We start from the raw sequence: 121,896 nt of genomic DNA, 5'->3' as shown, positions 1-121,896 counted from the left end.
TTGCAGCATTATTTGCAGTAGTCAAAAGGTGCAAACAACCGAAGTGTACGTGAATAGCCGAATGGATAAACCAAATGTGGTATATACATACAATGGAATATTATTCAGGCATAAAAAGGAATGAAGTTCTGATCCATATTACAACATGGATGATATTATGCTAAGTGAAGTAAGCCAGACACAAAAGGACAAATTACTGTATGATTTCATTTACAGGAGGTAACTAGTCAAATTTATAGAGACAGAAAGTACAACAGAGCTTACCACAGGGGAGAAGAAGGGAAGGGAAATGGCAAGTTAGTGTTTAATGGTTACAGAATTTCTGTTTGGGGTGATGAAAAAGTTTTTGAAATAGTGATGATGGTTACGCAACATTGTGAATGTCACTAATGCCACTGAATTTTACACTTAAAATGGTTAAAATGGCAAATTTTAATATACATTTTACAATTTTTAGAAAATAAAAAAGCATACTGAGGTTTATTCCTTAGTCCCTTCACCTTCTCCCAGTCTCTAGATCCTCGTTCCACAGATCAGTCCAACTTTGTTCCTACAAGCATTTATACATCCACTTAAACAGAAACAAAAAACTCCTTTTACTTTGCCTTTCCCTTTCAGAAATTGCTTTGTCTATATCATCCTCACCGGTGGGTGGCATATCCTTGGTCTGAATACTGGCCCAGATTCAGATATTTGTGTCTTCTATGGAATTATCATGGTGATCAGATTGCTGTCCCTTGTTGCCCCAATACCTGCTGCTGTGCCACATGACAAAGTCCTTGTCTTCAAGTAGTTCATTATCTTGTTGGGAGAATATACCCAGGAGAACATTCGAGATAGTCTGGAAGTGTTTCCCTACTGTCAGTCATTTGGATGCCACCCTCTCATACTAATATCTAGTTAATATATTCTTTTTTTTCTTGGTGACTGGGCCAGTCAGGGGATCCGAACCCTTGACCTTGGGGTTTGAACACTGTGCTCTAAGCAGATGAGCAACGGGCCAGCCCTAGCTAATATATTCTTTAAGTAAATAAATAGAACCATTTATTACAAGAGAAAGCTATTATTATCGTAAATAGGAAGAACTATATCACTTGCCATAACTATCAAAGATAAACTGTCAAAAATCATAAAGACAAAGCAGTTTAAGGTCTAGTTTTATATTATTGACCATCGGAAGCTTTGAGTCCAATGTGATCTCTCTCAAAAAGGGAAAGAAGAAAAGAGGGGAGTTAAAGACATGGGCATAATATGAGGCTTTCTCCTGGCTGTAATGAACACTGAAGAACTGCAAGGGATTAACTTTCTCGGAGTGTAATTGAATATAATTGATCATATTTCATCAATTCTGAGAAATAACTTTTCCCCAAATTTTAACAGTTTGAAATAGAGAGCATCTTACGGTCAACAGGGTGTTGTAGGTTAATAAACAGCGTTTCTTTTTTAAACGAAAAGAAAGGTAGGTGGCTCTGGAGTCAGGACAACCGGGCGAGATCCCAGCACGGCTTTTTACCGTGTGTAGACTGGGGATGGGATCACTTATCTCACAAGCTGTTACACAGTACTGCAGATCTCAAAACGCTTGTCTCAAAGCCTGATGCAAAATAACGAAGCCCGAGCGCTCGATAACGTAGGTTTTATTCCAATTAAGTGTTTATTTTTGCACAGTGATAAATTTCACATCAATCCAGCTATCACTAAATGGGTTCCTAACAGGAGCTGAAGACATCTAATTCTTATGAAACTACAGTACAAATGACCGTGAAAGAAGCTGGAAGTCCACGAAATGAGTTCTCTCACTAGATGTGCAAGAAAGTGAGCCCCTGCAGTCGCAGCTTCCGCACCTGCACCGTAGGCGCTCAGAGCCTCCGCGGCTCTGTGACGCCATGGGCCCCGCCCACAGGGGAGGGGCGTGCCTTCTCCTCCGGGGCAGGGCTACGTGCTGACGCCACACGCTGGGCGGGGTCGAGAGTTTGGTGCTCCAGAGTGGGGTGTCGGCTCCTCATTCGGGTGGAGCTCAGCTGGATACAGGTAATCGTGCACTGCCGCCGGACCCGGCCCGATGACGGGAGGCGCGGCGCTTGCTGGTCTGGGGTCGGGGGTCGCGGCAAAGGGCGAGACCGCCGCGCCCTTGGTGCCGCGGGCGCCGCGGTGACAGGGGAGGGGAGCTGGGTGGAGCGGGGCTGTTGGAGGGTGGTGGGAGGGGATGGGAACTGACGGGCGGGCGTGGTAGCCAATGGCGGGGCGGGGGCCGCCCGCCGGGCGGAGATTGGTGGGTACGGGCTCGCGCCGAAGTCGCGCGGGGAGCGGAGCGGCGGGCGGATGTGAGGGAGCGGGTGGTTCGGCAGCCAGGGTGACCCCAAGGTCGCGATGGGCGTCACGTGGGCAGGTCGGCGTCCGGCGCGTCTTCCCGGCCTGGCCCCGTCTTCCTTCCCGCCCGAGGGCACCGAGTCGCTTTGTCCGGAGGCGCTGGCCTGCCCGGGCTGTCGGCCTCTCGTTCTGGTGGGGCGGTCGGGCCGGGACCGCCTTATGGGTCGGGGCGCCGACCTCGGTGCCCGCAGCCGTCACGCGCCTGCTGCCCAAGGTGGGGTCAAGGTTGATCGAGATGAAGCTCGTTTCCCTCAGAAACAGTTTCCATGCGCCTCGTTTTCTCTCGAAAAGCTGTCTCACGTAGATGTGAGTTGTTACCTGCTGAGATTTAACAGGGAAGTGGCGGCGGTGCCCTGGCCCGGTGCGCCCACCTGCTGTCCGCCCCTGTGCACTCTTACCCTTTCGCCCAGAGCGCAGGACAGACGGGCTCCATTGGTACTTCCTTGAGCCTTGTCTTGCAGTCCTGTATTTTGAGGCTGATTTCCAGGTGCACTGCTCTGAGCAGCTGGCTTTAGGTTGAGTGGCCTGGGATGAAGACTTTTTTGCACCGCAGCATTAGGTGCAGCAATCAAACCACACTTTTTGCTGTATAGACCGCCTCATAGGATAATATTTAACACTACTGTACTGGGTCTTGGAAAGTTGGAGAAAGATAAGAGTATCCTCATTTTTTTGAGAGGACTTTTCACATTTCAATTACTTTCTCCCCCAAGTAACAGCTTTATTGAGATATAACTCATATACCATACAATTCACCTATTAAAAATGCATGATTTAGTGATTTATAGTATATTCACAGTTATGCAACCATCATCACAATTCGGTTACTTTCAAAGACTAACTTGAATCTCAGAAATACATACTTGTACACAAATGTCTGCTGGTCTTGTTTAAATTTGAACTCACAGTTTATTAAATACCAAATATTTACTGTGTTTATTATATGTATACCACAAAAGAACTGCTTTTAGCTGAACTCATTCCTCACTGCCCCATTTGAAAGAAATACAGTACCATTTACTTTTTAAATTTTTAGGTAGTTTTAATTTTGAGATAGTTGTACAAATTATTGAGAAACTTATTTTGAAAATTGTAAAATTTTAAGAAACTGTACATACAAACCTACTGTATGCAGTCATAAGAAATAGTACCAAGAGATCCCATGTCCTGTTACCCGTATTTTCCAGTGTAACATTTTGTAAAACTATAGTAAATATCATAGCCAGATATTTACATTAATAAAATTCAAGAGGAAGAACATTTTCATCACAAGGAACGCTCCCATTGCCTTTTTATAACCAAACCCACTTCTCTCCTGCCCCCAACCCTCAGCTCCTGGCAACCAGTAATCTGTTCTCCATTTCCCTAATTCTGGTGTGTCAGGAATGCCAAATAAAGGCAATCATACAGCCTTTTGAAATTAGGCTTTTTCCACTCAGCAGAGTTGTTGCATGTATATATAGTTCATTCCTTTTTATTGCATCCGGGCTATGGATGTACCCCAGTCGGTTCAACTATTCATCCATTGAAGGACCTCTGGGCTGTTTCCTTTCCATTCTTTGGCTGTTACTAATAAAGCAGCTTTAAACATTAATGTACAAATCTTTATGTGAACATAAATTGACATTTCTCTGAGATAAATGCCCAGGAGTGCAATCACTAGGTTATAAAATTATCTATTTCATATTGGGTGTGTTGTGGTAGTTTGCACTTTTTTTTTTTTTTTTTTTTAAGTATGACCGGTAAGGGGATCTTAACCCTTGACTTGGTGTTGTCAGCACCACACTCCCAAGTGACCTAACCGGCCATCCCTATATAGGGATCCAAACCCGTGGCCTTGGTGTTATCAGCACCACACTCTCCCAAGTGAGGCATGGGCCGGCCCAGTTTGCACGTTTGTTGAGTTCTTCTGTGTCCTTGCTGATTTTATGTCTAGCTTTTCTATCCATTTTTGAAAGAAGGTGTTAAATTCTCCAACTATAATTGTGGGTTTGTCTTTTTTTCCTTTCACTCTTATCAGTTTGGTTCACGTTTTTTTGTTTTTTTTTTTTTTTGTAGCTCTGTTTGATGCATGCCTGTTTAGGATTGCTATATCTTCTTGGTATGTTGACCTTTTTGTCATTAATTATATAATGTTCCTGTCTGTCTCTGGTAATTTTCTTTGCTCTGAAGTCTACTTTATCTGATAATAATATAGCCACTTCTGCTTTCTTCTGTTAATATTCACATGTTACATCGTTTTTCATCCTTTTGCTTTCAATGTTACATCATTATATTTGAAGTGAGTTCCCTGTGGGCAAGTATATAATTGGGTCCTGTTTTATCCACCTGCCCATCCCTGTCTTCTAATTGATGTGCAGTTGACCCTTGAACAACATGTGAACTGCGTGGGTCCACTTATATGCAGATCTTTTTCAGTAGTTATATTGGAAAATTTTTGCTTCGGCACAAATGCAAGGCATACCTAACCAGTTAAGTAGCCTGTGTAACAGTAGGCTATTAGTAGGCTATTCGTAGTTAAGTACTTAGCTTAACTCCCCGAACCCCCCCCCCCTGCTCCCAGTGGCACAGCTGTGACCTGAGGGAAAGTACACACCTTACTTAAGTAGTTGTTAAATAGTTAAGTTTGGGGGGAGTCAAAAGTTATACACAGATTTTCTACTGTGCAGGGGGTTGGAACCCCTGACTTCCCTGTGTTCAAGATTCAACTGTAACTACATTATTTACATTTAATGTAATTATTAATATGTTAGGACTTAAGTCTCCCATATCTTTCTTTTGTGTGTGTGTGTGTGTGGCTGGCGGGTACAGGGATTGAACCCTGGACCTTGGTGTTATCAGCACCACACTCTATCCAACTGAGCTAACTGGCCAGCCCTCATTTCTAAGCTTTTTTCCCACTGACTTACTATGGGTTACTTGAATATATTAAAAAATTTTATTTTTATTCATATATGGTGTTTTTGAGTTTATTTCTTTGTACAGCTTTTTTAGTGGTTGTCTGGGTATTACATTAGATAGACTTCTCAATCTATTGGTATCCTCATTTTATCAGTTTGAGTGTAGAAGCCTTACCTTCCTTTACATCCCTTTGCCCTCCCTCATTGAAAATCGTCTTAAATATTTCCCCTACATACACTTAGAACCACATCAGACATGTCATAATTTTTGCTTCAACCATCAAACGTAATTTAGGAGACCAAAGAGAAGGAAATTATATTTACTGATATATTAGTTCTTTCCATTGTTTGTTTTTTCTTCATCAATGTTCCAAAGATTCTTTTTATCATTTCCTTTCTGTTGAGAGAATTTCCTTTAGCCATTCATTTAGGGCAAGTCTGCTGGTGACATATTTTCTTAACTTTTCCTCATCTGAAAATGTGTCTATTCCCCTTTCGTTACTGAAGGATATTTTTGCTAGATATGCAAGAGCTCATATGACTTGGGGTTGAAAGTTCTTTTCCTTTGGTGCTTGAAAAATGTGTGAGTCACTCCTGGCCTCCATAGTTTCCAATGAGAATTATGCTGTAATTCAAGATTTTTTTTTTCCTCGTATGTAAGGCATTGTTTCTCTCCAGCTGCTCTAAAGTTTTCTTTGTCTTGAGTTGTCAAAAGTCTGTTTATGATGTGTCGTAGAGTGTATTTCTTTGGGTTTATTCTGTTTGGGGTCCACCCAGCTTCTTGAATCTCTAAGTTTATATATCATTTGCTAAAATTTTTAGCCATTATTTCTTTCTTTGAGTTCTTTTTCATCCCCTCCCTCTTTCTTCTTCTGGGACTCCGATGACATAAATTTTAGATCTTTTGTTATAGTCTCATGGTTCCCTGAGGCCTTGTTTATTTATTTATTTTTTAGTCTGTTTTCTCTGTTCTTCAGATTGGATAATTTCTTTTGCTGTATTCTTTGAGTTCACTGATTTCCTGTTGTTCTTCTCCATTCTGCTATCAAGTTTTTACTTTTGATTATTGCATTTTTCAGTTCTTAAATTTCTGTTTTTTTTTTTTTTTTTTTAAAGATGACCGGTAAGGGGATCTTAACCCTTGACTTGGTGTTGTCAGCACCACGCTCAGCCAGTGAGCGAACCGGCCATCCCTATATGGGATCCGAACCCGGGGCCTTGGTGTTATCAGCACCGCACTCTCCCGAGTGAGCCACGGGCCGGCCCTCCTCTCTTTTTTTTTTACTGCTGGCCTGGTGCGGGGATTGAACCTTGGACTTGGTATTATTATCAGCACCACACTGTAACCAACTGAGCTTACCAGTCAGTTCTTTGTTGAGACTTTTTTAGTTTTCATTTGTTTCAAGCATGTTTATAGTTGCTTGTGGAAGCTTTTTTTTTTTTTTTTTTTTTTTTATGGGCAGTTGGCTGGTTTGGGGATCTGAACCTTTGACTTTGGTATTATCAGCACCATGTTCTAACCAAGTGAGCTAACTGGCCAGCCCATGGAAGCATTTTGATGATGGCTGTTTTAGAACTTTTGTCAGATTATTTTTTTTTTGGTGGCTGGCCAAGTACAGGGTTCTGGACCTTGGTTTTATAAGGCTGTGCTATAACCAACTGAGCTAACTGGCCAGCCCCAGTCAGATAATTCTAACATCTGTGTTATCTTGGTGTTGGCATCTATAGATTGTCTTTTTTTTTTTTTTGAAAGATGATCAGTAAGGGGATCTTAACCCTTGGCTTGGTGGTGTCAGCACCACGCTCACCCAGTGAGCTAACTGGCCAGCCCTATATGGGATCCGAACCCGTGGCCTTGGTGTTATCAGCACCACACTCTCCCGAGTGAGCCACGGGCTGGCCCTAGAAATATTTTTTTTAACCAAAAATCAAAACACTTGGACCTTTTGGACAGCCAAAGCTTTCGTGAAAGAGACAATTGAATGTTTCTACCAAATGATGTGTGCTGTTCTTAATGTTGACTTAGTGTCAATTAGAGAACTCTAGAATTGGATCATAAGACCTAATGTTGACTGTCTAGCAGTTTTCTTTCTGTATTCAATTCCTTCTTATGACATTCTATAAGAGAAAAAGGTGAAGGACAGGCTATTTCCCAGAATCAGAACCATAAGTCCATGGGGCCAGCCCGTGGCTCACTCGGGAGAGTGTGGTGCTGATAACACTGAGGCCATGGGTTTGGATCCCATATAGGGGTGGCCTGTTGGCTTACTGGGTGAGCGTGGTGCTGACAACACCAAGTCAAGGGTTAAGATCCCCTTACTGGTCATCTTCAAAAAAAAGAACTGTAAGTCCAGTGTCAGCTGTGTGTCTCTGTCAGAGTGTGGACAGCAAGCAGCTGTCCTGGCCATTCCTGGGTGGAGGCAGGGGGTGTTGAGCCACCTGCTGTGGGCAGCTTTTCTGATGAGTCATCCTAAGGGAAGTTTGAAACTCTCTAGCTATCCTGGTAACTGTGCTGGGATAGCCAAACATCATGATTTATTCACAGTATCATATGGAAAGGACCACTTTGGGAAGAACTGATGAAAGGCGTGTCTTACGGTTGTCAGTGTAGTGCCTGTTAGTTGGGCTGTTGCAGCAACTGAATGGTTAATAAGGTGATGCTGCTGTGTTCTAGAAGAAAAACCCAACTCAGAGGCGATTGTATGTTTCATGCTATCTAGATAATAATGACAGTAGAGAGGAAAAAATGAATCTTTTCCTTTGGATCTGTATAATTAAAAGTTAGCAGCAGAAGCAGCAGCAGTAGTATTTTTTGCCATAAATGTTAGGGCTGTTTGTCTGCCTTAAATTTATTAGCGGAAAAAATTGGATTATAGGGCCAGCCTGTGGCTCCCTTGGGAGAGTGTGGTGCTGATAACACCGAGGACATGGGTTCGGATCCCATATAGGGATGGCCGGTTGGCTCATTGGGTGAGCGTGGTGCTGACAATACCAAGTCAAGGGTTAAGATTCACTTACCGGACATCTTTTAAAAAAAAATTTTTTTTTGGATTATTAGTTGGAGAAAGAACTACTGAATTAACTTAAAACTTTTGATTTCTAAAGTAAAAGGAAATCCAGAGGTTAAGATTGCATTCTCTAGTAATATCTAGAATATATTGCCTGTTGGCCTTTAATTTGTAAGGAGCAGGTTATTGTTTTTTAGTTTGTTTTTAAAGCATCTGTTCTGCTTTTCCCTTTTACTGACCTTTTATGTTTTATTTTTTATCTTTTCTTATCCAACGGAGCAGGCCAGAGGAGAGCACCGGCACTCTGAGCCCTCTGTGTCAATCTCTTATGTGTATTCTGAGCATACATGGGCCAAGAGGAAGGCTCTAATAAACAATATAGAAGATTTTTTAATGTAATATTTATTTCTGAGTGATTCATAGCATGTTTCAGAGCTTGGATTTCTTTCAGGTAGGTGTGGACATGGGGTGTATTTCCAGCTTTACAACCAGGGCATCTGCTTCAAGGCAAATTCATGAATAACCAAGTATTAGACCAGCAAGCACCTGTTTTTCACCGGCAGCATCCTCCTGAAACCTTCCTCCTCTGCCTTGATGGCCCTTTCACCCTCCTCTTTGACTCTGGCCCTTTGGCCCTGAGGCCCAGGCTCTCCTCCCAGGGCCCCATTTACTGGGACTGGCTGCCCTTTGGCAGCTGGGGTTGTTGAGAGGAAAACAGCACAGTCATCATCTTCCCCTCCTGAAAGAGAGCCACTGCTTAGAGGCAGGCAGGACTCCTGAAGGAGGCTGGAAGTGGTTCAAGACCCTCTCAGAACAGTCTGATTGTTCCAGACTCTTTCATGTTTGGTGTATACATAACTTCTTTTATAAAGTGGTTATTTTTGATAGAGTTATAAATTAGATTAAGCAAATTGGTAGATATTTCAAGATGTTTCTCTTTCCACCTGTCCTGGATGCCCCTCCCTCCCGCCCACTGGATACAAGTTGCTGAAGGGCCAGGCAGCATGTTGTAGAGCAGGAAAGTTAGCTTGGTATCCTGGCTTAGCTACTAGTAGCTCTGTGACCTTGGGTGAAATTTAAGGGGATGGAAACTTGGGCTGACGCCTGCCATGTAGGGAATGTGTGGACTTGCTCACTATCTAGGGCATGGGGTGGGCAGGAGTTAGGGAAACTGCTGCACATGCTCCCTTACTTAAACCTGCCTCCCTGTGGCTCGTGAAAGGTGGCTGGGCGCCACAGGTGACCTGGACCCTGGACACAGCCCTTCTGTTCTGGCTCTTCCCACCTCTGTCTTTCCTACTAGGGCCCTTCCAGAAGCAGTGCATTGTCCTCCCTCCTTCATCCTTCCCTCCCTGAGACGCCCCCACCTGGATGGAGCCTCTCCTCCAAGGGGGTTTTGATGACACGTTCTGTGCCTCTCAAGTACTCAATGCTTTCTCTGTAATATTTTTTGTTTTTGTTTCTCTCCTGCTCAAGGATAACTTAATTGAGGTTAAGCAAACTATTTTTCTAATTTTTTTGTAAAATTTTCTGGAATACTATGAGTACAGAAGGTGCTCAGTAGTTTTTGGATGGATTAGAAAATGTCTTTCTCATTCTGCAATTTATTCTCTGTTTTTTTGTTTGTTTGTTTTGTTTTTTTGTGGTAAGGGGATCTGAACCCTTGACCTTGGCATCATAACACCATGCTCTAACTACTGAGCAACCGGCCCGCCCTTCTACAACTAATTCTAATCCCAATCCTAAATTAATCCTCATTGCCTTTTTTGTAATTGTTTTATGTAGTGTATAAACTTGAACATCGTATGTCTATCATTGTCTTAGCCCTCAAACAAGATTTGAACTTTTAAGTGAATGTGTGTCCATTTGACAGAGTCACGGCTCTGTTGGCTCTCTTGTGCTCTCAGGCACCAAGCAGATGGCACACTGTTGCGAGTGCATTTACAGACCAGGATCTTTCTCCTCAACAATCAGTTGGGTATTTTTTTTTTTTTTTCCAGTAGGCTTATCTCCTAAAATGCTCTTTTTTTACTTTTCTTTTTTGATTTTTTTTTTACAGGCAGTCGTGAAAGACTTCAGGACAAAAAATGTTTCATTTAAGGACTTGTGCTGCTAAGTTGAGGCCGTTGACGGCTTCCCAGACTGTTAAGACATTTTCACAAAACAGACCAGCAGCAGCTAGGACATTTCAACAGATTCGGTGCTATTCTGCACCTGTTGCTGCTGAACCCTTTCTGAGTGGGACTAGTTCGAACTATGTGGAGGAGATGTACTGTGCTTGGCTGGAAAACCCCAAAAGTGTACATAAGGTAAGGCTCGCAGGGCCGTGGGTCCTTCTTGCATTGGGGTGTTGGTCTGCTGCTGATTGACCGCCCAGGTAAGTGTGTGCATCTGGAGGAGTCGACGGGCAGGCAGATGCTCTAGCCCCGCACCAACCACCGCGTCATCTGCATCAGACCCAGCGTGGCCCCAGCAGAAGCCTCGGTCCCTTTGCTTCATGTCCAGCAACAGACACCACGTTTAACCCTGTGAGGCTGTGAGCAAGCACGAGCGTGACCAGGATCTCCCCAAGGGCTGCTTCAGGATGGAGCCTCTGAAGAAAGAAGAGTGTGGACGAGAACAGGGCCTCACGAAGCTCCTTCATCCTGCTGTCCCGAGAGGACACTTTTATATGTGACATGCCTTAAAGTCATCTTGTGTAATTTTTGTGTAGATGGCCTTTTAGGTCATTATGTTCCTATTTTTCTTCTGTTTCTTTCTACTTTCTCTGTATTACCTATAGTGCCACTTCTTTCTTAGACCCCTTTTTGCACACGTTTGCTGCTGTAAGTCATGCCTAGTGATGGAATTTCTTTATTCTATTTTTCACCCATGGATAGGTGTTGATAACCATTTCTTGATTTTTGTATAAGGCAGCCAGTCTAATTCAGGAGTTGGAAGGTAGGGCAATGTGGTAGTAAGAGGGCGGACCCGGGTTCCTGACCTCCTGTACGTCACCCGTAGGGTTGCTGGGAGAGTTGGAGATGATAAAGGCAGGGCACTCGGAGTCCGCACACAGGGAGTGCTCAGTCAACGCTGTTTATCCTCGTTATGAATTTGGCCTTTTTCCTACACTTCAATCTTGCGGTCTTATCACCAAAGGGCATCCTGCTTCCAAAGGGCCCCTGTGAATAAGCTTTACCTGTAAGTGTTAGTGACATGTAAGAATGAATACATTCATGCAACTGCTGGACCAACAGGTCCATCAGGAATGCCACCTCTTGGTCTCAGCTTCATTGCCCAGCAATGGAGGGGTTCTAGCCCAGTCCTTCCCCATATCCATGACACCCTGGGAGCCAAGTGGCTTCCTGAGCAAGATGAGACCTGGTTTCCTGTGAGAGATCTGTAGTTTATTTTCCTAGTGTGTATATAAATTGACTGCCCAGAAAGAAGGGCCCTGTGAAAATGGCCCCTGCCTTTGTTATGTTGGATGTTTCTGAAGACAACAACTGCAGATTATCTCTGGAATAAAACTTAGTCCAGAGGTTTCAGAATCAAAGACTGTTATCTTGTGCCCAGGCCTATCCCTTTGCCTTTCTTTTTCTCAAACATAACCTTTTTGTGGAACCAACGAAGTTATTTTCAGTTGGATTTAGAGACAGTAGCTGCTGAATGACAGTGCCTTGTGCCTGAAAGGTGAGGAGCACCTGGCTCAGGACTGCCTATGCTTGTGAATGCTTGGTCCTGTGAGTGGATTGTAGGTAGGAGGCAGACACCGTGAGCTGTGTGCCTGTAGTGCTGTGGACGCTGGGCTGACACTAGCACAGCTGCTCCTGCTGCAAGCTTCTGAAGAGGGTTTTATTGGGGGCATAATGATTTTGTGTTCCCTAGACTGAAAGATATACAAATGACTCTGGTTCTCCTTAAAAAGTCTCCCTACCACATGGTATCAAAGAAGGCAGCACGTGATGGCTGGAGGGCCCTTGGGGGGCGTGGGCTGGGAAGGGTGGTCGTGTCATCTGCCCTGTCCCCAGGTTGAGGCAGGAGCACTGGGCTTCTACCAGCTAGAGCCGAGGGTACCTCCACAGATGCAGCTGCTGGGGAAGAAACCCACGCATTGGGATTTGAGTCCTTGGGCTCTACAGGTCACAGTGACCACATCCTGGAGAGGTTCTGCAGGGAGTAAGTAGAGAGTCTCAGAAAGGGACTTAAAGTATATTCAGAAACTGCATGCAAGGGTATTTGGGGCAGATTTTATGCTTGTTTCTGTTGCTGAGAGCCTCCAAGGGGTACAGCGTTGGAATCACACGTGTGCCCTGCCCCTCCCAGCTTGTAGAAGGGAGGCGGCAGGATGGCTAAATCAGTGGACATGCCCTCCTGTGATTCTGGTTGTTGTCCAGCAGGGACTTCATTCCTCCACTGCCATCCCAGACAGCGAGGTGGGTCCTCTTCAAGTTGAATTAGGCCCAATACATGATGTGTACACATTTTTCAAGGGATATGATCCATAACTTCTGTCAGATTTTCAAAGGCATCTATGACCCATGAAAGGTTAGGACCCAGAGCCTTAGAAACAGTTCACTTTATTAAGAATGCTTGATTTGTGCTCTTGTTTTAGAACACAGACTGTAAGTAGAGATAATAAAATTAGAAGTGCTGTAAGATTTATTTTTCATTTTCAGAGAGCTTACAAGGGGCTGCTAGGACTGAACTTTTTGTGTCCAGCAGAAACAGAACAAACTCAGCGTCTCCCCCTCCTGCCCTCCAACCCTGCTTTCCTGTTAATCACTTCTTAAGCTTTTTATTGTGGTGTTTTCAAGTATACATAACAGTAGAGAGAGGAGTAGAAAGTGAACCTTGTGAGGAGAACCATCACCTAGCTTCGACAGCTGTCTACATTTTGCTGATCTTTTAAAAAACTTTTCCCTGGTGATTTGTTTTGGGTGTGGGGGGACCCCACTGGAGTATTTCAGGGCGAATCCCAGAGCTGTATCATTTCTGGCATAAATGCACTGGTGTGACTAGCTGAAAAGGAAATGTTTTCATAACTTCACCTGACAAGATGAACAGGATAATCCTCTGATTGAATTTAATTCTCAGTCTGTATTCAAATACGTTGGTTTTATACTTTAGAGTTGGTTGTTATATCCCTATTTTATAATTTATTTTATTTATTTATTTATTTATTTTAAAGATGACCGGTAAGGGGATCTTAACCCTTGACTTGGTCAGCACCACGCTCTGCCTCTGCACCGGGCCCATGTGTCCCTCTCCTCCTTTGTGCTCCTAAGTTTGGTCCCCACCTAGGCTGCTGTCTCTGTTCTAGTCTGGCATCTGTGCTGCTCACTGAGCCTTCCTTCGGTGGTGGCCTGTACTGTCAGCATGTTAGGGACACACTGAGTGGTGACATCTTGTTTTTATTTGTGTCTTAAAAACACAGTCAAACTAAGTTATCATCATTAATGTTTAATACAAACAGGTAATTGAGAACTGCTAGGCCCCTGTCAGTCTGGACGTTGGCCTTGTTGTAGTGACAGGTGCCAACCATAGGTGTAGTGTGGCATCTGGTTCCTCCTGATGCGTCCTCCAGGTTCTGGCCCTGCTGAGGAGGATCCAGGGTCTGATCCCAAGGGGTGGCTAGAGCTAGGGCTGCAGTCCTCCTCCTTTCTCGGCCTGCCTGGCTGCTTACCTTTCCCAGGGCTTGCCCTGTGCCTTGGTGCCTTCTTGTTTGACCTCTGTCCACTTCTTATATCCTCCTTCCTGTTCATGTTATTGATGTCCATGTCTTGCTTTATTATGTTATTTTTTTGGCAGCTGACCAGTTTGAGGGTCCAAACACTTGACTTCAGTGGGATGCCCATTTCTTGCGGGTCTTTTCTTCTTGTGCCTTTCACGTGGCAGCTCCTGAAGTGTGATAAGAACTTGGGTGCACATGTGGTTGCTGCAGTGGGGCTCTTCACTCGGGGCAGGGGCAGTGACAGGCTGCAGTCTCACTTCTGAGTCTGGCCTCTCTGCTCTCTGGCAGGGTCATGCTTCCTCCTTCCATGCTTATGAAGCACAGTCCTGTTATTTTCTGTGAGTGAACCAGCCAAGTGGAGGAAAAATACAAACACACACACTGTCCCTGAGCAGGGTAACATGGGTCTTTTCAGTCTGCAGCATTGAAGCTGCTTTGGCTGTGCTTTTAAGAATAGGACTGTGCTATGCCTGGTTCCATCCTGGCGTGCGGCTCCTCCCATGGCGCCTGGCCTAGTGCAGTGGCTTCCCATGGGTCACGTGGAGGCCTGATGTGCTCATGTGATGAGGGGCAGCTGTGTTGAAAAATCTGCAGAACAATTTGATGCTGCTTAAGTGGTTTATTTATGGACGGAATTCACCAGGCATTTTAGGAATGACAGAGCTTGGTGCTTGGAATACATTTTTGAGTATTTTAATCTTTCATGTAGTTGATTTATGAGTGATTTATGAAAAACCACATGTAATAATGTAAGGTACATAATGTCCATGGCCTACTTGAGTGGGTTTCAGTGATCCGGGCTTTGAAGTTGCCCCTCGATGATCTTTAGCTTCTTGTGTCAGGAGCAGTCTCAGCAATAGTGGCTTTTTGTGTTAAATCAAGTGTACTTCCTTAACGGCAGCACAGTGTTTTACACTTGAGGGGTTTGCATTTATGGTTGAGTTAGGGAGATAAAATTAACCCCTTCAAAAATGACAAGAAACATGAAGAAGCGCCTCCACTTGTATTGTAGGGTAGTCAGCAGCTCGTGGCATCTGTGCACTAGCGGCACTTCAAAAGGGAAGGCAGTTCTGCCCTGTCATGCTGGCAGGATGGTTAGGTAAGTTAAAATGCAGAGAGAAGACTGGCTGGTTCACTCAGTTGGCTAGAGCGTGGTGCTGATAACACTAAGATCCAGGGTTTGTTTGATCCCAGTACCAGCCAGCTGCCCCCACAAAATGTGGAAGAGAATCCACCGAGCTTCTTTTTATTTTTTAGCGGCTGGTGGGTATGGGGCCCAAACTCTTGACCTTGGTGTTGCGGCACTGTGCTCTAACCCCCAAGCTTCTGAAGGGAAGTGCCAGTTATGTGAGCTGTGCAGGGTAAGGAGGAGCCAGGGTACATGTCTGTGCTCAGGGAAGAGCAGAGATGGTGAGGGAGCCCAGTGGGGCCTCATCATCATTCAGCAGGGTGATGCATGTGGGCTCAGGGCCAGGAGCCAAAGGTACCAAGAAAAGACCGCAAGTTTGGATTGTGAAGTAAATGGAGAGGTTCTAAGATCAAGCCAAGGGACATCTGTTTATTTTGTTCCATGCTGTGGAGACGTGGACCGCTCAGCAGGTGGAAGGAGAGCAAGTTTGGGGACACAGTGGAGCAGAAGTCAGGGTCCCCAAGGGCAGGGAGTGTGGAGGGCCAGGACAGCAGACACACAAGCTCACTGAAGCTGGGTGGGAGGAGAGAAGCCCACTCTGAGTAAGGGTCACTGCGTCTTGTGGAGCATGATATTTTTAATGATTATCTTTTTGTATTTTAAGAAAAATAATTTTTAAAAAATTTCACCTATTAAAGGAAGGGAGAGAGAGATCAAAAAAACCCTAAGTTGAAAGTTGACACCAAGAGTAAAAAGGAATGAATTGTTCCAGTGAGTTCCATTCTGGAGCACATCCAGCCACAGGCACCTGCCCTGGAGTGGCCTCCTTCTCATTTGAGGAAATGAAAGGGCCAGGCTTTGTGTGTCAGAGGGGTGACTCAGCCTCCCCACATGGTCTGAAGCTGGGTGGCAGTGAGGAGAAATTACTAAAAGGGTTAGTGCCTGTTTTTTAGGTGAGTGAAGTTGTCACATTGCAAATCAACCTGTTTTGCCTCTAGGTTACCTGCTCTCTGGCTCCCCTCCCCACCCAAGGAACCCCTTTGGGGAGATCTGAGGGCCTTTAGGACCCTCTCATAACTCTGCATGTCCATGATTGGATAGTGAGGTGCAGAGATAGCCTTCCAGAACCTTATCTCTGAAGTGCTCATGACTTGAAGACTTCAGCATTCTATCTGAAACCCTATAGCAGTTGCTTTGCATAGCTGAGCTGAGGTTCCCCCAAGAAGGGCCATCAGTTACTACTCTGGAGGACAGAGGGAATTGATACTTGGCTCCAGGTGAGGTCCCAACCTGATGACCACAGGTGGCCCCAGATGACTAGCATGGTTCTTTCCAGCCTCCCTTGAGAGCTGCAAGTCTGACAGCCAGTGGAACGCATCATCTTGTGCTTATCTGGGCAGCATGCTAAGTGCTCTAATGCTATGCCCAGTTGTCCTGGCCTAGGGCTCCTCCCATGGCCTGCTCCATGCAGCTGAGGCTTGGTGGGGCCACAACGGCCATTGGTGTGTCTGGCAGTTGGTGCCGACTGTTTGCTGGGCCCTGTCATCATCCAGGAAGCCAGAGTGACTCCCACACAAGGCCTCGGGGTAGCTCCAGATAGGGAAAGGAAGGCTGTGGGGCATTTGAGGGCTAGGCTCCGCCTGCACACTGCCACTCCCACTACCCCATTAAGTTGGTTAGAGCAAGTCACAGACAGCACCCGGGGTCATCTGTATAGAGATGGGAAACCCTGTGGCCCTTTTCAAAGTGATCTGATAGAGTGGCCACCTCGAGTCTAGTGTAGAGTCCCAGGGAATATTGTTCTAGTATCAGCAGATTCCACAGGGCAGAGCTGAGGCAGTTTTTTTTTTTTTTTTTTTTTTTTTTGCTATTCTTGGGTGTTTATGGACGTTTTATTTACACACCCACACAGAGAGAAGATAGTAGAGATGGTTTGGGAATGTTCTCTCTCCCATGCTGATTGTTGTAATGGAGCATGCATGCTCTTGGTTTCTGTAACTGAGCCATATATACCTAAGTAGAGCCCTGGTTATAAATGCCCACAGTACCAACAGTTAGTAGTGGCAGGTCAGCAGGCCTGGATCTCAGCATATCACTGGGCTTTTGCCTAGTGGGTGGTATGGTGGTAGGCAGTGCTTCAGGAGAGTCTTCCCGAGCTGGGGACGGTCTGAGCGAGGCCTGCCATAGATGGAGGGGTCCGAAGTCCCGCTCTCCCATCCTGTCCTCTCTCTGTGGAGACTTGTGCTTAGCCTGATGGCAGGAATTATTTCTGAAGGCTCTGAATGTGGCAGGCCAGGCCATCGACAGGTCTCCCCCTCATTCCTAACATATTTTCAGGAAAGTTAGAACAGATTTGTTTGCAGCATTAGAGAGGTGATAGAGGCTGTGCAGGCCGCCCTGTCTTTTGCCCAGGAAAGGAGAGTCATTCAGCTGTGCGCCATGGCCAGGATGGGGAGGCAGATGGCCCCAGGGCACCCAGGGTCTCCAGGAGCAGCTGCCTTTTTATTGGTTTGGGTAGATTAGGATAAGCCGTGAGGAGGGCCATGTGCAAGTTTTCCTTGGTCATTCATTACCCTGTAGTTCATATTTATGGCAACCTAAGAGCATTATTAGTATCAGAACTTAATAAGTGAGGTTGTATGTGATCTTGCTGGGCCTCATCATTCATTTACCAGATGTGTGGTAGCCTTTGGGCCTGGGGTGTGGCTCCATGCAGTAAGGAGACCAGCACTTGCCCCACCTGCTCCCCTGGATTATTGTTCTATGTCCTTGGCAATCATCAAGCAGAGACGAGGTGGCACTAATGAGGTGACCAAGGGTGACCAATGGGTGGAGTGGGCTCATTCCATGGCTGAGGTGGAGGTGGGAGGGCAGCTGCTGGGATGGCATGGCGTCTGTCAGGCTGTGGGTGAGACGAGATGGTTCAGTCAATCCAGAGCCGCCCGCAGTTGTAGAGTTTGGGAGCTAGAATAAGCTTCAGTAACCCAGTGGCCGAGTTCTGATGCCGTCCTCATGTCCATCATTGATTTCTTGAACAAATGCAAGAATATGTGCAGGTTCTTTGTAAATGGTAAAAGTCTATGTAGATAGATGCAGGGGCATCATTAATAGCCTGTGTTCGAGACTTTTATAGACGAGAAAACAGGCACAAGAGCCAAGGCAGCTTCCCTGATCCTCATGGAGCCTGTGAGAGGCAGACCCAGGGCCTGGGACTTCAGGAGGTAACTGGCCAGGCCTGCTGTGGCCCTGTGAGAGCGGGAGCTTGGGGGCTGCAGAGGGCTGTTGGCCTGAAGGTCTGTGTCAGATGGTGTATTTGCCACCCTCAGAAATAAGAATGTTCTCCGTTGGTAACTTCACAACTGAGGACTTGGGGGAGATTGGCCCTTAAGGCTGTACTGAGTCTGCTGACTTAGATGGGCAGAATGCCTCAGTGGACCACTGATGTGTGGAAACAACTGTCCCTTGTCAGAAGTCCCATACCTGTAAAGGTCAATGCCTCTGCTGAGGTGACAGAGGAACCCCTGGACTTGGGTTCCATCTACCCATCCGTAGGGCTCTCCCGGGATGTAACCCCACACTTATCAGGCTGTTCCCCTGGCAAGGAGGCTAAATCCCGTCTGAATTGAATTTGACAAAGGTTCGTTGATCACCCGCTACGTGTAGAGCACTGGCTACTAAAGTGTGTTGTCGTGATGTAGAAGTCTGTTTGTGGGAAGCATTGCAGCAGTGACTTTTGACTTGGAAACCAGAGCTTCATGTGTGACAGCCAAGTGATTTAGTTACCTAAAATTAAAGTAGGAGTTCTGGTTTCATTTCAACTGAATGTTAGTTATTTACACTTGAAATCTATCGTGTTTTGATTTGCCATCTCAGTAGCAAGTTGATGATCTTAAGCCCACTTGTGGGAGGTTAGTGGGGAGGCACACAAGCTGCCTTGCTGCCTGTGAGTCACCTTCCTTTTGATGCCATTTGGTGGCAAAGATCAGCTACTAACCCCTGGCAGGCCCTTGCTCCCCTGGTGGGTGGGTAACTAGTTTTCTCCCTAATATGTCGTGTTCCTTTTCCCCTGCCTGTGGCCTGGTCCCAACCCATCTTTCCAGTCTGGTCTCTTACTGTGTTCACCCACACACCCTGCATGGTGCCATGTCATGGGCCTCAGCAAGGTGATGGGCCATGCCTTGTGCTCCCCGTTTTCTCTGCTCACATGCCTTCTCTCTCCTGCTAGGCTACTCATGTCCCACCTGCGTTTAGGGCTCAGACCACAGGCCACCTCCTCTCCTACCCCATCCATTTCACTCTTCCCTTCTCAGCACTTCTATCCATTCTGGAATTTACATGTTTACTTGTTTGTCTTGTCCTTCTTCAGAGTGAGGATCTCATTTTAGTCATCTTCCTATTCCCAATCCTTACAGCGTGCTGTATAAGTTAATAGATAGTTGAATCCGAATTGGATTTTTTTTAAGTAACAGTGTTCATTTTTTCACATGGTACGTTCTGCACGCATTTGACACTTTTTTAGGGAAAACATTTCCATCTGATAGGAGCTTGGTTGGAATCCCACAGCCCCTTGCTGGGTGCAGAACTGGCCTTCAGGGAGCAGGTACCTTTCTGTACCCCTGCTCTGGCCCAGGACCCCTCACTCCCTCAGGCTCACATTTTCCTGCTCCTTGTTTGTCATTTGCAGCCTTGCCCACCCACTTTAACATTTTAGCCTTTCCCTCTTAATAACATCCTCTGGTGGTCAAGGAACTGAGTGTGTGTGACTGAAATCAATTAAGGGGCTGGAGAGGCATATGACGTTGGCAATGGGCTGGGTCTTAGGTGTGGTGGAGCTGGGGAAGCTTGTGTAGGTCCCTGTAACTCAGAAGTCCATGCCATCACCCTGAGCTGGTGCTGAGGTCCCGGCACCACATTTCCCCCCATAGAGAAGCTGAAGTCTGACTTTGCCTCCATTTCTCCTGGGTGGAAAACCACTGTTGTTTCAGGAAACTTTTGTCTTCATTCTTTGTGATAGTAATGTGCTGTTAGATTGTGGTGCTGTTTGTCAAAGGACAAAATTTACAACAAATTTAAGGTCTTGTTGGCTTTATTGTGATTCTAGAATCGGGCAACACTTCATTCCATAAAATAGAATAAGCATTGCAACGAGCCAACTGGAGGAGGTGGGTTTTAGAGACAGAAAAGGCTGAAGAAAGCAGAAACAAAGAACAAAAAGCAGATTGGTCATTTCAAAGTTACTTTCCTTGTAAAGTGGGAACAGGGAGACAGAGCAATCTAAGAATACCTGATTGGTTAACATCAGGTTACCTGCGGCTGTCCTTTTTCTGTAAGGGTGAAAGCAGAGGGTACTTCATTATCATGTCTGTTGAAGATTTAAACTGGCCTGTTTGTGAAATTGGCTGTTACTTCTCTCTCCTGATTCCTCAGAGGGTCAGAGCACAACTTAGCTTAGGGTGATGTGGAATTTAGCTGGGATGGCTCCATTTTGAATTTTAGTCTGGTCGTTTTGGGCCTAGTGCAAGAAATTAGATCAAAATAATGGCCTCCTAAAATTTTTATTTAACAATTGTCCCCTTTTGGTCAGGTTCTCACCTAGGTGAGAGTGTGACCACAGCTTAGGGCATTCATGTTACTCTCAGTTACCATCTTGAGTTCCTGGTCTCAGCATGCCATTCATAGGTTAAGGTGTCCTCATTGTCATGCATTTCTTTGAGTTTTTCTTGTTCAGCCGCTTTGACTGTTTGAAAGGAGACCATTTTTCTTCTGCCGCTGGCCAGTACTGGGATGAAACCCTGGGCCTTGGTGTTCTCAGCACCACACTCTAACTAACTAAGGTAACTGGCCAGCCCCTACACAAACATTTAAAACTTTTGAGAGAATACAGAGCACCAGGGAAACTAGTATCATTACTATCAGGAGGATAATACCAAGAGTTTGGCGTATGCTCCTTAGCCATGGTACCTGTGAACTGAGCCATTTTATCCAAGTTGCCTGTTCATTGATTTTTTTGTAACTGAGTCTCTATAGTACCCTATGTATTTATCCATGTGCAGCAGGAATGTTTAGCAACTGCACAGATTCATCTCCATGCGGTTAGTAGGTAATCCAACATCTATGACTGAGTTGAAGCAGGGAGTAACAATTTGCAAGTTACCTGCAGAAACTACCGATTGTGAAATTTTAACTGCAGCTTTGTTCTGCTGAGTGAAGGGAGGCATAAGTAAGGAAACATTAAGAGGCGCAAGAGTTCCGTTATGGCAGGAAGTCGTGTTCCCACAATCTTCCGAAAAACTGTCCACAGAGTGGAGTTGGAATCTTCTCATCCTGGTTTGCAATTTGAATGTCTCTGGTTATGGCATCAAGCTTTTTGGTGAGCTCTGTGCAGCCCATGCGTCAGGCATGAAAGATGTCCCTTGAAATCTATATCAAGCCGTCCAATTTCAGTTTATAAGCCTTTAGGAACAGATCAGTTATTCTTAGTTAGAGAGTTATATAATCAGATATTAGAGAAAACTAGAAAAATTCAGAATCCAGTCTAGTCTACAGGTGGATAATAAAAACTCAAAAACAGTAAACAGGGCTATAGCCTAATAACAGGTATACTATAGTTTTCTTTCGAAACATAAAATTTTCTCTGTACATTTATCCTCATTTCTACCAAAGATAATCATGGTAAGACCAATTTGCCTGGTTATTTACATTGAGTGTAGTAGGAATAACCACATAGGCTTCTTTTAAATTTGTTTTGCTAGAAATTTTGACAATGAATATTAGATTAGACTTTTAAAAATCTTGATGCTAGGAGACCAAACCAAGGCAGACATTAGACTTTGTCTGCTATATCTAATATCTTGAGATTCCTGGGCTTGCCAGGAAGGGATGTTTTACTCACTATAAGGCCTGGAATCCTTGAGGCCAGGCATCCTATGCACATTTTCAAGTACAGTGTTCTAGTCAAAATCTTGGTAATATAACCAGTGTTTCCAATTATATTCTGTTAAAGAGAACAGATTCTTACTGAACTTATGTAAATAACCATATGCCATAAAATCAGAATACTCATGAATAGTTCCAAACTCTGTAGGGACCAGGTAGAAAGGAAAAGCAAATGTTTCAATTTCTGTTTACAAAAGTATGCTTTACCCAAATTGCTGTAAGCTATAGATAGCTTTAAAAAAGTTTTCTTAAATCTGGAAAACAAAACATTAAAAGAACCAGCAATATTTTAAAGAAGCTGTAAAAGCTCATAATTCTTTATCCAGTCTCATGTAATTAATTCTTGCTCTGATCTGGTTAGCAGTTTCACAAACCCATCAGTTTCTTCATTAGAATGTTAGAAATTTAGTCCAACAGTGTGAACTCCCAAGTTATCAGGAACCAGTATTTGTAAGAATTATTTGCATTCCTTTCATGAACTTCCTTGAAGACACAACAAACACTTAACAATTATAAGGAATATAATATAATATAAGGAATTGTAATTATAAAGAATATAATTGCTTGCAAAGCGCTCTCAGAAAGAGCATTAGAATAAAGCATAGTATCAGAATAATAACTGTACGACAAGGCTTAAAATTAAAATGGCCATGGTTAAAGATCTGAAGAGAGTTATGCAGCTGACAAGAAAATTTGGTTATTTCTGTGCCATTCAACAATTAAAAATAACCCAAATTATGACTGATTGCATTAATACCAAGACACATCAGATTTCTAGGAACATTATACCTTTGGAACATTTCAAAGTTAGTTTGAGGTCAGAAAGACTTAATTCTTAGAATTTGATTTTGAGAAGTTTTTTAAATATCAGAGGTTTAAAACACTTAATTCAGTAGGATCAAAAATCATTATAAAATAAGACAAAAAATTTTAAAGATTTCAGAAGCACAGAACAATTGATAAAACTGTTTCTAGGCCAGTTACCTAAAAGATAAAGAAAAACCTCTCACGATTTCTTTTTTTTTTTTTTTTTTTAAAGACACATTTATTCAGCATCATGATCAGACTATTTATATACATTTAGCAATCAACAGTATGGGTGGGGAAAAAAATCTTTAAAAAGAAAATTTTCTTTTCTTTTCTTTTTTTTTTTTGTCTTTTTCGTGACCGGCACTCAGCCAGTGAGTGCACCGGCCATTCCTATATAGGATCCGAACCTGCGGCGGGAGCGTCTGCGCTCCCAGTGCCGCACTCTCCCGAGTGCGCCATGGTCTCGGCCCTTTTTTTTTTTTTTTAAAAGATGACCGGTAAGAGGATCTTAACCCTTGACTTGGTGTCAGCACCACGCTCTCCCAAGTGAGCCAACCGGCCATCCCTATATAGGGATCTGAACCCTTGGTGTTATCAGCACCACACTCTCCCAAGTGAGCCACGGGCTGGCCCTGAAAAGACAATTTTCTATTAAGAGCAGATTAGTGCTTCGAGAAAACCCTATTGTTTCAACATAGGTCGGCAAACTATCTAGCCTTGCCTCAGTGCACTTTTAATATTAATGCTCAATTTTTAGAAAAACTTACAAATAATTCCCTTCTAATTTTAGCTTACTTGATCACACATAAAATTCCTTTCATGAGATTGATCTTCCACAAACCTTCTATAACTTGCATCTCTCATGCAAAAGAAAAAATTACTCTCTCCTTTCAATTTTTTTTTCCAAAAATACATCCTCGTACTTAAAACTTTTTTGCATGTCTCCTACTTAGTGGTTCCTTCCTGCCTTGTTTCTGTTTCTGTTTCCTTCCTAAACCTTCCTGCCTTGTTTCTATTTCCTTCCTAAATCCTTTTTTTTTTTTCTTTGACAGCTGGCAGTATACAGGGATGGAACCCTGGACCTTGGTGTTACCAGCACCATGCTCTAACCAGCCAACTCAATTTCTTTTTTTGGCAGCCGGCCAGTACTAAATCCATATTTTGAAACAATCTTTAAATAACCTCTGAAATGGAAAAAATTGTTCCTTTTTTGTTACAACATCAAGGTCAAGAGTTCAGATCCCTGCATGGGCTGGCCAGTGACCCCCAAAAGAATTTGCTCCTTTTTAACAAAAATATATCATGTGTGATAAAAAGAACCCTGCTCTGACCTGTTCAGCTAAATTATAGTGCTTTGGGAGATCTGGGATAAGTCAGTAGTCATATTCACATGTACTAGAAAACATTATCATAAGAACATTTTTATTTAGAAGCAGATGTGATGGCACCAGAAAGTCATAAAATAATCTAGAGTGCTTCTTGTATTGCTTACTCTAGATCCCTGCATGAAGAATGTAACCTGGTAACAATCTGAAATCTATATATCTTGTACAACCAATAGTGGAACTGATGAAGTGATTGAGGGGGTTGTTCCCTCTCTCTCCTTTGATTCTTCCTTCTTGTGATTATAAAATGCTAAGCTCTGCTGGACCCCTTCCCAGCACATTTTTCAGGGTCACCTGACCTGTGCATTTCCCCAGTTGCAGTTGTCATGTTGGCCCAATAAATCCTATGCTTTATATGTTTGGCCTCAGTTTCTTTTAAGTCAACATGTCTTTTTACAGTTTCTCACCAAAAACACATCTTACTTTTCTTGTACAGTTTTTTTGCATACAGAATTATTTCCCTATTTCTAGTAGTCTTAATTACGAATATTAGAATTTTTACCTCTCAGTAACCTTAAATTTGTGAGAACCTAGGTCTGTTAGTAAACATGAAAAGGATTGTTCTATGAGGAAGTACATGTTTCTAGAAATTATGAAATTAGATTCAAGACCCAAATATATGTAGCTTTTCTATACCATATAAAAACAAGATGCTAATGTATATAAACTTTAATCTTATGCTTCATAATTAACGTTTTACTATTTCAAGTGTCTATTACCTAATTTCACTTTAAAGTTTCAAGTTACCAAAAAGATTTCGTAAACTATGCAGCTTTTATTTATAAAAATTTATGCCTAATTTACTTCTTTTTAACAACCATGCTTGAGCTGTTCATGAAAATTCTATGAGATGTTTAACAAAACTGTCATCCAGTTATTTTCTTTCTTGCCGTGCTGGGGGTGGGTGAGAGGCAGCTGGCTGGTACAGGAATTGGAAACCATGACCTTGGTGTTACCAACATTGCACTCTAACCAACTAAGCAAACCGGCCAGCCCTCAGTTATTTTCCTGTTAACCATTTTTACAGCATGAGAATGTTAAGCAGTTACCTCCTAAGCAAGAACCCAAAAGTTAAATACATGGGTGTTTTGCTTATCAGAGGACACAGTTATTTTTGTTAACCCAAAAACAGGAAACAGGTTATTTACCTAAGATTTACCCAAGTCACGTGAACTGAAAATCAGGAGTTAGGTTGTTTTCCCCTTTTTGTTTGATAAAATATTTTATTTAAGTATTTATTATTACTTTTTTTTAAAAAGCCGATTAGTTAGGGGTTTTTTTAAATATTTTGATAGAGGGCCGAGCCCGTGGCGCACTCGGTAGCGTGCTGCGCTAGGAGTGCGGCGACGCTCCCGCCGTGGGTTCGGATCCTATATAGGAATGACTGGTGCACTCACTGGCTGAGTGCCGGTCACGAAAAAAAAAAAAAAAAAAAATTTTGATAGAAAAATATCACATACACAACATATATAGACATATGGACACAGACAAAAGCTCATTTTATAGCTCAAGATTCCTTATTTGCCAGTTTTTTCTCTCCCCTTCCTTAGACTGTCAATCCTTCCGTCATCCATTTCATTGCCCCAAGAAATTGCTAGCTGTGCAGCTCTAAATTTGCACTGCCAAAAGGGTGACTTTCAGCTGAAACAAGGTAGACAGTTTACAGAACTTAGATATAAACAATTATTGGCTGAAACAAAGATAGAGAAAGGGTAGGTAAAGGCCCAGTTAAGACATGATGACTAGATAAAGTAACATAAACAAAGGTAAAGCTTGTTACATAAACTTTAAGTCAGCATCTTCCCCATTCAAAAGTTTCTAATGGTTTAGGTGCAAAGAGGGAGCTACCTTTACAAATGTAGATTTCCTCTACAGCTGTAAATTTCTTTTACAAAGACTTTTCAAAATAGCTAACTAAATGTCAGAAAGTTGTATTTTGGAGAAGGTTGGAGAAGGATTTAGTTGCGTAGTCTTTTAAATTTATTTTATTTCTTAATTAGATTATTTGTTGGGGGGCAAAGAATGCATTTCTATGCCTTCTTGACCTTAGGACCTAACGTTTATAAATACTTTAGCTTTCTTTTTGTCTTTGGGGGTGGGATAGTAACTAAACAAAAAGACTGGTAGATTTAATTTTCTCATTACTTGCTTAAGCTTTTTAATTGGTCTTCTAAGAACAGCCTTTTAAAGAGGCAATACAATTTTCTGAAATCTTTTTAAAAGCTTCTGAGTGGGCCTTATTGGGGTGCCCTTATTTTAAAATGCACTTTAGCCCTTCTGTGACCCAGAGCCACTCCCCAAAACAGCCCTCCCCCCAAGAAGACTCACACAACACATTGACAGCTGGCAACAGTCTAGCCGTGTTACAGCGCACATTTCTGTCCAGCTTTGTTCTTGGGGCTCCCAACCTTCTGGTTGGCTGACTGCACAATGCAGGCCCTATAAATATGTGCCCCTGACAGAAAGTCAAGCTAAGTTCTCAGACAAAGAACAAGACAAACAGGAAAGCCATAGCTGTTCATGGGAGGGAAAAAAATCAATCTTGCAGTGTTCTTCAGCTGGAACATTCTACATAGTAGTCATCATAATTCTGAATTATTTTTAGTAAGATTTTGCCACTTTTGTAAATATTTGCAGCTTCTGGGGCCATAATTCTTATACATGAAAAAGGCAAAAGTACTGGAAGGCGAAGTACTCAGATCTTTATAAATTAGGATCCCATTCTTAGGTTGGATCTTGATTTTCTCAGACGCACAATGGCTTTGGTGTGGAGATCTCCTTGACTAACTTAGCCAGTGGTTTTCCAGTTTCTGTCTGATCCTGTCAGACACCTGAGGTCTCCCTTACCTAAGTGTGCAATTCGAAACCCCACATACCTGTAAATTCCCAAAGCCGGAGTTCATACCTCCTACGGTAATAACCACTTACTACAACCACTTGTCAGTTACCTTTAAAACTGCAGCTCTTTTTGCCAGTGACTCCACCACAAACCCAAAGCTCATGTGCCCTGCCACAGTTCAAATTAACCCTTAGTACCCCCAAAGCTGGAGAGATCAGGGAGCTCACATGCAAAGAGAGCAGAGCTCAGGCCTAAGAGGGACTTAAAATTCTCTGGGCTCTGTGAGGAAGATAGTGGTTCTCCCCCCAAAAAGTGTTAATGGTGCCTTTTTTTCATTTCTCAAGGGATCTTGGGGTCTTCAGCAGTCTTCCTCAGGTCCATTATTGGTTGCCAAATCTGTCAGAGGAAAAATTACAACAAATTTAAAAATCTATTGGTTTTATTGCAATTCTAGAATTGGGCAACATTTCATTCCATAAAATAGAATAAGTATTCCGATGATCTAAGTACAGGAGGTTGGTTTTAGAGACAGAAAGGTTGAAGAAAGCAAAAACAAAAAGCAGATTGATCATTTCAAAGTTGCTTTCCTTGTAAAGTGGGGACAGGGAGACAGAGCAATAGAAAAATACCTGATTGGTTAACATCAGGTTACTTCCGGCTATCCTTCTTGTGTGAGGATTAAAGCAGAGGGCACTTCATTATCGTGTCTATTGAAAATTTAAACTGGCCTGTTTGGGAACCCAACTATGAGTGAGATCATGCAGTATTTGTCCTTCTGTGCCTGGCTTATTTCATTTAACGTAATGTCCTTAAGGTCCATCCATGTTGTTGCAAATGGCAGAATTTCCATCTTTTTAAAGGCCGAATAGAATTCCATTGTGTATATATGCCACATTTTCTTTATCCATTCATGTGTTGATGGGAACTTAGGTTGTTTCCGTGTCTTTTCCATGTCTATTGTAAATAATGTTTCCATGGCTATTGTGACTAATGCTGTGATGAACATGGGAGTGCAGTTGTCACTTTGACATACTGAGTTCATTTCCTTTGGGAGTATACCCAGTAGTGGGATTGCTGGATCATATGGTACAGGTTGAGTATCCCTTATCTGAAATTCTTGGGACCAGAAGTATTTCGGGTTTTGGATTTTTTTCTTGTATTTTGAATATTTGTTGAGCATCCCTAATACAAAAATCTGAAATCTGAAAAGCTTGAATGAGCATTTCCTTTGAGCATTACCTTTGAGTGTCATGTTGGTGTTCAAAAAGTTTTGGATTTGGGGGTTTGGATTAGGGATGCTCAATTTATAGTTTTATTTTTAATTTTCTGAGGAACCTCCATACTGTTTTCCATAATGGCTGTAATAATTTATATTCCCACTAACAGTGTGTAAGGGTTCACTTTCCTCTGTGTCCTCACCAGCACTTTTTATATTTTGTCTTTTTGATAACAGCCATTCTGTGATTTGCATGTCCCTGATTGTTAGTGATGTCAAACATCAGTGTGTCTTCTTTTGAGAAATGTCTTTTCAGGTCCTTTGCCCATTTTTTAATTGGATTATTATTATTATTATTATTATTTTGTCTGTTGAATTGAGTTCCTTGTGTATTTTGCATATTAATCTATTGTCAGATGTGTAGTTTGCAAATATTTTCTTCTAATCTGTAGGTTGTCTCTTCACTCTGTTGATTCTTTTCCTTTGCTGTTAAGAAGCTTTTTAGTTTTTTAGTCTAATTTTTTTGTTGCCTGTTCTTTTGACGTTTTATCCAAAAAATCCTTGCCTAGACCATTGTTATGAAACATTTCCCTGCTTTAAAAAAATTTTTTTTCTTTCATCTTTTAAAAAAAATTTTATTTTCTTTTATTAGTTTCATTCAAAGCCTTTTTTTAAAAATCAACTTTTTTGTGGTCTAACATATATATTAAAATTCACCAGTTTTAAGTGTTTAGTGCGAAGATGGGTTTTGCCAAAGGTGTACAGTCACCACACTACAGAGCATTCTGAAAACCCAAGTCTGAAAACCTTTTAGTGTGACCCCAAGTCATGGTGCAAAGAGGGCTTGCTCTTGGGTGTGCAGCCCTGCCCAGAGGGAGGTTCACAGAGGCAGGGTGGGCTCCTTATCGGAGGAAGGGATAGGGAAAGGCACGGCACTCCCCCAGTGGTGCAGAGCTGAGCTGAGTCTGGAGAGTGAAGAGGGGTGCTCGGGGTGAGGTGAATAAGGGAAAGGCCGTGGAAGCTGCATTTACTGCATATTTTTTCCTTCCCGGGATTTCTAGCAGCTCAGCAGTACCAGAATGAACCAGTTTTTCTGACCGCCTCCAGCACAAGCTGAATTTTTGTCTGTGCATTTATTTGTCCTCAGCCAATTGAAAATCACCTGGAATTTTATTCCAAGCACAAAAGAAGGTCAGAGAGAGGAGGCCCGATGATAGCAATCACCCACCAGCCTTTTCTCCAGGGAAAGAGTTGGAAGGAGGCCTGCAGCCTTTGTGCTTTCAGGGCCAGATGGCCGCCCTTGACCTAGACCTTGACCCCGGGCCCCTGAGCTTCAGGGGGTGGAAATTCCTTTCATTTTATTGTTGAGCCCAGAGGTTACAGATTGTCATTTTTCTGGCACTTCTTGGCAAGGGTAAGCCAGGGTGTGAGACGTTTGGCACTGTTATTAGGCTGGCCAGAACTCTTTATGTAAGGGTTGCTCTGCTGTTTCTCACTTGGCCTGGTGACTGCTGTGTGTAAATTCTGCCTGAGCCCAAGCCTCTCCCAGCAGAGTGCGGGATTCCAGGTGCTTGCCCCAAGTGAGTTAGAAAAGCTGGCCCCACAGATGGTATCAGTAAAAGTTAGCTACTCCTACTGCTGCTGCTACTCCTGTCCTCACTATTTTACTGGTTTTTATTGTTATTCAAAGCAAGCAAATTTTACTGAAGAGAGGTAAACTTGTGAATTTTGCTGTGACTTTTGGCTCTGGATCCATAAGCAGCTGTTGGCCCCCAGGATAAAGAGTCAGTCTGTATGGCTGGGGAAGACCCTTAATCAAAGGTCTTGCTCTTGGGCGCCTTTGCCCTGTGTTTCTGGATAATTTTTAGTGGGTTCTGTTAGGTAAAAGGAAGACAATATATTTTAAGGGTTTAAGAAAATTTAGGTTGTGCTGCTCCCCAGTGGCTACTTGGTTTCAGGGTCATGTCCTACCCTTGAGCCTTGTTTCTGCCTCAGGAGCATGAGTGTCCAGAGCTGGCCTGGGTAGGGACACATGGTGAGCATGGGGACTCTAGTGCTGGAGCAAATTTGAGGTAAAGAAGAACCTTGATTAAGTTTTATGTGGTGGGATTAGGTTTTATGTGGTGGGATGTGGCTGGGATGACTCCTGCCCAGTTTGCTGAGGTATTAGAGGGGCTTCTCCTTTTAGGCCAGGCCCTTAGTTACTGGAGACTTGGGCAGAGGCCAGGGAGAGCTTGCAAGAGACCCACCCAGCAGCTCCTCAGGCCCCGTGTGTTTGAGGATGGACTGCCAAGGCATGCAGTCCCTGGTCATCTCTGCTTCCAGAACCTGGATGCATGGCCAGGGCTTGTGGTCCTCCATCAGACCCTCTTCCAGAACCAGGATGGACAGCCAAGGTGTGCATTCCGGCAGCCCCTCTTCTGAAACCAGGATGGCTCCGCTTCCAGAACCAGGATGGACAGTCAAAGTGTGCATTCCCATTCATCTCTGCTTCCAGAACCAGGATGGGTGGCCAAGGAGTGTGGTCCTCGATCATCTCTGCTTCCAGAACCAGGATGCATGGCCAGGGTGTGTGCTGCTCCGTCATCTCCTCTTCTAGAACCAGGATGGATGACTAAGGCGTGCACTCCTCCTTCATCTCTGCTCCAGAATGTAGGGAGCTGTCTCAGGCCTGCTGGGAAAGCTCCATGAAAGTCAGAAAGATGTGGGGGTGACCTTGCACAGAACCTGTCAGGGGCTGAGTGGGGGCAGCCTTACCTTGCCCTAGGGAGTTGATGGTAAGGTAGCCTCTATTTTCTCTCACAAGAGTAAGTTGGGTTTTTTTCTCTGGTGAAAATACTGCCTTTTCCCACATTAGAGGAAGACTCAAAATGAGTTTTGGTGGAAACCATTTTGATGGAAGAAGGTCGTGAAAATGGTCTGGGGGATTCCAAATCATGGATTTCTGCGGCATACTGACGGTACCTGTTGAAAACAGAAGTTTGCAGACTTTTTCTTCATGTCCCTGATTGTCAGGCTACATTGGTGTAAGGTACTTCTGCAGTAGGTTTTGTGGGAGGTACCAGAAAAGAGCCCCAACTCTTTCTCCTGCCATCAGCTGATACACTGGAAATTAACCAGAAAGGTAAAAATAGTAAAACTTTGAATAGCTTGATTAGTTAAAACATTGAGGTCATTAAGGTATAATTCATATAACATAAACGTCACCATTTTAAAGCATACAGTTCAGTGAATTTTAGTATATTCACAATGCTATGCAGTCAGACCCACAGTGGTTTGATTTTTTTTTTTTTTTTTTTTAAAGATGACCGGTAAGGGGATCTTAACCCTTGACTTGGTGTTGTCAGCACCACGCTCACCCAGTGAGCTATCCGGCCATCCCTATATGGGATCCGAACCTGTGGCCCTGGTGCTATCAGCACCACACTCTCCCGAGTGAGCCATGGGCCGGCCCTGGTTTGATTTTTAAAAATGATTTTTTCTAAATATGAAAGGAATATGTTCTTATTGTAGAATATTTTAAACATTCCACAAAACTCCCCTCAAAAACAGTTTCTAGTGAGAGGCCTGACTGCCCTCTGTGAAGCGGAGGGTCTGAGCCGCACGTTATCTTAGGGAGCTCTTTGGTTGTGGCTGGCTGTAGCCTACAGAGATGCTTTTGGTAGGGGTCTGTCTGAGTTAGGTATGTCTGTGCCCTAGACAGCATTATAAAAGCCTGTCTGAAAAAGCCAGAGACCTCAGGGACTAATGTCATGGTTTCTGTAGCCATCCCTACCTCTCCCATCCCCAGACTCATACAGACCCAGTCGATATCTGCCCAAGTCCAGACGAGGAACATATCTGGGCAGCACCTTGGTAGAGTTTACTAGGAAGATGAACAGAAAAATCTAGTAAAGTTTCTTGTCTCTGAATTTTTCAAGACAGTCTAATCAGTTTATTAATGAAAGAATTTTAAAAGCTGGAAAATACATTGCAGAGAAAAAAGACAAGATTTTCATCTTTCTAAACTGGTTTTTAATGGGTTTTTTGTTTGTTTTTTGCAATGGAATTTTATAAAATCTTAGTATTTCTGATCTCAAATATTGGGAAAAACATGTCTTTGTATGAGATGAATAAACTATTATAGTTCACAGCGTCTATGCAAATTGTAAATCAAATCATTCAAACACGAAATAACCAATAATATTAGGAATATTAGTAAATTAGTTAGTCCATAGTAGCACAAAGAATATTCAAACTGATAAAACACCTGACTTTTATGAAGTACTTGTTATCTGCTTGCCTATGTGCTAATGCCTTTAAGTACACTAGGTAGTCTACAGCATACTTATGAAGAATATACATTTCTGTACTTAGATGAGAAAACTGAGCACAGAAAGTGAGGTAACTCACCAAGATCACAGAGCTCAGACTTGAATTTGGATCTCTGACCCCACACTCAGCTCTTAGCCCCTGAGAGCCCCTCCTGAAGTAGAGACAAGATTATGGGGTTAAGGTATGTTTCTAGAGGAGTAGAAGGATGTGAGCAAGATTGTCCTGGGCCCCCTTAAGGCTGTACTGAGCCTCTGGGGTCTTGAGGGAGATGCTAAATCCCCTCAGTGTCCCTTGGGTGCTCCTATGTGAGTATCTGGCATCCCTGCAGAAGAACTGGTGGGGTTTGCAGACCTATAGACAGAGGGCCAGGAGCATCACCTCCCAGGTGCTTGGGCCTGGGAAAACAATGGGACAAGAAACGTCTCCGTTGACCGGCTTCCTGAGCTCACGTCTGTTCTGAGGTCCCAGCATCTGGCCCACAGGGGCTGTCAGCATGTGTCTGTGGAGAGTTTGGCTTTGGGCCGTTGGGATGTGTGTGCCAATGGGAGGCAGCCACAGGGCATCAGTGTTACAGGTGTGGGGGTCAGAAGGCACATCCTGAGGCAAAAGTGAAAGGGGCCAGAACTCTGAGAGAAACCCACTGTGTGGGGTAAGACAGGGACCCGGGCTGGCCAGAGCAGGGAAGCGGCTCAGCCGGCCTGGGGTAGATGTGGCTCGCCTGTGGAGATCAGCTCTCTGTGGCTACAGATGCGTCCTGGACTCCAGGCAGTGAGGTAATCAATCCTGTGCCTTTTTTGTCTTTAGTCGTGGGACATTTTTTTTCGCAACACCAATGCTGGAGCCCCCCCGGGCAGTGCCTACCAGAGCCCCCTTCCCCTGAGTCGAGGCTCCCTAGCCACCGTGGCCCACACACAGTCCCTGGTGGAGGCGCAGCCCAACGTCGACAAGCTCGTGGAGGACCACCTGGCGGTGCAGTCTCTCATCAGGGCGTACCAGGTAAGCGGGGCACTGGCCATCACTCAGAGAAGGTCAAGTGTTCCCTGGGCCGTGCCTTATACGGCATCATCTGCCTTTCCACATGGCATTTGGAAGAGGTAGAAAAAGTTAAGTGCTTTCTCCCTGCTCTGAGGCCTTAAGGAGGGAAAATCAAATATACAATAGAAAAGGAGCCAAGCTAACCCTGTTCGAGCAAATCCTCTGCCACCTTTAATGCCTGCCCTATAAATAGCTCCTTGTTTCTTTTCATGAGTTGGCAAGAAAGATTTGTGGGCAGGAAAACCAGTGCTGTCCACCCATAGTGAGCAGTGGCCAGAGTGGTGGTGCTGTTGGGTGGGTGGATGCCCCCTCTAGTTGCTAACAGCTGAATACTGTGAACAAAAATGAACATGTAGAGTTTGGGGACAGGCAGATGAGGAGGCAGCTGAACCTGTGGAGGGTAGGTGACGGGCAGGGGAGGTCCCTCCAAAAGCATAGCAGTTAGGCACCAGCCTCTGTGGATGAGTGTCAAGCAGATCGGGGTTTTTTTCTGCCTGTCCTTTCTCAGTACAGTAACCAAGGCCTTTCCAGGGTGGGTGTCCACCTATGTGTGGGGAGAGGCCAGGCTTCAGACCTTAAGATTGATCTGTGGTGGTTGCAAGGAGGACAGGTGGAAAAAGGCAAGCCTGGGGCAGCCCTTCTGGAGACCCTTGCTGGCTGCTCTTGCATAGCTACAGTGGTGGCAGCAAGGGCACAAATGCCCCTGAGCTCCCCTTTCTCTCCCATGCTTGTTTCCTGGAGATGTTGGTACAGACAGGGCCAGTGATGCAGGTGTCGTCCCAGGGCAGCACAGGGAGGGTCCTGGGCCTCTGGTCCTTCACGCCTGGTCTGGCATGGAAGACCCTCTCTTGGGGCAAGTGCAAGTAGCCCTGTACTCTGAAGTGCTATCCATGGTGGACATTACTGTAGGTGAGAAGCACAGTTGGTGTTTCTTTTTCTTTCTTTTTTTTTTTTTTGTCTTTTTCGTGACCGGCACTCAGCCAGTGAGTGCACTGGCCATTCCTATATAGGATCCGAACCCGCGGCGGGAGCGTCGCTGCACTCCCAGCGCCGCACTCTCCCGAGTGTGCCACGGGCTCGGCCTACAGTTGGTGTTTCTTGGTTGTTGCCTGCATGCCCTTGGCCTCATCAACTTTAACCTGATCTTTCAGTGACTTAGCAGCAGCTGCTCCTGTTCTCCAATTGCTAGCAAGAAATTGTGAATAAAATATCCCAAACTGAAAGAAACTAAAAATCGAAAGAGATTTTTTTTCTCTTTTTTTTTTCGGTGGCTGGCCAGTAAGGGGATCCCAACCCTTGACCTTGGTGTTGTAATACCAAGCTCTAACCAGCTGAGCTAACTGGCCAGCCCTCCTTTTGTTTTCCAAGCAGTTTGGATCAGGAGCTTTAAGTCCGAGTTATAACGGAGTTTTTTGTTCTCACTACTGTGTGCTGACCCACTCAGTAGCACTAGGCACAGAGCCTCACAGGCACCCTTCTCTTAGTAAAATACCTCATCTGCACCCCTCCCCGTCAAGGCCAGTGCCTAACGGTAATGTTTATGTTCTGTGCTGCAGTAGGCTTCACACTGGAGTAAGAATTCCCTGGCATTTCTCATTTCCGTTTATCAAGGGAAATTGTATAAAGATCCTGGGAAATGGATCCTTTTAGACGGCCCAAGTTTATCATAACCTGAGGCATTTATTCCTTTTTTTTAGAAAAGTGCATTTATGCATAATAATGCTTTTTAAATAAACTATTGCACGACTTTTTAAACCTAATTTTGTGGTATGAGCTCATCGGTGCTGTGTTCCTCTCTGGGAATGGTTTGCATGAAGTATAACTCTTTTATCCCTCCCCACAGTTCGCTGGACCTGCTTAATGACTTGCTTGTGTTATTGCTTCCAGGTCAGGGGTCACCACATTGCAAAACTTGATCCTCTCGGAATTAGTTGTGTAAATTTTGATGATGCTCCAGTAACTGTTTCTTCAAACGTGGGTGAGAATTAATCTGTAAATGCTAATTTTAATGTAATTTTACTTTTTTTTTTTACCCTTCCCTCTTTTTTTTCTCCTGTCCTTTTGTGTGTGTCCTTCCCTCTCATCGCTGGCCCACTCGTAGATACGAGGGCACCATGTAGCACAGCTGGACCCCCTGGGGATTTTGGATGCTGATCTGGACTCCTCCGTGCCCGCTGACATTATCTCATCCACAGACAAACTTGGTGAGGGTCCAAGAACAGTCAGCTGCGTTGCTTGAGCCCCTCTCTCTGTGCCGCAGCCTGTGGTAGCCAGGACATCCAGGCAGGAGGGAAAGGCTCTTAAGTTTCCTTTGCTCTGATCACTTGAAATTTATCAGTAATAAAACCTTAGTGTGTTTTGGACAAGTGATGTTTATCCCACTTTTTCAGCCAGAGTGTCTCAGTCTCCAAATTGGAAAATAAAATTTTGAACAGAAAGGTTTGTGACACAGGGAAACAGCTGTTCTTCCTGGGGCAGGTGGTTCAGAAGCTGCTTCAGAGAACAGCTCTGTTGGCTTCAGCTTTCCAAGTCTGCGTGCAGTGCTGCCTTTGTTGAGGCACGTCATGAGGCTTGTCACGAGGCCTGTGCAGGAGCTGCTGTCACAGCTGTTCTGAAGCACTCTGTGTTCTGCTTACCTTTGACTGGAGGCCAAAGTTCATGTCCCTTAAGGGGCAAATTCCAGAGCAAGTTGTGCAGTTTGGGTCTCCCGATTTGTAACTCAGGTGATCACACTGAGGAAACTTTGGAAGGCGTTCCCACAGTGTCAGGAGGCCAGGGCCTCGGGAGGGGTATGTGTGGAATACAGTTGGGTTCTTGTCAAGGTCTCCAGTAGACATTCCCCCCTGCACCCCTCCTCCTCCTGAGGCGAAATGGGTGTTGCAGTTGGGCAGTCACCTGCAGTTGCTTCGAGTTAATCTGCTTACATCACTTTGCTGCTAACCTGCCCTAAAGAAATGATAATGTGACTAATTTTGAAATGGCCAGGATGTTCACAACAGATACTGTGCATGCTAATGAAATTGATCATCACCCACCTGCCTAATACTGCTCTTGGGAAGGGGACGAAATTAGCCTCCTCGAAGGCACATTGGAAGAGTACAGAAAAACAGTCTCTCTAAGGCTCTGCAGTGTCTGGGGGCTCTTGTAGGCATTACTTTTTTTTTTTTTTTTTTTTTTTTTTTTTTTTTTGTCTTTTTCATGACCGGCACTCAGCCAGTGAGTGCACTGGCCAGTCTTATATGGGATCCGAACCCGCGGTGGGATCGTTGCTGCGCTCCCAAGAGCTGCACTCTCCTGAGTGCGCCACGGGGCCGGCCCTCTTGTAGGCATTACTGAGTTAGGACAAGGGGGTCAGATACTAATCATGTAAAGTCAGACATCAAAGATGACTCTGGATTGGTGTTGATGGTTTGTAATTACTCTTTTGTCTTGATTTCAAAAACATTCCTAGATAAAATAGGGTTTGCTCTACTTCATATCAATCCTTTAGCAGATTTAGGAAGGAAGTTTAGAGAAACCCTTTTGAATCTTACTGAATAGGGCCAGTTTGGATTATAGATTGGGTGTGAATTGAACCCTGCTCCTTTATTCAATGGTGACAATTTCATGCTCCCAAGAAGTGGGCCTTTCTTTGCAGTGTCCCCAGGACATTGCAGAGCCTCTTTCCTGCTCCTCACCCCTTAGCAGAGACACCCTCTGCCCTGCATCCCCCAGTCCTGTCACAGCCTGTCAGCCTTGAGCCTCTCTAGCCCCTGTGCTCACTGCCTCTGGAGACTTCCAGACCTGCGGGGTCCCCTCCAGGAGCTCAGGACAAGGTGAGCCCCCCCACCCCGCTGCTGGACTCAGTGTTCCCTGATGAAATAGCACAGGGATCTGCCCGGAGCCACCTCAGGGAGGAGCACCTCCTGCTGTAGTCAGTCAGGGTAGGGGACCATGGAATGCTGGTTTTCCACACATGGCAAAACACTGGGACAGGAGAGGAGCAAGTGAGGTGACCAGCTCACCTTCTGCTGCCTGAGCCTGTGTGGTCCAAGCTCCTCTTCACCGTGGCATCCACAGTTGCCACTTTCTCAATATCTTCAAATGGACCTTTTTCAGCAGTTCTCAACTCCACATACTGGAATTACCTGAGGAGCCCTAAAGGTATCCTCTCTCCCCCTTCAGATTAATTTGATCAAGACGGAGCCAGGAGCGGACAACCCTGAGTGATCCCAAGCCTTTGAAGGATCAAAATCCTGAGGGCTGTCGACAAGCTCAGCCCCTAAGTTCCCATCTCATTAGTGACTGAGTAGGGCCAGAATTGGGGTATCCTGCCTCCATCCTTCTTCCTAGGCTTTCACAGGGCCTCCCCTTAGGTTCCACTCTGGAAGAGAATCCCGGGTATTTGTGCTCCTGTGAGGTTTGTGGTTCCAGGTTCCACAACAACATGGTGAGGGTGAGAGGGTCAGAGGACTTTATGAACGGTAAGATCAAAATGCACAGAATTGTCTCCAAAGATTCCTGAAATCCTTTGATGAAGGGAGATTTTTGACCCCTTTGGTCAGGACCCTTTGGAACCACTAAGAGAGTTTGGGTGCAGTTTCCACTTTTCAGGAGAAAAGTGCATTTTAATCCTGTGGATTTGAAATAGTGTGACAAAAATTGCAATAAATTCTGTTTTTGGGTGGAAAAAATGGAAATAGTGTGAATGTTTCAATACATTTGAATCATAGGATTGGTCTTCAACTCTCACCCTTGATGTGTGCAGGTCTTCGAGAAAGCAAAGGTCAGATGTGGTCACCACATACTTTGTAGAGCACTTAACAACCCATCATCTCATTCAGACCCCAGAGAGCCTGGACTCTGGGACCACACTCCCTGGATTGGAATTCCAGCTCTGCCATACCTGCCTGTGTGACCTTGAGCCAGTTGCTTAACCTCTCTGTGCCTCATTCACCTCATCTGTAAGGGTTGATATTACCTACCTCCTAAGGTTGTTTCAAAATTAAATAAACTCCTTAAAATAGTGCCTGGAGCTTACTAAGCTCTCTGAGTGTGAGCTAATGTGGCTATTAACAATCTTTTGAGATAAGTAGCTGTAGGACTGTGGTAATGGGATAATTCAGGATCTGAGAGGTTGAGCAGGTAGACAAGGATTACACAGGAGTTAGTAGTGGTGAAGACTGGGCTGATCCAAATGATAAGGAAGCATCGTAGCATCTCATGCAGGAACTTGCAAACTAAGAATTTAGAACTCTGGATGGGGGGAAGTTTGGGGCCCAGGAGAACTGCTGGTCAGCCTGGGCATTGGGTAGTAGGTTCCAGCCCCTCCTGTGCAGTAAGAAGAGGGTAGGCTGAGTGGCCATGTGGTGATCCTTGCGTAGGATGGGGTCGGAGCCCTGCACAGGGGTGTCCTGTGTCGCATGCATCTTTTTTCAGAGCTGAGATTACTTCCATGCCTCCGTTTAGTTGCCCTTCCCACATCCCTGTGGACATAGTTACATTTTTTCCCTCTCTTTGGGGAAATTGAGGCTCAGAGCAGTGATAACACCCACAAGTTAAACACAACCCTCCTGCTTCCAGTGCAGCATGTTCTGCCTGTTGTTGGAAAGGCTTGTCCGGGGAGGGGGTGGGGGTGGCACAGCACAGCAGGAGCTATGGGCAAAGCCAGTCCAAAAGGGCACTGACAATGCTGCCTGAAAGTGCTCGGCAGTTGAGCACCCAGTGGCAGGCTGATTTGGTCAGCAGTGCATGCAGGGGGCTGTGTCCACTGTAAGTGTTGGCTCTATCTACTGTGAGTTTTTTAAAATAAAGTTGAATATGTGGTACAGTTTACATTGAGTTCTTGACCTTTTCTGACAAATTTTGAAAAGGTTGGGAAATGCTGGCCTAGGGCACCTGTCTTCACTTCTCAGAAATTCTCCAGGTCCCTGAAGTAACAGGGGAGAGATAATTAAAAATTAGACTCTTGCCAATTACTCTCAGCAGATACAGAACTACTCAATAGTCCCAGAGCCTTGTGATTTACCATCAGATACTGCTTTCACGTAGAACTTGCCATGAATGTAACAAAAATATTGTTGGGATCATGGGGTTAGTGGTTATTTTCATTTAAAATGTTTAAAATTAGGGCCGAGCCGGTGGCGCACTCGGGAGAGTGCGGCACTGGGAGCGCGGCGACGCTCCCGCCACGGGTTCGGATCCTATATGGGAATGGCCGGTGCACTCACTGGCTGAGTGCCAGTCACGAAAAAAAAAAGATAAAATGTTTAAAATTAATTTTAGAACAGTTTCTCAATTAGGTAAGGGTTGTGTTCCATAATTGTGCAGTGGTGACTGGAATGGGCATAGCTTTCCTCATGAAGTGTCATGCTAGGGACCAGTTTCCACGTGAGCCCCCAGAAGCCTGTCTCAGTCTGTGCCAAGTTGTACCATAGATTTCACTTCCCTTGGGGAGGAGGTTTGAAAGTTCCAGTGTGAGGTGCCTTGAATACACATGCCCTGTCACCCACACTCCACAGTGAGGTTCCTCAACATTAAACTTGCAGGCCCGTAGAAAGAGGCACCAGGTGAGGTTCGATGGACTCCTTTCCCATATCCTCATGGGTCCTATTGGGGTGAAGGTGGTGGCAGCTCAAGGTCTGGCAGGAGGGCTCCTAGGCAGGCTTTTCCTGGCTGACCCTAAAGAAGGGTCATGGGTCAGGGTGCCAAGGTAGATATGGGTATATGTTGCAAAATGCCAGATCTAGGCTGTGGTGATGGATGGAAGGTCCCATGGTGAGTCCGATGGGGTTTGATGTCATCCTTTGTAGTCTCCCTGATGAAAAGTAGAAACAGACTGACTTGCAGACTTCGCTGAGGCTGTGTGCTGTGTCATGCCTTTGGGCGTTCATGCTAGGCATCCCCCTTCCGTGTGTGGTTTGGGCTGGGGGGTGGCATCTCGTTTCTATCCTGAGCTGCTGTAATTGATTTTGGGACTTGGAGAAAGTTCCCATTAACTCTTGCCCTCAGTTTTCTCTTTCCTTTTAAGGGCCACATTTGAATTAGATTCCCACTCAAACATGCCATTGTCTGTGGCTTCTGTATAAATTCTCACAGTGACAAAAGTGATTGACATTTATTTTAATGTGAGATTTAAACATAATTAAGGGAGCATTCAGAACAACAGATTTTATCAATAAACGGAAGGAAAGCATGAGAATTCTCACCTGTTTATCATTAGTGTTTGTAAATTCCTAATATCAGTTTTAGAAAATGAACTTAAGTAGTTAAAAATTCGATTCAGAAGTCAAAAAATGTGGCAGAATTTCAGCTACTTAAATGAAGTCGTTCTTGGCCTCTGTCCAACAACCTGCTGTCATTAAGAGCACAGCATGTAATGACTGTTTCCACACATCCTCCTGACCCTCAGGGGCTCTGTGGGTTGCTCCATTGATGGCTGAGAAGAAAAAGCTAAAAATAGAGTTGATTTTTCATCGACTTTCATAATTTCAGCGCAAGAGAGAGCAGTTTATTTAGCAAACGTTGATTGACTGCCGTGTGCAGTGTGCTGTGCTGCAGATAACGGAGTGAGGAGTGACAGGTGAGGTTCCCTAAGTGACTTGGGCCAGGCCAGTGAGGTGCCTGAGAGGGTTGAAGTCCTGGTGGATATGGTCACCTTCAAGGGGAATGAGGCCTGGACCAAGCTGACACATGACATTTAAGAGGATTAATTGACTGTAGGATTATTTGCATCTGCCCAGGAATTGGTGAACCAAGTCACACCTAGTTCCCAGGGTCACATCCCTGCTCCTTGCCAGCTGTGCCTCACTTAGAAGTGCCACGGCCAACCCCCAGCAGCTCTCTCTCTTCCAGCACAGCACCTGCACTCCTCAAGAAGTAATGGTTTAAACGCTTCACTGCACTCAGGTGCTGGAAAATCTGTGCGCTTTCTGTAAATGCCAACCAGTGTATCTTCTATTGTTCTCTTTTCATTCTCCATTTCTTTGTTTGTGTCTTTTGTTTGCCTTTTGTTTAAAAAATACAAAAAAGTACAGATGGAAATGAGAGCATCCACATCCCCAATACCCAGAATGTAAACATTTTACCACTTTACCTTTAGATTATTTAACAGAAATGAGCATTTGAGGTTTCCCTTTGAGGCCCCCCTCCTTCCCCGGAGGCTGCAGAGTGATTAACATACACCACAAGCCCCATGGGAGTGCTGATGGCTACCTGACATGGTCTCATGTCTTCATTCAATACACTGAAGTAGAATAGTTAACATTCTTCATCTTTGCCTTAAACAAAGCATCAATATTTTGGTGCAGAACTTAGATATTCTGTTGTCTTCAGAACCACTTGGCTCTGAGATCTTTGGAGGAAGCTGTTGTCCCCTAGGGGAAGGAGGCAGAGCTTTACCAGGTGTGCCCTTGGGGGACCCTAGGGAGCAGGCCTGCTTGCTAGAGTCTTTTCTGAGTCCAAGTTCTTAGCATCACCTTCAAAGAAAGCGCTCAGCTGGCCTTTCTCTGCATTCCTTAGACAGCGAGCATGCTCAGTGACTGTGGCCAGGGCTCTGCTCAGCATCAGCCCCTCTGCATGTCCCTACCTTCCTGGCCCCATCCCCCAGGCCCACGTACCCGGGAAATGGGTCAGGAGCGTTACTTTTTGTGTATCCAGATAAACATCTTGATCTTCACTAGTGGCCAAGAGAGCTTTTAGGTGTAGAAATTCAAGAAGTTTACAGGTAGATGGAAATGAACAGCTGTTCTTGTGTAGCTGTGGTTCTTGGGTTGTTTTCAGCTACTGAGCTTTTCTGTTCTAGTTTTGCCTTCTTGTGAGGGAGGCCAAGAACCTCCTTCCCTCTTTAGAATCCTTCAGAATCTTAAGGCTTAGAGTCTAGTCTACTGCTTGAATCCAGTTCTGAGGAGTGGCTGCTCTAAAATTGAGGCTTTGTATTTTCTTTTCCTCAATTCTATATCCCAAAGTAGTCTAGATCAGGTGTATGTGGCTTCCCAGGAGAGCACTGTGTCAACCTTTTCTTGAGGCTAGGGAGGATGAGAGCTCTCACACCACCACCTGATGGCTTCCCAGTGTCAGGGGAGCTGGCCCCCCTCCTTCTGATTCACCTTATTCCAGCTGTTCTACAAGCAATTTCCATGTTTACCAAAATCACTCTCCAGAATTGATCCCCTGACCATACTACCCACCCTCTTCTCCTTTGGTGTGTGTGTGTCTGTGTGACGGTGTTTGTGCTACTTGTTATGGCAGTGATGGTGTAGAGTTTTGGTGTTTTGGTTTTTTTAAACTAACTCTCGCCTGTCTTTTTCCTTCTGCGCTCACCCATGCTACCCCACTCTGCCTCTCAGATCTTGCAGTTTTCCAGGAACGACTTCGAATGCTAACAGTAGGAGGTATGAAAATAATGAGCCTTTCACCTTTCTGGAGTTGAGGACTTTATTTGAATAGGATGTGCAACTTTTCCTAGCATGCGATTTGGGAAAGTTGACACAACTTCTATTCAGTGTTTTAAAGTTTGTTAATTGTTTTGAAAGACATTTTCCCCTTCATTTAGTTAGTACCAATAAGTAGAGCTACTTACCTGGTGTCATTTTGTTTCTGTCCATTTTGTGTTCGGAAGAGCATTTTTCATCTCCGCGTGTGCTTCACCATCGCTTCCCTGTGAGCATCCATCTTCAGCATAGTTCACACCTTTAGCTCCTGCTGTAGTCAGCCGGGGACCTGAGGCCAGTTCAGCTCTGCATGGTGGCTTATCTTGTCCTCCACAGTCTGTGCTGCAGCTTTGACTAGACTCTGGATTCTAGCAGATTTTGCTTCCTGGGCATTTTGGACAAAATTTCCAAAATGTTCCATGTTTGAAGGACAACTGAAATATTTATAAAAACTTACTGGCAACCCTTAATGACCCTTGGTTCTGGGCAGAACACTTGAGGAATCCAGAGTTGAGGTGCTGTGGGGTTCATCTGCCTGTTGTCATCCACCCTGGTGGCCAGTCTCTTCCCTCCACTCCAGCTTTTCTAAGTTCTCTTTTTCCTCCATCTTATTTGTAATATCTGTGAGACTCTACTTTTTCATTAAACTTTTATTTGGAGATAATTGTAGGTTCATATGCAGTTGTAAGAAATAACAGATCTTGTGCCCTTTAGCCATTTTCCCCAATAGGAATGTCTTATAAAGCTGTAGTACAACATCACACCAGGGCACTGCATTGATACAGTCAAGACTCAGAATATGCATCACCATGAGGAGGCCTCTGTTGCCCTTTGAAAGCCACATCCACTTCTTTCCTTCGTACCCACCACATTTAACCCCTGGCAACCGCTATTGTGCTCTCCTTTCTGTAGTTTTATCATTTCAGAAATGTTATACAAATGGAATTACAGTATGTAACCATTAGGATTGGCGTTTTTCAGTCAGCATAATTTTCTAGAGATTCATTCAGGTTGTTGGTGTAATCAATAGTTTGTTCCTTTTTATTGCTGAGTGATAATCTATGGTATGGATATGCCACAATTGTTTTAGCTGTTCACCTATTGAAGGATCTCTGGATGGTTTCCATTTTTTGACTGATAGAATCTTTTGCAGAGCGAAAGTTTTTAATATTGCCTATCAGTTTTCCTTTTATGGATCGTGCTTTTGGTGTTAAGTCTAAGATCTTTCTTTAGCCCTAGACCCCAAAGATTTTCTCCTATGTATTTCTCTAAAGGTTTTATAGTTTTGCATTTTACATTTAAGTATATGATCCATTTTGAGTTAATTTCTGTGTAAGGTATGAAATTTAGCTCAAGATTCTTTTATTTTTATATTTTTGCATATGGATGTGTAAATGCTCTGGCACCATTGACTAAAAAGTCTGTCCTTCTTACGTTGAATTGCTTTTGCACCTTTGTCAAAAATAAGTTGGACTTGCTGATGTTTTCTTGGGGGAAAAATTAGTTGGACTTATTCATGTGGGTCTATTTCTGAGTTTTCTATTCTTTTCCTTCAATCTCTGTGTCTTGTCTTTTCACCAGTACTACACTGTCTTGATTACTATAGCTAGTGAACTTTACTTTCTATTTTCAAAATTGTTTTGGTTATTCTAGGGCTTTTCCCTTTTCATATAAATTTTTGAATAAGCATGTCTATGTCTACATAAAACTTTGCTGAAATTTTGACAGGAATTGTATTAAACCTATAGATCCATTTAGGGAGAACTGACATTTTTACCATGTTGTCTTCTAATCTGTGAACATAGTATGCCTCTATTTATTTAGATCGTCAATTTCTTCAGCTTTTTGTAGTTTCCGTCATATAAATTCTGTACATGTTTTGTTAAATTTACACTTAAATATATTTTTTCTTTCTAATGTTGGTATCCACGTATTCATTGGTAGTATATAGAAATACAATTGATTTTTGTGTTTATATTGTATCCTGTGACCTTGATGAACTCACTTATTCTAGGACTTTTTTTTTTTTTTTTTTGTAGATTCTTTAGGATTTTCTGTATAGACAGGCATGTCATCTGAAAATAGGAACAGTTATTTCTTCTTTCCAATCTGTGTGCTTTTTATTTCCTTTTTTTTTTTTTTGCTTTATTGTAGTCACGACAACTTTCAGCACTGTGTTGAATAGGAGCGGTGAGAGTGGACATCCTTATGTCTTATTCCTGATCTTAGGGTGAAAACATTCAGTCTTTCACCATTAAATATAATGTTAGCTATAGATTTTTTTGTAGATGCTCTTTATCAGGTTGAAGAAGTTCTCCTGTATTCTTATTTTTCTTACAGTTTATTATGAATAGGTGTTGAATTTTATCAGATGCTCTTTTCTGCATCTATTGATATGATCATATGAGTTTTCTTCTTTAATGTACAAGATTTAATGATAATGTAGTTTGTTGCATTGACTGATTTTTGAATATTCAACCAGCCTTGAATTACTGGCATAAACCCCACTTGGTCATGGTGTGTAATTCTTTTTATACATTGCTATATCTATATATCTATATCTATCTGTCTACCTACCTATCTATCATCTATCTATATATTTTGCATCTTTATTCATGAGAGATATTGGTCTGTAATTTTCTTTACTGTCTTTGCTCTTGGTATCAGAGTAATTCTGGCTTCATAAGATGAATTGAGAAGTGTTACTCTTATTTTATTTTCTAGAAGAGATTATATAAAATTGGTGTTAATTCTTCTTTAAACATTTGATAGAATTGACCACTAAGAGATTTTTTTTTCAGGGGGTTTTCTTTATGAATTAGATTTCCTTATTAGTCATAGGGTTATCTGAATTATCTTCTTCGTATTGGGTGAGTGATGGTAGTTTGTGTTCTTCCAGAAATGGTTCATTTCATTCCAGTTGTCAAATGTATGTAGAGTTGTTCATAGTATTTCCCTATTGTCTTTCTGATATCGGGAGGGTCTTTATTGATATCCTATTTCATTCCTGATATTGGTAATTTGTGTCTTCTCTTTGGAAGTCTTGTGAAAGATTTGTTAATGTTATTGTTCTTTTCAAAGAACCAACTCCTTATTTCACTGATTTTTCTGTTTTGCTGTTTTCAATTTTATTGATTTCTGGTCTTTATCATTTCCTTACTTCTGCTTGTTGGTTTTGGTTTTTTTGTTTGTTTTTCCCTTCTTTTTCTAGGTTCATGGGGCAGGAACTTAGAGATAATTGATTAGAGACTTTTCCTCTTTACGGGTGTTTGCATTTACTATTATAAATTTCCCACTCAGTACTGCTCTAGCTGTCCCACAAACTTTAATATGTTGTATTTTTACTTTTATCCCATTCAGTGTATTTTTTACTATCCCTTGATACTTCCTCTTTGACCCATGGATTATTTAGAAGTGTGTTGTTTAGTTTCCAAGTGTTTGGAGATTTTCTTATTATCTTTCTATTGTTGATTTTTAGTTTGATTTTGTTATGGTTGGATAATGTATGATTTCAATTCTGCTAAGTTTGTTGAGGGTTTTTGGGGTTTTTTTTTTATTAATGGCACAGTATATTATCTATCTTGGCATGTGTTCCATGGGCACTTGTAAAGAGTGCTATTATTAGAATGCTGTTGTTGTGTATAGTGTTCTATAAATGTCAGTTAAATCCTGTTGGTTGATGGTTGTTGAATTCTTCTATATCCTTGCTGATTTTCTGTCTCGTTCAATCAGCTGTTGAGAGAAGGGTATCAAAGTCTTCAGCTATTTATACATAACACTAATGTGGGTTTGTCTGTTTCTTCTTTCAGTTCTGTCAGGTTTTGGTTCACATATTTAGCAAGCTTGTTGTTTGTTGCATATACATTTAGGATTGCTATGTCTTCTCAGTGGATTGACCCTTTTATCATAATGTAATATCCTTCTTTGCCTCTAGTAATTTTCTTTGCTCTAAAATGTACTTTATTAATATTAGTATATTAATATAGCCACTTCTGCTTTCATTTGATTAATGTTTACATTTCCATCCTTTTACTTTCGGGTTGCTTATGTCATATATGAAATGAGTTTCTTGTAGATAAATATATAGTTTGGTTCCTTTTTTTAAAAAATCCACTCTGCTAATCTCTGTCTTCTATTTGGTTTATTTAGTTCATTTATATTTAATGTAGTTATTGATATGTTAGGGCTTATGTCTGCCATTTTATTTTTTATTTTCTGTTTGTTCTCTTTGATTTATTTTGCTTTCATTTTGCTGTTCTGTGCATTTTTTAACCCATATTTTAGAATTCTACTTTTATCTATATACAAGGATAGTATATTTGGGTATATATCTTTGTATAGCTTTTATAATGGTTGCTCTAGGTATTACATTATACAAACATAATTTATCACAGTTCACTGATATCATTTTACCAGTTCAAGTTAAATGTAGAAATCTTATGTTCCTTTAATTTCTTTACCCTCCTTCATTTATAATATAATTATCTTAAATATTTCCTCTACATATGTTGAGAACCACATCAAACAGTGTTATAAGTTTGCTTCAACCATGAAACATAATTTAGAAGACCCAAGAGGAGAAGGAGAGTCTGTTGTGTTTACCTATATTTTTGCTTTTTGTGTTTTACTTTGCTGATGTTCTAAGATTTCTTCTTTTATTGTTTCCTCTCTATTTGGAGAACTTCCTTTGGCCATTCCTTTAGGGTAGGTCTGATGGTGACACATTCTCTTAGTTTTACTTCATCTCAGAATCTCTTGATCTCCCCTTCATTCCTATGGGATTTTTTTTTTTTTTTTTTTTTTAAAGATGACCGGTAAGGGGATCTTAAACCCTTGGCTTGGTGTTGTCAGCACCACGCTCAGCCAGTGAGCTACCCAGCCATCCCTATATAGGATCCGAACCCGCAGCCTTGGTGTTATCAGCACCACACTCTCCCGAGTAAGCCACGGGCTGGCCCTATGGGATATTTTTGGATATAGGATTCTGGGCAGACAGAATTCTTTTCTTTCTGCTCTTGAAAAGCATTGTGCCACTTCCTCCTAGTCTCCATGGTTTCTAATGAGAAATCCCCTGTCATTCAAATTGTTTTTCCCTGTTGGTAAGGTGTCACTTTACGATGGCTGCTTTCAGGACTTTCTTTGTATTTAATTTTAGGACGTTTAATCATGATGTATTTTGGCATGGATTTCTTTGGGTTTATCCTGTGGATTCACTCAGCTTATGAGGTTACCATTCATCATTTTCCAAGTACCTTTTGAGTCACCCTCTTTCTCCTGTTTCTGAGATTTCATCCACATATGTGAAATCTTTTGTTATAGTGTCACATGTCTTTGAGGCTCTGTTCATTTTTTTGTTTGTTTTCCTTCTGTCCTTTAGGCTGGTCCATTTCTGTTGTTCTCTCTTCACGTTCACTGATTCTCTGCCCCTCCATTATGCCATTGAGCCTATTTATTGAGGTTTTTGTTTTGTTTTGTTTTGTTTTTTTAAATCTCTATTTGGTCCATTTATATATCTTCAGGTTTTTGCTGAGACTTTCTATTTTATGACTGAAGAGTTTTTTTGTCTCTATTATGTTCATAATTGCTCATTGGAAGTCTTTTATGAGGCTCCACTAGAGTCTTAGGTAATTCTAACATCTGTATCATCATGGTGATGATGTCCGTTGATTGTCTTTTCTCATTCCTGAGATATTCCTGCTTTGTTATGAGTGATTTTTTTCTTGAAATTAGGATATTTTTGGTATTATGGGTCAGGATCTTATTTAAATCTTTTGTTTTAGCAGACCTCCTCTGTTCACTGTCTGGTAGGGAGGGGAAGGCACACCTTGTTGGTACAGGTAGCAGTGGAAATTCTGGTCCCCCTCAAGTCTCCACTGACATTGGGGTAAAGAAAGGGGGCTGGTCATTGCCTCCTTGGGGGAGGAAATTTGGGGCTCCCTCTTGGGCCTTCTCTGAAACCCATATGTGGGTTAGGGGTTAGGGTTCATTATAGCCTGGCAAGAGTAAGACTGGGCTGTAGTGTTTTCTGTGGTGTTTGACTGCAGTAGAGCAGTTATTATTTAAAAGTTTTCTGTCTTGGTAAGCTGCCCTTCTCCTGGTCCTTTGGATGTAGAGCAGCTTTTGTTGGGCTTGCATTATCTGCACCTATTGGAGTTTCTGGGTTGTTGATTCTTCTCCAAGTCTGGGATATTTGAGGCAAAAGGGAAATCCAGGGAACTCTCTGCTGTGTTTTGCTTCATGACCTCCTTGGCTGGTCTGCCTTCTTTAACTCTTTCAGCATCATCTTATGTTTGTTTTATGTATATCTAGGGTTTTTATTTGTACTTAGTGAGGGAATAAGGAAGAATATGTCTACTCTACCTTCCCAAAGCAGACATTGATAGATTTAACTTCTCAAATGGCTAGAGAACTAGAAGTGGGCCAGCAGTTCTGAGGCTCAGTAGTACAGCCCAAGATCTAAGAATTCATGGTAATAGAAGGAAGGACCAGCCCATGGTGAGGCCAAGGAACATATGCAGACACCAACTTCACAGATTTTTCCTGCTGAAAGATGGCCATAAATGCACAGTTCTCATCTGGGAGCATACACCTGACTGGTTAATTTCACTATCAAAACATTTTCCCAACAAAATACGTACTGTGTGGGTACTCTGGTCCCCTGACCTGCCCCTAGCCTGAATTTTTTTATTATCTAGGAAAATTTTCTCAAAAATGGATTTTGATTTTCGTTCATGAGCACTGGAGGGCAGTTGCCTATAAACTGTGCTGTACATGGCTTCACCCATTCCAAGTGTTTGCTGTGTCCTCACTGTTGATAGAATGACAGGAGGAAACAGGTGGGTAACTTAACTAAGCCACTACTACCATCACCACCTCCAGGTAAAAAAGGCCAGATTTGCTTTTGTTTTAATAAAACAAAAAGGGATTGAAAAACATAGCTTGCTTTTAAGACTTAAAAACTGTCCTAAAGCATTAGATAAAGACTGTAGTTCCCACACCCAGCTTGAATTAGATCACCTGGGGAGATTCCTCGGCCCTCCCAAGACAACTGAGTCAGTACCAGGTTGGAGCATTTTTGCAAATCTCCAAGGAGATTTCAGTACACAGTTGTGTTTGCAAACTACTGAGTTAATCCTTGGTGGGACCCATATGTCTGACATTGGCTCTTATTTCCACGTGGTTTGACCAGGAAACAATGAGAGTATTTCATTTTGTCCAGTCAGGTGTTGGAGACTTTTCAGAATGCTTGATAATAGGTTCACATTCATTCCTGGAGCCTGAGCAGATGCTAGTGTGAGGTATTCAGGCACTAGTGACTCTTGAACTGTGCTCTTTGCCCTACTCCAGCTGATGTGTTATTTCAGGGTAGGTGCCAAACTAGAAAAAGAACCTGTAGTGCCATCTACAGCCTTCCCCTTTGATAATTATTGCAAGGTGAAACAAGCTCGTAATGCCAGAGAAAGTGCCTTTCCATCATTATTCTTCATTGATTTGAGATATGCTTTCAGATGAGGAGGCATCTTCCCCATAGTTAGTGCTCACCAGTGAATATTAGTGTTTACTCAGTCACTTCTTACTGAGTGAATTGGGGTGAGGGAGCGTTAGGCCTATGATTGCCGAGCTCTGCAAAACAGGCCTAGAATGTGCAGTTTAGGTATTTCAGGAGATGAGAACATCCTTAATCAGAGGCTGGGGCTGTGTCCCATGCCCAACTGTCCCACTGCCCAGCGTTGGACCCTTGTCTGCAGCTCTCTAGCTGATCACCTGGCTTCTGGTGATGGTCTCTCATCACTTCTTAGTCCCTCAGCTTTTTGTCATTTGCCACATACATATATTATTGTCCTATAATACCTATATGATCTGCTGTTCTATATCAGTTCCTCATTTTCTACTGTAATTCCCTTCTTAACTGTTTTTAATTGATTCTTGATTGACTTACCTAGTGCCTTTTCATGGCCCTTTCTTCCCACTCCCAAAATAGGTCTTTGTCTTTGGGACCTTGAGATAAATTGCCTCTAAATTATGAATAATTAATGCACTGGACTAATGCATAATATGAATTTTATTTTGGTTTATCTATGCTATGACACCCACTAATATTCTCAGCTTCCATTTATTGCTAAAGCTTGTGTTTCTGGCTGTAAAATATTATTTTTATGTATATCGGGGTCTTTTTATATGGTTTTTTCTTCTCTTTCTGCTTCCTTGGGGAGTTCATTCCCCTTTCTATAAACTATGGTCCTTGTGGAGCTGTGCCCTGTCTCTCCTCATCTGGCTTGTCCTGCCCACATCGCCCCACAGGGTTTTACGGCCTGGACGAGTCTGACCTGGACAAGGTCTTCCACTTGCCCACTACCACTTTCATCGGGGGACAGGAGTCGGCACTTCCTCTGCGGGAGATCATCCGTCGGCTGGAGGTAAGAATACAGCACAGCTTCCAGAAAAGTCCAGTGGACTTGTTAAAAAGCTACATTGGCAGGATGGCCTCAAGACTAGCTTTCATTGATCCTATATTTTTTTTAAATGTAAGGGAAAAGGAACTATTTTTTGGCTGTTTCGTAGATAGAAACCTATGTTTTTGCAATTAGCCATTGTGAGAGGGAAAGAAATTTCCCCCCAAAATTTCCAAATCCCAGTGGGAGTTTATGTCATAATGTGTGACATTCCCTGGAGAGCCTGGCCTCAAGCCAGGACTCACTCCCCATATACACAAGTTCCAGGGCTGCTGGGTAGTGGACGCCTTCATTCTCCCCTCTTTCCCTCCATAACTCTCATTCTTGTGTTTCATTTCCTTTTTTTCCTTCTTTTTGGACTTTGTTAGTACTAGGCACACTGAGATACTTTGTCGTACACACATGCTATAAATAAACAGTGGCTAAGAGTCGTGGCTGTAGTGTTAGGCTGCCTGTTTCCACTTCTTCCAGCCTAGGACAAGTCGCAGCCTCCCTCATCTATGCAAGGGTGACTGTGACTCCCATTCCAGAGGGGAGAGTGGATTTGATGAGAGCTTCATGCCAAGCGTTAGCTGCTATCATTATTTAATGCTTCCCATGATGTTGAGAGCTGAAGAATCAAAATTAAAGCAGACTGAGAAAATACTCTGGAACGTAGCCCCTCAGAATTGGATGTACTGATCCCCTGGGGTCCTGCCTAAGATGCAAATTCTGAATTTGTTGGTGACACCTGATGTTCCTAACATGCCCAGGTTGAACCACACTGGCCAGTAGGGCTCTCTGAGGTGGTTCCTTCCATGGCTGGATGTTACAGCCATCTGGGGAGCTTTCAGAGATCTCAGTGCCCAGGCCAGAACCCATGTCCCGTATGTCAGAATCCCCTTGCCACCCCAATGATTAATCCCTGTACCAGTGAATGAAGTTTGAGTTAAAATTCTGTTGTCAGTGGTTCCACGGGAATATCTGAGTGTCAGATGGTGGCATTTCTGTAGTTTGTGATGAGTGTCCTACGGTATTATCAGCATCTCCGCTTGGGACTGCTTCACTCCTTGCCTTTCTCATTTCTGGGATTGTGGGAGAGAAGTGGGTGGAGACCAAACCTAGGGCCAGCATCAGGAAGGAGTTGTCAGCTGGAAAGAGCCAGTGCCAGGAAGGAGTAGTCAGCTAGAGGAAGTGGGCACCAGGAGGGAGTGGTCAGGATTAGTCTGAGGTAAATCAACCTTTGGATCCTTCCCGGCTCCTTTATCTGCACCACACTGACCATCATCTCCAGTCTTGCCCTGTTTAGTATGGGTGCCAGTAGCCAGCTACATGTAAATATTGAGCACTCAAAATGTGCAAAGTATCTCAATGACCTTTTAAATATTGAAAGATCATATATTTAATATCTTGGGTCAAATGAAGAAGGAAAATTAATTTCATCTGTTTCTAATAGGAAAACCTATATTACGCCTGTGGCTGACATTATATTTCTGATCTAGTAGGAAAACCTGTATTATGTGTGTGGCTCACATTATGTTGCTGATCTAGTAGATCTCATGTTGCCCAAACCTTACAAACAGCTCCCCATATAGACCAGTCCTTCTTCACGTGGCTCTGCTCTGAGTTACATGGCTGCTGTGTGTCCCCCTCATTCCCTTTGTGTATTTCCTGTTTATCTGGTCTTGCAAGAACAGCAGTCTGATGAAACTAGCCTGCACTGAGTATTGTCTTGGCACTGGCACCTTCCCCTCATAGGAGTCTCCAGTGGGGAGCCCAGCAGCTCTGTCATTAGAAAGCTCCCCTGGGGGACACCATCTGCACAGGAGGCCACAGTGTCCCCTCCTAGGAGCCCCCTTCAGCATTTTCCTTCCCAGAGAGCAGGGTCCAGGGGCAGAGGGTGCTTATGTCCCCTGTGGTTAACTTCCTCTCTGAGCCTTGAGTCCTAAGTAGTCCTGTTTCTGTCATGTGAGGTGGGGTAGAGAACTCACAGCACATGATGAGGCTGCCTCCCCTCAGCCCCTCTGATGCCAGATCCCCAGAGTTGGGCTCTTACCCCAGAAAGCCCAGTACACAGCACTTCCTGTCCCTGGAGTGCCCCTAGCTTAGAATAGCCTATTCTCACGACAGTTTACAGACATTTGCCTAACCCCCTTTTATTAGTCCATTTTTGTTGCTTATAACAAAATACCTGAAACTGGGTAGTTTATAAAGAAAACGAAATTTATTGCTTACAGTTTCAGAGGCTGGGAAGTCCAAAGTCCAGGGAACACATCTGGTGAAGGCCTTGGTGGTGGTGACAGTGACACAGGGGTCTCACATGGCAGAACACAGGGGTCTCACATGGCAGAATACGGTGGAGCAGAGAGAGAGAGAGAGAGCTCCTCATGTGCTTGCCTTTTAAAGCCCTCAGAACCATGCCCATGACTACCATTAAACCATTTACTATGGCAGGGTCCTCACAGTCTAATCACTTCTTCAAGGCCTCACCTTTCAATCACCATAGTAGGATTTCCCACCCTCTTAACACTGTCACAGTGGGGACTAAGGTTCGAACACATTAAATTTTGGGGGAAAACAATTCAGTCCACTGCACCCCTCACTACCTTGCCTGGTGGTAATGTCTTACTTACATTGTGTGTGTGTGTGTGTGTGTGTGTGTGTGTGTGTGTGTGTGTGTGTGTGTGTGTGTGTGTGTGTGTGTGTGTGTGAGTGTGAGAGAGAGAGAGAGAGAGAGAGAGTGAGTGAGAGAAAGATTGGTGGTGTGATCAGACAGAACTTTGGTCATGTGACATAGGGGTCCACTTGTGGCTCTTTAAATAATTAGAGGAAGTGCAACTTCTTGGCTTCTAAAATTTGTCTCACTATAGAGAGAAACTAAGAATCAGCCCCTAAAAATCTCTGCCCTTTTCTTTGGGAGATTGAGCCAAGAACAGGGAAACAAAACATGATCCAGTGGCCTGGTAACTACACCTCACCTCCAAGTTAATAGCTGAAGTAATGCTGATAATGTTGGAGAGATACTGATTTCCATAGTTTTTAACCCTTTGAGCTTTTAATTATTCATTAATGGAAATCCCGCCTCCTGTAAGAGGGAGAGAGGAGGGGTGTGGGCAGTGGATTCTGTTGCCTTTGTGATGGGGGATGGCTGCAGTAAGGACAGGAAGGGTCCTCACCACCCTGCCATCCCTCACTAGCAGGCCACTAGGAGGGACTGGGATGACGAGGAGTGGGTAGAGAGCCAGTCGCTGAGTTTGCAGCTCAGATATGGACCCCAGGGAAGATGGGTCCTCTTTGAGGTTTCGTTAACAGCCACTGTGGGGCTGGGCCATGTTTTCTCAAATGGGTTTCTCCAGAAATGCATTTTTTTTGACGGTCAGTAGATTGGGGTACTGTGGGTCTCCAGACACCTATAAAAGTGAGACGGGACGGTGGACTGATGTTGGCTTTGAATATAGGGGTGAGGGCAAATGTACACCTCTCCTGGACTTCCTGTGCATCTGAGTTAGAAGTTCCCAGTTTTACCATCGTAGATGTCAGGGAATACGGTTTAGGGCTAATAAAAATGCCTTAAATACCAGGGTGTTTCCCAGCAACATTTTGTCTTTTTGTTTCTAGGCAAGATTTTCCTTCTCTTGACTAGGGTGTTAACCAGAGTGTTATGGTTAGCCATACTTTTGAGTTCAGGCAAAGTCTGCTTTGTTCCATGATTGTGGAGCAGTGGGCAGGGATGGCCCATCTTGCCCTACAGAGAACAGGACTGATGCCAAATTTGCCAGAGCCTTTAATTGCCTTGTAAGCTGGTGTCCTTTTCTTGTGAAAACCAAATGGGATCATGGACGGGAGCTGCCAAGCAGGACCTGGCACTCTGCATTCTTGGCCCGCAGTGGCCGCTGTGAAGAGTGCTACTGTGGGGTCTGTGAATTGTCTGTTGACTACGTCAGGGCCTGTTTCCTCATGCCCTCCAGGGCTGACTCAAGCTTTTTATCCAGACCCTCCTCCTGCTCTTCCAGGACAGCTGCTCTATCGAGGAGGAAGGGAGGCTCGGGAGGGGCCCAGGCCTCTGCAGGGTGTTGGGCTGTGGGCAGCCGCAAGGTGGGTTTCCCAGAGCCCCAGGCCTCCCCTTACTTATGGAACCTTTCTATTCTCTTCCTGATTTCTTTCCCACTGAGCCTGTCTGTCTCAGGGCCTCTTCTCCTGAGGTGTGGTATGTGGGCAGTGCAGGACGACCCTGGTCTGTTAGGGATCCTCCTTTTGTCACACATATAATCACGCTTCTTTAGGCCTGAAGTTCCTGAGAACAGTTGTTAAAAGTAAAAGTTAAAAATGTAAGACTGAGCATCTTAAATGGCCCCTAAGCCTATGGCAGGTCATGGCCTTTCCTCTGGCGGGTTTTGGGCACAGGTCTGAACTTGAGGGCACCTGCCTTCCCTGGAGAGTTGCCCAATGCCACGGCTGACACTGTCTGCACTCCCTGCCAGAAGGGTAACAAAGTAGAGCTGGGGTTGTTCCTTGGCCTGGCCCCCTGGAGGGGCCGGAGGTTCTCCGTGTGCAAGTACCTGGGTCCCTGAGGGAAACCTTCATGGCATGGTAGGAGGGCCTCAGTCACACCCGCCTCGGCGCAGCTAAAAAGGAAGCCGCTTTTTCCCGTGTCTTCTGTTGAACTGGGCAGTCAGCACTTGTCATTCAGCCAGACCTGGTTAAAGGTCCCCGTGCCTGTGTGTGTCTGTGGAATAGATGGCCTACTGCCAGCACATTGGGGTGGAGTTCATGTTCATCAACGACCTGGAGCAGTGCCAGTGGATCCGGCAGAAGTTTGAGACCCCCGGGATCATGCAGTTCACGAATGAGGAGAAACGGACCCTGCTGGCCAGGCTTGTGCGGTCCACCAGGTACGAGTCTGGCCAGGGCCATGGAACTGTGCTCCCAGGAAGCAGTGGCCCGGCCATGGTGTCCGTGCCTCTCTGTGGGCCTCTCAGCTAGGGTTTGGGCGTGGGGTGGCAGTAGCTGCAGCTGCACACGTGGGAAAGGACAGCAGGCAAGAAGAGTCAGCCTCTGAATCCCTCTCATGTCATTTAGGAAAGTCTAACTTAAGGACTAGCCCTAGTGACATTGCTCTCATAGTGGCTCGGCTCTCCATCCAGGTTTGAGGAGTTCCTGCAGCGGAAGTGGTCCTCCGAGAAGCGCTTTGGTCTGGAAGGCTGCGAGGTACTGATCCCTGCCCTCAAGACCATCATCGACAAGTCGAGTGAGAACGGAGTGGACTACGTGATCATGGGCATGCCACACAGGTACCATCTGTTTCTGCCATCCCTGTGGGGGCGTCCAAGGCTCAGGGTGAGCACTGTGAGCAAGTAGCCATTCCCTCCCCAAGGCCAGTCAGTGAGTCTGGGGCTCAGTGATACATAAGGGTGTCTTGCTTTCCAGGGGGGTCTTGCACCCCCTGCCTCGGGGAGGCCAAGGCTACATGTGGTTTTAGACTGGTGTTGGGCCTTGTGTTGCATTTTTATAAAAATTAAACCCAGTGTGGCTGGCCGGTTAGCTCAGTTGGCTAAAGTGCAGCCTTATAACATGAAGGTCACGGGTTCAGATCCCCAGAGCAGTCAGCCACACACACAAAAAAAACCACCCCCAAAGTTAAACCCAATGCCTTTGTCACAGTCTAACCTGGAGGGAAGGCTTCTCCCTGACCTTGGCAGAGGGCACAGCAGGGAGAGGAGGCCGTGGGCCAGTGGCATTTCTGCACTCTTGGCCCTTCTGCTGCCCGCTGGCAGACTGGGGCTTGGTGTCCACACCAACTTCTGGTAACAGCTGTTTGGCTGCAAACCAACCAGGTGCCGTGTGCTGGGGGAGGGAAGGGGGTGACAGCAGCCTCCCTGCCATCTGCTGTCCTGGGGTCTGCTCACCCTGCTTGCCCTTTGTCCCAGGGGACGGCTGAACGTGCTTGCCAATGTCATCAGGAAGGAGCTGGAGCAGATTTTCTGTCAGTTTGATTCCAAGCTGGAGGCAGCCGATGAGGTGAGGCTCCCAAGATGTGCATATCCCGCGCAGCCTTAAACCACATGAGACTTCAGCTCCAATTGCCTCTGGGAACAACCTATCAGGCTCTCAGTTCTTCCTTACCATTTATAGTTTGCCTTCCTTGTTGGAAGAATTACAGCTTTGGAACAAACGAGGTGGCCAGTGGCTGACATTGTCAGAGGCCTGACAGTCCTACAGTCCTTGAAGCATAAGGATGTCCCTCTGGCCGAGGGACCTTTTCTGGGTGGGAGTGATCCTAGGAAAAGGCCTCTCCATCCTTCTGCAGTGGGGTCCTGGGAGTAGAAATCCCACGTGAAAGGTCTGTGTTGTAGAGTGAGCATCTCCCCAGCCAAGATTCAGACTCACTGTTTACACTGTCAGGGCTCTGGAGACGTGAAGTACCACCTGGGCATGTATCACCGAAGGATCAACCGGGTGACTGACAGGAACATCACCCTGTCTCTGGTGGCCAACCCTTCCCACCTTGAGGCCGCCGATCCCGTGGTGATGGGCAAGACCAAAGCTGAGCAGTTTTACTGTGGGGATACCGAAGGGAAAAAGGTAAGGCCCCTGGGAGAGGCCTGTGAGGCAGGTCCGCACAGCCCAATGGCTTGGCAAGGAGCTCCACTCACTTGGGCACATTTCAGACGTCTTGTTTCTGGAGTTTAAAAAAATGTTCTATATGTCTTTGAAAGAGTAGCAATAGTAAAATAGACCTGCTTACAAATATGCTTTCTCCCAAAGTTGTAGTCACCAGCACTAGGTGGGGAGTTTGCTTCTGTCTTCACCACATCTGTGGAAGAGCCGGTCTGGCTGTTAGCATTGGTGCACGGAGGCGTCTTCACTGAAAAGGAGAGGCTTTGTAAGGAAAAAGTAGGGGGGAAACTGGAGGAGAAGCTGTCAAACTGACAGACATGGGAGAGGTGGGCTCACTGCCATTGGGACAGGAGTTCACGGTACCTGAAAGAGGTGCAGGAGGGCGCAGGCCCCAGGTGTGGTGGCTCCTGCTTCCGCGTTTTCCCATTGTGTGACAGCGAGTGTTGAATGTGGGTTGGCCAGCCTGCCTGTGTACAGAAATCCTCAGCAGGTTATAACTGCTTGCCTTTGTTTAACCTCAAGATAGAACTTTGTAACAAACTGCATAGTTTTTTTTTTTTTTTTAATTTTATTTTGTCGATATACATTGTAGCTGATTATTGCTCCCCATCACCAAAACCTCCCTCCCTTCTCCCTCCCCCCCCCAACAATGTCCTTTCTGTTTGCTTGTTGTATCAACTTCAAATAATTGTGGTTGTTATATCTTCTTCCCCCCCCCCCCCGGTTTGTGTGTGTGTGTATGTGTGTGTGTGAATTTATATATTAATTTTTAGCTCCCTCCAATAAGTGAGAACATGTGGTATTTCTCTTTCTGTGCCTGACTTGTTTCACTTAATATAATTCTCTCAAGGTCCATCCATGTTGTTGCAAATGGCAGTATTTCATTCGTTTTTATAGCTGAGTAGTATTCCATTGTGTAGATGTACCACATTTTCTGTATCCACTCATCTGATGATGGGCATTTGGGCTGGTTCCAACTCTTGGCTATTGTAAAGAGTGCTGCGATGAACATTGGGGAACAGGTATACCTTCGACTTGATGATTTCCATTCCTCTGGGTATATTCCCAACAGTGGGATGGCTGGGTCGTATGGTAGATCTATTTGCAATTGTTTAAGGAACCTCCATACCATTTTCCATAGAGGCTGCACCATTTTGCAGTCCCACCAACAATGTATGAGAGTTCCTTTTTCTCCGCAGCCTCGCCAGCATTTATCGTTCATAGTCTTTTGGATTTTAGCCATCCTAACTGGGGTGAGATGGTATCTCAGTGTGGTTTTGATTTGCATTTCCCGGATGCTGAGTGATGTTGAGCATTTTTTCATATGTCTGTTGGCCATTTGGCTATCTTCCTTAGAGAAATGCCTACTTAGCTCTTTTGCCCATTTTTTAATTGGGTTGCTTGTTTTCTTCTTGTAAAGTTGTTTGAGTTCCTTATATATTCTGGATATTAATCCTTTGTCAGATGTATATTTTGCAAATATTTTCTCCCACTCTGTTGGTTGTCTTTTAACTCTTTTAATTGTTTCTTTTGCTGTGCAGAAGCTTTTTAGTTTGATATAATCCCATTTGTTTATTTTTCCTTTGGTTGCCCGTGCTTTTGGGGTCGTATTCATGAAGTCTGTGCCCAGTCCTATTTCCTGAAGTGTTTCTCCTATGTTTTCTTTAAGAAGTTTTATTGTCTCAGGGTGTATATTTAAATCCTTAATCCATTTTGAGTTGATTTTAGTATACGGTGAGAGGTATGGATCTAGTTTCATTCTCCTGCATATCGATATCCAGTTATCCCAGCACCACTTCAAACTGCATAGTTTTTATTACCTAATGATCGCCTACAAACTAAGGAATCAGAAAAATCAAATATTGTAGCATCTACTGTGTGCATCCTAGGGAACGTACAAAGTAGGCATAACCAGCCTGCTCTCCAGGATCTCTTGTTCTCTTTAGAGAAAAGACCATAGGTAAGGAAGTTCATAGAGCACACACACTGTGATATAAAACTGCAAAGTTTACTGTAAATAACTTCAGAAGAGTGTACTGAGATGCAGGCTGGAGTTGGACAAGGAATAAAAGCCTGGTTCTTATCAGCATAGCAAGTAGTTGTGTGTAATTGGAGAAATGGCAGGATTGGTGGGAAGGGAACAGTGTTCTCTGAAGACGAAAGAGAGGAGCAAAGATGAAGAGGAGGTTGGGGACGCAGAGCAGGGATGGGCCCACTTCCCAGGCATGCACCAGAGCAGAGAGAGGAGAGGTCAGGTCTTTTTTAGAGGAGGAGCCTCGTATTAGTTTACTGTGTCTGTAATTTAAAATATTGTAAATCCACTGTAAATCTATTGTGTTTGGAGGATTAGAACAAGGGAAAGCACTTTGACAGGTAATGGAATCCCAGGCCGGGGGCACATTGACAGCAGGAAGTGACCGCACATCAGTGGACATTCAGTGTAAAGTATGTGTGTGACCCATGAGGAGGCAGCAGTCACTCCATGGCTCCAAGCTCAGGGGCCAGGATGGTGCCACAGAAACTCCAAGTAGATGCAAAGAGGCCTTGGTTCTGTTGGGGGATGTGCAGCCCCCGTAACCACTAATAACACCGGGGTGTCTGGGAGGGAAAATTGGGGTGGGGTCGGAGGGACAGCATGGGGGCGACCAGTCCTCTGGCATTTCGGACATCCTTGGCTAGGATGCTTGCTCAGGCATTTGAGGCTTAGTAGTGGAATGAGATCGCAGAAAATTTGGGGTGATTGGTCATTCATAAACTGTGGACAAAAATCCACTTGAGTAGTGCTCATTCAGAATGCTGGAAATATCCCAAGAAGGAATGAACTATTTAGAGTGAAAGCGGTGGAAGATATTTAAAACTCTTACAAATGGTCACACTAATTGGTCCATTTGTAAGATGCCGGGACAAGGGAGGCTGGCTCACCCCTGTTTGGTTGCAAATCTGCATATAGCTGCATCAGAGCCATCAGTCCCCTTGTTTTGGGGGGTGACAACACACACCATGTTGTCACAGTTGTCCTTGCCCCTGTGCAGGCAGCTGCCAGCCTCTCGAGGCCTGCAGCACCTCTTGCTGAGCTGCCTCATCACCTGCCCAAAGCCTCTCACTTCCTCAGTGGGGTCAACAGCAGTTTCACCTCCTGCCTGTTCTCCTTGCTACTCTTCTGACACCCCTCCGGAATGATTTGATTTCTGTTAAATCCAGACCTCAGGGAGCTGGAGTGTGTTACATAATCCTCAATGTTTGTGAAAAATTACATACTTTCCATAAATGCGGCTTAGGTCTTCCCATAACCTTGAACATGATTGTGAATTTGACCCAATTTGGCTCAGTGCTAATGTGGCCTTTGGGATATTTGTCTATGAAAGTGTTTCTCAGTGCAGTGGTGCGACCTACAGCAAAGGGAGAACCAGTGCCTGCCAGAGGTATGGGTCAGGCCGCCAGGGTCAAGGAGGTGCCCCATGTGTGCAAGGGGTGATTTCAGTTGCCAGTCACCTCCAAGCAGACCGGCAGTGCGGGAGCACTATGACATCACCAGAAAATTGAGAAAAAGATGGCGAATGGGAGTGTCTCCATCAGTAGAAGACTGAAGTTATACAGAAAAGTATGTGCAGGAAGAAATGACACTGTGGGGTTCAGGAAGAAATGAAGTGTCAGTGACTGAAAATCAGCAGCTTTTACACTCAACAGGGCATCACAGCAAAGCGGGCTTGTCCATTGTCCGACTGTCCTAGTGAGCATCCCCAATGTCTGTCAAAAGGCAGGACACATGCAGCTGTTTATAAATACTCTAGGTTTTGTTCCTGAACAGCAGATCATGGACATTCTCTTCCTGGCAAGTACTCAGCACAGTGCTGAGGACCAGAGCAGTGACAGGGACTTGAGGAGGTAGAGGTCCAGAGGCCGAGCACACAGTGTGAGAGGGTGTGAGGCTTCGTGTTGTATGTCCCCTTGGCTGGCTGCAGTGCCCAGTTGTTTGGTCAAACACCCATCCAAATGTTGCTGTGAAGGCATTTTTAGGTGAGGTGAACATTTAAACCAGTGGGCTTTGAGTAAAACAGATGACCCACCTTAGTGTGGGTGGGCCTCATCTGATTAGTTCAAGGCCTTTGAAAAAAGACTCAGGTCCCCAGAGAAGAAGGAATGTTGCCTCCAGACGGCCTTCGGACTTGCACTGTGACATCAGCTTCTCCCTGGATCTTCAGCCAGCCCACCTGCCCTGCAGAATTTGAACTTGCCAGCCCAATTCCTTAAAAGCAATCAATCAATCCCTATCTCTTCATCTCCCCCATCCCCAACCTGATTGGTTCTGTTTCTCTGTAGAATCCTGACTAATGCAAGGGGGTTGAAGAGGCGTAGGCTGTGTATCCAAGGAGTAGAGGTGGTGGGTCTGCATGTCGGGGGCATTGGGGACACTGAGCAAGTAGGTAAACATGTTGTAGGCCATGGGAACGAAGTGCATCACAGCTGTAGGAGATATTTATAGAGGTGGGTGGAGGCGGATTAGAAACAAGTGTTGGACTGGAATTTGGATGTATCGGTATGAACTCATAGTTTTATTATATATACACGCAGATACAGAAATAGCCCCGTGTGTGTGTGCACGTGCATGAGCAGCCGTACATTCCACTCTGTGCTGAAAGGGCCTAGAAGTGAGGGTGTCCTGGTGGCAGTGAGCACACATATCCCATCTTCTGTTGGAAGAACCAGGCTTCTTAGAGAAAGGACTGGTTCCAGGGCTGGCAGGGACAGCACAGCATGAGGCCACAATGCTCGTTGGCCAGAAAGCAAGGAGGTGGTGGGGACCCATCCAGAGGACACAGGAACCGGCTGAGAGGGGTTCCCACACCACATCTGAAACAGCATGAGCATCAAAATATCTAATGATACTGACCAGTTACATACAATCTATCAAATAGAAACCATCAGTACATATTAATGCAAATATATAAGGAGGGAGAAGAGAAAGCTCTTCCTTGCAGAGGACACCAATTAGTAAATGTGGGAGTAATGGAAATCGGTGGTCGGGGCTGACCCCGTGGCGCACTCGGGAGAGTGCGGCGCTGGGAGCGCGGTAGTGCTCCCGCCGCGGGTTCGGATCCTATATAGGGATGGCCGGTTCACTCGCTGGCTGAGCGCGGTGCAGCCGGTGACAAAAAAAAAAAAAAAAAGGAAATCGGTGGTCGCCATTTGTCACCACCTGAGGGGCTGGTTCCGGCACAGTTGTCCGTCATGCTGCTGAGACTGAGGTGGAGGTTTGAGGAGGAACATGGTATAAAGTTACTCCTCACAAAATACCACTACTGTCCTTGTTGCCAAGGAGAAAATGGTAAGTTAAAGGGAGAACAGTAGACAGCAGCTTGTCCAGGTGCCCAGACTTAACCTCGTATGACGTGGGCATCCTTCCCAAATGGGTGCCCAGGCCTGTGAAGGCTGCAGAAATGGGGACAAGTCTCCAGAGCCACAGCAGCTGCTGCAGCCCAGAGCACGTGGGCTATGGGCTGGATGGCTGCTCTCCTGGATGGAGGGTCTGGGGTATATGCAGGAGGACGTCCTGTGCCAGCAGGCTGAGGGACAAAGGTAGTAGGGCGGCCGGGTGTGGGTGTGGAGCAGGTGCACCAAGGTGTCAGCAAGGTGGGGTCAAGGAGAAAGGGCTTTCTACTCCTGCCACATTCTAAGTTCGAAATTATCATAAAACAAGTTTTTTTTTTTTAATTATGTCTCATTTCCTCTGTTTGCCTTGTGGACTTGGTGACTGGTTTATGCTGGATTTGGGGTCTTCTTTGGTGTCTGCAGGTCATGTCCATCCTACTGCATGGGGATGCTGCCTTTGCCGGCCAGGGCATTGTGTACGAGACCTTCCATCTCAGCGACCTGCCGTCCTACACGACTCACGGCACTGTGCACGTGGTTGTCAACAATCAGGTACCTCGCAAGGGCTTCGGTGGTGGTTCCCCCAGCCTTGGGGTTCTGGGCAGACTGTCTCCTGAGGGTTTGCTGCTCACACCAGTTTTACTTAGAATGACATCTTTTAGTCATTTGGAACATTCATTGTTTCATGATTATGAAAAAAAAATTACTAAAAATTTGGACTACACAGAAAACTTTTTTAATTTTTATTTATTTATTATTTTTTAGTTACTCCCCTTTTTTGTGGCGAGCAGCTAAAATCTACTCTTTTAGCAACAATCCAAAATAATACAATATTATTAACTACAGTCCTCATGTTGTATATTAAATCTTTAAAATTTATTAAGCTTGACAGATTTTATATGTATTTATTTTGTTCAAAAAGCAACTAAGTAGAATTACCATCTTCTATTTGCTAATTCATTGATTTTTTTTTTAATTGTGATAAAATAACATAAAATTTAGCATTTTAACTTTTTTTGTTTGGGTCTGCTAGCCAGTATGGGGATCTGAACCCTTGACCTTGGTATTATAATAGCATTTTAACCATTTCAAAGTTGTTAATGGCATTTTGGTATATTCACAGTGTTGTATAACCACCACCTCTATCTGCTTCCAAGACATTGTCATCATCCTAAAGGAAACCCCATAAGCATTAAGCGTTGCTCCCCCCAGCCCCCAGCACCCACTAATGTACTTTCTGTGTCCATGGATTTTTCTGCTCAGAATATTATGTAATACTACTTGGCCTTTTGTGTCAAAAACTATTTTTTTAGGGTGGAGATATTTTAATTACATTATTTAAGATGGTGTTATTGTTTTAGAATATTTTCTTCTACACCCACAAGCATACAGGTGGCTGTTCTCTTTTTTTAAGAAACTTTAGTTCTATATACACAGCTTCATATCCATTTTTATTTACTACATTATTTGTTTTTGTCATTACATACTCTTAAAATAATCATTTTAATGGAAATATACATTACAGGTTGTTTTACCTAGGAGGCTTTTAGGATTCTCATTTTTCTGCAATGAACATTCTGTTTCCACCACCCTTGTTACCTATCACCTGTTAATGTCCTCCTACCAGCTGTGTCAAAGGGTGCATTTCACCAGCGCCTGTAGACTTGCTATAACAAATACTGAGTGCTTTTTAAGTACAGGCACTGTGCTAGGTTCCAGGCAGTGCAGGGGCATGCTTCCCAGCATCATGGATCTTGGCGTTGAGTGTAGTTTGGGGACTCATCAGCAAAGCCTGAAGGAAAAGGAGAGCAGGAGGTAGTCCATGAGGTGTTGGGTTAGTCAACTGATGATCCTCCAAGGAGCTGACATTTAACTGGAGGCTTGAAGGTCAAGAGGCAAATGTTGAGGAGCAGAGGATCCAGGCAGGAAAGAGGTCCTGGTGTCCAAGGGAGTGAACAAGGCCATCACAGCTAGTGGTTAGTGTGTGAGAGCTCCCATGAGCTAGTTCCTACTGAAAGCCCCAGTCCAGTTGCATTGGGAAGCCACCGGAGTGACTGTCTCAAGAAGTGACAAGATACTGGTTGATTATGAAGGTGTTGTGTTGCTACATGCAGAATGAATTAGATGGGGACAAAGAAACAGATGCAGCTGTCCCAGTAAGAAGTAGAGAGGGAGAAAGGAAGATTTTTAAATGTAATAAATATCCTTGTTAGTATAGTGGTGAGTAAAAATAAATAAATAAATGTGGTCACTACAAAGTAAACACTAAAGAGCTCAAAATTTAAAAGGTCAGATACTAGAAGAGGGGTAGAACATTGTCATGTGGGAGTATAACACACAATGTAGTAAAAGCCACCGCTTATTGAGTGCCTTCTGTGTGCCAGACACTGAATTAGGCACTTCATATAGTTTAACTTCATCCACAGGGTTTTTACCCATGCAGTGGGTGGTATTATCCTGTTTCACAGAAGAGGAAATTGAGGAGCAGAGAGATTGAATAGCTTGCTTTTGAGGTAGATGATACAGCCAGTAATTGATCTGCTTTCCTTCAAGGAATGGTCAGGAAGTCTTGAAAAAAATACCAAGGAAAGAGAGATCTAAAAAACAAAAAACCCCACTATTGACTGTATTTTTTTTTCCAATTTCTAAGTGTGCAGGTCAATGTTGTGCAACCAGCGTCCATCTCCTAAACCTTATCGTCTTCCCCAACAGAATCTTCATACCCCCTTAAACTCTCAGTTCCCATTCCTGCCTCCCCCATCCCCTGGCAACCAGCGTTCTACTTTCTGTCTCTGTGAATTTGACTAGTCCAGTACCTCATGTAAGTGGAATCATACATTATTTATCTTTCTGTAACTGTTCTATTTCACTCTGCACAGTGTTCTCAAGGTCCCATCCATGTTGTAGCAGGTGTCAGCATGAGGAAGTTCCCTTCTGTTCCTAATTTGTGGACAGTTTCACCATGAATGGATGTTGGTTTTTGTCAAATGCTTTTCTGCATCTATCTAGGTGATCATATGGTTTTCTAATGGTGAAGTACATTGATTGATTTTCAAATGTGGAATTCTTATGTCTGTGTTCATGAGGGGTATTGGTCTGTAGTTTTCTTTTCTTGTAATGTCTTTGTCTGGTTTTGGTATCAGGGTAGTGCTAGCCTAGTAGAATGTTAGGAAGTGTTCCCTCCTCTCGTATTTTCTGGATGAGTTTGTGTAGAATTGGTATCATTTCCTCTAGTAGAATGTTAGGAAGTGTTCCCTCCTCTCATATTTTCTGGATGAGTTTGTGTAGAATTGGTATCATTTCCTCCATAAATACTTGGTAGAGCTCACCAGTGAAAGACTTCTGGGCTTAGAGTTTTCTTTGTGGAAAGGCTGTTTTTTTTTTTTTTTTTCCTTCGTCCTTAATTTTAGAAGTTTGACTATGGTGTGTCTTGGAGTGGATTTCTTTGGGTTTGGGATTTCTCAGCTTTTCTTTTTTAATTTTTAAACATTTTTCAATAGCTTTATTGAGATACTGTTCACATACCATATAATTTACCCATTTAAAAAGTCTGCAATTAAGTGGTTTTTAGTATATTCACAGATGTGTGTAACTTACCATGGCCATTTTCAGAACCTTTTCATCACCTCAAGAAGGAACCCTGTATCCTTCAGTTATCACACTCCTTTTCCCCCAGCCCCCGTGTGCACCCCCCCGCCCCAGCTCTAAGCAACCACTGAACTACTTACTTTCTGTCTCTATAGATTTACCTATTCTGGACATTTCATATTAATTGAATCATATCATATATGGTCCTTCATGACTAGCTTCTTTCACTTAGCTGTTTTCAAGATTTGTTCATGTTGTACCATATCAGGACTTAATCTCTTTTTTATTGCTGCACAATATGCTATTGTATGGCTAGACCACCTTTTATTTCCCCCTTTATCAGTTGATGGACATTTAAGTTGTTTCTACTTTTTGGCTATTATAAATAATCCTGCTGTGAAGAACATTTGTGTACAAGTGTTTGTGTACATGTTTTCATTTCTTTGGGGTATATACCTATGCATGTAATTGCTGGGTGCTATGGTGTCTCTGTTTAACTTTTTGAGGAACTGCCAGGCTGTTTTTCAAAGTGGCTGCTCCATTCATGTCAAATTCCCACCAGAAGTAGACAAGGGCTCCGATTTTTCCACATCTTTGCCAACATTTGTTATTGTCTATCTTTTTAATTTTAGTCATCCTAGTAGGTGTGAGGTGGTATCTCACTGTGGTTTTAGTTGTGTTTTCCTAATGGCTAATGGTGTTGAACACCTTTTCATGTGTTTATTGGTCATTTGTTTATCTTCTTTGAGGGAATTTCTCTTCAGATCTTTTGCCCATTTTTTGTTTGGGTTGTGTTTTTACAGTTGAGTTGTAAGAGTTCTTCATATATTCTGAATATAAGCCCTTTATCAGATATGTAATTTGCAAATATTTTCTCCCATTTTATAGTATGTTTTTGGTGTCCTTTGAAGCACAAAAGTTTTTATTTTTTATCAAGTCCAAGTTGCCTGTTTTTTCTTTTGTTGCTTGTGCTTTTGATGTCATATCTAATAAGAAAGCTTTGCCTAACCCAAGGTCACAAACATTTATTCCTATTTCTTCTAAGAGCTTTATAGTTTTAGCTTTTACCTCTGTCATCCATTTGAGTTATTTTTTATGTATTGTGCAAGGAAGAGGCCCAACTTTATGAGTTGTCCCAAGACCATTTGTGGAAAATTCCCTTATTGAATTGATTTGCCCTTACTTAGCTTTTTGAATTTGTAGATTTATGTCTTCTGACAAATGTGGAAACTTTTCAAACATCTCTTTTTTCAGCCATTACAGTTGACCCTTGAACAACTCAAGGGTTAGGGGTGCTGAAGCCCCCATGCAATTGAAAATCCGAACATAACTTTTGACTCCCTCAAAACTTTATTCCTAACTACCTAAGTACATTGTGAGCTTCCCTCCGAGCCCTATGGGGGACTCTGAATCCTTACTTAAGTAGTAATTAAGTAGTTAGTTACTTAAGTAGTACTAGCCTACTGTTAGGTAGGTTACTTAACTATTTGGTTAGGTATATGTCATGCACTCATGACATATACCTAACCAAAATGTTTTCAATATATTTATTGAAGAAAATCCTGCCTATAAGTGTACTCATGCAGCTCAAACCTGCAGTTCAAACCCATGTCATTCAGGATTCCACTGTATTTATTCAGTCCCACCCTCTTTCTCCCCTCCTTCCAGGACTAATGACGAGAATGTTGGGTCTTTTGGTGTAGTCTCACAGGGCCCTGAGGCTCTGTTCATTTTATTTTTTCAGGCTGTTTTATCTCCATTTTTCAGATTGGGTCATTTCTGTTGTTCCATTTTTAAGTTCCTGATCCTCTCTCCCCTCCATTCTGCTATAGAGCATCTCCATTGATTTTTTTCTAACATAAGTGGTACTGCATCCAGGATGCGTGTCTCAAGATGGCACAGTGTCTGGAAACTAGCCTACAAGGAATGACTGAGGAAGCAGGGCATGTGTAGTCCAGGAGATAAAAGACACCTGGAAAGCATGAGAACTGTTTTCAAATATCAGTAATTCCTGTAGCAAAGAATATAATGGACAGAGTCAGCACCAGTGGATGACAATTACCAAGAAGCAGATTGCAGATGAATGAAAGGAGGAACTTCGAACAATCAGACCTGTTCCAGTAGGAAAACCGGCTCCTCCAGAAGTTGTAGGTTCCTTCTCCTTGGAAGTGTTGGGGCAACTAGTGAATAAGTTGTCAGAGTTGAAGTAGACATGGCTTCAGCCAGGGATGAGAGGATAAACCATCTGGGTCTAGGGTCCCTTCAGCTCCCAGACTGGCAGTTCCACTTAGCAGAGGATTTTCCTTCTAGTACACTCACTCCCACAAGTATACTAAGTGTTATTAATGTACCTATACATTAATATACATAGTGGGAAAAAGAGTACAGAGCAGTATTTAGAGTGTACCCCCATCTCCTTGTGTTTGAGCACATCCACCCATGTAGATACCTGTGCTAGTAGAGTATACCTCTGTCGTGTGTGTGTGTGTGTGTGTGTGTGTGTGTGTGTGTGTGTGTGTGTGTGTGTGTGTGTGTGTGTGTGTGTGTGTGTGTGTGTGTGTGTGTGTGTGTGTGTGTGTGTGTGTGTGTGTGTGTGTGTGTGTGTGTGTGTGTGTGTGTGTGTGTGTTCCCCTGCCCAAATGTACTTGAAGACACAGAAGCTTGTAATAGTGAATATTGGGGAGGACAACTGGGGTTTGAGGCCTCCACCTTTCAAAATTGTTTCCTTTCTGTGAGGTCTAGATGCAAGGTGTATTACGATCACTAACTTTCCTATTTCTCTTTCCCTAAATGGTGAGACCCAAAAGGGCCACTCTGGCTCCAGTACCAGATGAGATTGTTCCCAGCTCTCTTAAGTGTCAGACTATCCTTGATCCATCATTTTTAATGTTCTCATCAGTGTCTATTTCTATTCTTTATTCAGTGTGAGAAGGGAGATTACTTAAGAGAAATTTAACATCAATATGGAATTTTTTTTTTTTAAAGATGACTGGTAAGGGGATCTTAACCCTTGACTTGGTGTTGTCAGCACCACACTCTCCCAAGTGAGCTAACCGGCCATCACTATATAGGGATCTGAACCCGTGGCCTTGGTGTTACCAGCACCACACTCTCCCAACTGAGCCACTGGCCGGCACTTCAGTATAGAATTCTTAGACCTCTTGAAGGACCACAGTTTTGCTAGTATTTTCTTTATCTCTTTACTGCTTTGGCTCATTGCTCATGAGGTGGTGAGGGAACAGTAAGATCTGTAGCAGGACAGGAAGTGGCTGCTTTGCTGATGTTTCTCTACAAACATACCTAGAAATTCCCCTTCTAGAAACCTCTCCTACGGAAGCCATCAATCCTAAATACTTTTGTATAATAATGTTTGTCAAAACCGTATTTTTACTACCATAAAACTAGGAAATAAGCTATATGTCCAGCAACAGAAGAGTCTTGGTATACAATTTGGCAAAGCCATAGGAAGGGATATTATATCACCATTAAAATGTTTAATATCCTGGGGAAATATTCACAATATGGTAAATGGAAATGCAGGATATTCACATGCTGCTTGTAGAAGTATATGTGGAATAGCCACTCTGGACAGCAAGTTGATAGTATTTAGAAAAATTTACTGTGCTTGTGCCTCTGGTTCAGTTTTCTCTTCCTAGGAGTAGACTGCAAGTAAACTCCCCATATAAGCTTGCATGCAGCTACATTGTTTGTGTTAACCACAAATTTGAAACACTACAAATTGTCCACCAGTGGGAGAATGGATAAACACACTGTGGTATATACTATTTAGTAGTTAAATTTTACTGCTAAGCTCTACTAAAGGAAGTAGAGTTACAAATTTCAACCTGGATGAATCATAAAAAAAAACTTTGAACAGAAAGCAAGTTACAAAGGATTTGTACAGTGTATAGAGTATGCTATCATGTATAAGGAACATAGAGCGTATATCTGTGTGGTTGAAAAACTTGAAAGTACTCTTCAAAAATGTCAATACTGTGAAAAACCGAGGAAGGCAGAGGAGCTTTCCAGATTAACAGGAACTAGAGAGACGTGACCACTAAATGCAGGGAGGTGTCCTGGTCTGCCGACATTATCGAGTTATTGGGACAGTGGGTAGAATGTGGGTGTGGACTGTGGACTAGAGACAGTGGTGTCACGCAACAGATTGCTTGAGGCTGCATGCTGTACTCTGGCAGGGTGAGGGAATGTCCTTGTTCCCAGGAAATAGGGATGGTCACGACTGACTCCTAAATGTTTCAGATCAAAGGCATGCATGTATGTGTGTGATGGAAAGAGCTGGGATAACAAAGTGAAGGGGGAAGGGCGAAGGGCGTGAAGTGTAAACAATTGGTGAATCTAGGTGAAGACTCTGTGGGAGTTCTTCCTAGTATCCTTTCAACTTTTTCGCAGGTTTGAAATTACATCAAAATTTGAAAGTTAACAACAAGCCTAAGAAGATACCATGTGCTGATTATGGACACATAAAATACAAATAGCAACTCGTGGAAACATCCTCCTCTTATTTCAGGGTAGGGAGGCCTGTGGGCTTGGCCTCCAGCTGATGAAACTGTTAAGATTTCTTCACATTGGGTGATGGGTTTATGGATGATCAATGTAGTATTATCATACTTTATATTTGAAATATTTCGTACAAATAAAATTTTAAATGCAGGTTATAAAATTATGAATACATGTTTAAATTTTAGTACATCTTAGTGGTGGGAAGTCTTATGAAGCCTTTAAATTTTCTTTTCAAAGAAAAAGTGCTCATGTTGTATGAATAAAGTGCAAAATTATAGAAATAAGATCCCAAATTTTAAATAAATATATGTACACACACACACACACATATTTACATATATATGCATCCAAAGAAAATAATCTGGAAAGGAAAACATCAAAATATTTACATTGTAGCCTGTGGAATTATAGGTAACTGTTTAACTTTTAATATTGTGTATCTCTTCCAAATTCCTTATGTTGAGCATATGAATTTTATCAGAACAGGAAAAAAAAAAACCAAACTTCAAAACAAGAAACCTAAACAGCCATTTCGGGAACATTCTCCCAAAGCAGCCAAGCAGCAAGCATAGGCTGTGCCCCCCCGCCCCTGGGCCCTGTGCTGGCCATGCTGGGTGCCCCCTTGCCAGGCTGCATGTTCCTTGCAGATCGGCTTCACCACAGACCCTCGGATGGCCCGCTCCTCCCCCTACCCCACTGATGTGGCCCGTGTGGTGAATGCCCCCATTTTCCACGTGAACTCAGACGACCCTGAGGCTGTCATGTACGTGTGCAAGGTGGCAGCCGAGTGGAGGAGCACCTTCCACAAGGACGTGGTTGTCGATTTGGTGAGTGACTCCAAAGACAGCACATCCCAGGCACAATGTCTGGCCCACCCTCTTGCCCTCACACCCCTGCGTCCCAAGGAGAGGGGCATGGTTTGGTGCATTACCTTGGGGCTCTCTAGTACCAGACCTCATATAGGCTCCTCCTAACTCCAGAGCATTCAGGCCCAGGTGCAGTCATGAATCCCCCCAGGCAGTAGCTGCAGTGGTGAAGAGGACCATTGGTGGGCTCGTCTGGTCCTGTTGTGGGACAACTCTGTGAATAAAGAGTTTGTATTCCCTAGTCACTCTCATGTTCTCATTTGATAAGTCAGAGTAACTCTACTGTGTAAAAGAGAGAGAGGATCCTAATTCTAGAGAAGATAAACTGAGGCAGAGCAGACGTGAGGTGTGTTAGCATCACATAGAGATGGGGCAGGTGCCGTGATGGCATTCCTTCTCGAGCAGCCAACCGTGGTCTCTGATGTCCTCTATTGCCACTCTGACCAGGTGTGTTACCGGCGCAATGGCCACAATGAGATGGATGAGCCCATGTTCACGCAGCCGCTCATGTACAAGCAGATCCGCAAGCAGAAGCCCGTGCTGCAGAAGTATGCGGAGCTGCTAGTGTCCCAGGGCGTGGTCAACCAGCCTGAGTATGAGGTGTGTTCCCATGGCTCCATGCCAGCGGGCCTTTCCGGGGCCGGGGAGGACTGGAGAAGGCCAGCCACAGGGGTGGTTCTTGCTTTTGCAGAGTGAGGAGGATCCAAATGAAAGCTTGTGAGATATTTACAATTACAGCGTTTCAATTATACCTTTTTGGAAGGTCTGGGCTACTGAGCTGCTTTGTAAAGGAGGTGGGCCTTAAATAGTTTTTTGGGAGAGGGAAAAGGCATGTTTTGGAGACAAGGTAGTGGCTGCTTAGTTGGTTTTCTCAGTCAAAGCAGATTGTGCAAGGGTGAGAAGTGGATGAAGCGTCTAGCTTGGTAAAGGGCTGGGTGTAATCTGGACAGTAAGTTCTGTTTGGGTGTGAGAAGGCCCAAGCAGGTGCTGGGGTTGGGGGTTTGGGGGGGGTACAAGGAGCTGTGTCTGAAGCATAGGAACCGGACAGGGCCCAAGAGGACAGCTGCTGGAGACGGAGCTTTGGGGCCCAGCCTCCTCAGGGGTGTGCTAGGAACCAAGAGCACTGTGCCAGGTCTTAAGAAAGGGCATGGCAGTGGAGGTCGGGGTGCAGGGGCAGGGACTCAAACTCTGAGCAGGATCTCCAGCCAGCAAATGTGGGGAAGAAACTATTGGGAGTGAAAAGACTAAAATATTTTTTTGTAGGCTTCTCACAAATCTTAGAAAGGTCAGGTGTTTTAGCGAGGAGTAGTGTTGGAGCCAGTGGAGTCTGAGCTGTGTGGGGAAGTATGGGGCTGGGGTGGGTGGTGTGGCAGGGTGTACTCTGCCCGTGACTGCCACAGTGGTGTTGTGCTCAAACCTCCAGGAGGAAATCTCCAAGTACGATAAGATCTGTGAGGAAGCTTTCGCCAGATCTAAAGACGAGAAGATCCTTCACATCAAGCACTGGCTGGACTCCCCCTGGCCTGGTGAGCGAGGGGCTGGCGCCACAGATGAACTCCTTTGTGAATCGGAAGTGGCCGTGAGCCCTGCTCCCCGCTCTGCCCCCACAGCACACAGTCATGTGCACCATTTCAGCAAAGCCCCCTGTGAACCCTCAACTGAACCCTTGGACCAGTGCTCTCTTGGAAGCATGGTCTAGCTGCACTCTTTCACGTGTGTGCCACAATCCTGAAATAGTACAGCAGTTTCTGGGACCTGCTCCACAATGTCCTTTCCCAAAGCAGGTGCTGCGCCTCAGCTGTCCTTCCTCTCCTAGGCTTCTTCACCCTGGATGGGCAGCCCAGGAGCATGTCCTGCCCCTCCACAGGCCTGACTGAGGATGTCCTGACGCACATCGGCAATGTGGCCAGCTCCGTGCCCGTGGAGGACTTCACCATTCACGGAGGTAAGGTGTCACTGGCCTGTGGGAATGCTGGGCCCCAGCCAGCAACTTCCCCACCCTGCCCACGCCAGTGGGGTGGTTGGGCGGGACCGCCCACAGCACAGTCCCTCGCTTGCTAAGTAGTAAAGGAGAGACTGAGAGGTCACAGCTCTTCCAGTGAGCCAGGAAACTGCAGGCAATGGGTGCAACAGGCTCTTCTCATTAGCACTGGGAGCAAGGCGGCCAGGCCTATGGCACCTGATGATCACATATCTCTGCAGGGCTGAGCCGGATTTTAAAAACTCGTGGAGAGATGGTGAAGAACCGGACTGTGGACTGGGCTTTGGCTGAGTATATGGCATTTGGCTCTCTCCTGAAGGAGGGCATACACATCCGGCTGAGTGGCCAGGACGTGGAGCGGGGCACGTTCAGGTACTATTCTGGGTGTCTCTATTCCCCTTCCAAAGAGTGGGAGGCAGAAAGGGAGGGGTTCCGGTGTGTATTTCCCAGAAGACAATGACTTCCAGAAAACAGTTACCCAGTCCCATTTGCCTCAGGCTAAAGGCACCATCCCCTTATTTGCTTTGGACCTTCTGTTAGGGCTGGGGGTGCAAGCTCTGCAGCCGCCTGGGGGGAGTCCAGGCTGCAGCATGTGGGGTCTGCTGGTGCTGTCGGGTCCACAGCACATCAGCCTGTCAGGTCAGAGCTCCTAGTTATTGTCCCTGCTGTTCACCTCAGCCACCGCCACCACGTACTCCACGACCAGAACGTGGATAAGAGAACCTGCATCCCCATGAACCACCTCTGGCCCAATCAGGCACCCTACACCGTGTGTAACAGCTCGCTGTCAGAGTATGGCGTCCTGGGTAAGTGCCCTGTACCCTTGAAACCCCCACACATCCTCCAGCTGGGGTTCTGATGGAGTATTCTCTCTCCTCCTTCTCTCACAGGCTTTGAGCTGGGCTTTGCCATGGCCAGCCCCAATGCCCTGGTCCTCTGGGAGGCCCAGTTTGGCGACTTCCACAACACAGCTCAGTGCATCATCGACCAGTTCATCTGCCCAGGGCAGGCCAAGTGGGTGCGGCAGAATGGCATCGTGCTGCTGCTGCCTCATGGCATGGAGGGCATGGTGAGCCTGTGGCCCCTGCAGACCTAGGACAACAGAGGGCCTTCCTGGGACCCCAACCCCAAAGGCCGGCACCAGCCTCCCAAGGCCCTGCCTGTGCTTCCCACTCATCTGCATGTGGCCAGCATGCCCATCCCTTTCCCATCCTCCCCACTCTGGACAAGAAGCAGGGGGTGATGATGCAGACCACTGAGAGACCACCTAGACACACAGATGTCCATGGGACATTCAGTACCTGTTGCCAGCAGCTCAGCCTGCTTGCCCCGCCACACCCTGTTTGGTGCTGTCCCACCACACAGGCCCCCATGTGACACAGTCTTAAAACTCAGATGTGGAAATGATGAGGAGCCAGGCAGTTTGCAGAGGGGAGGGGGAGGAATTGAACTCTGCCATTGAGAGAAAAGATGACCAGGAAGGAGCAAGTAGACTAAGGAAGAGTGGTGCAGAGAGAGCAAACATATGTGCCTGAACGCCCACACTGCCTCATGTGTCTGGTTGCAGGGTCCAGAGCATTCCTCCGCCCGCCCAGAGCGGTTCCTGCAGATGTGCAACGATGACCCAGACGTCCTGCCAGTGAGTGGAGCAGATCCTGCCTGCCCCCATCCTGGCCACCCCCAGGGCATCTGCCAGGGACCTTGGGGAGGAACGTCCACTTGGACATCCTGAGGCATCAGACCTCAGTGCTGCCCCTTTCTCTAGCTGGGGAGCTGGAATGGGTGTCTCCCCAAAATGAGAGGCTTCCTCAGAGCCCAGGAGAAAGAAAGCACGGGGACCACTTGCACTCCCTGCCCCTGCGGCTGAAAGCACAGACGCTCTGCGGGAGCCATCAGCGTGAGCTCCAGGCACACTGTCTCTGCTCGGACTCACAGACTCCTAGGGGAGAGGACTTTGGGGTGATTTCAGTGAAACTCTAAGAGCTCGTAGGAAACTATTGGGAATCAGTTTCTTTGGGTGGAAGCAGCTTTCAGAGAAATAGGATGGATGAAGCAGGACTAAGATCTCTGTCAGGGTGTGAGGCTGGCAGCCGAGCCTGCTGGACTTGCTCTCCTTAGTGTCCACTCGTGTCTCCAGGTGAGTTGGGCATCTGAGGATGGGGCTGTGGAGCCTCCTGAGGCTTCCTGCCCCCAGACGCCTCACATGGCAGAAGGCTCAGTGCTGCCTCCGGCCATCTCGTTCCTTCCTTACAGGACCTCATGGAAGCCAACTTTGACATCAATCAGCTGTACGACTGCAACTGGGTTGTTGTCAACTGCTCCACCCCTGGCAACTTCTTCCATGTGCTGCGACGCCAGATCCTGCTGCCCTTCCGGAAGCCGGTCAGTGGTGGGGTCCCCCTTGCTCAAGCAAGGCCTGGCCTGAGGATGAGCCCAGGGCCCCAGCCCTGCTATGCTGGTTCAGGGAAGGGCTCTTCTGAGCACCTCTTGCTTGGGATTGGCTAGGTGGCAACTGCAAGGGGGATGTGGACAAGACAGCTCGTCAGGGTGCCCCTATCCCATACACAGTGCTGCCGTCAGAGGACCACACGTCCTCTTTGTCCAAGCTGGTCCTCCCATGCTGCAGAGTAGTCAGAGCTGGGAGGATGACATGTGAGCAGGTGGTCATTGGGGGTGCTGAGCTCTGGAAGAGAGGGGAGCCCTGGCAGGGTCCTAGGGAGTGCAGGGTCCCCAGGAAGCAGCCCCTGATCTGGGTGTGGAAGGGTGAGTAGGAACTCGGTGGACAGACGAGTGGGGAAAGTGATCCAGCAGGAGGAAGTATGGGGAGGGTACAGGGAGAACACCCTTCTGCCCTGGGATGCTGGGGGGCGTGCGGGAGGCAGGCCTCAGAGCAGGCCAGGACAGGGCCAAAGGGAGTGGACGCCCAGCCAAGGGAGGCAGACAGCAGGAAAATTGGTCATCTTTTTTTCTCCTCTGCTTCTTCTTCTTCTTTTTTTTTTTTTTTTTTTAAAGATGACCGGTAAGGGGATCTTAACCCTTGTCTTGGTGTTGTCAGCACCACGGTCTCCCAACTGAGCTAACCGGCCATCCCTACATAGGGATCTGAACCCGTGGCCTTGGTGTTATCAGCACCACACTCTCCCAAGTGAGCCACGGGACGGTCCTTCTCCTCTGCTGCTTCTTTTTTTTTTTTTTTTTTTTTTTTGTCTTTTTCGTGACCGGCACTCAGCCAGTGAGTGCACCGGCCATTCCTATATAGGATCCGAACCCGCAGTGGGAGCGTCGCTGCGCTCCCAGCGCCGCACTCTCCCTAGTGCGCCACGGGGTCGGCCCCCTCTGCTGCTTCTGATGTGAGTCTTCCATTGAGAGCTGGGAGCTATCCTGAAGGTTGAGGCACGGGCAGCCCCTCACTTTTGACTTTCCTTCTGGAATCTAAAACCCGGTCCCTGGGTTCTGGCCAGTTAGCTCACTCGGTAGAGTGTGGTACAATAACAGCAAGGTTAAGGGTTCGGATCCCCATGCTGGCCACCCACCAAAAAATAAATAAATAAATAAAATCACCTGGCAAGAATACATCAACATGTAAATGTTTTTTAAAAATAAAATAAATAAATAAAACCCGGTCCATCACGAGCTGTTGTTCTGTATTTCAGTTAATCATCTTCACTCCAAAGTCCCTGCTGCGCCACCCTGAGGCCAGAACCAGCTTTGACGAGATGCTTCCAGGTTGGTGTGCAGGAGACCCTTGGGGGTTGGTAGGTTTGGGGGTTCTTTGCTACTGCTCTATGGGGCTTGTGGGGCTTATGTTTATGGATTTTACTGTGACTCTTGCCACACTTTTTTTTTTGTTGTTGTTGGCTGGCTGGTACAGGGATCGAACCTGGACCTTGGTGTTAACAGCACCACACTCTAACCAAATGAGTGAACCCACCAGCCATTCTTGCTACATTTTTGGTCTCAGGGTAAAGACTAATGATAACAGATGTGGAAATCACAGCTTGCGTGTGAGTTAGTCTAAGGATGTTTCATGTCCAGTCGGGGGGCTGCTGCCTCTTGCCTGTGGGTGCTCCCCGGACTCCATTAGAAGCAGTGAGTGAGTCAGATTGAGAGTTGGTGCCACTGCCTGTGGCCTTGTCCTGCAGGCATGTGGCAGCTCACCTCAGGCTCAGAGACCCAGGCTCCAACACAGGTCCTTTGGGACAGAAGGAAAGACACTGGAGGGCAGGGCCCTGCCAAGTAACACACCGCCTGTGCTTGTGTGAAGCTAGCCTGCGGCATTGAGATCTCCATGTGCACAGTGGACAGCAGGTGGTTGACACAGCCACTGGCTGTCCCAGATGTCCCCAGGGCTCACAGGTCCAGGAAGCCCTCTTCTTCCTAGCCACCAAGCCCCCTATAGTCTTTGGTTAAAGCAAAGCCCATGTTTGTCTCCTCTCAGAGTTTTTTATTTTGATATACATAAAATTTACCATTTTAACCATTTTTAAGTGCGTAGTTCACTGGCATTAATTACATTCACATTGTGTGCAACTATCCCCACTGTTCATCTCCAGAAACTTTTCATCTTCCCAGACTGAAACTCTGTCCCTGTCAAACACTAACTCCATTTCCCCCCTACCCAGCCCCTGACAACCAGCTTTCTACTTTCTACTTCTATGCATTTGACTACACTAGGAACCTCATATAAATGGAATCAGAGAGTATTTGTCCTTTTGTGACTGGCTTGTCTCATTCAGCATAATGTTCTCAAGGTCCATCCATGTTGTAGCATGTCAGAATTTCCTTCCATTTTAAAGCTGAATAGTATTCCATTGTGTATACACCACATTTTGTTTATCCATTCGTCTGTCATTGGACACTTGTGTTGCTTCCACATTTTAGCTATTGCGAATAATCCTGCTATGAACGTGGTGTAGAAATATCTCCTCAAGACCCTGCTTCCAATATTTTTGGGTATGTACGCAGTACTAGAATTGCTGCATCATGTGGTAATCCTATGTTAACTTTTTAAGGAGCCAACAAACTGTTTGCCACAGTGGCTGTACCATTTTTCATCCCACCAGCAGTGCATAAGGGCTCCGATTTCCCACATCCTTGTCAACACTTAATATTTTGAAGTAGCCATCCTAATGGGAGTGAGATGGTGTCTCATTGTGGTTTTGATTTACATTTCTCTCATAATTAGTGATGTTGTACATCTTTTCATGTGCTTATTGGACATTTGTATATCTTCTTTGGAGAACAGTTTATTCAAATCCTTTGCCCATTTTTTAATCCAGTTTGGTTTTTTGTTGTTGAGTCTTAAGAGTTCTCTGTATATTTTGGTTGTTAATTTCTTATCAGATATATGACTTGCAAATATTTTCTCTCATTCTATAGGTTGCCTTTTTGTTCTGTTGATAGTGTCTTTTGATGTACAAAAGTTTTTAATTTTCATGAAGTCCAATTTGCCAATTTTTTCTTTTGTTGCCTTTGTCTTTGGTGTCATATCCAAGAAATCATTTCTAAATCCATGGCCATAAAGCTTTTCCCATATGTTTTATTCTAATAATTTTGTATTTATAGCTCATAAATTTAGGTCTCTGATTCATTTTGAATTGATTTTTGTGTATTGTAGTAGATAAGGGTCCAAATTTTCTTTCATTCTTTTACATATTGATATCCAGTTTCCCCAGCACCATTTATTGAAGACTCCTTTCTCCATTGAATGGTCTTGTCACTCTTGTCAAAAATCGTTTGACCACATGTGTGAGGATTTATTCCCGTGCTCTTCTGTTCTCTTCCATTGGTCTATATGTCTGTCTTTATGCCAGTACCAAACCGTTTTAATTACTGTAGCTTTGTAGTAAGGTTTTTTTTAATTTGTGTTTTGTTTTGGGTTTTTTTGGTGGCTGGCCTATATGGGGATCCAAACCCTTGCCCTAGGTGTTGTCAGCACCACGCTCTCCCAAGTGAGCTAACTGGCTAGCATTTTATAGTAATTTTTGAAGTCAGGAAGTGTGATCCTTCTAACTTTCTTTTTCAGAACTGTTTTGGTTATTCAGGGCCCCTTGAGTTTCTATGATTTTTAGGATGGACTTTTCTGTTTCTGCAAAAAACAACACTGGGCTTTTTATAAAGATTACATTGAATCTGTAGATTGCTTTGGATAATGTGGACATCTTAACAATATGGAGTTTTCCAATCCATCAACATGGGATGTGTTTACATTTATTTCTGTTCTCTTTCAACAGTGTTATTTTATAGTTTTCATTGCACAATCTTTCACCTTGGTTAAATTTTTTATTCTTTTTGATGCTATTGTAAATGGAATTTTTTTTTTTTTAATTTCCTTTTCAGGTTTATCGTTAATCTATAGAAATGTAACTGAGTTTTGTGTGTTAATTTTTACATCCTGCTACTTTGCTAATTTATTATTGGTTCTAAGAGTTTTTTAATGCTGTCTTTAAGGTTTTTTCCATATAAGATCACATCACCTACAAAAAGAAATAATTTTACTTTATTTTCAATTTTGATGCCTTTTATTTCTTTTTCTTGCTTAATCACTATGGCTAGAACTTCCAATACTACACTGAATAGAAGTGGTGAGAGTGGGCATCTTTGCCTTGTTCCTGATCTTAGAGGAAAAGCTTTCGGTCTGCCACCATTGAGTATGATGTTCACCATGGGTTTTCATACATGGCCTTTATCATGTTGCAGTCGTTTCCTTCTGTTCCTGGTTTGCTGAGCATTTTCATCATGAAAGTGGGACTTTTGTTTTGAATCTGATTTCCCTCATTGGCATTGTTCTGTTCTCATGGTCCCTATTCCTAGCCCCAACCATCTGAATATTTCCTCTGATTGTGTTGAAAATTTTTATATTTATAAAATCATGAGGAATATGAACAGAGTAGACATGGGATGTTTTAATAGACTTAATTGTCCCAAGTTTGAGACAGACCATTTTGAAGAATAACCTGGCATTGCTGATATCTGAGGCCAGCCCTGCACACTGTGTGTTTGTTACACATAATGTGCTTTTCAAAGCACTCTTGGTCTGAGCAAGTACACAGGCATGGGAGGCTGGCGAGGCAGAAGTATCTCTAACCCCTAGAAACCACATGTCACAGTAGCAGCATGTGGCACAGCCCTGTCTCCTGGGATTCTCTGCTCAAGCACAGCAGCAGGGGGACGGGCCCCAAGAGAAGCAGCCGGGCCATGGGAACTCTTTCCTAGGAACCCACTTCCAGCGAGTGATCCCAGAAGATGGCCCTGCAGCTCAGGACCCAGAGAGCGTCAAGAGGCTTCTCTTCTGCACTGGCAAGGTGTACTATGACCTCACACGAGAGCGCAAGGCACGGGGCATGGTGGAGCAGGTGGCCATCACAAGGATAGAGCAGGTGAAGGCGGGTGACACCTCAGCTAGGTGTTGGTGTCTGTATTAGTCCCTTTATGTTGTTTATAACAAAATACCTGAAACTGGGTGACTTATAAAGAAAAAAGACATTTATTGTTTATGGTTTCTGAGATTGGGAAGTCCAAAGTCCATCTGTTGGTAGTGACAGTGACCCAGGGCTCTCACATTTCAAGATGGTGGAAGCAGAGAGAGCAGAGAGAGAGAGAAAGAGACTTTCCTCTCTCTTCTTGTAAAGCCCTCAGAACCACGCCCCTGACCACCATTTTTAATCCATTCAGTACTACATGGTCCTACAATCCAATCACCTCTTCAAAGCTCCACCTTTCAATTACCATAATAGGATTTCCCACCCTCTTAACAGTCACAGTGGGAACCAAGTTTCTAATACATAAAACTTGGGGGACACAATTCAAGTTTCAGTGAGTTTGGGGGGACATTATTCAGTTCACCACAGTGTCCTTTCTGTGGGGTGATGGGGCTAGAACATCTAGAACATCATTTACTGAGATGGGGACTCCCAGGTCTCTGACCTTCCCCTCCTGGAACAGCCACGATGAGGTGGCTCCCTCTGGAACAGCAGCCCCCCTTGGCCTGACCTGACCCACCTTCAGGATGTCCCTCTCTTAACATGACCCCTGCTCTCTCCCAGTTGTCACCATTCCCCTTCGACCTCCTGTTGAAAGAGGTGCAGAAGTACCCCAGTGCCGAGCTGGCCTGGTGCCAGGAGGAGCACAAGAACCAAGGCTACTATGACTACGTGAAGCCCAGACTTCGGACCACCATCAACCGTGCCAAGCCTGTCTGGTAAGGCCGTAGGCCAGTGGGCAGTGACCCGGGGCACCTGCTAGAGAGGGATGAGGCCAGGCCCCTTGGTGGCCAGCACCCTCACTTCCCCTGTCTCTCCCTCCCTCTCTCTGCCACTCAGGTATGCTGGCCGGGACCCAGCAGCTGCTCCAGCCACTGGCAACAAGAAGACCCACCTGACAGAGCTGCAGCGCCTCCTGGACACAGCCTTCGACCTGGATGCCTTCAAGAACTTCTCGTAGACATGGCCAGGGGCTGCTTGGGTTGCTGCCCTCTCCATGCTACGACCACCCCTCGCTTCTCAACTAAAGATTAGAGCCTCAGCGCCGCCCATGCCTCTCTCCCTCCCACTGTGCTGCACACGTCCCCACTTCCGTAGGAATTAGGCTGTTCTCCCCTCGATTGCTTGACTGCCACCCAGGCCAGATATTCCCCAGGCTCTGCCGACTTCTGTCACGCTGAGCAGCTTTCATAGAGGCCGTGGGGAGTGGTAAGAGGAAAGGAAGCCCCCACAGGATGTCCTTGGAGAGGGTCAGCTCTGGCCAGGCCTCTTCCTGCCAGCATCATCTCCCAGGGCATGGTCTGGTCCTTGTGACTGCCCAGTGTGCTGGCAGTCCTTGTCACCCAGCAAGGCACAAGCATCTGCACCTGGGCTAGGGTAGCCTCATCTTCTTGGGGCTGAGCCTTAGAATTGGTGTTGGGGGGGAGCCTGGAGCTGGATCTAGCCATAGCTGGCAGAAGGTAGCCTCTGCTATGGAGTGACCTTAGCCTGACCTGGCACAGAGAAGACAGGTTTGGTCTCTGCAATGTCCATTCTCTGCTGCCCCTTTGAGGGTCCCAGGCTGTGCGTGGGAGCTGAGCGTACCCAGCCCACCCTGTCTGGGGTCCGGCAGCACCGAAGCCCACAGGGCCTGTGCATGGCCAGGAAGCCCCACTCAGGTTCCTGCACCGGGGCGCTGGCTGCTCCGTATCGGTCCTGCTGACCCTCCACCTACCCCTGCCTCCCTTGGCACCCCCATCACTCTTCTTTCTTTCTGCTATTTCCTTTTAACCCAATGGAGACTTTGTGATGCATCATTTTTTTGCTGTGCCAAAGCAGGTCAGAAGATGGAGAGGAGGGGTGGGGGCAAGGGGAAGGGCGTGGCCAAGGGGCCAGCTGCCCTTCATCCATCACTTTGACCTTCACAGGGACGGATATGATTTATTTATTTTGGTTAAAAAAGAACAAAAACAACTTTGCATTGCATTGGCTTGACCCATAAACTAAGTTATCCGTGGTTCTGGTTCTGTCTGCCCTGTCATTCTGTCTGCTCCACCTTCTCCCCACAGGAATAGGGCTGGGCCAGGCCCCTCCTAACCTTCCTGGAAGCAGCCCCTCTTCACCGTCCCCTGCCGGCTACACAGGCTGAGGGCTCCCGCCCCACGGCCCCGTGCAACTCCCGTACACGTGACAGTGGCCATCCTAATAAGCACAGTGGAGCCTGCCTGGGCCACCAGATTGCCTTTGGGGCACCCTGTTTCTGAGCCTGCCCTGCTCTCAGGTCCCTCTTCCCCACTCCACCTGAAAAGAAGCACTCTGCACTCTGTGCTTCCGTGTTGAGCCAGCGTGCCTGGTGGGCTCACCCTAGCAACACAGTTATTAGTTACTGCCCCCCAAAGCCCAAGCAGCTCATCTAACTTGGAGATGAGACCCCACCACCACCATGAAACCCGCCCCCCCTCCATCACGCCAGCATGGCCCTGGGTTCCCTCTGGCCAGGAGCGTACTGTCTTCAACCCACAACGAGCCAGGAGTTGGCCTCCTGAGGGACTGACTGAACCTTCCACTGAGGAAGAGCTCAGAGAAAGGCCTGGAGGGGGTCTCCAGCCCCTGACTCCAGGCAGCACCTGCCTGGGCCCCATGTTCCTGAAGCCTCTGCTACCCCCTTGTTGCATGGCTTACAACATGACTACCGGTCCATACCAGGTAGAGTGAGGCCTGGCGTCAGAGAAAACAGCCACCACCTGCCCCCAGAGCTGCATAGGGTGGGATAAACCTGTGCTGTCTGCCCATAGCCACACAGCCTCCCTGCACTGCAGCAGGCTGCCAGGGTGAGGGGTTGATCAGAGCATTATGGAAATTGCTGTGGTGTCTGGAGAGCCTTCTGGCCCCTGTCCTGCACAGAAGAGCTCACCATAAACACCACCGACTCTGTCCTGCCATCTGGGTGGTGAGCCAGGGTTTCACTGTTTCACTCCAATCCAAAGACCTTTTGGAAGATGTCTTCAGGGTGGGCTGCAGAGAAAAGCCAGGGAGGCAGAACACCTGGGTGAGCGGAGACCAGATGGCTCAGGTGCCCAGAGCACCTCCTGGGGAGTGGGGGCTTGAGTTGATTCCTGAAGTGGCTCAGCATGGTGACCATTATGTTGCCGGCCATGGGCCCTTCTGGTGGGAGATACGACCATGGAATGGGCATGGCTTTTCTGGAAGCTGCTGAAGTAGAGGGGGTGGTCTGCAGCCCTGAGCACCCCACAAGGAGAATGGGCCTTTGTAAAGGCACTGGAAAGATCAGAGACAATCAGACGCACTGGACCAGATGCCACTGCCAAGGGGGATTTTAGTGCCTAAGTGACATGGCGCTCACGGTACATCATGCAAATGGTTTTCTAGTTAGTTTTGGTCTGCTTCAGTTTTTAATTGCCCCCTTTTCTAAAGTTAGAAAGGAAGAATTGTCAGAAGGCAGTAGCTCCACACTGTCTAGGGAGCATCCTGTGTGTTTAGATGAGATTTCAATGGGTTAGGACCTGTGTGTGTGCGTGTGTGGACAGAACAGAGTGGTGTTGGGTGGTGGCCCTGGGGTAGCGACACGGATTTAGCAGATGTGGTGCTGGGTGTGCGAGGCAAGGTGTGTGCTGGATCCCAGACCGTGCTGCCTCTGGGCCTTGCGCCAGCTCACCTCTGCACCCACCTGGTTCTTTGCTTGAGCTGATGGGACATGCAAATGTGTTTTTAGTACCGGGAGGCCTTGTTCTGGTCACGGGAGAGTCAGGAGCATAGCCGTTCAGCCCCCTGGGACTCATCCCCAAGGCTCTGATGGGACGTGGAGAGCCTGCCTGACCCATGTCACCATCAGGCAGGACCAGAGTCCAGGCCAGATGTGGCTTCCTTGTGCTTTTCTGAATTAAAGGACCCGACATACCAGAACCAGACATAAGACAAGTTGGTGAGCTCTCAGCTTGCTCCGCCAGGGAGAGAAGCTTTAGAGGCAGGCCAGAGAGCTTGCAGTACCCCCCCTCGATCCCCCATCCCAGTAGTGACACCTGTGCCACCCCTAGCAGCAGGTGGGGCAGGGTGAGGGTCAGGGCCAAAGTCTGGACCCCGAGGGCTGGTGCCTCACTGCAGAGGCATCAGCAGCTGCATGGACTCAGCGCAGTCTGAGGACCAGTACTGTCCAGTGGTGGCCAGGTGACAGCTGAGGCTTCACTCCATCCCGTGCTGGTGCCGAGGTGTCCAGATCTGAGGAAGGAGAGGAGGCTGCAGCCCCCTGGTGTAAATGGAGTTGGAATTAATGTCCACCGCTGCTTCAGTCCTAAGCTTCCTGGGACAATGAGCTCCGCATCAGGACTGTATTCATCTGGGATTACACTGAACAGAGACGGTAGAAAATTTCCCTGTTTAGGATTCCTTGATCCTCCAACCAGAGGGTCTCCTCACAGGGACCCCTGCTCGGCCAGCTCTGGTGTCTGCTCTGTCACACCTGACTCTTCGTTAGAGACTTCCCCCAGTGTAGGTCAGAGCCGGGGGTTCTGTCCAGAGTGCCTGTGGGGGCTGCTCTTGCCCTCCCCTGCCGTATTCCTCTCCCCAGGGCCTCACCCTCTTCCCAGGCCCTCGTCCTCCTTATGAGCCCCCTTCCCCTCCCCAAGCCCATGGGCTTGGCCCCAGCATGGTCCCAGGTTGCTCTAGGAACCTGTCTTAGCCTCAGGTGCCGAGTCTGCCCAGGCTCCTGCTCAGAGTGTCACTACCTCCCCCCACCAGTACTCCATCTGCTGGTGTGGGTGGGGGTGAGGGTGGGGGTCGTCAGCCTTAGGACCTGCAGAGACCTTGTCTCCTCTCCAGCCCACAGCTGGACTCCAGCTAGGTCCTTGCCTGCCCTTGGACGCCCTTGGCCTGGACACCCTCGGCTGAGTTCCTTCCCTGCCAGATCTCTGTCCTGCCCATCTAGGAAACCAGCCCTAGTGGGAAAAGCTGCTGTTGAGCAGCCCAGGAGATTCCCTCATCCCACCTACCACCCTGGCCAGGTGTGTCCACCTTGAGGGGGGCTCCAGGAGGCAGGACAATTCCCTCTGTGTAGGACCCTTCTATTGCATTCCCCTGGGGTTTCCTCTGCCCGCCCCCCCACCAGTCCTGAAGTTTATGAGAACAGGGTTTAGCACCTAAGTTCAATGAAGAGTCTGGGCTATGGATCAAGGAACAGTTTTGCTTAGTTTGGGAGTTAGCAAAGCCTCAGGGCCCCATTTGTCACAGCCAGAGGCCAGGGAAGGAGTGTAAACAGGGAGCTTCATGACCAGGTTGGCATGTGCAAAGGCCCTGGTGGTCTGTTACCTGCACCAGAGGTGTTGGAGGAAAATGGGCGAGGCTTAGAGACCCAGGTGAGGTTGAACCAGGGGCTGCAGGGAGACAGATGTCAGGAGGCTTGCTCCCTGCCTTCCCCTCCACAATGTAGAAGCGGGAGACAGCAGTCGGAGAAGTGAGGGGGAGGCTGAATTTGAAGGCTTTGCAACATCCAGGTGGGAATGTCAGGGAGGCCATCAGATATACAGATCAGAGCGGGGGTTTGTGCTCCGAGCCATCTGTGCATGGGAGTCCTGACTCCTGGGACTGAAGAAGACAGTGGGGAAAAGGAGGGGAGGGGGCAGGGCCAGGACAGCCAACCCATGCACCCCCGCAGAGCAAGAGCCGAGTCTACATTTCGCAGAGGACTCCTTTTTCTCCCTCCCCACCCCACCCCCATCTTGTTCTCTCCCTAGATTTTCCTCATCAAACAGGCCAGTAACCTGGCAGTGCTGCTCGGCATCCTGTAACTTTCATCCCTCCCCTCCTGCAGAGACAACCTCATCACTGCAGAATGATCTCCTGCGAACTCAGATTGGATCCTGTCTGTCCCCTGTAGAAAGTCAATAGCTCTCCTTCCTCGGTAGTCTGGTCACTTAGGGAGCCCTCCTCCCCTCCTCGTAGATGCTCCAGGCTGCCCAGAGCCCCGCAGGACTAGAGAGGAGCTGGGGGCCGCCCCTTCCTGGTCTCACTCCCTCTGCCTGGAGTCCCTTTCCCTGCCTTGTCCCTCTCAGCCCAGTGCATCACCCAGGAGCTACGGAGTGCCTGCCCTGCCCTGCCGCTGGCTTGCTGATGGTTTTCTCGCCTCCAAAACCAGCTTTGCCTCTGTCATCCTGTGTCCTCCTTCCCCCACAGTCCCCCTCAGTCTTCACTTTGTGGCTGTTGCTTGTTGCTTTGTTCGTAGATCACCTTCTGGCTGCCCAGCTAGGATTTAGTATTGAGATGTCACATTCCAGTTACTCACTGATTAGCAAAGTTAACTAGTTGGTTGTTAACTTTCTGAGGTTCTGGCAGATGTCAGGCAATGGGAAATGACACTAAGTAAGAAGGTAACGTCCTTGCCCTGGAGACCTCACAGAGAAGCCACACAAGGCCACAAGACACAGCCTATGTGGGCACACACACATATACACCGCAGACAGACTGCATGTGCCGCACAGGTGGGATACACGCATGTCAGTCAGGACAGGGCAGTGGCGAGCAGATGAGTCAAGAGCATCAGGTTGACCTGAGAAGGTTCCGAGGGGATTTTTCAGTGGATCTTTCCGTGAGACAGGGAAGGTTTATTGTGGGCACTGCAAGCAGGAGGCCATGTCCATGCTGTAAGCAGGCTTGTGACAGCTGGGAGAACGCAGGCCACTTGCCATAGGACATGAGGGCCATTAGATAAAGGGACCCAGGGGGTGAGAAAGTCCCAGAGCATCCGGGAAGGAGTTTGCTTCTGGATCATGTGACAGTTGACAGTGAGGCTGGGAAATAGAGAAGAAAGGACAGAGGGGTAAGGGCAGGTTTTGATGGGCCTCTTTGGGAGGGGAAGGGTGCCACACTGGACAGGCCCGCCAGGCACTCTTCACCTGCAGACCCCCACTGGGCACCATGCACATGCCTTGCTGAAAGGGGCTTGCATGCGGGCAGTTAATAGACAGGAATTGAGGGACAGGTGGGGAAGCCGGCACAAAGACCAAGGCCTCCCTGGACTGGAAGGGGATCTGGGGCTGGCCATGTTGCCCATCAATGCACGTTCGTTCTCTCGGGGTGGCCTGGAGTGTGCCCCCTCAGCCTGAGCCTGTCCCCACAGCCCTGGCTGGGCTGGCTGCACTGTTTAAATGAGACGGTCAGGGAAGGTCTCTGTTATAGTGAGTGAGTCCGTAGCAGTTATCAAAGGGAGGTCTGCGAGCCCCCGGAGCTCTCTGAGGCCGTCGGGGTCAGCGAGGTCACAGTGGACCTTACTTGCACAGATAGTGAAAAGGAAAGGTGCCTGCAGATCTGCTGGCGCCCAGCATTGAATTGAAACAGCTTCTGTCACCTTCCTCCCCACCATGCCCACCAGGACCATTAATAAAAGCAATTAACCAAAACTGCCGGTTTCACTTAAGAATGTCCTTGACGAAGCAACACGATTAATTTATTAAATCTCTACCCTTAAGTGCACATCTTTTAATATTCTTTGTGACAAAAGGGGAAAGGAAACACCAGGTACTGAAGCCTGAATGTCACTACCAGGAAAGGCACTTGCGGTCACCCGCCTTCAACTAGCACCGTTCTCGCAATGCACCCTTTCTGCTTGGCAGGACAACTGACAAGCTGTAGTTATTCACACCTGGTATTTAATCGAAAAGAAAGGAAGCGAGGCTGCCGCTTCAAGAAAAACAATTGACAGTATTTGTTACCAATGATAAAATTCATGCTTTTGTGAGAAAATTAGGATTTCAGAAAATTTGTATCCACCACCATGATCTTACCGGTTTCCCCATTCTTAAAGACTTTTCTGATGAGTTTGCTGGTAATATTAACATGTAATTTTTTGATATAGTATACTGAAATGTGTCAGAATTTGGAAGATTTATATGACTCCAGAAATCAATATTTCAAATGACAAATGCATGGTATTAGAAAATCACACATGTTTAAGTCCATTGAGAATTCAAGACAGGCCAATGGCTGTTCATGTAAACGGTACAAAACGTTCATCAGTGTGGCCTCAGGTTCCACAGTGCAACTAACCTTTAAAAAACCGTGACTTGTTGAGTTTTCAGTTGCAAGTAGCTTCTCCCAGCCTATAGTTTGTCTTTTCATCCTCTTAACAGGGGTTTTCACAGAGCAAAGTTTTTAATTTGGATAAAGTCCTATTTATCGACGTTTCCTTTGAGGAATCATACTTTTAGTGTCAAGTCTAAAAACTTCCTCTGCTTAGCCTTAGATCCCAAACATGTTTTCCTGAAAGTTTTATAGTTTTGCATTCTACATTGTCTGCGATTCATTTTGAATTAACTTTTCTATAAGATGCGAAGTTTAGGTGAAAGTTTATTTTTTATTTTTTGGCCATGGATGTCCATCTGTTCCAGCACCATTTGAAGAAAAGACTATTGTTCCTCCATTTAATTGCTTTTGTACCTTTGTCAAAAATCAGATGGGCATTATCTGTATGGGTCTATTTCTGGGTTTGCTAATCTGTTCATTGATCTTCGTGTCTATCCCTCCACCAATACCACACTATCTTGATTATAGTAGTTATGTAATAAATCTCAAAATCAGGCACACTGATCCTCTTACTGTATACTTTTTCAAAATTCTTTTAGCTGACAACAATGAGATACTACTACACACCTGCAAGAATGGCTAAAATCCCTATCACTGACATCACCAAATGCTGGTGAGGATGTGGAGCAATAAAAACTAATTCATTGCTAGTGGGAATGCACTGTGGTACAGACATGTTGGAAAACAGGCAGTTTCTTACAAAGCATTCTCTTACAATTCAATCTAGCAATCACACACCTAGGTGTTTATCAAATGAGTTGAAATCTTATGTGCATACAAAACCCTGCACATGAACGTTTATAGGTGTTTAGTTCATAATTGCCAAAACTTGGAAGCAACCAAGATGTCCTTCAGTAGATGAGTGGATAAATAAACTATTCCACACAATGGAATATGATTCAGTGATAAAAAAAAGAAATGATCTATCAAGCCACAATAAGACACATAGGAAACCTAAATGTGTATTACTAAGTGAAAAGTCAATCTGAAAAGGCTACTTACTGTATGATTCCAACTACATAACATTCTGGAAAAGGCAAAACAATGGAGACAGTAAAAAGATCAGTGGTTACTAGGGGTCAGGGGAGGGAGGAATGAATAGGTGGAGCACAGGGGTTTTTAGGGCATTAAAACTTCTGTGTAATACTATAAGGGTAGATATATGACATGCATTTTTCAAAACTCGTAGAACTATACAACAAAAAGAGTGAACCCTAATGTAAACTATAGACCTTAGTTAATAATAATGTACCAATACTGGTTCATCAATTGTGACAAATGTACCACAAGAATGCATGATGTTAACAGAGGAAATCATGTGCAAAGGAGGGAAGTAAATGAGGACTCTGTATTTTCTGCTCAATTTTTCTGCACACCTAAAACTGCTATAAAAAAAGTCTATTACTTTTAAAAAATATTTTAGCTATTCTAGTTCCTTTGCTTTTTTGTATAAATTTTAGAATAATCATCTATGTTTTCAAAAAACTGGGATTTTAATAGGAATTACATTAAACCTATATATCAATTTGGGGAGAATTGACATCATTAATGTAGAGTCTTCCAAACCACAAACACCCAATATCTCTAAATTTATATATATATGGATGGATGGATGGATGTATATATGCAAACAAATCAAGTTTCTTTCTTTCATATGTATGTTTTATGTGTGTGTATATATGTTTCTTTCTCAACATATCTATGTATTTCTTTCTTTCACCAGCATTTTGTGGTTTTCCCTATAAGTTCGGCACATTTTGTTAGATTTACACCTAAGTATTTTGTGGATTTTTTTTAGCAATTGTAATTCGTAATATATTTTGAATTTTGGTGTCTACATGCTCATTGCTAGTATATAGAGATACAGTTGATTTTTGTATGTTTTTCTTGTATCTTGCAATTTTGTTGAAGTCACTAATTCTAAGAGTTTTTGGGTTTTTTAAAAAATAGATTCCTTGGGATTTTCTATGTAGACAATAGAGAATCATTTCTATGATTTTTCCTTCTGCCTTCCTGTGGGTTAAACATTTTTTATAATTCCATTTTTATTTATCTATGGTGCTTTTTGACCATTGGTATTTATCTATGGTATAGCTTTTCTATACCATACCTACTGGTTGCTGTAGGTATTATACTAACTTATCACAATCTACTGATGTCATCATTTTACCAGTTCAAGTGAAGTGTGGAAATCTTAACCCCTTTACATCCCTTTACCCTGATCTATTTACAAAATAATTTTATTTTCTTTTTTGACCGGTAAGGGGATCACAACCCTCAGGACTGTGTCGTCTGCACCACGCTCAGCCAGTGAGCGCACCGGCCATCCCTATATAGGATCCGAACCCGCAGCCTTGGCGCTACCAGCGCCGCACTCTCCCTAGTGAGCCAAGGGGCTGGCCCCAAGATAATTTTCTTAAATCTTTCTTCTATGTATATTTAGAATCACATCAGGCAATGCATAAATTTTTCTTCAACCACCAAACTTAATTTAGAAGATGTGAGAGAAGAAAGTCTATTGCATTTAACTACATTTTTTTTTTTTTTTTTTTTTTTGGCTTTCTGTGTTATTTTTTCCTTCTTGATGTTAAGATACATTTTTATAACTTGTTTCCTTTCTGTTCAGCTGTTTTTTCAGGTAGGTCTTCTTGCAAATTCTCTTAGTTTTCTTTCATTTGAGAATGTATTGATTTCCTCTTAATTTCTGAAGGATGTTTTTGCTGGATATAGAATTTGGAGTTGACAGTTATTTTCTTTCAGCACTTAAAAAACATTGTCACTTCCTTCTGGCCTCCATGGTTTCTGATGAGGAATCCTCTCTCATATTAATTGTCCTGCTGCTTTGAGTAATTTTTCTTTGTCTTTAGTTTTTAGAAGTTTTCTTATGTGTCTTGGCATTGATGTCTTTGGATTTATTCTCTTTGGGATTTGCTCAGCTTCTTGTGTGTAAGTTTATACTTTTTGTCATATTTGGGAAGTTTTCAGCCATTATGTCATTTCTTTAGGTACTTTTTCAGCTGCTCTCTTTCCCCTCTCCTTCCAAGACTTTTTTTTTTTTTTTTTTTTTTGCAGCTGGCTGTACTGAGATCTGAACCCAAGATCTTGGTGTTGTAAGTCTTTCCAAAACTCTAATTACACAAATGTTAGACCTTTCTTTATAGTCCTCCATGTCCTTGAGGCTCTGTTTATTTTTGTTTGTGCCTATCTTCTCTCTGTTGTTGAAATTGAGTAATTTCTTTTTTTTTTTGACTGGTAAGGTGATCGGAATCCTCGGCACAGTGTGGTCTGCACCACGCTCAGCCAGTGAGTGCACCGGCCATCCCTATATAGGATCCGAACCTGCGGCTTCAGCGCTACCAGTGCTGCACTCTCCCGAGTGAGCCACGGGGCTGGCCCCAAATTGAGTAATTTCTATTGGGCTATCTTTCAGTTTCCTGATCCTCTGTCTCCTCCATTCTGCCATTGAGCTTATTCATTGAGGTTTTTAAATTTCAGTTATTGCATTTTTTAGCTCTAAAATATCCATTTGGTTCTTCTTTATATCTTCTTTTTTCAATTGATGTTTTCTATTTTTTAATTTGTTTCAAGAGTGTATATAATTACTTGTCGAAGCATTTTTAAGGTGGCTGCTTTAAAATCTTTGTCAGAGAATTCTAACATCTCTGTCATCTTGGTACTGGTATCTATTAATTGTCTTCTTAAGTTTAGCTTGAGATCTTCCTGGGTTGGTATGACACATGATTCTTGATTGAAAACCAGACATTTGGGGTATTATGTTATGAGACCAAATCTTATTGAAACCTTGTATTTTAAATAGCTTCTTTTTACACTGAAGGAGATGGAGGTGTTTCTCTTCTTTACCTCAGGTGAGTGTTCCCCACGGGGCCTCCAGTGACACCCCATGAGGGAGGTCTCCTCATTGCTGCCAGGTGTGGTGAGAGTTCCTGCTCCCCACTGGGCCTTCACTTACACTCTCTGACTGGGATGAGCATCTTGCTATTGTGCTCCACGTGGTCTCCACTGACATTTCTAGGGAGGGGATAGCTTCATTACCACGGAGAGGTGGTCAAAGTCCTGGCTGTCCACCAAGCCTCCTATGACAGCACCCAGCAGGCAGGGGAAGGCTGGATGACGGTGGAGTCTTGGCTCCCCACTCAGCCTTCACTGGGATGGGTAGAGGTGGTGCTGCAGTTTTCTATGGTGTTGGCTGGAGTAGAGCAATTACTGTCTAAAAGTTTCTGTCTGGCCAGGCCGCCCCTTCTTGGTCCTCTGGCTAGCAAGAACAGCTTCCTTGGGGTGTTTTTGGTCTGCAGCTGTTGGCATTTCTGGGTTGCTGGCTTTTCTGGTGCCCAGTTTAGGACCAAAAAAAAAAAAAAAAGGACACAGGGAATTTACTGTTGTGTTGTTCCTTGGGTTCTGAAGTTGTCAGTCAGTCTTCCTTCTTTTTCCCACTTTTCAGAGTCTTCTTGTTTTATTTATACGTAATGTCTAGGGTTTTAGTTGTACTTAGCATGATAAATAGAGAAAATTACATCTAGTCCATCTTTCTGAGAGCAGAAATCTCCCTCAACAATTTTTAAGAGTGTGAAGTTGTCCTGAGATCAAAAATGTGAGAACCATTGACCTAAATGAAAGAAGGAAATAAGATTTCTTTGTTTCTTAGATTCTAGATTTGTCTATTTAGCATCCATTCATCACAGGACCAATTGTATGAACTATATTTTTTTTATTTTCTATCATCTTGATGCTCTGGCATTTGTGGTCTCCCTGACTGGGGAAAGACTTGCCCCCCCCCCCTCGCCCCAGGGCCAGCCAATTCTTATAGATAGCAAAGGGCTCCCCTGGAACTCACCATCCATATACAAACTAAACAACCCAAAGCCCACACCCCCAACCATCTCCTCTATCAAACCCGTACACACCAACAGAATATTCCCCCTGCCCTAAATCAACTCAGGCTCAGGTACCAGACAACTTGGGACAGTCTCAATACCCAAAAGCCCACCAGAATTATTTGACTGATCCACCAAGTTGATCTACAGAGTCAACACTATCCTTATCAAAATCCCAGATATTTTTGTAGAAATTGACAAGCTGAACGTAAAATTCATAGGAAAATTCAAGATTTGAAAAAATTCAACATCCTTTTATGATAATAATGTTCAATAAATTAGGTGTAGAAGGAATATTCTGTAATACGGTAAAGGTCATATATGACAAATCCACAGCTAACATCATACTCAATGGTGAAAAGTTGAAAGACTTTCCTCTAAGATCTGGAACAAGGCAAGGATGCCCACTCTCACCACTTCTATTCAGTGTAGTACTGGAAGTCCTAGCCAGAGCAATTAGGCCAGAGAAAGAAATAAAATGCATCCACACAGGAAAGGAAGAAGTGAAATTGTCTCTGTTTACTGATGATTTGATCTTGTATATAGAAATCCCTGAAGACTCCACCAAAAAACTGTTAGAATAAACTAATTCAGTAAAGCTGCAGTACACGAAATTAAGATACAAAAATTAGCAGTGTTTATATATACTAACAATGAATGCAAAAGAATTTATGAAAACAATCCTACTTACAGTAACATCAAAAAATTCTTAGGAATAAATTTAACCATGGAGGTGAAAGAGCTGTACACATAAAACTACAAAACATTGATGAAGGAAATTGAGGCAGACACAAATAAATGGAATGATACCCTGTGTTCATGAATTGGAAGAATTAATATTGCTGAAACATCCATATTACCCAAAACGATCTGCAGATTCAATGCAATCCCTATCAAGATTCCAATGACATTTTTCACAGAAATAGAAAAAAAATCCAGGCAGGCCCCGTGGTTCACTCGGGAGAGTGCGGCACTGGGAGCACTGAGGCCGAGGGTTTGGAAACTATATAGGGATGGCCGGTGCGCTCACTGGCTGAGCGTGGTACAGACCACACCATGCCGAGGGTTGCAATCCCCTTACCAGTCAGAAAAAAAATAAAAGAAAAAGAAAAAGAAAAAAAGTCCTATAATTTGTGTGGAACCACAAAATGCTCCACATAGGCAAATCAATCTTGAGCAAAAAGAACAAAACTGGAGGCATCACACTACCTGATTTCAGAATATATTACAAAGCTATAGTAACCAAAACAGCATGGTACTGTTGTAAAAACAGACACATCAACTAATAGAACAGAATAGAGAGCCCAGAAATGAACCCACACATGTACAGTCAATTGATTTTTGAACATGCTGTGGAGAAAGGGTAGTCTCTTCAATAAATGGTGCTGGGAAAACTGGATATCCACATGCAGAAGAATGAAATTAGACCCTCATTTCACACCATATACAAAATTCAACTCAAAATGGATTAAAGACTTAAACATAAGATCTTAAACTATATCTACTAGAAGAAACATGGGGGAAAGAGCCACAACATTGGTCTGGGCAGTGATTTCTTGGATATGACTCCCAAAGCACAGGCAACAAAAGCAAAATCTAGACAAATGGGATCACATCAAACTAAAAGACTTCTGCACAACAAAGGAAACATTCAACAGAGTGAAGAGACAACCTGAAGAATGGGAGAAAATGTTTACAAACCATACATCTGATAAAGGGTTAATATCCAAAATATATAAGGAACTTAACTCAATGACAAGAAAACAAATAACCTGATTCAAACTGGGCAAAAGACTTGAATACACATTTCTCAAAAGAACACATAAAAATGGCTGACAGGTACATGAAAAAAATGCTAATGTCAAATCATCAGGGAAATGCAAATTAAAAACATGATGAGATATCACCTCACACCAGTTAAAATGGCTATTTTCAAAAAAATTAGGATTTTCTCCTTTTTCTGTTACCTCCAGCATAATGACTCCTGGCCCTGTGACTCCAGAAGTACCCTTTGAACCACTGCAGCCCCCAATCATTGAGGGCTTTAGCCCCAGTGTCTACGGCAATCCAGATGGCCCCAAGGAAAAGTTCCTTCATAAGATCTGCAAGAACCCAAAGGCACCTACAGGCTGCCTGAGCCCCATGGCTGCCCTCACCTGAGGCCTACACTGTGTCCACGTGGTAACAGACTATGCTCCCAGCTCCCGATGCACACTGGCCACCACCCAGAGCTTCACGGCCTCATCGTCTTGATGGGTCTTCATGCATCCACCATGAAGTCTGAACCCTGAGCTCTTGGCCAGACCTTGGAGGCTCTGGTGAGGTCATTCCAAGACCCAGGAACAATCACAGGCTGTGCCACAGGACTTCCTCCCTCCTCTCCCCTGTGTCTTGAAGGAGGAAGTGACTGTGTAACTGACAAGATTGTTTCAGAAATCCCAGATTGGGTTCAGTTTGGGTGCTGCACACTTCTGTTTGTGCTGTGCCTCCTCCATTCCTTCTTAATAAACTCTAACCTAGTTTTAAAAAAAAAAGAAAAAAAGATGAAAGATAAGTGCTGGCAAGGATGTGGAGAAAAGGGAAGCCTTGCACGCTGTTGGTGGGAGTGTAAATTAGTACAGTCGTTTTGGAAAACAGTATGGAGGATCTTCAAAAGACTAAAAATAGAACTACCATATGATCCAGCAATCCCAAGTCTGGGTATATACTCAAAGGAAATGAAATCAGGATGTCAAAGAGATGTCTGCACTCCCGTGTTCATTGCAGCATTACTCACAATAGCCAAGACTTGGAATCAACCTAAGTGTCCATCAATGGATGATTGGATAAAGAAAATGTGGTATATATACACAATGGAATACTATTTAGCCATAAAAAAAGAATGAAATTCTATCATTTGTAACAACATGAGTGAACCTGGATGACATTGTGCTAAGTGAAATAAGTTAGGCACAAAAGACCAACATTGCATGATCTCACTTGTATGAAGAACCTAAAAAAGTCATATTCACAGAGGTAGAGAGGAGAAGGGAAGTTGCCAGAGGCTGGGGGGTGGGGGGTGGAGTGGAGGAGAAGAGGAAAAGGGGAGATGATTGTCAAAGGGTAAAAAGTTTTAGGAATCTATTGATCCTGAAACTAAGTTCTAGTGATCTATTGCACAGTTATGATGGCTATAATTAGTATAACGTATTGTGTATTTCAAAGTTGCTAAATGAGTAGATTTTAAGTGTTCTCACCACAAAGAAATGTGTGCATGGTAATGGATATGTTAATTAGCTTGATTTAATCATTTCACGTAGTATACATATATTATAACATCACATTGTACCCCATAAATATGTGCAACTATCTGTCAATTTAAAAAATTCAAGGGACACAGAATAGACAAAATAATCTTGAAAAAAGAGAACAAAGACGGAAAACTCACACTTCCCAATTTCAAAACTTACTACAAAGCTGTAGTAATCAGGTCAGTGAGGTGCTGGCAGAAGGACAGACACATAGATCAATGGAATATAATTGGAAATCCAGAAATAGACATTCACTTTCTAGTTAAGTGATTTTCAACAAGGGTGCCAAGACCATTTAATGGAGAAATAACAGTCTTTTCGAGAAATGGTACTGGGGAAATTGGACATTATATGCAAAAGAATAAAGTTGGACCCATACCTTACACTATCTACAAAAATAAACTTGTATTGGATCAAAGACCTAATTGTAGGACCTAAAATTGTAGAACACTTAGAAGAAAATATAGGTATAAATCTTTGTGGCCCTGCGTCAGGGCATGCAATGGTTTTTTTTGGGGGGGGGGTTTGGTGGCTGACTGGTATGAGGATCTGAACCTACAACCTTGGCATGACCAGCACTATGCTCTCCCAGGTGAACTAAATAGCCAGCCCCGGTTTTTTGTATATGACACTAAAATCACAAGCAACAAAAGAAAAAAAGTAAAGTAGACTTCATGAAAATAAAAAACTTTGTGAGTTGAAGGACACTGTCAAGAAAGTAAAAAGACAATGCACAGAATAGGAGAAAATATTTATGAATCATGTATTTGATAATGAACTTGTGTCTAGAATATATAAGGAATTCCTATAACTCTATAATAAGAGACAAACAACTCAATTCAAAAATGGATAAAGAATTTGAATAGACATTTCTCCAAAGAAGTCATACAAATGGCCAGTCAGCACATAAAAAGATGCTCAGTAGCATGAATCATTAAGGGAATGCAAATCAAAACCACAATGAGATATCACTTCATGCTTACTAGGATGTCTATAATCAAAAAGACACAGGATGTAGAAAAACTGGAACCCTCACACCCTGCTGTGGGAATATAAAATAGTGCAGCTGCTTTGGAAAAGAGTCTGGCAGTTTCTCAAAAGGTTAAACATAGATTTACTGTATGATCTGGCAATTTCACTTCTAGGTATATACCCAGAGAAATGAAAACATATGTCCACAGAGAAACTTATATGCAAATGTTCATAACAACATTGTTCGTGATAGCCAAAAAAATAGAAATAACCCAAATGTCCATCAACTAATGGCTGCATAAACAGAATGTGGTGTATCCATAACATGGAATGTCAGTCAGCCATGAAAAGGAATGCAGCACTGACACAGGCTATGATGTGGACGAGCCTTAAAAACATTATGCTAAAGGGCCGACCCCGTGGCGCACTCGGGAGAGTGCGGCGCTGGGAGCGCAGCAGCGCTCTCGCCGCAGGTTCGGATCCTATATAAGGATGGCCGGTGCGCTCACTGGCTGAGCGCGGTGCGGCCGGTCACAAAAATGACAAAAAAAAGAAACATTATGCTAAATCCCACCATGCTGCCCCTCCCTGCTTCCAGATGTTGCTCCAGGTAGTGGGCTGAATGGTGGCCCCCAAAAAGATATGTCCGTGTCCTAATCCCCAGAACCTGTAAATATCACTTTATATGGCCAAAGATGTGACTAAGTGAAGGATTATCCGAGGAGGAGCTTACCCTGAGTTATCTGGGTGGTCCCTAATTGCAGCCACAAGGGTCTTTGTAAGAGCGAGGTAGAGGGAGTTTAGAAACAGACACAGGAGGGCTGGCCCGTGGCTCACTCGGGAGAGTGCGGTGCTGATAACACCAAGGCCACGGGTTCGGATCCCATTAGGGATGGCCAGTTAGCTCACTGGGTGAGCATGGTGCTGACAACACCAAATCAAGGGTTAAGATCCCCTTACTGGTCATCTTTTTTATAAAAAAAAAAGAAAAGAAAAGAAAAAAGAAACAGACACAGGAAACGACCATATGAAGACACAGGCAGAGACTGAAGTGGTGCAGCCACAAGCCAAGAAAAGCTGGAAGAGGCAGGCAGGATCCTCCCCTGGGGGAGTGTGGTCCTGCCCATCTTGATCTTGGACTTCCTGCTTCCAGAACTGGGAGAGAATCAGCATCTGCTGTTGAAGCCACCTGGTCTGTGGTCATTTGTTCCAGTGGCCACAGGACACTCCCATATTCTTGGTTCCTGCATCATCAAATGTCTCCTCTCCTGTGCCATGTCCTCAGCATCTCCCACCTAAGCCTGTGTCTCCCTCGAGCTACCTCTTCATTCCTCTGCCTCTCTTGAGTTGTCCTGAGCTGTCCCTCCTCTGACTTTCCCTGGACACCCCCTCTCAGCCTGCACTCGTCAAGGGCAGTAATTGCAGACCGTGGTTGCCACAGGTAGGGGGACATCTCGTGCTCAGCAGCCCTGATGGAAGGGGAGACCCACGGAGCCAGGACAAGGGACTCTGCCTGGTGCTTCCTCCCCTTGCCTCCCCCATCTGCAGATGGTGGTGAACCCCACCCAGCCTCAGTCCTTAGAGCTCCCCACACTTCTTCCCCCCACTCGCTCCCCAGGGACTGTTGGGCTGATGGAGCAGCCTGTGGGCCCCCCAGGAGTGCTGGGGGCCAAGAAGTGGGCACGAGTGACCTTGGGTGGAGGGGGCATGGGTGACAGTGCTGACCCAGGTCCATTTGTATAAACATGCACAGTGCAATCTAATGCCATTGAAATGTTGTACGTGGAATACCAGAAGAATGTACACTAAAATACACTAAAAATAGTAGGGCTTCTTCTGGGAGGCAAAATTGAAGAAATAAATTTTATTTTATTCTATTTACTTATTTTTATTTTTTACAATAAAAAAGTATTACTTTGTGACAAAGAAGAAACAATAAAATATATATTTTTTAATTCTGTTAAGTCTGTGGTGGGGCCTGGGTGGGATCGTGGTGGGGCCTGGGGCTGGGTGTGGGGCAGAGCCTGGGGTCCTGGTGGACCATGTGAGGACTGTAACTGAGTGAATCCGGGCATCTGCAGTGCTCTGAGGGAGGCCAGGCTTTCCTGCACCTGCAGTGCGACATGGGTGTGGAAGGAAGGGAGGTAGCAGGAGGCCAGCACAGGGACCAGCACAGTGATTTCCAGGTCATCGTGGCAGGGTGGATGGGGACAGCCCACATGCCACCTTCAGCCCACCCCTCCTGACCTCTCACCCTGCACCATTGGCATACATGTTACCCTCCACCTATGCCCACTGTCTGCTCTCTGCCCCTCCCCCCCTTCACCCTCAGTGTCCAGAGCCCAACTCAGCAGGTCACTGACCCATGGCCGGGCTGAAACTAGTCAGTTGACCAGCCACTGATTCTTTCAGAACTTTAAGAAACATGAAAAGAATGAGCCAGTTAGCAGGGGGCAAAGGTGAGAGGGTTGAATAGGAGCATGAACTCAGTCAGCCAGACCAGGCCAGGCCATGTGAACCAAACTACATGGAAGCAGAAGAGATGTGGGGCACAGAAGCTTCCAGAAGGTGGAGACATCTGAGCAGATATGAAAAATGGGGAGGAGGGTTTTTCATAAACAACTTTCAGAAGATCTCCATAATCTTTGCAACAAAGAGGACAAATCTATGCCCAGGGGACCCTGCTGTGAAGTGGCCATCCATCCCCTGCCTGCTCCTGCCCTGCCCTGCCAGCCCAGCCCCTGTCCCTTTCTCCCTAAACCTCACTGATGGCAAAGGAGACCCTGTGAAAAGGTAGCTGTGGGTGACTTGGCCCAGCTCCTGCCCCAGCCCCCACCTCTGCTGGGTTAGACTCTGCAGGGAGAATGGCCATAGCAGTCCCACCTGCTTCTGGGCCCATCTCCCTGGCACACCTGCTCAGCCACCAAGTCTCAACAATGTTCTTTCAGACATCTTCATCCTCTCTACCCACAACCCACCGTTAAAAAACAAAATGTCAACAAATTTAGTTTAAAGATCTAATTGGCTTTTATTAGTGATTCATGAATTGGGCAGCATCTCATCTAAAGATTTAGAAAGGGTGCTCCTATGAGCTGAGCCTCTGCCTTATCAAAAGAAAAGGGCTGAAGAAAGCAGAAACGGGAACAAAAAGGGAGTTGATCGTTTTAAAGTTACTTTCCTTACAGGGGTAAAACAAAGGGGCTTCTCTATCATACTGGCCCAAGTAAACAGAGCACCTTCTGATTGGTTGCTGTACATCTCCTGCTTTTTGGAAAACTGGTCCATTTCTAAGTTCAGTTTGATTATGTGGCGTAACCAGTAATTTATTAAATTTTCAGTTAAAATTTATTCCCTGTTTAAATTGCTCCTTCTTTCAGTAAATTTCCATAACTAACCTCTCATTCTGTTTCTTTCTGTCTACCTATAAGATAACAGCTCTGGTGCAAAAGTTATGGGTTGTGTATGTAAAGTGTTTGGCAGGACCCTTGGAATTAGCTTGGTCCAACACAAACCAGGCTAAACTGGTTGAGCCCACATACCTCTCTACTGAGCCTACACGAATGTCTGACCTTTCGACATCAGAGGGCTGAAAACTCCACCTCCAGATCCCACTAATGCTATCATTTTCTGAACAGGCAGAGGCATGCAGGTGGCTTGTGCCTGCACAGATCACTGAAAAACCCCCTGAAATGCTTTAACCAATCACCATCCCCCATGCCTTGCACCACTCATAACCACTTCCCCACAAATATATCTTCTTTCTTACTGTGGACAAGATGGATTTGAGATATATATCTCCTGTCTTCTCACTTGGCCATCTTGTGAATAAACATTTTTCTCTGCTACAAAAACTGGTTCTTGGTGTTTGGCTTTCCATTGTGTGGGGGCAAACAAACTCCATTTGGTTTGCTAACAGTGGCACCTAGCATGAGTGTCTCCATTCTGGTTTGGTCTGGTCTGTTGGGGCTAGTGCAGGAGCATAGTCTAAAACAATGGCCTCCCATAAATTTTACTTAACACCACCTAGCTCAGCTCCCTGCTCACTCCGTGAAACTTTTTTTTTTTTTTTTCCTTTGGCAGCTGGCTGGTATGGGGATCTGAATCCATGACCTTGGTGTTACCAGCTCTCCCAAGTGAAATAACTGGCCATCCCTCACTCCATGAATCCAACAATAGCTCCTGTCTTTGGTCTTCCTTGTTCCATATTCACCTCTCAGACTCATCTCCCTAGAATACAACATGCAAGTTCTACTTTGCTTGATTTTTTTTTGTTGTTGTTCTCTATTGTCTACAGCATAAATCATGATACATCTACAAAACAGGCAGTTCTTAAGAATATTTTTAAGGCTTTTGAATAGGTTTTTCTGAATCTACACATAATGCATCTTTACTCACAATTTGGTGCATTTCCCTCTCATCATTTTTTAAAACGCCTTTTAAAATACATTTTTAGATTTCCCTACAAACACATTGCCACATATTTTTATTTCTCTATCTACACACACACTTTGTTGTTTTGGTTTAACCTTGTGAGCCTTAGTTGCCAATCCATGACCCTTCACCTGGAAATACTTCCCCTCGACAGTCTCCTAAGAGCAATGACATTCTCCCATACCCATAACATGGTTATGTAACATCCATTCAAACTAAAATAATTTTAACAAACAAAAATTTTAAAAGTAAGAATGAACATCCATTCAATGCTATTATCTAGTCTCTAGTCCAAACTCAAGTTTCTCCAGTTGCCTCAGTAACGCACACCCCCCACGCCCCCCACCCTGCTCCCCAGTCCAGGCAAGAATCTTGGCATTTGCTTCTCCTGTGTCTTGTCTCCCTTGATCTAGACCATTTCCCCAGGCCTGGCATTCTCTGAGAGTCTGGGCCAGTTCTGGATCCTGAGCCTCTGTCTGGATTTGTTTGGTTGTTTTCTCATAATCAGATTCATGTTGAACATTTCTGGCTGAAACTTCCACTAGGAGGATTCTGTTTCCTGGATGTCAGCTGGTCTCACTCTTGGTGGTGTTGACTTTGGTCATTTGGTTAAGGTGGTGTCTGATCAATATCTCTGTTATAAAGGTTTCTGTCTCCCCTGTAGTGGCCTGTGGAAAGACCATGTACTCCATAAATGCTTTTTGAGAAACTAAAATGTTGGCATCATAAAACTTTGTAGCCTGTTTTCATTTAGCAAATGTGAATGTCTTCTTATCCCATTAAATATTCTTCGAAATCATGATTTTTGGGTGCTTCATAAATTCCAACCTGTGAGTATGTTCTACTTAACCATTACCTGCTAGGATTTAACTATTAACTTACTAACATAAGCTCCACAGCAGTAAGGATTTTTGTCTGTTTTAGTTGCTTTATATTTCCAGCACTGGGAACAGTGTCTGGTGTACAGCAGAAGCTCAACAAAAGTTGTTGAATGAATGAATACAGCTTGTGTCTAATTTTTCAGTGTCATAGATAATGTCATAGTAAACATCCTTGTAAGTAAATCTTTGAAGTATTTATTTTATGAGAATTACAGACAATATTTATAAGAAGGGAAATTGTTTATTTTGAAAATGTGAAAAGATAAGGATGCAAAAATCATATTATACCATAATCTCCACAACATAAAGATATAAAAAGAGAAAAAAATATACCAAGAAAAAATAAATTAAAAAATAAAAAAGATATGCAAAGAAAACCATCTGGGAAAAAATAGAGCAAAAAATTAACAGAGATTATCTTTGAACATTCAGGGAAAGGTTTTGATTTATTTTACATATTTCTGTATCGTCCTCAATTAGAATATACTTCTTGTATGCAAAGAAGCAGCAGCAATTTTTTCTTTTAAAGTTAATTTTGCAAGTTAAGAATAGGTAAAACTATGCATGCTAACAGCCTGTGATAATAACTGAGGTACTGGTTAAAAACCAAATTCAGTTTTAAGCCACACTGACTACAGGAGAGCGTTGACTGGCAGGAGCCCCAGGATGCTGTGCTAGGCAGGCCACATTTAAGATATCGGGTTCCCTTCCTGGTGTCACATTTTAAAAGTGATATTGTCTAACTGGTGCCTGTTTAAAGGACAATGACCAGTTGGCATGGGGTCTGAAAATCAGGTTACTATTAACACTTAAAGAACTGGACACATTGTTCTCTAGCAGAATACCCAAGGGGGGATGGGAAATTTCTCCTGGTATTTGAACTGCTGTCAAATAACCTAGTGAGGATTGTTATTTTATGCAGTTTTAGAGGGAAGGTTTCAGGAAGACAGAATTCTTCCCAGTAAATAAGGAAGACTTTCCTAATAATTCATATAGCATAAAATGAAAATACTATCTAGAAAGGAGTGGGCACCAAGTGGCCTCACCCAGGGGTGCCACAGCTGGAGCTGCTGCAGCAGGTAGGAGTGACAAAGCTGCCTGTACTGGGGGCAGCAGGGACCCTCAGTGTGGTCCCTTCTGGCCTCCTCCATGAACCTGCCTGCAACCCCCCCAAACACACGTCCTCTTCTGACGCAGAAGGGTCAGGGCCTGCTGGTGGCTGCCCCCACTTCATTCGGATCTCTCCCTCAGGGCCGGCTCCCTGGAGAATCGCTCCCTCATCCCCCTTCACTCCCCAGCCTGTGATCTTGCTTTATTTTCTTCCTAACACTCTCCCAGATGGACACATTGTTATCTGTTGAGTCATTTCCTTCTGTTTGTCCCCTCCAACATGCTTGTGCCGAGTGCAGAGGGGCCTTACTGTCCTGGTTCCTAGAGACAGTCCAGTGTTCACAGAGCCCAGACCGTGGCTGCCATGTAGCAGGACTGCCACATCTGTTCAATGAAGATTCCCAAAGAAACAGAGCACAGTGTCCAGACGTAGCCTTCAGGGAAGGAATTTCAGGAATGTTAAAAATTAATTGTGGAATGTCCATCAACGGATGAGCTGATAAGCTAAACGTGGTCTATCCACACAATGTAATATTATTCGGCCATAAGAGGAAGGAAATCCTGACACATGCTACCACCTGGACGAGCCTTGAGGACATGATATTAAGCCAGTGACAAAAGGACAAGTACTGTAAGATTCCACTTCGGTGAGGTCCCTACAGTGGTCAAAGTCACAGGCGCCAGAGGCTGGGGGGAGGAGGGAACGGGGAGGTAGTGTTTAATGGGGACAAAGTTTCAGTTTGGGAAGGTGAAAAAGTTCTGGGGACGGATGGCGGTGATGGTTACACAATAATGTGAATGTACTTAATGCCACTGAATTGCACACTTAAAAACGGTTAAGATGGTAAATTGTATATGTATTTTACCACACTAAAAAAAAGTGGAGAGTAATCGAGAGAACGTAATCCTCCTAAACCTAGGGTGGGAAAAAGTCGAGGATAACTTAAAGTGTGATAATAACATCTGAAAGGTCCAAACTGATCAAAGCGGGGCGAGAAGAGCTCTGCGGTGACTTGAAGAGAGTTTTAAGGGAGGCGGACCTCTGGGAAGAACTGAGCGGTGAGGAAAGCGAGCTGGGGCGGTTAGGTTTCGTTTTCTGTCTTAACAAGGGGCCTCTCGGGTCGCTATCAGGACCGCGTTCCCTAACTGGCACCGCTGGGGCCGGGCGAGCGCAGGACTCCCCGCCGGGAGGGGGCTCATCCCTCCCCCCCTCCCTCCTTCCCCGGCCAGGCCCCACCTCCCCGCCCTGAGCCCTGGCCCCGCCTCCCGGCCCCGCCCAATGGCGTCCTGGCCCCGCCTCCCGCTAGACCCCGCCCCGGCGCGCTGGCCCCACCTCCTTCCCGGCCCCGCCCCACCACTGGCCGACAGCTAGCAGGAAGCTCGCGGTGGGCTCCGTGTACGCCGCATTTGGAAAGGTGTGGAGGGGGCAGGGGGGCGCAAGTCGCGGTCGGGCCGCGTCTCCGGCCCTCTCGGCCGCTCGCAGTCCGGCCCTACCCCGCCGTCCTTGGCCGCGCAGGCCCGCGGCCACCCCCGCCCCGAGCGCCGGCTCGGGGCTCCGCTGCTCTGGCCTGGGAGGCGGGGCCGCGGCGCGGCGTCATGCATATGCATGAGCGGCGCGGCCGCGGCTCCATTGTGCCCTCGGAGCGGGCGGCGGCGCGATGGTGCGGGCGGCGGCGGCCCCGGGGTTGCGGACGGCGCGGAGGGCGGGCTGAGCGCATGGAGCGGCGCCGGCCTGGGGCCGCCGCGGCGAGAGGCCGGGCCGGGCCGGGCGGAGGTGAGCGGGGACCCGGGGGTGGCGCTTGACAAAGCCACCCGCGGGCAGGTGCGGGGCGGCGGGGGCGGGCAGGTGCGGCAGGTGCGGGCCGGCAGGTGTGGCAGGTTCCCCGGGGCGCCGACGGCCCTCTGCGGCGCCTACGGAGGGGTTTGTGGCCGGGCTGGGGCCCCGGGGCTCTACCGCCCACCTGCCGGCACCTGCCATGCGTGCGTCGTGGTCTCAGGCAGACACGGCCCAGTGGGCGTCGGGGTCGTTCTACCCCTCCCTAAGCCTTTGTTGGGGGCTGGCCGATGAATGTTAGCGGCCCTCGGGGTCCTCCTGAGCGGGGAAGGCTGGCCGGGCCTTCTCCCCAACCTGGCTCTTCCTGGCTCTGGGACCAGGCGGTCTCACCTTCACGGAGCGCCCCTCTGCTCTCACTGCCCACCAGCAGGTTGATGTGAGAGCCCGCGGAGGCTGTCACCGCCCAAGGGCTGCTCCTGGGCCGGAGGATGCTGCTCTGTCAGCCCTAAGCGGTGGTTTTGATGAGGACACCCCTTTCCTAACTGGACATTCTGAAACTAAGACATGAGGATGTCCTGCTCCTTAGGGGTACTTTGGCCTCCCCGGTGCCATATTCTTTCCAGTGCCCTGTTTCCCCTGGGTGCCTTGTTTACCCCTCCACCTGCCCTGTCCCCCCAGGTGCCTTTGCTCTCCCTAGTGTCCTGTCCCTACCCACCCAGGGTGCCCTGCTCTCTCCTCCTGCCCTGGCCCGCTTGCCCTGCTACCCCTGTGGTCTGCCCTCTTCCCCCCCCCGTCCCCCCTCCCTGGGGTGCCCTCTTTCCAGTAACAGAACATCCAAGGTGATGTCTTTAGGTCATTTGTGTTGTCACAGAAGATTTCAGAGGGACACACACACAGAACGTATGACTTGGTCTAAGACCGTGGTGCATACCAATAGGGTGGACACAGATGCACCACCAGGTCCCGGCAAGCTAGAACCAGAGGGTATCCCTTGACACTTGGGAGCAACAGAAGAAGTGAGGGAATCTTAACTTCAGCCAGTGGTAGTGACCTCAGGGCCCTTGTCACAGCCAAGGTGTGGTTACAGGCTGGAAGTATAAATGAGAAGCAGCAGCAGGTGAGACTGCTGCAGGTGTAGACTTCTGAAGGACAGGCTCATTGTGTTTGGGGAGCATCCTCATTATTGGGATTGATCTCCAAGAGTTGATGACACAAAGGCGGTCACATGTCCTTAGTTTTAAGGCGGTCACCAGATACTCATTTTGCACTTTGTAAACTGAGGCTGGGTTATATATAGTTGTCTCTTCAGCCATTCACTGAAATGACCCATGCCCGGGTCATTGGTAAATGCGTACTTCTGGACATTTTGAACTACGGCCTCCTGATTTAGCCCCACACTTAGGTTGGTCAGTGTTGTGGCCTCACAGGTAGAGGAGACAGGACTTCCAGCCACCTGTATACATGAGCACCCCACCTTTGGTACCAAGGACCCCACTCCTGTCCTACTCCAGAGCCTTCATTTCCCTGAGACCCTTTGACCCAGCGTCCCTTGGGTTGGTCCTGACCCTGGAGCCTTGGAGGCAGCAAGTGCTGCTCTGTGGCCTGCTGGGAAGTGTCGCCTGCTGCAGGACTGCCTTACTGCAGTTGGGCCACTTGCTAGGTCCTGCTTCTAGGTGATCAGGCAGGTGGAGAGGTGGGATGGAGTGAGGCTCAGGAGGGTCGGCTCAGGAGACCCGGGAGTGTAGCTGCTCTGGGACACCTGGGGAAGAGGGGTCGGGGTAGTAAGTTTTCTGTAGCTGCTTCTGGAGGAAGATGTGACCCAACTCCCAGAAAGCCATGTGGCCTTCTACACTGAGCTCGTGCCAGAGCAACTGTCAAGGGGTCCTGGCTTCCAGCTGGAGTTAATACATAGGGAGAGCCTTGGGTGGGAAGCCCCCAGGCAGGCAGGACCTTGCACAATCAGCTAATTCCCAGCCCTGCCTCAGAACCAGGAGGTGGGAGGAGGGTCTGTACTCACAGAACAACTCCCTGTGGTCAGGAGCAGAAGGTCACAGGATGCCAGACCTGCAGAGTGGGGGGTCTTCCCAGAGAGATTTGTCCTCAGAAAAGAGACCAGAGAGGAGAGTTCAGGAGCTTGGCAGGAAATCCCCTGTGCAGTGAGGAGTAGGCCCAGGAGGAACTGGAAATGTTTGTGTTCTCTGTCCACAGTGTAGGAGCATCAGAGGTGGAATTCCCCAGGCCCATGTGACAGAGGAGGCTGCTTTGGGCCCCTCCCTGTCCTGTCTCTCTTCTGCTTGCTGTCTGCATTTCCTAGACTCCAGGCTCTCAGACAGTGGTTCCTGGACCAGCAGCAGCACCACCTGTAAACTTGTTAGAAGTGCAGGGCTTCGGCTCCAGCCCATCCTGCTGATGTGGGGTGGGGCTGGGCCGCCGGTGTGACCAGCCGCCATCACCAGTGCTTCAGTAACTGTGATGCCCTGGAGTTGGGGAGCTGCTGCCCTAGGTGACCTGAAATGGGACAGTTCTGCATGGAGCACCATCCTTCAAGTCCTTTGAGCCCCGGGCAGGGGCTCGCCTACTTATCTGCCTGCTTCCCTTTCTGTGGTTCTTGGGACAGCAAAGGGGCCACGCCAACCAACCCTCTCTGGGCTGAGGAAGGATTGTCACAGCAGCTCTGCAGAAGGGAGGGCTGGTGGCAGTTTTGTAATTAAACTTTTTGTTTTGAGATAATTGTAGATACGTATGCAGTTGTAATAAATAACAGAGAAGTCCCTTGTATCCTTTACCCAGTTTCTCCCAAGGGTAACATCTTACAAAACCGCAGTAGGGCAGCACACCAGGAGGCTGCACTGATACACTTCAGGGGCCTGTTGCTGCCTTGTGCTCACACCCACCTCCCTGCTGCCAGATCTGTAGCAGTGGAGGAGACATCAGTGCCTTTCTCCCCTCCCCTCAGGCTTAACCCCGGCAACCACCAGTCTGTTCTCATTTCCCCAATTTAGGTGTGTTGAGAATGCCAAATGAAGGAATCACACAGTATGTAGCTTCTTGGGTTGCTTTTTCCACTCAGTATAATTCTCTGGAGATTCATCCAGGTTGTTGGGTCTATCGGTACTTGGTTCCTTTTTATGGATGTACCACTTTTGGTTTAACTCTTCATCCATTGAAGGACATCTGAGCTGTTTCCATTCTTTGGTTATTACAAATAAAGCAGCTATAAACATTTGTGTACAGGTTTTTATGCGAACACAAGTTTTCATTTCTCTGAGATAAATGCCCAGGAGTGCAGTTGCTGGTCGTAGTACAGTAGCTATGTGCTTAGTGTTGTAAGAAATGGTCACACTGTTTCCCAGAGTGGCTTTACCTTTTGCATCCCCACCAGCAACGTGTGAGAGATCCAGTTTCTCTTTGCCAGCATTTAGTGATGTTATTTTCGCCATTCTGATAGGTGCATAGTGGTATCTCATTGTGGGTTTAATTTGCATTTCCCTACCGACTAGTGTGCTGGGCCTCTCTTCACGTGCTTATTTGCCATCTGTACATCCTCTTTGGTGAAGTGTCTCTTCACGTTTTTTGCCTATTTTGTGATTGGATTTTTTCCTGAGTTTTGAAAATTATATATATGTCCTAGGTACTGGCCCTTTGTTGAATATGTGGTTTGCAAATATTTCTCCTGTCTGTAGCTTGTTTTTTCATCCGTTAGCATGGTCTCTCACAGAGGAAGAATTTTTAATTTTGACGAAGTTCAGTTTATCTATTTTTTTTTTTTTCTATTGTGGATCGTGTTTTTGGTGTCCAGTCTAAGAATGCTGCGTGACCTGGCCTAGATCCCAAAGACTTTCTCCTATGTATTTTCCTAAACATTTTATAGTTTTGCGTTTTACTTTTAAATCCGTGAGCCATTTTGAGTTGATTTCTGTATCAGGTGCAAAGTTTAGGTGGCTCTTTTTGGTTTTTGCCTACAGATGTCTGATTGTCCCAGCGCATTGTTGGAAAGGCTTTCCTTCCTGCACTGAACTGCCTCTGCGCTTTGTCAGATATCACTTAGGTGTATTTGTGAGGGTCTGTTTCAGGTTCTCTAGTCTCTTCTGTTGACCCATGGTTCTGTCACTCAGTAGCACCCGGTTTTGATTGCCGTATCTCCATTCTTGGTCCTGGAATCCGTGCGCTGCTGCTCCAGGGTCCACCCAACAGGTCTGAGGAGGAGTTTTTGGCTGTTGCCAGGTCCCCTCCCCCAGTGTCACCATCCCAGAGGCAGGCTGTGCGGGGATGCCAGCCTTCCTGGAAAGGTCCAGGTGTCCTGAGCCTTCTGGAGCTGCTGGCCCTTGCCTTGTCTGGCCTCTGTGTCCTGGGCAAGTCTCGGTGTGGGGGTGAGGAGCCTTGGGGCCAGAAATCCTGTCTGGCTCCCCTGAAGGCGTTTCCTGGACCTCCTCCCTTTCCCTTTCCCCTAATTGGTCCGTTCCCCTCCCAGTCCCAGTGCTGGGGTGGGTGAGGACCAGTGGAAGTCCACACACACACAGGCCTCCAGGGCAGGGCCAGTTGCGGTCCCTGCTCTACGTCTCACCTGCCCTGGGGCCCTGGGCTCGGGACTGGCCCTCCGCCAGCCTCCAGGTCTGTATTTGTGGAGGGAATGAGGATGGTCCTACCTCCATTGGTGCTGAGCTACGCATGAGGCCCCTGGCCAACACACAGGAATGCCAGCTGGGGTTAGGTGGGTGCTCGGGCCACCCTTTCTCTCCTGGGCCTGGTGAGTGCTGGAGTGGCAGGATGGAAGCCATCAGAGGTCAGCATGCCTCGGGTGGCATATCTGTGTGTCTGGCAGCCTTGCAGCCCTTAAACGGCAGTGATGTCCAGGACAGAACATGCCCTGGCCTCCCCTGGGGACCCCCCAAGAACCAGCCACACGGCCTCTCACTCACCCAGTGCTGCAGCCAGTGTGCCCCTGTGGTCAGAGTGGGTAGAGGTGGACCTGGAAGGTGGCCCTGGGGATGTCAGGACACAAGGCAGTACCAGAGAGAGCCCTGGGGACAGTCCAGGAGTAGGGTCCTGGGGGATGTCTGGGCCCACAGCCTGTGGTGTTGGAACAGGTGGCACTTGGAAGCAGCCTGGAGGTGTGGTCACTTCTGGTCACTTATGTGGTTCATTTACTAAGTGGGGAGAGCAAACCTGGCACAGTGAGAGAAGTCCCCTGGTGTCAGCAGGCTGTCCCAACGGGCGGCCACACTTCATCCTCTCCCGATCTGCTGCCACTATTGCCCTGTCCCGAGTACCAAGTCCATTGTCCACTCAGCCCCATCTTGCGGAGATGGTTCAGTGTCCCCCCCCCCCACCCAGCTTGTAAACACCAGCTGCGTCGTGGTCTCTGCTGTACCCACCAACCCTCCTCCTATTGGGAACTTGCTATGGGTGTCACAGATGGGCCTTGGGGTCAGGGGTCGGGGGTTGGTTCTCCTAGCCCCTGTGCACATCAGTTCCAGGTAGCCCCTCTTGGTGCAGTCTGGGCCAGTTCTGAGGTCCCCCTCGTCTGGAAAGGAGAGGGCCCTCTTGGTGAGTGGATGCTGCCAGCCAGGGGCTGGGCTGCGGCCCTCACTCTGCTCCAGCAGGTATCCCGTGTGCCCCTGCCCCAGGCCAGGTTGAAGGGTGGCTGCCCACCTTACCCCTGCACTCCCCTTTTGACCTTCTCAGCCCCTGGCCTCCAGATCCCCTCCCCAGCTATGTGGGCTGTCCAGGGTGGGCAAGACCCTGCACCGGTGGTATCCCCCTGACTGGCCATCTCTCCCACCTCAGGGCCTTCTGAGGGGTTCCTGGCAACCGAGTCCTCTGTAGCCCCCAGTCTTAGATTCTCCCTGACTTTGCATCTCCAGGCCTTGGTGGGGAGGGGGAGTATAGAAAGTGTTTGGAGTGAGAAAGCCTGTTACCAGGGTTCATCCAGGGGCCTGGGTGGCAGGGTCTGGGTGAGAAAGGGTTTGTGCTGGCTTCCCTGCTGGCTTTGCAAGGGCAAGGGTTTGCCAGGGTGGGTGGGGTGGACAGAGGGCAGCACCCTACACTGCCCTGGGCTCCCTCCAGCCTCCACCCTGCTGAAAGGGGCTGCCCACTGCACCTCAGCTAACATCCCTTCCTGCCTGTCCGGCAGCCAGAGCAGCTGAGTCCCAGATAAGCACCGTCAGACCCGGCCTGTAGGCTGCTCCGTTGCCAATGAACTCCATGAACCCCATGAAACCTGCCCTGCCCCCCGCACCACACGGGTGAGCGTGGGCTCCTCTCTCTGCCCCTCTCAGGCCCGGGGTGGGGAGGCGTTGCTGGAAGGTCCTGGGCTCTCGGGCACTGGGGGCCTCCTGACCCAGGCCTCACCAGCCTCTCCCCTGTAGTGATGGTTCATTCGCTTACGAGTCTGTGCCTTGGCAACAAAGCGCCACTCAGCCAGCCGGATCGCTGTCGGTGGTCACTACTGTGTGGGGAGTCAGCAACGCGACCCAGAGCCAGGTAAGCACCCACCTGGGCCCCACTCCTGAGCAGCCAGAGCCTCGAAACACTTGGTGGTGCTTAGCACCTTCTTAGAGCTCTGGGTGGCCGAGAGGGAAGGCTGGGGCATGAGTCCAGGGCAGCCGAGAGGTGAGGCCAGGGCTTCCTGAGTCTCCCAAGTTCTCGGGCACTGGTTCTCCTTCCACACCTGCCATGGGACTTTCTTCTAGCTTCATCTGGCCTCCACAGACCACCCTGACCTGACCTGGGAGCAGCTGCTTCCCTGCTCCCTATGGAGCTCTCTCAGCCCCTCCCCCTTCTATTCCACCACCTGCCAGGCCTCTTGGTTTCTAGCACTTTAGAGCTGCTGCTTGAAGCAGATTGTTTGGCTGGTTCCCTTTGGTGATTCCTGCATTCTCATAGGTTTTGGGGAATCCCATGGGCCCTGCGGGGAGCCCCCCTGGTGGCTCCATGATGCCCGGCGTGGCAGGCAGCAGCTCTGCCCTGACCTCCCCTCAGTGTCTCGGACAGCAGGCGTTTGCTGAAGGTGGCGCCAGCAAAGGCTATGTGCAGCAAGGCGTGTATGGCCGTGGGGGCTACCCCGGGGGCCCCAGCTTCACCACCGGGTAAGGAGGACCCTTCACCTAGCAGGTGTGCTAGGAGCCAGGAAGCTGGTGGGCACCTCGGAACTGGGACACTGATCAGCTGGACGTTGCCTCTGCTTCCCCGCTGGCTCAGACAGCTGCAGTGGAGGGTCTAGAAAGAACGGGCTCCCCTGTAGGTGCTGCATGAGCAGGTCTGGCCCCCATGAGCCCACAGAGAGAGTGTGGCACTCCTGTGTCTCTTGCAGGTATGCAGGCGGCCCGGGGAGCCTGGGCCTCCCTTCACACACCGCACGACCCTCCACTGACTTCACACAAGCAGCAGCTGCTGCTGCTGTTGCTGCTGCGGCTGCCACAGCCACGGCCACAGCCACAGCCACCGTGGCTGCCCTCCAGGAGAAGCAGAGCCAGGAGCTGAGCCAGTATGGAGCGGTGAGTCCCCCTAATCCTCCTGCAAGGTGACCAGCATGTACGGAACTGGGAGGGAGACTCTGGGACAGGTACGGAGTGTGCTGGGGTCTTGTGAGGCCAGTGAAAGAGAGAGGAGTGGGAAGAAGGGAGGGTTTGAGGGGACAGGGCCCTGGGCAGCCTGTGAGGGGGTATGGTGCCCACAGCAGCAGGGGGGCAGTGCACCCATCTTTTGGAGCTCTTTGTGGGTGGGGCCTGGACGATTCCTCTTTTTTCTCTTCCCAGATGGGGGCCGGACAGTCTTTTAATAGCCAGTTTCTACAGCATGGAGGTCCTCGGGGGCCCAGCATCCCCACTGGCATGAACCCCACTAGCATGGGAGGGGTGATGGGCCCTGCTGGCCTCTCTCCTATGGCCATGAACCCCACCCGGGCAGCAAGCATGGCACCCTTGTACGCAGGGCAGCGCCTACCCCAGCAGGGGTACCCTGGACCTCCACAGGCCCAGCCGCTGCCCCGTCAGGGGGTCAAGAGAGCCTACTCAGAGGTGAGTGTCCAGGCCACCCAGCTGGGCCTTGGGTGCTGACTCCCTCATCCAAGTGTCCTTCAGAGCTGTGGTAAGAGTGGGCTTCTGCAAATGAGAGAGAACTGCCTGTGCTCATTGACACTGCAGCAGGGTCCCCACGGGGACCAGGGAGGCCCTGTCCCTCCAGCACATGGGATGCTGCTTTCTTGTTGGGAACCGACTCCCCTGAAGTCTTTTCTTTCTCCCCCCGGGCATGTTGCCTCTTCTTCAGGTGTATCCAGGGCAGCAGTACCTGCAAGGAGGCCAGTACGTGCCCAGCACTGCCCAGTATGCACCCGGGCAGCCCCCTGCCACCTCCCCATCCTACCCCGGGCACAGGCTGCCCCTGCAGCAGGGCATGGGCCAGTCCCTGTCCGCACCTGGCCCTGTGGGACTGCACTACAAGGTAGGGCCAGCTCTCCTGGGCCCTGTGCTGGGCTCCATGCCATGTGCAACAGGATACATAGGGGACCCTGAGGCAGTCCTGCCCTCAGGGAGTGACAAGCTGAGTGAGGGGCAGGCCCAGAGCCTCACCAGGGGTCCTAACCAGTGCCAGAGCAGCTTCCAGAGTGGGGAGTCCAGTTCCAATAGGACCCTCTGCGAGATTCGTAAATCTTGGAAATTTGGTGTTGGGAGCTACCAGCAGGCACCTAAACCATTTGAATGACCCTTATGGAAAAGTGTCCCTATTCCCTCTGAGTGCTGCAGAGGAGCCCAGTGAAGAGGACACAGGCCCTCGCTGCCTGTGGTGCACACCGTCGGGGTGGGGGGTGGCCTGGGCGGCCGGCGGTGTAGCTGGAAAATGAGTAGGAGTGGGGAGTTGGGGAGGAGGGGTGAGTGCGCCTGTGTCTTTTCAGCCCCTCCGACATGTGGGGTCACCTCTTTTTCTGTAGCGGTTATTTTTTCGTTATGAAGTCAGTAATGTTCCTTGTAGATTATTTGAAAAATACAAGACAGTATAAAGAAGAACAGAGAGGCCAGTGCCCATGGGTGTGGTGGGCTTCTAGGATCAGTCTGGGCCCAGCACTGGAGCAGGCTGGAGCTCCGGGCACACGCGGTTTTCTCTCCCGCAGCCCACAGAGCAGCTCACCAGGCAGGGTGCCAGCTTCAGCGGGGGTGGCATCGGCTGCAGCCCGCCCAGCCTGAGTGGGGTAGGGGGTCTGCAGGGAGGCTCATGGGGTGGGTATATGGAGAGGGAGCACGCAGGCCAGAGGAAGCGTGTGTGCCCTGCCAGGCACCCCTGGGGCGGCCTCCTACCTACCTGTGTTGCCATGGTTCCCAGCAGGTGCTCTGTGAACAGACTCCACCCCCCCGCCATCCTGCCTTGACTGTTTGTGCTCATCCCCTACAGCCTGCCCGCTCCATCCCTGGCTACCCCAGCTCCCCACTGCCGGGGAACCCCACGCCACCCATGACCCCCAGCAGCAGTGTCCCCTACATGTCCCCAAGCCAGGAGGTCAAGTCTCCCTTCCTGCCTGACCTCAAGCCCAGCCTCAGCTCCTTGCACCCGTCGCCCTCTGGTGAGTCTGTCTACACTTGGGACAACAGTGGTGACGAGGCCAGGGTGGGTGTGCGGGAGTCCCAGGACTCCAGAGTTCTGCAGGGAGCTAGGTGGCAGGGGGCCGCTGCTGGGTTCCTGAGAAAAGCCAAGGGTTCCACCTTAAATCATTCAGCGCCCAGCCTTCACCTGTGTTTTCTGTTTGTGGCCTGCTTCATGAATCCGTTGGAGACCATGGATCTTCTCTCTGGAAAAATACCCATGGACACAAACTTTTGTATATAATTTCAGGGGATTTATGACCCCCCTGAAGTCCATTCCTGGTTAAGAACCCCTGCTTCCAGGGAGCCCACTGCAGCGGGAGTTGGGATCCTAAAACCTTAATTGAGCAATAGGGCGATGGCAGGTGGCCCCCTCACCCTTCGACCTCTCAGACTCTCTAAAATCACTGGAAAGGCCTTCTGTCTGGGGGTGTGTTCCCTTGTTGGGGGACATAGTTTAGGAGACACTAGGCCAGGACACTGAGGCAAGATGGAACGTCATGACAATTGGCTCAGGGTCTCTGGAGAGATGCTCCCAAGGGCCCAGCAGCGCCAGCAGGTGGGGCTTCCCTTGCCACAGTCCCTGGGTCAGGGTGGTGGGGAGCAGCCACCCTCCTCGAGGGGCTACAAGACACTCTGGCTGGGGCAGCCCAGCTCACGGCCAGCATGACCTCTGCCCCCAGGAAGCGGCCCTTGTGATGAGCTACGGCTGACTTTCCCCGTGCGCGACGGGGTGGTCCTGGAGCCCTTCCGCCTGCAGCACAACCTGGCTGTGAGCAACCACGTCTTCCAGCTGCGAGACTCGGTCTATAAGACCCTGATGCTGAGGTGAGCCCCGCTCAGCCCCCGCCCGGCCCCTGGTCCCTCCTCCCACACTCTCAGTGCCCACTTTCCGGGTGTCCGCCTGTCTCCCCAACTCAGGCCTGACCTGGAGCTGCAGTTCAAGTGCTACCACCACGAGGACCGGCAGATGAACACCAACTGGCCGGCCTCGGTGCAGGTCAGCGTCAACGCCACACCCCTCACCATCGAGCGTGGCGACAACAAGACCTCGCACAAGCCCCTCTACCTGAAGCATGTATGCCAGCCGGGCCGCAACACCATCCAGATCACCGTCACTGCCTGCTGCTGTGTGAGTGTCCCCAGTGGGAGTGTGGGCGGGGTGGGGCCCAGGTGGGGCAGGGCCAGGTTGCAGCATCATCCAGATCACCACCTCTGTCACCTGCTGCCTGGGTGTTCCCTATAGGGCTGTGGGCAGGGGTGTGGGGATGTGGGATGGCCAGGGTGTGGGGGCTTTATCTTTGCAGAAAAAGGGCGCTGCTTCACCTTATAGTTTCCATTTTAATCTGTGCTCCTCGCCCTTTAAGAAAAGGGATCCAGTTAAATACACCCTAGCTGTTTTCCAGTTAGATTAAATTTACTAGATTTGATGCTCACATTAATTATGTAAGAGAAACCAAGCTGTGCAGAAAGCTCATGGATTTCCGAGTCTCCAGCTGATCAGGCATTCTCGGGTCCTAGCAGGTGTTGGGATCACAGGCAGGCCTTGGGCTGGAAGAGAAAGGATCTGCTTAGGAGTATCGCCAGTCAGCCTGGTTGTGAGGGGTCTGGAGACGGGGCAGCTTTCATGCCACGTTCTGTGGGACTTAGGAGGTTTTAACTCAGACCCGCTATGAGCAGGAGGACTTCAGTAGATGGCCTTTGACAGGGAGGTGAGGACTAGGTCGTGGGTGAACAGCAGGTGCAATGCACAGCAGAGCTGTCCAGGCACGAGCTGGCAGGTGCACTGGGTGATCTGAGCTTGTGTGTCAGCGTCCAGTGGAGGATGGAGCCCAGCTGCCGAGGAGTGTGGCTGCCCTGGCTGCGTCCCTGACGGTGCCCTCCTGTTGTGTTGCAGTCTCACCTCTTCGTGCTGCAGCTGGTGCACCGCCCGTCCGTGCGCTCTGTGCTGCAGGGCCTCCTGAAGAAGCGCCTCCTGCCCGCTGAGCACTGCATCACCAAGAGTGAGTGGCTGTCCTGCCCCTCAGCCCTGGGCAGCCAGGCCATGCCTCTGCCAAACACTGCTGCTCTATGTGGGCACATCCCCATGTCACACAAGGCCATCCCCTCTAGGGCAGGTAGCTCTGTGCTGGGGGCAGTGGTTAGCTCCAGGTGGCCCTTTGGAGCTGTTGACTGAGCAGTGACCCTGGTTGAAGTCCCCATTCATAGCCTCCCCAGTCTTGGGGACCCTTTACTCAAGTCCTTTCCCCTGTCATTGTCAGTAAAGCGGAACTTCAGCAGCGGCACCATCCCTGGGACCCCTGGGCCCAATGGAGAAGACGGGGTGGAGCAGACAGCTATCAAGGTGTCCCTGAAGTGCCCCATCACCTTCCGGAGGATCCAGCTCCCTGCCCGCGGTCACGACTGTCGCCACATACAAGTAGGGGTCACGGCAGAGCTTTGCCGGAATATGCTGCCGTTAAACTGGTCTGAGCTGCTGTGTCAGCCTCGTCCTTTGGGGCAGACATGGACTCTGAGCACCTGGCCATCAGGCTGGTAGCACAGGCCCCCCACAAGGGGGTAGGTTGGCCTGGCTCCCCTCCTTTCTGCCCTGAGACTGGGCTTTTGTTTCTTCTAAATATAATCACTATTTTACTCATATTTTTACTAGCTACTGCATTCATTGTGTTCCAGTTTTAAAAACCATGAGGATGCAGGGCACAGTCCTCTTCCTGCTCACCCCAGGAGGAGCCACCATCAGTTTGTCTTTGCAGAAGTGCTCTGTGTGTAGACGAGGACACGCTCACGCCTCAGCCTCTGTGGCCACGGTGGCCGCTGCTGTCCCTGAATTTTCTCTTTGAACATGCCCTGGAGGTGGTTCCCCATCAGCGCAGCTGCCCAATTCTGCTTTGGCCAAAGGGCATTCCAGTCCCGGCAAGGGCTGCTTGGGCTGTTCCCAATCTTGATCCGTTAAAATGATGCTACAGCAAAAACCTGTTGTCTTCCACATGCGCATACATGGTGGCCAGCTCGCCCCTGCCCACCGTGAAAAATGGTCTCTTTCCCCATCTCTCTGCAGTGCTTCGACCTAGAGTCGTACCTACAGCTCAACTGTGAGCGAGGGACTTGGAGGTGCCCTGTGTGCAAGTGAGTTTTGGAGACTTGGCATATGGCAGGGAAGGGGCTGTACATCTCTTCAGAGGCTTTCACGGGTGAAACTTCCAGCAGTGTCACCAGGTACACAGCCTGCTGGAAGGGGTTGCAGCACAGTCCAGGATGGCGCAGTTCAGGGCAGAGACCTCGTACAGGGTGGCCTCACTCAGTTACCTCTTGCAGGGTCACCTTGTACAATCACCTCACGCAGGGTTATCTCACGGGTAGGGTCACCTCACGCACAGGGTCACCTCGTACAGTGCCTTACATAGGGTTACCTCATGCAGGGTCGCCTTGCTCAGGGTTATCTTATGCTGTTGACAAGGCTGAGAAATGACGGGGCTTGTGCCCAGGAGGAGGTTGGGCAAGGCTGCTGAGCCCTGTCCCCTTTGTTTTCTACAGCAAGACAGCATTGCTGGAAGGCCTGGAGGTGGACCAGTACATGCTGGGCATCCTGATTTACATTCAGAAGTAAGTGTTCTCTTCCTGCAGCCCCAGATCTGTGGCCACCAGAGGGCAGCCCTGGGACAGGCGTGGGGGTGCCCCTTGCTGAGGGCAGCCTTCCCAGCCTCTTTCCACCATGGAGAGGGCTTGATTCCAGGCCAGATGTGGCATGGCGTGTGTGTCCTACCTGCATATTGGTCTTGTGCCAGCATCCCGCTGAGCACACAGAAGGTGCTGGGGGGCAGCAAGTGTTTGAGTGGAGAGTCCACCTGGAAACCTTCCCGGGGCCGGGAGGGACAGCAAGTTCCAGGCAGGAGGTGACCAGCCCCACGTGCCCCTGCCCAGTTCTGACTATGAGGAGATCACCATCGACCCCACGTGCAGCTGGAAACCAGTGCCCGTGAAGCCTGACGTGCACATCAAGGAGGAGCCAGACGGGCCGGTGCTGAAGCGCTGTCGCACCGTGAGCCCTGCCCACGTGCTCATGCCCAGCGTGATGGAGATGATCGCCGCCCTGGGCCCTGGCGCTGCCCCCTTTGCCCCCTTGCAGCCCCCCTCAGCCCCTGCCCCCAGCGACTACCCCGGCCAGGGTGAGTACAGCAGACCCAGCCTCAGACCTCAGGTGACCCTGGGCAAAACGCTTGTCCTCTCCAGAGCAGTCTCCTCGCCTGTGTGTGTCAGTATGCCAGCCACAAACTAGTTAATAAACGTATTTAGCTAAACTGTGCCTGTCCTCCTGCATGTCCAATCTCAGGGACGTGGTGGTGAAGGCACAGTCCCGGCCATGGGCCTAGGAAACAGGCTATGGGGCCTCCACCCTTCCTTCCCCTGGTCTGGAGTAAGGGGCTCTTGGCCAGAGCACCTCTGTGGACTGGCCCTGTCTGGGGCACCCACCTGGGACGCACCCTGCATGTGCGGTGCCTCCACTCCTAGGATGTCCCGAGGCCAGTGCCCCTTCGCAGTGATGAGAAGAAATGCACTTCTCTAAAAAGTGACTTCTGTAAAGCCTGCTGCTATTTAGCGAGTCCCACCCATGCCACAGCTAGCCTCCATCCTGGCACCTCTGCCAGAGTGATCTTTCCTGCCCTCACCCAAAACCCGACTCTCCTCTCACAGGTTCCAGCTTCCTAGGGCCCGGTACCTTCCCCGAATCTTTCCCACCCACCACGCCCAACACCCCAACGCTTGCTGAGTTCACCCCGGGGCCACCACCTATCTCCTACCAGTCTGACATTCCCAGCAGCCTCCTGACTCCAGAGAAGCCAGCTCCCTGCCTCCCAGGCCAGGTCAGTGCCGGGGGGCCGAGGGTCCTGTCTCCCTAGTGGAGCGCCTGCCCCTGGGCTGTTTTAACTAATTCTTCTCTCCATCCTCAGATGGCACCAGCAGGTCACCTGGACCCT

At 46.5% G+C, this 121,896-nt stretch overlaps 2 protein-coding genes across 13 annotated transcripts in view; both read left to right on the top strand.

Annotated features, from left to right (window-relative positions):
• The first annotated feature begins 1,935 nt into the window (after positions 1–1,935).
• OGDH (oxoglutarate dehydrogenase) lies at positions 1,936–83,921 on the top strand. Of its 6 annotated transcripts, none has more exons than XM_063085127.1 (23): positions 1,936–2,031; positions 10,338–10,587; positions 33,428–33,619; positions 35,760–35,862; positions 51,370–51,485; positions 56,238–56,392; positions 56,645–56,791; positions 57,428–57,518; positions 57,903–58,082; positions 63,912–64,040; positions 72,245–72,424; positions 72,911–73,063; positions 73,887–73,989; positions 74,280–74,408; positions 74,666–74,816; positions 75,123–75,250; positions 75,335–75,513; positions 76,012–76,083; positions 76,698–76,826; positions 78,098–78,170; positions 81,660–81,823; positions 82,490–82,644; positions 82,766–83,921. In XM_063085127.1, the coding sequence occupies exons 2-23, from the start codon at positions 10,366–10,368 to the stop codon at positions 82,884–82,886; spliced, it is 3,072 nt and encodes a 1,023-aa protein (XP_062941197.1). In that variant the 5' UTR covers positions 1,936–2,031; positions 10,338–10,365; the 3' UTR covers positions 82,887–83,921. The 6 variants fall into 6 exon arrangements, with proteins under 6 accessions (XP_062941197.1, XP_062941199.1, XP_062941200.1 ...); XM_063085128.1 differs by lacking the exon at positions 1,936–2,031 and adding an exon at positions 2,561–2,584; XM_063085129.1 differs by lacking the exons at positions 35,760–35,862; positions 56,238–56,392.
• Positions 83,922–106,911: 22,990 nt separating this feature from the next.
• ZMIZ2 (zinc finger MIZ-type containing 2) overlaps positions 106,912–121,896 on the top strand; it is a 17,126-nt gene continuing 2,141 nt past the window's right edge. For 2 of the 7 annotated variants that reach the window (XR_010022631.1, XM_063086325.1), the window contains exons 1-17: positions 107,242–107,345; positions 113,479–113,590; positions 113,714–113,828; positions 114,231–114,433; positions 114,658–114,841; positions 115,103–115,363; positions 115,614–115,787; positions 116,733–116,901; positions 117,604–117,748; positions 117,842–118,052; positions 118,818–118,923; positions 119,182–119,339; positions 119,979–120,046; positions 120,455–120,523; positions 120,842–121,086; positions 121,613–121,782; positions 121,870–121,896. The exon at positions 121,870–121,896 is cut by the window's right edge and continues 216 nt beyond it. Coding sequence is in view for 6 of the 7 variants with exons in the window: in XM_063086325.1 (XP_062942395.1) it covers positions 113,541–113,590; positions 113,714–113,828; positions 114,231–114,433; positions 114,658–114,841; positions 115,103–115,363; positions 115,614–115,787; positions 116,733–116,901; positions 117,604–117,748; positions 117,842–118,052; positions 118,818–118,923; positions 119,182–119,339; positions 119,979–120,046; positions 120,455–120,523; positions 120,842–121,086; positions 121,613–121,782; positions 121,870–121,896 (2,355 nt within the window). In the remaining variant the exon portion in view is untranslated. Of the gene's footprint in view, positions 106,987–107,241; positions 107,346–112,816; positions 112,893–113,450; positions 113,591–113,713; positions 113,829–114,230; positions 114,434–114,657; positions 114,842–115,102; positions 115,364–115,613; positions 115,788–116,732; positions 116,902–117,603; positions 117,749–117,841; positions 118,053–118,817; positions 118,924–119,181; positions 119,340–119,978; positions 120,047–120,454; positions 120,524–120,841; positions 121,087–121,612; positions 121,783–121,869 lie in introns of those variants that run through there. The other 5 variants (XM_063086327.1, XM_063086326.1, XM_063086329.1 and 2 more) reach the window with 5 other exon arrangements.

This window comes from Cynocephalus volans, chromosome 2, assembly GCF_027409185.1.
Source record: "Cynocephalus volans isolate mCynVol1 chromosome 2, mCynVol1.pri, whole genome shotgun sequence".
Taxonomy (NCBI): domain Eukaryota; kingdom Metazoa; phylum Chordata; class Mammalia; order Dermoptera; family Cynocephalidae; genus Cynocephalus; species Cynocephalus volans.
Note: the sequence above shows the minus strand (reverse complement) of the source record. Positions and strands in the feature narration are given on the sequence as shown.

What these genes read in the sequence shown, in the direction of transcription:
- OGDH (XM_063085127.1), top strand. Translation starts at nt 10,366, where the DNA reads ATGTTTCATTTAAGGACTTGTGCTGCTAAGTTGAGGCCGTTGACGGCT. An exon ending in CTCTCATCAGGGCGTACCAG is followed by an intron (nt 33,620 to 35,759) that starts GTAAGCGGGGCA and finishes GCCCACTCGTAG; the next exon opens with ATACGAGGGCACCATGTAGC. An exon ending in ATCATGGGCATGCCACACAG is followed by an intron (nt 56,792 to 57,427) that starts GTACCATCTGTT and finishes CCTTTGTCCCAG; the next exon opens with GGGACGGCTGAACGTGCTTG.